We start from the raw sequence: 118,838 nt of genomic DNA, 5'->3' as shown, positions 1-118,838 counted from the left end.
TCCTTCGGCTCGATGGGTTTTGTCTTCCATTTAAATGCGTATCATACCCCTGAAAAAATAATGCATCGAGGGTTTTTTCAGTAATTTCTAGCTCATTTTGCAGTAACTTTTCAAATTATTTTCATCCATTGACTAAGCACTTATTAAATAGGTGTAAGACACTCTGCTAGGCACTGGGGATTCAAAGGCAAAACAAAATTTCTTTTCTTTTCTTTTTTTTTTTTTTTTGCAGGGCAATTGGGGTTAAGTGACTTCCCCAGGGTCACACAGCTAGTAAGTGTTACGTGTCTGAGGCTGGGTTTGAGCTCAGGTACTCCTGACTCCAGGGCCGGTGCTCTATCCACTGTGCCACCTAGGTGCCCCACAGCAAAACAAAATTTAAAAAACAAAACCAAAAAACAAACCAAAAAACCCCCAAAACAGTCCCTGCCCTTAAGAAGCTCAAATTGTATTGAGGGAACACAATCCTTAAAGAGAAATGTGTACAAAATTATTTGAGGATGCAGCGCCCACTGCTGGAAATAGGACCCTTATTTCTCACCTGGTTTCACTATTTTGGTACTTCTTTGACCTCTCCCTCTTGTCCCAGAAAGCTTATTATTGGCATAATCTCATCCACCTGTAAAACAAAACAAAATAAGGCTGATTAGCCTTAGTGTTGACTGGACCTCATCGGCATCCCCTGCCTCTCTGACAGGAGGGTGGCGCCATGAACTCCAAACCTCCCTTTAAGGAGAGAGTTCAGCTCAGATATTCCCTCATTCCTCACCTTTCTGCACTGTATTGGGGCTTTCTACTCTCCATCATGCTCCTGCTTTGGGTATCTTTCCTCTGCCTTCCCTATCCTGCTCCACCCCCCACCCCACTTTTCAGCTTTTTGTGTGTGTATGTGTGTTGCCTTCCCCCTCAGATTTTTAAGCTCCCTGAGAAGAGAAACTGCCTTGTATCCCCAAGCGCTTGGCATAGTGCCTCCAACATAGTCAGTGTTTAATAAATGTTTACTGATTATCAGAAACTGCTTCTGTAAGAGGCAGTACCTGAGTTGAACCTTAAAGAAAGCTGAGGATTTTAGGAGAAAAATATGGAGTGAGTGAATTCAAAGCATAGAGTATATCAACTGTACCAAACAGGACTCTAACCTATAGATGGCTGGCTAGAGCCAGGAGAGTCAAAAATCAAGTTTAAATTCAAAGTGAGAGAAATCTAGACACGTTGCTGCCTCGGCCCTAGCTGGGATCTGAGGTAGTGTGGGGAGATCTCAAGACTTATACCAATGGCTACCCAATGGGCTGTAGCCCTGAAAATGAGGGGTGACGGCAATAGTGAGACAAGTTTGATTCAGGATGGGGTTTTATGACAGGAACATGGGCTCAGAGAACACCTGGTGCTCATCAAAGCAATATTGTGTGACTTTGTCAGAGGGTGAGATCATCCAGAGGGTAAGCGCAAAGGATTATTGTTATGCCAAACTCAGGGCTCAGCTTGCTTCCTGGGCCTTAGCTTTGGAAAACAGGGTGTCTCCTAATATCTAGACAAGTACAGCTTAGGCAAAAGTACAGATCTAGTGTAGAGTGTGTAGAACAGCAAATAGGTCAGTTCAGATGGCCCAAGAAAGCATGAAGGAGAGAAATGTCAAATAAGTCTGAAAAGATAAGCTGCAGTCAATCAATCTATGGAAAGCTTTAAGGAGTTTTATTTTATCCAAAGGAACAGGAAACCCCTGAAGATTTATGAGCAGGTTAGTGACATGGTAAGACTTTTGCTTAAGGAAGATTATTTTGACAGCTTATACAAAGGATGAGTCAGAAAGAATAATTTGGGAACAAGAGGTTAAATAGGAAGCTAATATAATAGACCAGGGGAGGGCTAATGAGAGTCTGAGGTAGGATGGTAGTCATGTGAGTGGAGAAGAAGGGATAGATATAAGAAATGTGATATCAGTAGAATCTATAAAAGTTGAAGGCCCTCTATTCCATTAAAGATCCAATTTATTCCCCCTGCAGATTGTTACTTTTGGGTTATAAACCTATGTCTTTTGCCTTTTGGAATATGGTATTCCAAAATCTCTCATTTATAGTAGGTTTCCAAATCTTATGTGATTTTGACTGTAGTTTTTTTGGTGCTTTAAACTACTTTAAGTTGGATATAGGTATGGGAGGCAGAATGAAGAATTATTCGAGTGACTTCAAACTTGTAAATTTAGGTAACTAAAAGGATTGTGGTACTCTCAAAAGAAATAGGAAAGTTGGGAAGGGAGGGTAGGTTTAGGGAGGAAATATGAGTTTTATTTTAAATGTATTGAGTTTAAGATACTGATGGGACATTCAAATAGAGGAGGGAGTGGGAAATTATGGCTAGTTTTATAGATGTGAGCAAACTCTCTAAGATGATAAATTGCAAAGGTACCAACCTGCATTGGAAGAGGAAATTTCTTCATCTAAAAGTTTCCTGTACCAATGAAATCACAGATCCAGTCTCTATCCCTATTCCTGTGTTGATTTGGGAGTCTTCAGCATAAAGATGATAATTAAAATCCTGGGAGTTGATAAGATTGGTGAAAAGATACAAAGAAATAGGGGATCTGACGTAAGAATCTTGGGATAGAAGAAACAGGTAGAAAGAAAACCCAGAAAAAGCAGTGCCCAAAACCCCAGGGAAGAAATTTCTATCCAGGAGAAGGATGTTGTCAATAGTGTCAGATACTTCAGGGAGACTAAGAAGGATAAGGATTGGGGAAAAACAATAAAATAGATTTAAGAGTTAATTGGTGGACTTCTGGCCAAGATGGCTATCTAAACAGAGGTGGACTGCACAGCTCCCACTGACCTACTCCATCAAAACCTTCAATTCATACTAAACCAAATAATAAGCAAGAAATCCAATGAGATACTACAGTAAGTAACTTCTTCTATTCCAGAACTGCACCAAGAGTTAGTCAGAGGTCCATGGGCGATAGGAAAAGAGAGCTGAAAGCAAAATCAGAACCAGCGCAGGCAACAAGCCCTTGGCTTCCTAATGTAACAAAATCTACATGAATCCAGCAAGCCTTTGTGTCAGGAAGCAGCAAGAGTAGAGACCTACTATGAGAAAGCCCTGTGGTGGGAAACCAGATTTTGGAAGCCATAGGGGATCAACAGTGACCAATGTGAAGATGTAGTGCTCACACTGGGACAGTTCAGGCACCTAGGAACTCTTGTGACCCCTAACACTCTGCCCTCAGACACCACAGAAGGCCCCAGAAGATCTAGCACTGCGAATTTCAAAGATCATGGGAAGCCAATCCCTGGGAAATGGAAATCAACTTAGAAACTCAGGGGATCCAGAGCAAGACCAAACAGTGCTAACTACATACCCCAAAGCAAAGCCTAGTGAGGAATCTGGCCCTGGCAGAAAGCCCCAATTCAGGAACTAAAGAGAATAAATAGATTAGAATTGAAAGTAGCAAGGGGCAGCTAGGTGGAGCAGTGGATAAAGCACCGGCCCTGGATTCAGGAGGACCTGAGTTCAAAGCCAGCCTCAGACACTTAACACTTACTAGCTGTGTGACCTTGGGCAAGTCACTTAACCCCAATTGCCTCTCAAAAAAACCAAAACAAAACAACAACAAAAAAAAAAAAACAAAAAAAAGAATTGAAAGTAGCAGACTTAATAAGCTGAATATGCCAAACAGAAATCTCCATGAGACAGCAAGAAATACTAGAACAAAGTCAGAGGAGTGAAAAATAGAAGAAAATGTAAGTTGGGATAAAACAAACAAACAAAACCTGATCTCAGAAAACATGTCAAAGATAGATAATTTAAGATTCATTGGACTCCCTGAATATCATGATTAGAAAAAAAAAATCCTGCACACTGTTTTTCAATAAATTTCAAATGAAAACTACCCATATCTATTAGAACCAGAAGGCAAAGTTAAGAGGGAAATCACTGATCCCTTGATGAAAGAAACCTCAAAAAAGGAAAAGTCTCAGGAATATCATAGCCAAAATTCAGAGTTCCATTGTCAGATTAAAAATACTGCAAGTGTGGGCAGCTAGGTGGTCCTGGATTCAGGAGGAGCTGAATTCAAAAACAGCCTCAGACACTTGACACTTACTAGCTATGTGACCCGGGGCAAGTCACTTAACCCTCATTGCCCTGCAAAAAACAAAAAACAAAAAAACAAAAATACTGCAAGCATACAGAAAGGAGCAGTTTAAGTACCAAAAAACAAGAGTCAAGATCACATAAGACTTGGAAACTTCTATTATAACTGTGATTTTGAAATACTATATTCTAAAAGATAAAATATATAGCCTTACAACCAAAAGAAATCTTCAGGGGAAAATATCGGATCTTTAATGGAATAGAAGGCTTTCGAGCATTTCAGATGAATATCCTAGAGCTGACTAGGAACTTTAAAATACAAACATAAGAAAAACCTATAAAGGTAAGCTTATATGAGCAAAGGGTTATGAGATAATGTAGTGCTAATTCCAAAAAGGGATAGAGTTAAATAAGAAAGACAGAGTATGTGAGGATGGATTTGTTTTGTTCTGAGGGTTTTTAGAGGGGAAAGAGGAGTATAAAAGCAATCATCAAGTGTTGAAAGGAGGAAGAAAGGGGTGCATAGGACAGGGTTTCTTAAACATTTTCCACTTGTGAACCCTTTTCACCCAGGAAATTTTTACATTACCCCTGGTATTTGGTATATAAAATAGGTATAAGAAACCTTTTACTGTTGCCAAATTTTTCACAACCCCCACATTCAGTGGTTGAAACCTATAGTTTAAGAAGCTAGGGCAGAGGAGATGGCATCAGATGAACTTCATTCTCATTTGAAACAGAACAAGATTGAATTTGTTATTCAGTTGTGTCTGACTCTTTGACCCCTGTGGACCAATACTGTTCATGGAGTTTTCTTGTCAAAGATACTGGAGTGGTTTGCCATTTCCTTCTCCAGTGGATTAAGGCAAACAGAGGTTAAGTGATTTGCCCAGGGTCACACAACTAATATTTGTCTGAGGCTGGATTTGAACTCAGGTCTTCCTGACTCCAGGACCAATACTCTACCCACTGAGTCATCTAGCTGCCTCTAGGATTGGATGCTTGTACATATTTAAACTCTAGTTTTATCTGCATTCTGTTTACCATGTGAGGAAAACATTGTTTAGTCCCGTTCTCTTATGTTTTTAACAGAAACAGGGTTGTATTTTGCTAAGTTTTTTCTATATTTCTATATTTGATATTTTTGTTGTCATTATTAACATCGTAAATTATATTTATAGTTTTCCTAATTTTCACCCAACATTGCATTCCTGATATAAATCCAACCTGATTATATTTTTTGATCATATAATCTTTTAAATATATTGTCGTAGCCTCTTTGCTAATATTTTATTTCAAACTTTTGTGTCAATGTTCATTTAAGGATATTGGTCTGTGAGGATATTTGTTTTTGTTTTGTTTTTCCTGTTTTGATTCTCACTGGTTTTGATAGCAAGACCATATTTGTATCATAGAAAGAATTTAGAATTCCTTTCCCTCCCCTCACGCCCCCACCATTTTTACCTACAGTTTGTGACACTGGAATAATTGTTCTTTGAATATTGAATAGAATATGATTTATCTATTTTGTTAAAATAAAGGCCTGCCTTCTAGTTTAACTTTATTTTTTGTTAATCTCTTCTTTAATTGGCTTTCTAGTTTTTTTTAGCTCCATGCCCAATTCATTGATTTATTCTTTATCTGATATAACTGCTTAAGATATAAAATTTCCCCTAGGACAAGACTTTTAATGTTTTGGTGTCATGGGCTCCTTCTCAGAATAATGTTTTTAAATATGTAAAACAAAATACATAGGATTACAAAGGAAATCAATTATAGTGAAAAAGACATGTATTTTTCCCCATCCAAGTTCACCAGACCCCTTGAAATGTATCCATGAGGCCCATGAACTCTAGGTTAAAATTGTCTGCCTTAAAGACTCATTTTTCCAGGCTGATATTCCAAAAAGCTTGTTATCTTTTCTCATTGTTAGGATTAAGTTAGTCTTCCAAATACTTTTAAATTTCTTCACAAGCCCTTTAATATAATTGCATAGCAGTAAAGTGGCCAGTAAAGTGTATGTTTAATATTTATGCTTTTCTGCATTTGCTTGTGAGGTATTAAACTTACCTAGATTTTCAAACTTAGAGTAATCCATGACTCTATTCTCCCTCATATGCCATATGTAATATGTTGCCTTGTCTTCAAATCTATCTTCTCAGTATATATACATAAATACACATATATTTTTTTCAATTCACAATACATTTATTTTATCTGTTGAATCCATCCCCTTCTCATTATGGCTACCACCCTAGTTTTTAGCCATTATTATTTAGAGATAACATTAGCCTTCTGATTAGCCCTAATACATGGGCAGACATATTAAGTATTGATATTCAGTGCAGACATGTTAAGTATTGATAGTAATTCATTGTCTATGGTATCTTTCAGCTGTTTGTTTTCCAGCTTAATCAAGTCTATTTTTTGCTGTTGCCTTGTTTACATTGCTTGAATTTGGCTGAAAAAAATAGATTTTACTCTCGTGCCTTGAGTTTGACCGAAACATAACCTTTTGCTCTATCCACATGGATCCTTGGGTGGATCTTCTTTTAAACACTCTTTGTATATATGAAAAGTTTCCTACAGAAATTTATCTATTTGATTCTCTTGCCCATTGCAAATTCTCTGCCGTTTTCCATCTTTTTTTCCAAATTAATTCATCAAGCATTTATCAAACATCCCCTATTTGAATCATTGTTCTAGGTATTGGAGATACAAAAATAAAAATCAAACAATCTCTGTCTACAAAGAGCTTATATTCTATTGGAATATATAGGAGATAGCTGGGGGACAGAGGTAAGGGAATGCATTCTAAGTATATAGGATGGCTTTTTCAAAGGTAAGGAGGTAGCTGACAGAATGCTGAGTATGGGCCTATTTAGTTGGAATGGAAAGAGTGTGGAAAGAAAAAATGTTAAGTCTGGAGCTACATTGTAAAGGGCTTTGAATGCCAAGCTGAGGAATGTGTGTCTTTATCCTGCAAAATAGAAGCCACTGCAAATTTTTGATTAACAGAATGATATGGTTAGCCCTGTGCATTAGAAAAATTATATTGTTAGTGGTGTGGAGGATATATTGAGGTTGGTGTGGGGTTGTTTGATGCAGGGATAGCAATTAGAAAGCTATTGTAATGTTTAGATGAGAGATAATAATGACTTAAAACCAGGATGATGCCCTAATGAGAAACAGATGGATTCATGAGGTAAATTTATTGTGAATTAGAGAAAAAAAGAGGTACTGAGTAGAAATGATGACAAGGCAACATATTACATAAGCATGTGAGGGAGAATGGAGTCAAAGATGGCTGTTAAAAATATGGCTAACTGGGGCGGATAGGTGGCGCAGTGGATAGAGCACCGGCCCTGGAGTCAGGAGTACCTGAGTTCAAATCCGGCCTCAGACACTTAACACTTACTAGCTGTGTGACCCTGGGCAAGTCACTTAACCCCAATTGCCTCACTAAAAAAAAAAAATATGGCTAACTTAAAAAGATCATAATGTGCTAAATAGAAGTTTGGAAGAGGTGCTAGTGTGGGAGAAAGATGGATTGTTTTTGGATGCATAGAATATGAGATGCCTTTGAGAAATCCAGGAGGAGTTAACCATGGAGGCATAGGACTTAAATTCAGGAGACGGGGGCTAGCTTTATGATCCAGGAGTTATATGCATAAAGATCCTATCTGAACCCAAGAAAACTGATGAGACCATGGAGGGAGGGTTAATGGGGAGAAAAGAGCCAAGGGCAGAGACCTGGGAGACTAAGACTCATGGTTTGTAACTGGAAAAGATGTGTAAGAGAAAGGAGTGGTTGGTCAGGTAAGATGGGAACCAGGAGAGAGGACTGTCAATAAAGTTGAGCCATGAAAGAATATTCAGGAAGAAGACATGGTCAACAGAGAACTTGGGATGAAGACTGAAAAAAGATCATCAGCTATAACAACTAAGAGATCATTATTTGAAGAATGAATGAGGGGGGCAGCTAGATGGCGAAGTGGTTAAAGCGCTGGCCCTGGATTCAGGAATACCTGAGTTCAAAATCCAGCCTCAGACACTTAACACTTACTAGCTGTGTGACCCTGGGCAAGTCACTTAACCCCCATTGCCCCGCAAAAAAAAAAAAAAAAAAAATTAAAAAAAAAAAAAAAGAATGAATGAGAGATGAGAAAGTGGCAAGGTGAAGGGAAGATGTTTTAAGAATGAGAGACTTGAGGGGCAGCTAGGTGGTGCAGAGCACCGGCCCTGGAGTCAGGAGTACCTGAGTTCAAATCCGGCCTCAGACACATAACACTTACTAGCTGTGTGACCCTGGGCAAGTCACTTAACCCCAATTGCCTCACTAAAAAAAAAAAAAAGTAAGAATGAGAGACTTGGACTTGTTTGATGGCAGAAGGGAACAAGCTAGTAGAAAGATTGCAAATTAGAGATGACAAATGAGGTGAGCAGCTCAAAGGCACAAGGGATTGGCCTTGGAAAGAAGTGCCACCTCTGCACTCCAGAGTAAAGAATGGTATAGGCTTCACTGAATGGTTGATGGACTGATACAAGGATTTTGAGGTGTAGAACAGGGAAGATGAGAGAGCTCATGGCTTCAGACTTAACCCAAGAAAAACAGAATTGATCTGTCAACATACTACATCAAATGCCAATTAGGTAGCTAGCATTCTATCAGGCAGTTGTACAATAGAAAATCTAGATGACTTGGGAGCACTGAATTGATGAAAGTGATAAAAATGTAGCAGGAGGATTTTTAGAAGAAAATTTAAAAATAAAATAAAATAAAATGGGGAGAAAAAGAAGAAAATTTGATAAGGCAGTCTATTCTAAGCTATTAAAAAGATCTAATTTCATTTCTGGGCTCCAAAGATTAGTTTCTTTATGAAATCATAGGAAAAACAGAAATAATACAGTATAAACACATAAGGCAATTTATCACCTTCAAATAAAGTACATTCCAATATGGAAAATAATAGATAATTGGATATGTAGAAAAAATATATATATATACATACAGAATGGATGAAGCTAATTTGCAAGAGAATTTCCTATTGGGGTTTGGGGAGAAGGGGAATGGGAAAGGGCTTCTATGGAGGTGGGATTTGAGCCACGTCTTGAAGGAAGTCACATAAACTATTCCAAAAACATTTCTTACTGAGTACAAACAACTGTGGTAGGCACTGGATAAAGAAAGGTAAAAGTAAGTCATTGGCCTCACAGGATTTACAAAAAGAGGAGGATAACCTTGTTATTTGCAGGCAGCAGGTTGTAAGAGATCACAGAGATATACAGAACTTCCGGGGCTGAGCTAAGATGACGGAGGAAAGGCAGTGAGCTCCCAAACTCATGGCACAATCGCTCCAAAATACATCCAAATAACACCATAGGAAAATGCCTGGAGCAGCAAAACTCAAGAAGAATGTGCTGAAATCATCTTCTAACCAAGAACGGCTTGGAAGGTCAGAAGGAGGGAGCTGCTGTGCTGATACAGGAGTGAAGCCCAACCCCACAGTCACCCTGACACAGATCCAGTCCCAGGAAGGCCTCAACAGAGGAGACCCCCAGAGCCTCTGAATCAGCTGAAGCGCCAGTGTTATCTGGAACTAAGCTCACAGTCTGGTGAGTGGGCTGAGCCCTGGGCAGGGGGGAGACTACAGGGGTCTATGCTGGTGCTAAGGCAGAACTTGGATTTTAGAACCCCTGCTGAGAACCAGGAGGGAGGCTTGAGTAGCAGTGGCCCAGGTGGGGGAGGGGCACAGGTTGATCAGAACTAACAACCACAACACACAAAACTGGTTGATTAGCAAGTTGGTCTGGGGTCATCTAAGGACCAGGGAACAGGAGGGAGAGTGAAGAACCTGATCCTCCTTAAATCATACCACCTGGGACTTCTGAAGCTTGGAATACTGCAGCCTAGAAACAGTGCCCCATGTTAAGGAGCTAAAAGTCAAGTAAAAGAAAGGCAAGATGAGCCGACAGAGAAAGGTGAGGACCATAGAAAGTTTCTTCAGTAACAAGGAAGACCAAGGGGCACCCTCGGAGGTCAACATCAGGGCCCCTATATCTAAAGCTTCCAAGAAAAACATGAATTGGTCTCAGGCCATAGAGGTGCTCAAAAAGGACTCTGAAGATAAAGTTAGAGAGGTAGAGGAAAAAATGGAAAGAGAAATGAGGGTGATGCAGGAAAGACATGAGATAAAAGTCAACAGCTTGAAAAGTCAAATAGAAAAGGAGGTACAAAAGCTCTCTGATGAAAATAATTGCCTAAGAATTAGGATTGAACAAATGGATGCCAGTAACTTTATGAGAAACCAAGACACAATAAAGCAAATCCAAATGAGTAAAAAATAGAGGGCAATGTGAAATATCTTCTGGGAAAAACTACTGATCTGGGAAATAGGTCTAGGAGAGATAATTTGAAAATTATTGGTCTACCTGAAAACCATGATCAAGGAAAGAGCTTAGACACCATCTTCCAAGATATTCTCAGGGAAAATTGCCCTGAAATTCTAGAAGCAGAAGCTAAAATAGAAATTGAAAGAATCTACTGATCACCTCCAGAAAGAGATCCCTAAAAGAAAACTCCTAGGAATATTATAGCCAAATTCCAGAACTCTCAGGTCAAGGAGAAAATATTGCAAGCTGCCAAAAAGAAAGAATTCAAGTACTGTGGAGCCCCAGTCAGGATAGCACAAGATCTAGCAGCTTCTACATTAAAGGACTGGAGGGCATGGAATATGATATTCCAAAGGGCAAAGGAAATGGGATTACAACCAAGAATCACCTACCCAGCAAAACTCAGCATAATCTTTCAGTGGAAAAAATGGGACTTTAATGAAAAAAGAAGACTTTCAAATACAAGACCCTAGAGAACCATAAAAAATTGGAGTTGGGGGACATACCTGGGTTCGTACAGTGGGTGACTGTCTTGTATCTGAGGCCGGGTTTTGGCTGGGATCCCCCTGGGTCCAGGGGTGATGCTTTGTCTGCTGTGTCACTGAGCTAGGTGATGACATCTTTGGGGTTGGATTGAGAGGTGAGGGGAACTCGAGGGGGGGGGGGAGGGAGGGGGAAGGGTAGAGTTGATGTCCTATATGAAAGAAGCAGGAAGGGGCTTATGGAGTTGGGGAAGAGATGGGAGAGGAGCAGGGCAGTAAATGAATTTTACACTTATCAGAAAAGGCTCAAAGACTTTAAATTCATCAGAGCTGCCTCAAGGAGGGACTAACAGACACACCCAACTGGGTGGAGTAATCTGTTTAATCTGGGCAGTAAATGAGTCTAACACTCATCAGAATTGGCTCAAAGACCTCAATCTCATTAGAATTGGCTCTAGGAGGGAATAATGTACACACTCAATTGGGTGGAGTAATCTCTCTAACCCTGCAGGAAAATAGGAGCGGAAAGGGATAAAGAGAGAGGGGCAAAAGAAGGAAGGGCAGAGTGGGGGAGGGGACAGAAGCAAATCCCTTTCAAAGAGTGATAGGATGAAAGACTTAACTACTCTCAGCCGTGCAATGATCTAAGACAACCCCAAGGAACTGAGGATACTTACTATGCACCCCCATAGAAAGAACTGATAAAAAAGAACACTTGTGGATTGTACATATACAATGCCCCCCACTTTAAATATTTGGAAGCCCAAGATCTGGATATGGAGGCTGAGGATGTTTGTTCAAACTCATCATGCTGGGGTCAGCTAGGTGGTGCAGTGGATAGAGCACTGGCCCTGGATTCAGGAGGACCTGAGTTCAAATCTGACCTCAGACACTTAACACTTACTAGCTGTGTGACCCTGGGCAAGTCACTTAACCCTCATTGCCCAGAAAACAAATAAACAAACAAACAAATCAAACTCATCATGCTTGCTGTCTGTGACCATGGGCAAGTCATTTCTCTGGACCTTATTTTCCTTATCTGTAAAAATGGAGTAGACTAATGATAATTAAGGTTCCTTTCAGCTCTAGATCTTAGATCCTATAAATCCCAAGGTTTTTCTGTATTTTACTGATCCCATTTGAAGAATGTTGTTATTTATAGTATGTAATCCTATTAACTGGAATGTGGAATAATTACATTACCCGACCCACTCTACATAAGCTGATAGTCCTTTTGCTAATACAGCTAATACTCTGATATTTATTACTACAATCATGTGGTTACATTAGTTGTGTTTATGAAAGCAATGGGAAGGGAGCATGCAGAGTTTACAGTCCCAAAAAACATCGGTCTCAAAGTTGGAGTATGAATGACAATTGTTCTTAGATTACGATAGAAAATTTGCATATGTTCATTGAGGTCACTTATATTAATATTTATGAGCTGATATTAATTACTAGACTAGAATGAGTCTAGTAATTAATTCATAAATTTAGAATTAAATTGGCATGAATATGTTTGAGTTTATTATATAGACTTTGGTTTATATAAAGGTAGCATGCTGGGTAATTCAAAGAACACAAGTCTTGGAATATGAAGAACAGTGTGGACGATTTAGACATAAGAGGTGATATCATAGGTAAATTAGAAGAGAAAGGAATAGTCTACCTATCAGATCTTTGGAAAGGAAAACAGTTTTTGACCAAACAAGAAATAGAGTATATTATAAAATGCAAAATGGATGATTTTGATTATATTAAATTAAAAAATTTCTGTACAAACAGAAGCAATGCATCCAAAGTTAGAAGGGAGGCAGAAAGCTGGGAAACAATTTTTGAGGCCAGTACTTCTGATAAAGGCCTCATCTCTAAAATATATAGGGAACTAAATCAAATTTATAAGAATCCAAGTCATTCCCCAATTGAGAAATGGTCAAAGGATATGAACAGGCAGTTTTCTGATGAAGAAACCAAAGCTATCTATTCCCATATGAAAAAATGCTCTAAATCTCTAATGATTAGAGAGATGCAAATTAAAACAACTCTGAGGTACCACCTGACACCTATCAGATTGGCTAAAATGACAAAAAAAAGAAGATAATAAATGTTGGAGAAGCTGTGGGAAAATTGGAACACTAATTCATTGTTGGTGGAGCTGTGAACTGATCCAACCATTCTGGAGAGCAATTTGGAATTATGCCCAAAGGGCAATAAAGCTGTGCATACCCTTTGACCCAGCAATTCTACTTTTAGGTCTTTTTCCCAAAGAAATCATGGAAAGGGGAAAGGGACCCACATGTACAAAAATATTTATAGCTGCTCTTTACGTGGTAGCAAGGAATTGGAAGTTGAGGGGGTGCCCATCAATTGGGGAATGGCTGGACAAGTTGTGGAATACTATTGTGCTGTAAGAAATGATGAGCAGGAGAAGTTCAGAGAAACCTGGAGGGTCGTACGTGAGCTGATGATGAGTGAGATGAGCAGAACCAGAAGAACATTGTACACAGTATCATCAACACTGAGTGTTGACCTACTGTGACGGACTATATTCTTCTCACCAATGCAGTGGTACAGAAGAGTTCCAGGGAACTCATGATAGAAGAGGATCTCCAAATCCAAGAAAAAAAAAAAAAAGAACTGTGGCATATAGATGCTGATTGAACCATACTATTTCTTTTGTTTTGGGTGCTATTTTTTTTTTCTATTTTGAGGTTTTGCATTACTGCCCTGATTTTTTCTCTTATAACAGGATTAATGCAGAAATAGGATTAATGTTATTATGGATATATATATGTGTGTGTATAGATATATATGTATACGTATATAGATATATAGATATAACCTATATCAGATTACCTGCTGTCTAGGGGAGGGGGGAGGGAGGGAGAAAAATCTGAAATTGTAAAGCTTGTATAAACAAAAGTTGAGAACTATCTTTACATGTAACGGAAAAAATAAAATACCTTATATGTAAAAAAAAAAAACAGTGTGGATCTGGAGAAGTTATGTTAACCTCCCTGAGTCTTAGCTTTTTCAATTATAAAAGCATGAAAAGCAAGGATCAGCTTAGGGTTCCACTTCCTTTGTAAACCTTCCTTGACCATCACTCTTTTCAGTTTTTAGGGTCTGCATATTTTCTCACTTGAAAGTTCTCTCCTCCTCAAATTACCTTGTATTTTAATTTATAAGTACCTGCTGTTTTTCCTCCCAGTACAAACCAAAGATAAGGTCCTGGAGGATGGAGCCTGTTTTATTTTTGTCTTTCTGTATCAAGAACCTGACAGTGTTTCATACATGGTGGACCCTTAACAATACTTCGATTGCAAAAGGTGACTGATAAAAATATTTTTTAATTATAAATAATCCAGGAGGCAACAAAAAGAACTCTTTGGATATTTTTGAAAATACTTACATTTCTCTTTGCCACTTTTTAGTTGGATTTTATATTGTTCAATGTTTTCCTCATTATTTGTCAAAGCATAGGTGGATAAAAGTACAGTACTGGCAACAGACTTCTTTCAGAAGTCTAGCTAAGTGTGGAGAAATTCCTCCTTGGGTTATAGCAACTTCTCTCAGGCTCAGAAGGAAATAACCCAGGATTCAGCCTAGGAACCCCAAGAATAGCAGCACCCCAGAGACTACCTGTTCTACTTCTAGCCCAGTTCCAACAACTATCATCCTGGGAATCAACCCTGGTTAGAGATGTGACCTGACAACTGCTTCTCCAACTGCTCTAGCAGTCACAATTACTGAAGATCTAGGACAAAAAAAAAAAAAAAAGCTTCTTACACCAAAGTTCTTGATGCTGTCAAATGGTTCAGCATCAGAAATGGAAATAGTAAGCAGCAATATGTTTTCACTCATTCATTAAGCAAAGAACCCAAAAGAACCCAAGGAATGTTAAGAATCACAGTTTTAGACTGTTAGATGTTGGTAACCTAAATGTGAGATTCTTGTCCACTTACTGAGTGGAAATACAACTAAACTTTTTCCAATATTGACATTCTCATAATACAGAATTTTATCAGTCTTAACATTCTCACACTTTAAACAAAACCAAAAGACAAGAACGTTGCACTTAAATGGAAAGATAGCTCCTAAGTTCTCAATAGAGAAGCAAATAAAGGAGTTTGTTTTATCCTGTCTCCAAAGGCAACAAGAAAAATCATTTCCTAGGACATCTGAATAACTCAAATTACAGTGCTTATGAGGAACTATTTGCAAAAAGGAAACCCCTGAAAATAATTGCAGGTTATGTTCCAGAAATCTGATATAGAGGATGAAGAGATAAAGAAATTCTATGAATAACTAAGTAAGACTCTCTAAATCAGCATATATACTTTGATAGTTGATAACTTCAATAGAAAGTTGAGACTAGGGAAGGTCAGAGAAATATGTTGGAAAATATGCTTGGAGATTAAGGAATGAGAAAGACCAAAGACTTGTAGCATGCAAAGCCTCATATTGGTATAACACAAAATATTTCCTTTAAAATAAACTGAAAAAGCATTGTACTTGTCAACCATTGAAGTGCTGATCTATATTATGAAATACAGTTGTATGGACAATGTATTATACGTATATACAAAACATATATTATCAATAGAAATCATTCATTTTGGAAAGACATCGAAAATGGCTGAAGAATTGGACCTTTTGGAAAGGAAGAGTGTGGGCTGGATCGCTATTAGGAAGTTGCAATTTCTTTTAATGACCGTAAACTCAGGTTTAATGACCTAAACAAAGGTTAAAAAAAGAGGTTTGTTTTTGTTTTTGTTTTTTAATATGTTTATTTTCTTCCAGTGGTTAACTGAGTCATGGAAACTAGAAATCTCTGAAGAACTGATATTGAGCATCACTTGAAGGGCTATTGGGAGGTACAATGTGGAATGTGCAGGCTGTAACATGATACAAATTAAGCAATTACAAAGGAAAAGTTAGGATGTTATAAAAAATGTATGAAGAGAGGGAAGAGAAAAAAGATGGGTGAGCTACATGGCAAGAATATTTGTTTTAAGTAGAACTTCTAATGGAGCAGGGAGGAAGAAGGAATGTTAAAAAATAAAAATGCATCAATAAATATTTTCAAAAAACAGTTTTCTTAAATTATTCAGTAGTAAATGGCTTTATATGGCATAATAATATCTTTATAGATTTTAAAAATAGTAAATTGTAACGTCATATTAAAATAATTTCATATAATTTTTAATCATTTCTATTTAAGCAATTTCAACACAAACACACTGACAAATAGGTATTCATGTATTTTTTACTCTCAGAATATACTATTTTATTTTTTTTTTGGTGAGGCAATTGGGGTTAAGTGACTTGCCCAGGGTCACACAGCTAGTAAGTGTTAAGTGTTTGAGGCTGGATTTGAACTCAGGTCCTCCTGACTCCAGGGCCAGTGCTCTATCTACTGTGCCACCTAGCTGCCCCTTGGAATATACTATTAAGTTCCTCAGGGACAGAAAGTATTGTATATAATATCCTGCACTAATTTCAACCCTATATGTGTATGTGTGCATATATCTATCTATCTTTGTCCAATCTAACAATGTTTTTTTTCCCCTCACTTTGTCCTTCATAATAAAACACACATACAAAAAGTGATACTGGTGAAAAGGGAATTATCTGTGGAGAAATACTTGTGAAAAATTTACTAAGTGACTAGACATCTGAGAGAAAAGGAAATAGCAAGTTGTTTAAAATGTTACAGATTAAATCGGAAAATAACAGGTCCCTCATTTCCAAGTAATACAAAATGTTTTAAATAAAATAAATTCAAAATAACTTTTATTTCAAACAAAAAATCTTTTATATTCACATGAAATTTTTGTTAGAAAGAGAACTTGAACAGCAACAGATGCATTCAAGGAGAACTTTTATTTTCAAGTGTATCCACAAAACAAGTCAATATTACAATATTTTATAAAAATATTAAGTTTTAGGCTACCATTATTCAGTTTTAAAAAGTGTTTGTGCTAGAGGTTGTTTTTTTTTCTGCCAACTTTCATTTTCGATAGGGTAAGTTCCACATTGATATTTTAGAGATGAAAAGTTGTTGGAAAAAATCTTTAATGTAGAAAGTTGATTTTCTCAACAGGTTTAAAAATACATAACAATTTTAAATGAATACATGTTAAGTTAGTTTTTAATTTCCTTACTATACAAATGTTATTACAAGGAACTGTTCCATTCAGTTAAAACCTAATGAATACCAGCATCATTTTCTGGCTGTTTTTTTCTTTAACAACATTAGTACATAAACATATAATTGTGTTACCCTTTCTAAATGCTTAGAAAAATTACAATTTCATAGTTTACATAAAGCCCTTTAAAAATCTGATATCACAGGTTTATAGAAGACAAGGGAAAATAATATGATGGCACTATTCTTAGATCTATTTGGTAGAGGGATTCAATACTAAGTAGGTAATGTAAACATGAAAAATTATAATTTTTAGTACCAGAATTCTATTGCCCATTTGCATTGGTTTTTTTTAAAATCACCTTTTTTAAAAAAATGGCTTGAATGTTAGCAGATACCATAGCATAAATTTAAATTTTCATGATTTATTCAGGTAACAAAGTCATAAATGTCATTCCCAAACTGTAGAGACATGATGTTATTGCTTAATACAAGGTATGACTGCAAAGAGAAGCTACTTTTTAAACATAAATGGTGTCCTTCAAAGTTGTATCCTTTGAAAACAACATTTATTGCAAGGGGGAACTCCTCTTATGGAATTACCATCAAAGCCAGCTTTCCCTTTTGCGCTCGCTCGCTCTCTCTCTCTCTCACCCTCACCTAACTAGGGGTTAGGTTTAAAGAGTTATCCAACTTGATCACCTGCCACATTCACCATACTTAAGTCTGAACTTTGGGCCATTTCCAAAAAACAAATGCATCTAACAAATGACCAAGATCTATCACCACTGGAAACATTCTAAAGAACACAAGTTTTGAAGGCAATTCCAGATAAAGGGTTCCAAAAATGATTTGGGCAATGACAGCGTTGTTGGAATCAAGGGTATATATAGCCTTCTGTGTTAACTAGTTTGAAGGGAACAACACAGAGTTGGATTTATATTTTTAAAAAATAAAGCCATAAAGCCTCATTACCTTAGTCACATTACCTATCTCTGAAATCACAGAAAATAGTTACAGTGTGGGATGTTTTGAATGCCAGAAAATCCATGTTGTCACTATATTAGACCAACATTAAACAACTCTGTCCCTCTACCTAAACATTTTTCAAGTTCTCTTTTCCCATTTTTCTCTTAAATACATCTTCTTCCTCTGTCTGTTAAACGTTATATTCAAGAAAAGCAAAAGTGCAATCATTCAAATCCCTGAACTAGTGACACTTTACATTTGTGGCACCCATCACCATGAGTACATAGTTATATCTCACAGTACCAAATTCATTAAAAAAAAAAATGCACTGTCTAAAGATTGGCTTTTTTCCCCCTTCTTACCAACTAAAGATTAATAACTCTCCCCTCAGATTGTAGGGTATGGTTTCAAGTCACAAATTGTCAACTTTCATCATCATAAACCCTATTAAATATGAGCACATTTCCTAGATATCTCTTTATTCTAATTTGAGCTAATCAAAACATAATTAAAAGGAAAAAAAATCTCTCATGCTCTTTTCCAGTTACATGAAAATAAGTATTAACATTAACAGTGCATTATGCTTTCCAATTCCATTGCCTGACACCTAACATTTAATCAAATTATACACTGTTCGGATTAATTTTTCTTATCTCCAAAACCTGGATTATCACAAGCGAAAGAAAAATTAACTCAATGTTGTGGGTTTATCTATCAAAAATGTTAAATTTTCTTAAAATTATGAATGGATAAAATTGTATAGAGCTGGAATGGAAGTGTTTGGTCCCATACCAAAAAGTTCCTTGGTTTAAAATTATACTATACTGTCATTTTGCATTAGTGTTTTATCTCCCAGGTTTATACATATTTGCTAAACAGTTTTCCCCTAATGTCGAAATTTTTGAGTTTGTGGGAACTAAAGAAAGGAAGGGTTTTACAAATAGTAGCCTTGTTGCTATTCATTATCATGCCAACATTCATTAGTATCTTAGTTAAACTTCCTTTGGACCCTGAAATAAATTGGAAAATTGCATCATTGGTTCTTTAGAGTTTAACACTTGAAAAGTGGTTTTGTGCAACCGTCTGGAATTCCAGTTTGCCATGAGAAGCATGCAGAGTGCAGATTTTCTTCTTTAGATTCCTTTACATAAGTGAGGAACTCTACACAAGTTCTTTACATTTTGGCAAATTTGTGCATATAGTGTAGGCTTGTGACTTACAAATTGTCACCTGGCTGGTACTGTGGTTCTGTAGCAGTAAAGTAGTCTTCTAAGAAGGATTGAATATATTCAAAAGTTGGTCTTTCATCAGGGTCTTTCTTCCAACAAAGGTTCATCAGCTCATGGAGAGATTCTGGACAACCTTGAGGACAAGGCATTCTATAACCCCGTTCTACCTGTTCCAGGACTTCACGATTTACCATCCCTAGTACAAAAAAATTCAAAGCAGCAAATAGTAGGATTAGGGTAGGGGTTATGGGGTGGAATGTGCTGTCAAGTATATTTGTTTGGAGGAAAAAGTAACTTAAAAATCCAACAAAATTAAATATGGCCAATTAACATCTCCTAAATAAGGAAATTTCAATATACCAAGGGAATAAAAAAATTCTATTAACATGTTAACCTGCTATGACATATTTTATTTTTTAATACCACTAAAAGTCACCATGAATTTAATACAATCAATTTCAAAGATCTGTGCTATAAATAACAATTTAGGTTATCTCTTGAGGATATTAATATTTTTTAGTTAAATCATAAAACTAACACTTAATGATACCCCAACATTGAGATAGTGAAGAAGAGACAGTGTGGTATAACAAAAAGGCATTAGGACAGAAATCATAAAAACAATTTATATTTCTGGTTCTGCCACTTCTGAATTTTGTTACCTGGGGTAAGTCAATTAAGCTCAGCCTCAATTTTCTCATCGGCAAAAGGATTTTTAAAAATCCAACCAATCAAACCCAAAACACCCTATTTCACAGGATGATTATTGTGAAGATGGAAAGAAACAGTAAAATGTATGAAAATAATTTAAAACTATCAGAGATAACTAAAATGTTGCTTATTAAAAGAAGATGAACAATGTATTAGGAAATTCTTTTTTACCAAGAGCCTGATTATAATTCTGTGAAAAATCATTTAAATTTAAATCTTATTAAGTATTATTAAAATCCTATGTCTTCTTGACATAGTCATGATGTAAAACTAAGTGATTCTAATTCTACGTCTGTATTAGTAAATAAGGGGGCAGCTAGGTACCACAATGGATACAGTACAGGGCCTGGAGTCACACTAGATAGGTGACCTTGGGCAAGATAATCGATCCTTTTAGCCTCAGTTCCCTGTCTGTAAAAAACCCACAAACAAAAACACCCCCCCCTAAAAAAAGCCCCAAACCAAAAACCCAAATGGAGTCACACAAAGAGTTGGACACAATTGAAATGACTGAACAACAGTGGTAAATAAACATGAAAATTACATAAACTTAATGAAATTATTCAGTCTCTTAATGATACAAGTTCAAGTTATGATTACTAATATCCTAATTTTTGTGCTAATTTAAATTTAAAGCATTACATAGTAGAATTGGGAGAGGTGGGATGTTGCTAAGTATCTTATTTTAGGAAGCCAATATCCTAAAGGTTCATACTGAGGCACTTCCCTAAATTTCTTCAGGTACTCCTAGTTACTCTATCAAATAAGATAATTGTAAAACACTTAGCATAGTGCCTAGTATATAGAAAGTGTTAATAAATGCTTGTTTTCATCCTCCCCTCTAATCCAACTCCTACCAGAAGCCTGAATCTTATCCATATGAGATGATAATCTATGATAGGAAACCCATTATCCTGCCAAGATCGCTTGTTTTTTTTTCCAATCAGGATTGTTTAAAACATAACACTAATAGATCCCAAGGGACATGAATTTGACTAAAGTTGGCTTGTCCCATTAATTCTGATTGATTTTATCACTGTTTATAAAGCATGCCTACTACCACTACCAGAAAACAAATGCATACTGAAATACTTCAGGAGATACTTCGTACAGAGATATAAACAGAGATTAGTAGTAGTAGTAGGCTTCCACCAGTCTCGGACGACTTTGGATCAGTGCCTTGAAGAGCCACAGGCCACAGTGTGGCTGTGCAGTCCAATACGGGAGCTGCAGCTCCTGCTGCAATGAGGACATCAGAAAACTGCACTCTCTGTTGCCCGTCGGTTCTTGCGTCTCATTCGGCTCCTCTATGTCTTAGTACATAGTTTCATGAGCCATCATTTCATAAATAATCTTTTACTGACTTAACTCTCTAAACTTAGGTTTGTCCTTAGACAAAAGAATAATTCATATTGCCTACACAGTTTTGGTTTGGTAGGACTTTCCAGAATTTATACTTCTCACTGGCAACTGGAATGTTGTTATTCAGTTGTTTCAGTCACGTCTGATTCTTCACAACCCCATTTGGGGTTTTCTTGGCAAAGAGTGGCTTGCCATTTCCTTCTCCAGAGTCACATATCTAGTACATGTCAGGGGCCAGATTTGAGCTCAGGAAGACTCTGAGGACCAGCACTCTATATACTGTACTACCTAGCCACCCCATTTTTACTGGCATTGACTTTAAGAATTCTGGAGATATAAATAAATTCTTATCCATTTCTTCCCTTTCTTCCTTTCCCTGTCAATTCTTGTTAGATGGAGCACAAAAAGGGTATATTAGGTTAGAAACATACAAATAGAGGAGATGGTAAAGGAGTTGATTAGATGCTAAGTGTCAATAGGGATATATTACAGACAAAGGAGAAAAGATATATGTAATGGAGATGAGGAAACATTTATCAGGGACCAGAAGTTTAGGTAAGGGATGAAGAGGATATAGAAAAGGGGTGTTAGTCCCATCGAAGCACTGCCTTTAATTAGGATCTAGATCTTTCAGTTCTTTTGGAGTAACATTAGAAAGTTTCACCTGTTGCCTTTGTTCAGAGAGGAAAAGACTTGTTTTTTCTCTCATTAGTCACTATCAAGTTTTTGAAAATGATACCTTGTCAATAAAGTTTTCCAAGAAAAAAAACCTCAAGCAATCAAACGAACAATTATTTAGTATATGTGCACACACACATATATAATACGTAAAATAAAGGGAATTTGGGGGTGGGAGGTATAACCAGGCTAATTAGCAAAATTCTGATGTGTCTAACTAGAGTTCTGAAGCGAAGCAATAAGAGGAGCGGTATAGATGAAAAAGGACTTCATTCTAGATACAGAAGATAGCCTGTGGAAAAGCATGGAGATGGGAGAAGTGTTGTGTGTGAACAAGGAAGATAGTTTGACTGGAACATAGCATATGTGAAGATGAGTAATGTTTGACACCAGATTGTAAAGGGTCTTAAATGTCAAACATATAAAATCAGACTTAAAGACTGATCAATCTCATCTGACATTTTGTTTAGTCCTAGGATTTGACTGTTGTGGGCAAATTTCTGGTATGGAAATTTCCTAAAGGGATACAGTACATAATAAAAATATAAGCAATATGTAAGTTTGTTTACTGTTCCTTAACTTTAACTATATATACGCACACCAATAGGAATGAATGGAACAACCAAAACTTTAAAAGCATGCTTACCTGGGTATGGCACTCTACCCTTTGTTACAAGCTCTGTCTGCAGAATTCCAAATGACCAAACATCAGATTTAATTGTGAAACGGCCATATAATGCAGCCTCAGGAGCTGTCCACTTGATTGGAAATTTGGCACCTAAAATGAATAAAATATCACCTGAAATCAATAAGCAAATATTTTTATATATTTGTATGAAAATTTGAAATTAATTAGACAAATATCTAATAACTACCTGTTATGTGTAACATAATGTGTTATGCTCTCAAAGGGATAGAAAGACAGAATAATCCTTGCCCTCAAGGAGCATATGATCTAGCCTGGGAAATAATGCATGTAAAGTGCTTTTCAATCCTTAAAGATCTATGTAAATGTTTGACTAGAGTTACTATTAAGTTACATGCAGTGCCTCATGAAGTTTATATCTAATATGAGCTTATGATACATATACATGTAATACGTATAGGCAAGTGGTTCAATTTTGCTAATGCACAGGGTACATTTATGGGAATGGAGAAGATTATGCCTAGAAAAGTCGTTTGGGACCATGTGAAGAGGTCCCAAATGCTGTGCTAAGGAGTCTGCATCTTTTAAAAAATGCTTATGTACACAAAACCAGTACCCTCAAGGTGTTTACATTCTAATGAGGAAGACAACAAGGAAGCTGAAAAGAGAGCAAAGGAGGGGAATAATGGAAAAGTCCAGATGAATGGAGCCTGTTGGGAAATGAGGAGATGACTGACAAGCTGTGTGCACTCTTTAAATGAAGCTTCTGGAAAGAAAATTATTTGGAAAAATAGGTGAAGGAGTTCTACCAAATTCCTTTTATGACACAAATATGGTGTTGATACTTAAACCAGGCAGAGCCAAAACAGAGAAAGAAAATTACAGGACAATTTCCCTAATGAATATCGATGCAAAAATCTTAAAATATTAGCAAGGAGATTACAGCAAGTGATCACCAGGATAATACACTATGACCAAGTGGGATTTATAACAGGAATGCAAGGTTTGTTCAACATTAGGAAAATTATCAACATCATCAACCACATCATAACAAAACTAACCAAAATCATATGATTACCTCAATAGATGCAGAGAAAGTGTTTGACAAAACACAACACTCATTACTATTAAAAACACTAGCGAGCATAGGAATAGGTGGAGCTTTCCCTAAAATAATAAGCAGTATCTACCTAAAACCATCAGCAAACATCATAAGTTAGAGGCATTCCCAATAAGATCAGAGGTGAAACAGGGATGTCCATTATCACCTCTATTATTTAATATTGTACTAGAAATGTTAGCTTTAGGGGCAGCTAGGTGGCACAGTGGATAAAGCACTGACCCTGGATTCAGGAGGACCTGAGTTCAAATCTGGACTCAGACCCTTGACACTTACTAGCTGTGTGACCCTGGGCAAGTCACTTAACCCCCATTGCCCCCCCCCCCAAAAAAAGAAATGTTAGCTTTAGTAATAAGAGATGAAAAGGAAATTAGAATAGGCAAGGAGGAAACAAAACTTTCACTCTTTACAGATGATATGATGGTATACTTACAGAATCCTAAAGAATAAACTAAAAAACTACTTGAAACAACAACTTTAGCAAAGTTGCAGGATACAAAATAAACCCACATAAATCATCAGCATTTTCTATTCATGACCAACAAAGCTCAGCAGGCAAGAGATAGAAAGAGAAATTCTATTTAAAGTAATGGTAAACAATATAAAATACTTGGGAGTGTACTTGCCAAGACAAACCTAGGAACTCTATGAACACAATTACAAGACACTTTTCACACAAATAAAATCAGATCTATATAACTGGAAAAAATATTAATTGCTCATGGATAGGCCAAGCTAATATAAAAATGACAATTCTACCTAAATGAATTTATTTATTCAGTGCCATACCAATCAGACTACCTAATAATTATTTTATGGAATTAGAAAAAATAATAACAAAATTAATCTGGAAGAACAAAAAGTCAAGAACATCAAGGAAATTAATGAAAAAAATCTACAGGAAGGTGGGCTAGCCGTACCAAATTTGAAGCTATACTTATAAAGCGGCAGGCATCAAAACTATTTGGTACTGGCTAAGAAATAGAGTGGTAGATCAATGGAATAGGTTAGGCACAGGAGACACAGTAGTAAATGACTACAGTAATGTACTGTTTGATAAACCCTGTGAGAGGGTAATGGATTTTGGGACGCCCACAGGCCCCTGATGGAGAGGATAATATTGAGATTGATTGTACTGACTCTGCTGATTAACTCACTTAAAGTTGACTTGATTAAAACCACACCTACCTGAGAGGGGGAGGAGGGGTGTATCTGAACTCTGACCGTGGCACGGATTGCCCTCAAGTTCAGTGAACCAATGGATTTGGGTGATGCTAGCAAATTAGTTTGAAACAGTGTGGAAAGACCACCTCTTGGGACCAAAAGGAAGCTTCCACTCACAAAGGCATGGGGACTTCCTTTTGGCCTGAGACTTGGAGGTGGTGGTGGCGCCTTGCTCTCTCTCTGCCCCTAGACCCTAGCTAGGCTTTTCTATCTTTCAGAGCCATGTGTGCTCTTTACTAATATTTAATATACTTTAATAAATGCTTAATGGACCAAAAACTGGTGCTAAAGCTTCTAATTTATAAGTAACAAATATATCAGAAACCCTAGCTAATTTTCCCCAAACTCTGACAGAAAAAAGGCGACCACATATAGATTTATTCGCCACAACCCAAAGATCCAGCTTCTGGAATAGGAACTCAGTATTTGACAAAAACTGCTGGGAAAACTGGAGGATAGTATGGCAGAAACCAGTGTGGTAAAAAGTGAAGCTCTTAACAGTCGGTTAGGATAACTGAAGGACCACCCTTTCAGGGAGGAGACCCCTGACGAACCACCCGTGTGTCTGCTAAGCACTCCACTTCCGGGGTGCGAGCTCAAAGGCAAGGAGAGAACGGAAGTGGGGCCTCTTTCGCTCGCTCACTCACTGGCTTGCTGGGCACACAGACGCTGACTCGGGTTCGACAGCATAGTCCTTGGTGATTGGCCTGATCCTCTGTAATAGCACGTGCTTGACGCTGTTCTCAGCCTCAGAGGTGGCCTTGGGTTTTTGGTGAGTTCTATACGGAATACAGACTAAGCTTAGATCTAAGACTATTTATTTGTATTTCTACTTTCCTATCTCCCTAATCTAATCTAATCTAATATAATATAATGTTTTGTTGGCTAATTAATTCCCAAACAATAAAAGCTCTAACTAAAGCTCAGCGGCTTCTTTCACTTACTGGTCTGGGAGATATATAAGGGAAAGATTAAAGGAGAGTTTAATGCTCTTGTATCCAATTTTAAATCTCACACCAGGCACAGACCAACATTTTATACCATATACCAAAATAAGGTCAAAATGGGTATTAGACATAAAGGGTGATACCATAGATAAATAGGAGAGGAAGGAGTAGTTTACCTCTCAGATCTGTGTGCCCTCTTTAAATGAAGCTTCTGGAAAGAATTTTTTTTTTTTTTTTTGCTCAGGGCAATGGGGGTTAAGCCCAGGGTCACACAGTAAGTGTCAAGGGTCTGAGGCCGGATTTGAACTCAGGTACTCCTGAATCCAGGGCCGGTGCTTTATCCACTGCGCCACCTAGCCGCCCCCTTGGAAAGAAATTTGGAATTAGGCCGAGAAAGTTATCAAATGGGTCAAAATTTGACCCAGCAAAACTACTTCTAGGCTATATACCCCAGAGATTAAAGATAAAGGAAATGGACCCCTATCAATGAAAATATTTATTACGGTTCTCTTTGTGGTGGCAATGTGACTAAATAAATTTTGATATATGAATGTAATGTAATGCTACTGAACTGTAAGAAATTATGAAGGGGAAATTTCCAGAGAAACTTGGGAACTCATATAAATTGATGCAAATTAAAGTGAGCAAAATAGGAAGAACAATTTATACAATAACAACAATATAAAGAAAAAACTCTAAGAGACTAAGAACTCTAACATCAATTAATACCAACCTTGATTCCAGAGGATGCAGGATGAAACATGCTACCCCCCTCCTGATGAGAGGTGATAGATACAAGAAGCAGATTGAGACACATATATTTTGTGAGAAACACATATAGACAGGGTCATTGCAGGAATTGTTTTCTTGACTGTGCAGATTTGTTACAAGGGTTTTTTCTTTCTTTTTCAAAGGGAGGAGGTGGGAGAGAAAATAGTTTTCTGTTCTTTGAAAAAAAATGGAATTAAATTGAACATTTTTTAAAGTTTTGATTATGTAGGGGCCAAGGAATAGGAAGGGATAAAGAAGATCACCACTCTACCTTTTCAGCTTTATTTCACATTAATCTTTTTCCATATGCACTAAATTAGGCCACAGATCAAGTAGCTCTTTTTCTACTCCCAATATACATCCCATGCTACCTCCAAGTCTTTTACTCATTCCAATTGTGGAATTCCTTTCCCCAAAATTATCTGTTGAAATCCCATCAATCCATTAAGAATCAGCTCCAATACCATCTCCATTGTGCATTCTTCCCTAATTATCCCAGTCAGTAACAATTCTCTTTCCTCCCAAGGAGTCCAGTAGCATATTATCAAACTTCCTCCAACACGTTTTGCATATATAAGTATCATAAGCTCCTATTAGATAAAAGCTTCATGAGGCACTGCACATGGTAACTCAATAATAACTCTAGTCAAACATTTACATAGAGCTTTAAGGATTGAAAAGCACTTTACATGTATTATTTCATTTGATGTTCATAAGCCTATGTGGTGGGTACCAGCATTATCCCCATTTATGAAATGGGGAAACAGAAGCTAAGACTTGCTCAGGATCACAGTGTTAGTGGCAGAAACAGGATGCAAAACTAGGGTCTGCTACTCAGTCCAGTACGCCACCTAGCTTCCTCTAAGAAATAATATACAAATAACACAACACTGTAAAAGTTAAAACCCTTCTACATGCAAAAGTGATCCCATTCCATCCCATCTTCTCTAACAGACTGCCCCCTTTATCATCACCACTTTCTCATTTTTCTTCAATCTTTTTCTGTCTACTGGTTTTTTCTTGCTGGTTAAAAATATGTTTATATATCCTTCATCCTTAAAAAGAAATTTTACTTGATGCATCCAGCTCACTAAGATTCTATCTCACTCCTCCCTCTTGTGGTTAAACTCCTTGAAAAGGCCATCAATAATCAATGTTTCCACTTTTTTCTTCTCACTTTGTTCATTCTGGCTTCTGAATTCATCATTCAACCAAAACTGTTCTCTACAAAGTTACTAATGATATCTTAATGACCACCATCCAATGGCCTATTCCTAATACTCATCCTTCTTGACCTCTCAGCAGCCTTTCACACTCTCAATTATCCTCTTGTACTTGATATTCTCTTCTCTTTATGTTTTCATGACAGTATTCTCTCTTGGTTCTCCTAACAATATTGACTCCTTCTTCTCAAGTTTCCTTTGCTGCATCTTCATCCAGGCCACACATGCTAACAATGGGTGTCCTACAGGGCTCTGATCTCTCTTCTCCTTTTATGAAAAGTGACAGCAAACACTAGTGCCTTGTTTGTGGAGTTATGAATCAGTACAACCATTGTGAAAAAGAATTTTGAATGATGCAAATAAAATAAAATGTCCATACTCTGTCACTCAGAGATTCCACTACTATGTTTATACCCCAAGGAGAATACTGATAAGAACAAAGTCTCCATAGAAACCAAAATATTTATAACAGCACTTTTTGTAATAGCAAAGAACTGAAAACAAAGTAGATGCCACTAACTGTGGAATGGCTAAACAAACTTGTACTTGAATGTAATGGAATATTACAGTATTATAAGAAATGATGAATACAGAAAAATATCTACATCAAATGATGCAGACTGAAATATGCAGAGCCAAGAAAATAATATATATAATAACCATAACAGTTAAATAATAATAATTTAAAAAATCCAAAGGTGGATGTCACAAAATTAGAAACATCAACCATTCATCTAAAAGATGTAGGGTGATATTCCCATCCTCAAACCTTTGTAGAAGCTTTTGCTGTAACTTCCGAAATTTATCAGTTTTGCTGATTTCTTTCCAATGGTCTTTTTTTCTGTCTTTAAAGAGATATGAGAAGATACTTCTTCCTGGTTGGTTTCTTTTCAGGAGGAAGACATCCACAGGTGTGGGACATTTTACACACACACACACACACACACACACACACACACACACACACACACACACACACACACCCCTCCAGATTTTCTTTGATGTATTGATTTGTTTTGCATATTATTCTCTTCCTCCCCTTTTTCTTTTCTTTTTTTTTCTGTGGGATAATGAGGGTTAAGTGACTTGCCCCAGGTCACACAGCTAGTAAGTGTCAAGTGTCTGAGGTTGGATTTGAACTCGGGTCCTCCTAAATCCAGGGCCGGTGCTTTATCCACTGCACCACCTAACTGCCCCTTCCCCTTTTTCTTTAAAAAAAAAAAATGCTTTCTGGAAGGGGAAGGAGAAAGAAATATAGGAGAAATGTAAGCAATGTAAAAACAAAAGATATCTATAAATTTATTTTTAAAAAACCCCAAATTATGAATTTGATGAATACAGAAAATAAATGTTACAAAATTACAAAGAACCAACATAGCCCCCCACTCTTGTGCAGAAGTGAAGGGTAGAAGGATGGGTGTGGAACACAGCATAATAATGTCAGACTTTTTGGATTTAACTATCTGCTTTGTCAATTTTTTCCCTCTTCTTCCTCCTCACACTTACTAGCTGTTTATCTCAGTTTCTCATCTGTAAAATGAGCTGGAGAAAGAAATGGCAAACCATTCCTGTGTCTTTGTCAAGAAAACCCCCTATGGGGTCACAAAGAATTGGATACAAATGAGCAACAACAAAAAGTTTTACCTTGCCTTGCAGTGTATTCATTGTCTTCAATTAGCCTTGCTAATCCAAAATCTGCTATTTTACAAACAAGATTATCTCCTACAAGGATGTTTGCTGCTCGAAGATCTCGGTGGATGTAGTTCATTCTTTCAATATATGCCATGCCATCAGCAATCTTGAGAATAGAACAATTTAGAGGCTACTTTAGATACAAGTTAGATGATGGTTAAAATGGAATACTTTGCAAGGTTAGAAATGCAAATTGCTAAATCAAGTTAAAATTGAGATTTTAAAATGGGGGTTGGATTTGGTGAAGTGAGTTTTTGCTCACCTCTCAACTTATAAATACATTGGTTCTATGATCCTAGGATTTCTAGTAGTCATTTAACTATACCAGTCCAGGAAAAAAGTGGATAATAGGAACTTGAAAGAACAATTGTATGGATGTCCACCAGTCCTTTCCAGGCCAAGACTGTTAAGTAAACTAATATGTGTAGTTATCATACACATTCTTAAGCACTGCCAGTGAAGATAAACTACTACCACCACCCAAAAGAACTGTGGGTTTCATAAAGCCCAACATGAATCCATGCAAGAGGCATACCAAGCATATACTCTAATCTACCCTGGGAATATGTATATGAGGTGGTTCCTGTGTCTTCCGACTAGCAAGGATTACAAGAGTATTAGAATGGATCCAGACTGCCTAAAGACTTGGCAGAAATGTCAAGAATGTCAGAAAGCTAACATACTAATCAACAAATATAAAATACCTTGAATTATGCTGCTATATTAAGGTCCCTATTGAGGGATAGCAGGCTCATAAAACAATTTTGTTCTCAGAAATTCAAAAACCAGGAACATCCCTAATTGCATATTGGCTACATTATTCAATCATTTTCAACTTAAAATTCATTACTATAGTTTTATAGAATAAAACCTTCCAAACAGAAAGTCATTTCCATTTAACCAAAAAGACAGGCAAATGAAAATACATACAAGCATATAGATATGGATATGTATATATGTGTGTATGTATATATATATAAATTTATATGTGTGTGCATGTATATGTGTATATGTTCTAAACTGTAGAATAATTCTCCATAAAAGTTCTGTTCTATCATCATGAAATTATTGTCTATGGGTTCTTGAATGATTTGTCAAGAGTGCAAGCTCTGACAGGCCCAATTTTCCAAGGTGGAAAGACTCCGAATATGGGCCCAGTAACATACTGTATGTCTGTAATTCAAGGAAAAGTCTGGCTAAGTTTAGAAGGACTCATAAGCAGGTTGTCAGAGAATGATGAATTTTTTGGCTACAAGAAGTTTCAAAGACCACCTGAATCTATTTTTGTATTCCTAGAATCAACAATAAGACTTGGTATACATAATTGGTTTTTAATATCTGACTGTCAATTGACTGATTGATTAGAGGAATTCTCATCTGTAGCAGTAAAGGGAAAGCCCACACTGACAAAAATCACAAATCTGTGAAGTATATAAGATGGTAATATCTTTGGCTTGTTATGTTGCTTTATGGTTTGAAAGTGGTTTCTAAGCAGTAAAGCAAATAAACATAACCTAAATTGTGATTCCTATTTTCTTTCACATACATAATCTCATTTGATTTTCACAGAAACCCTCAATAGCAGGCATTATCATCTCCATTACAAGTAACAAATCTAGGCTCAGAGATATTAAGTGACTTGTTCAAAGTTACAGTTATTAAGTTGCAAAACTTGGCCTTGAACTCAAGTATTCCAACTCCAAAAGTTCATTTCCACTACACTACATTGCTCTTTAATGACCTATTAAGTTACTGTTTTGGACTATTTTATTACAGACTCATGTCCAATATAATTTATACAAGGTCTATAATAAATAAGGCGATCACTGATTGCTTATTTCTTATAATTTATCTGATGAAATTATGAAAAAGATTTCATAATAGGAAAATTTAATGTCCATGTGATATATTAAAATCATGAATATATGTAAGCAAGGAAAGTAGAGGCAAAAATATATGACTATCAAAATATAAATAAATTCTACAGGTAGATGTAATGATTCTGTTCAAATACATTGTTAGCACCACACTGACAAAGCTAAAGGGCACATCTTTCCTTTCTTTTAGTAACTGATAATCAAGCTATCTTTTCCAGAATGAATTTTATAAGTTTGGTTGTTTGGGTATTTGTTAGGAAGTACTCCACTATCAAAACAAAATGTATTCAAAAATTTATGAATTTTTCTTTACAAGTACAGTAATATAGTTCTAACACTTTCCTTGTTATTTACTTAAAAAAAAAATTAGACAGTGATGTAATAGAAAGCACAAATGACTAGGAAAGAGAAAACTTGGGTCACTGTCCTAGCTCTGATACTAGTCAGCTAAGTGACTTTAGACAAATCACTTAACCTTTCTGGGCTTTTCCATCTGCAAGGTGAAGAAGTTGGACTAAGCAAGATCTATGGTCTCCCTGCTCGATTTTATGAAAACAAAAACAAAAACAAAAACAAACAAAAACAACCCCACAACATTTTCTAGTTTTTTTCTAAATTTTTAGGTATCTTTTCAACCTATCTATAGATATACATAAAGAAGTACCTGTGCAGCCATATCAACCAGCTGTGGCAGCTTCAAATACTTTCCATCTCCTTCCTTAAGGAAATCTAATAAGCTTCCTGTAATAAAAATATTTTATAAAAGAGAAGAAAAACAAAGAGGATAAATTATAAAACAAATAACATTTTTGAGGTTTAACATCCCACCTCTTAATACCATTTGAGTCTCAAATTTTATTTTTTTTTTATTATCTTTATATGTTTCAGAGAAGGTTCCTGAAACCTTCAAGATAAGGCTACCTTTCCCTGACTTCTTCTGTGGTTACCTCCTTGGGGCTGGGTGTGGGTGTGGGTGGAGAAGGGGGAAGAGCACCTTTCCCCCAATCCCCAAAGCAAGGGATGGGAAGGGAGAAGAAGAAAGAACAACAAATGTCACTTAGCCGACTTCCAATCATAGTCAGTTTTTCCCAGCTTTCTTGTAATGTCTTAAAGAATTATTACAGCAACACTATCCTACCCTAAATACTTGTAAAAATTCTATATGACATTTTTAGACTATTTTTGGAAAAATTAATTTTTTATTGCTATCTTTTGGTTTTATATCATCTTCATTTCCCCAAAAAATATATTTTTCCTCCCATATAAAAAAAAAAACACACCATGTTTCATAACAAAGAAAAGGAAAGAAGTTTTAGCAAAATCAACTAATACATCAATTAGGGGAGTATATGAAATATTCCACATAAAGAAGAAAACGTCAATGCACTTGTTTTGAAATTAAAATGAATCAAAATTACTCTTTTGACAGTCCTTGGGATAACTAGAAACATCATGTGGCAGAATTTTAACCAGTATTTTTTACACTAGCACAAGAAACAGAAAATGCATTTCTGGTTAAGACTGAGAAAAACAGAAACTCCAGGACAGGAAGGAAAGGGCTGGAAGTAGAACAAAGTCAGAGTTCATACCAGCATTTTATTTGGTAGTTTCCAATTCAATTCAATTTGACAAGCATTTATCAAATTACTACTTTGAGTAAGGCATGGAAGTGACAAAGACAAAATTAAAAGCATTCTCTGACCTCAAGGAGTCTATACTCTAGTTGGGGGTATATGACATGTAAACAGTTAAGTAGCCATGATCATTTGAAGAAGGAAAGAACTCTGAAAATTTGAGAGATCAGGAAAGGCTGGGAAATTCAGGTTAGAGTTACACAATCTATAAATCCACAGGGCTACATCATAGAAGGAGGCAAGCTTTAAAAGGCATGCACCATCCTGGGTAACAGAGGAGGGGAAAGGTTTAGGATGAGATTGTACAATACAGTTGCCCAACTGAAATAAGGATGTCTTTGTGACTGAGAAAATGAAGGAGACAAAATTATTCATGCCTGGGAGATAGAATCTCATTTCTTGAAAGACAACATCTATAGGAACCCAAAGAAGGGGCAGTCAGTTACCTTTGATATTTTAATCAATCAATCAATATTTATTAAGCACCTACTAAGTGCCATGCACAGTGTTAAGCAATGGGAATACAAAAAAGAGTCCAAAAGACAGTCTTTGCCCTCAAGGAGCTTACAATTTAATGTTGAAGACAACAAATAAACAAATATATACAGGGCAAGAAAGATACAGGATATGTAGGAAATAATTAACAGAGAGAAGGCACAGGTTCTTTTTTTCTTCAGCACAAAACTAGTTAAACGCGAGTCAAGTGCAAAGAACAAGCATATATAAAGCATCTAATATGTGCCAGACACTGTGCCAAACATTTTAACAAATATTACCTCATTTGATCATCACAACAACCCTGCAAGGTATTATTATGAGCCCCACTTTACAGTAGAGGAAATTAAAGCAAATAGGTTAAGAGACTTGCCTAGAGTCACACAGCTTGTAAGTGTCTGAGGTAAAATTTGTACTCATCTTCCCACGTCTAGACCCTGTGCTCTATTCATTGTGCCACCAGCTGCCTAATAGGCCCTTTATTGTTTCTAAGAGAGGAAACACACCTTTACTCACTGAGCTAGGCTATACTCTGCATATAGAATATAAAGTGGTAACATAAATAGGAAAGCAAATAGAGTACATTTTTATGTGTAAGAAAAGAATTCTTTTTCTGAAACACAGAGATTAGATCAAACTCAGATCCTGGGATATGATGCCTCTCTGGAAACTAAGATCACCAAGAAAGAACATGAAGAGGGAAGATGGCCCATGACATAGGACTGAGGCAACATAAGGAATCAGGGATGGGATATGGATAATGAGGGAACAAAAGGGAATGAGAAGTGGTCAGGCTGGTAGGAAATCAGGAGAAAGCAGTCATCTCAAAAGCTGAGAATGGCACAGAGCTTCCTGAAGGCAGGGATTATTTTCATTTTTATCTTTATAATCCAGCACTTATCATAGTACCTGGTATATAGTAGTTATCCCTTGCACATCTTGGGGGTTAGGGGTATGGCGCCCACTTGATTTGGAAAAGTCCCAGTAAAAATTTTTGGTCCTCCCTTGGTACCAGAGAAGTGTGAATTTTTTATTCTTCGATTATGTAGTGTTTATAGTGCCTTACTTGTAAAATCTGTGTGAAGTATTTGGTCATATTCTCTGTGCTGCCTATAGCTTCAGCAAAATTCCCATTTAATATCTTATGCTGTATATTGAAACTTTGATAGGGAAAGTTGCAATGTCGAAGGGGTGACTGCACTTACTAAATTTTTGCTGAATTAAGTTGAATTTAGAAAATATCTGCAAATGGATAATTACAAGTACCAAAAGATGGATGTCTAGAAAGATGAGGACTGAAAAAGACTATTAAATTTTGCCACGGTTGGCCTTAACAGTACTTAAACATTCTTATCAAAAGCTTAACCAGGATTCTAAAGAGGTCTTTTCAGCAGATGAGCAGCTAGGTGAATAGAATGCCAGGCTTTATCCTTTCTGACCAGGAGTCAGAAGACTCATCTTCCTGAGTTCAAATCTGGTCTCAGACAGTTATTAGCTGTGTGACCCTGGGCAAGTCACTTAATCCTGTTTGCCTCAGTTTCTTCATCTGTTAAATGAGCTGGAGGAGGAAATGGCAAACCACTCCAATATCTTTCCCAAGAAAACTTTAAATGGGGTCACAAAGGGTCGGACATGACTGAAAACATTCATCAGGTGAAGAATTCCTCCCTGAAACATTAGGAAAATGATTAGACATAGATGCTAACAGAAATATTTCTAGAATTCATGTTTGATCAGAAGAATCCTGGGAGAGAATAAAGGAAAGATTACTTTTCAGGATATGTTAACATTTAAAGTGACTGCAACTCTGATGAAGCAAAACAATAACTGAACTTTCACTTGAATTCTATAACTATGTTTTATCTTATCATCTGGAATATTTGCTGAATTCTAGCTCTGGGACATCTCTCCCACCTTCATGACCTTTCAGAAATCACTGATAATAGGTCAAGCACCTATACCACATGTTACTTCTTTTAGAGTACTGGAGAATAGTTTGAATTTGGTGATAAACTCATCAGTGGCAGCTAAGTGCTTTCTTACTGTCATGGATTTATTTATATGGGCAGCTAGCCAATTCAGTGGATCAAGTGCTGGACCTAAGAGTTAGGAAAATTGGAATTCAAATCTGACCTCAGATACCACCTAGCTGTGTAACCCTGGGTATGTCACTTAACTTCTGTCTGCTTCAATTTCCTCATCTAGAAAATGGGGAATAATGATAGCACCTTTTACTGCCCCAATAAATAAACAGCCAAAAGACACAAACAGGCAGTTAAAAAAAAAAAGAAAGAAATTCAAGCTATCAACAAGAACATGAGAAAAGATAATCTAAACCACTAATAATCAGAAAAATGCAAAAAAGAGAAACTTTTGAGGTTCTACTTCATATCGATAAAACTGAAAAAGATGAAAGAGGAAAATGCTAAATATTGGAGGGTGTGTTGGAAAACAAATGGTCCAACCATTCTGGAAAGCAATTTGCAACTATGCCGAGAATTATGAAACTGGATATACTTTTTCACCCAACTATACTCCTACTAGGCCTATATCCCAAAGAAATCAAATAAAGAAGAAAAGCATCTATATGTGTATGGAACTATTTATAGCAGCTCTTTTCATTGAAAAATATCCTTCATTCTTCTGGCAAAGTGATTTTCCTAAAGCACAGGTCTGATCCTGTTACCCTCCTACTCAATAAACTCCAGTGGCTCCCTATTGTCTCCAAAATTAAATACAATATGCTCTGTTTGGCATTTAGAGCCCTTTATAACCTGGCTCCCATACCTCCCACCTCCCCCTTCTACTTTTCTTACACCTTACTCCCTAACCACATACTCCAATCCAGTGACATACTGGCTTTATGGCTGATCCATGAAAAAGACACTCTGTCTCTCAGCTCCAGTTTCTCTGGATGTTCTCCATGCCTGGAATGCTCTTCCCCCTCAACTCCAACTACTGATCTCCCTGGCATCTTTTAAGTCCCAATTAAAATCCCATCTCGTACATGAAGCCTTAACTAACCTTTCTTAATTCCAGGGCTTTCCCTTTTTTAATTATTTATCCTCTACACAGTTTATTTGTATATTGTCTCCCCCATTAAACTGAAAGCTCCTTTAAGGCAGGTGCTATCTTCTGACTCTTATTGTATCCCCAGAGCACAGCACAATATCTGTCACATAGTAGGTTCTTAATAAATATTTATGACGAATTGAGTCATAGTAGCTAGATAGTAAAAACCAAGAAGGGGCAGGTCCTCCTATTGGGAAAAGGCTAAACAAATTGTAGCAAATGAATACAACAGAATAATTAGGTGCCATGAGAAGTGATGAAGTGGATAATTTCAGAGGAAAATGAAAAGAACATTATGAAATGATACAGCATTTCATATGCTGTGAGTGAGAAATGCTAGGAGAACAATTTATTAAATTTAAAAAAAAATTACAGCAAAAGAACTTTGAAAGACTCTGATCAATAAAATGATAAACCCACAATTGACAGAGGTGATGAATTTAAAATGCAGAAAGATACACATATTTTTTTGCACATGGCTAATGTAGGAATTTGTTTTGCCAGACTATGAAGCTACATAAGGAATTTTGGTTTTTGTTTTAATTTGCATGGGGGGTGGGGCAGGAAGAAGAAGGTAGGGAATGGGTAGTGGGTGAGCAGAATAATTAAAAAAACACATCTGAAAAATAAAAATAAACAATTAAAAAAATATCAACAACAAAAACAGGTTGTTTCTCAGTTTTTGTTGACTCATGCCCACTTCTATTTCTACTCCCTCTTCTCCCCTCCTCCAAAGAGCCTTAGTCTGGATGTCTTAGTCACAGAAGTCATTCTGGTGATAAGATCAATTCCCCTGGGATTAATGGAGTTGTATTGGGTAGGAGAAGAGAGAAGGTGGGTAGCAACCCTAGGAATTCACTAAATTTTATCTTATCACTATCTGTAGATCCACATTAGGGGGTAAAGTGAGAAGCAGGGCATGAGTTACACATGGGTAGGAGGGGATGTTGCATAAGATGATGAGAAATGGTGTTCCAAGTGTCGTAAGAATGAGCCAGCCATTTGTATACTGGGATGTTTGCAAGCTACATGTACTTAAATTAAGGACCACCTTGCACATTCCACTGAAGTATGCTCCCTGGTTTGAGACCCAATTTGATATGTCTTAAGCTCTACACACATGAGTATTTTTTCCCTTGCTGCTTTAATTATTCATTCTTATAGTACTATTACTCTAATTAGCTTTCTTTTTATCATCTTATTTTTCTATTCATTCCATTCCTATAGTCATATGTATCCTTTCACATTTTCAGTCTGTTTTCCCATTTGAAACTTTTACTTTTCTTCCATACTTTTCCAAATGACTGGCAAAAATCTCTCACACTTTCCCATTAGAAAAACCCTAAAATTTCACATGCCTACATAAAAATCTTCTTTGTTGAAAACATCTTTTTAGAAACATAACAGGATAAAAAAATCTCATGTGTAAGATATATATATGTACCTATTCTCAAAATAATATTTTTATAAATATTTATATTTATAAATATTTTAATGACATAAATACCTTAATTTTACTCATCAATTCATGAACACATACCTTTTGACATAAATTCAGTGACAATATAAATTGGTTCCTCAGAAACAACAGCATATAGTGGAACAAGTTTATCATGTCTTAATTTCTTCATGATCTGAGCTTCCTGAAGAAAAGCTTCCGGCATCATTGTACCAGGCTTTAGTGTTTTGATTGCTACTTTTGTGGTTCCATTCCATGTTCCTAGGGAAACAATAACTTCTATTATTTTAGCTAGTTTTGGAAGGTTTTCAATTAAAGCCAAATGTGCCAAATTTCAAGTTTAATCGTGAAAACAGTAGCAAAAGTCAAACTGAGTACCAGATAAAACAAGTAAGAAACAAATTTTATAGAACATGAATCTTATCAAGATGTTTGGAATCTGGAAGAAAAAAAAAGAGAAGTATAGGAATGTTACTAATTATATTTAAAAAAGCAGCTATCACATAACAGGACTATCCCAACTTACAAGGTTGCTGAAATGGAAAGAATGCTCCTGAATTGTATTATTAAAACCTCTACTCCTCCACTCAAGTCCTACTTCTATGCCTCATCTTGGGTGTTCTCAAAGACCATGATAGCAGAGAACAAGCTCTGGCAGGATCTACCAAGTTGGAAAAGGGTCAAGGACAGGCCCACTAAGGGATGCTTGTTATCCGAAGACACTAAGTCCCCAGAAAATCTTATCATCCGGTTGGCTTTCATATAATAAATCTTGGTCACAGGAATGTTTAAAAAACATCTATTAAGTTACAGAGGGATGGTGATCTGTATCAGTGGAAGAGATACACTGACATAATTATAGCTCCCTGGCAAACTGATTTATTCCAAATAACATCTGAATTCTTCACAGGATTCTGAACTCCAAGATGCTGGTTCTATGCTGCAACACATTCCTACTCCCACAGTGTTAAGAATAACACTTTTTTTCCTTAGCAAATATTTTATACCATGGCAGCTGGGCACTTGGCCCAGAGTCAGGAAGACCTGAGTTCAAATCTAGTCTCAGATACTTGCTAGCCGTCTGACCCTGGCCAAGTCACTTAACCACTGCTTGCCTCTTTCCTCTTCTGTAAAAGGGTGATAATACCTTCCAAGGTTCTTGTGAAGATCAAATGAGATAATTACATTAAAGTACTTGGCATAGTACCTGGTACCCAATAAGTGCTATATAAAGGTTAGTTATGGACCACCTACTCCTGAAAGAACATTCTCTTCCTGATGTAAGCAGCTTTAACATAAGCTAAAGCTCTTAATTCACAGATAGGTGATTTAACTTAGGATTTTGCTATATACTATATATTGTTAATACATTAGCCATCAGGTTCAGTTTTCAGTGTTAATGTTAAAATGATCTTGCAATTGTAACATTTTAACTCATATCTAAATATCCCAAATCAAACAATACAATTAGGAGATTCATTATTAGTGGCAAGAGATTCCATTTGGAGGAAACGCCCTCACCAAGGAAATCACAAGTTTGGAGCAAAAGATTTTTTAAAAGTCAATGCTTCTTACCCATCCATACTTCACCAAAACATCCTTGCCCCAGCTTAACTTCTAGACGTAGAGATTCTCGAGGAATTTCCCAAGCATCTTTGGCTAAACCTTGTGTTTGAGGTTTCACAGTTGGACACACAGTTGTTAACTTATGGCACAAGCCATCAGCATGTTCTAGAGAATTGAACATACATGCACTTGAAATTTCATTACTCAGAAAAATTAAGTTGTATCCAATAGATAAGTGCTCTTTATCAGATGAAGTAATATTTGTAAAAGCAATGAACACAGAAAACACATTAAGCACTAAAAATTGTTACTTCCTCTTCTAATAAAAATTTTAAATAACACAAGTCATATTTAAGAGGGAATGAGATCACTAGCAGTTGGGACCATCAGGAATGGTTTCATGCAGATGGTGTCTTAAGCTATGTCTTAAAGGAACAAAGAGAATCTATGAGGCTCAAAGTAAGGAGGTAGTATATTCCAAAATAGGAGATAGCCAGTAGCGATTACAGGCAGATGTAGTTATGTGTGAGGAACAGAAAGATGGGCAATGTGGCTGGATCTCAAAGTGTAGGAGAGTAATGATGTCCAATGAGGCTGGAAAGAGACTAGGGCCAGGTTATATAGCTTTCAAAAGTTAAACAGAGGAGTTATTTTGTTTTTTTAAATAGAGGAGGGGTTCTTAACCTTTTTAGTGTCATGGACACCTTTGGCAGTTTGGTGAAGCCAATGGATCCCTTCTCAGAATGTTTTTAAATGCATATATCACATCTGATTACAAAGGCAAAAAATTATACTGAAATATAACAAAAAATATATAATTAGCAAAGTGTTTTTTAAAAATCCAACAAAACCCAAGAGTTCATATATCCCAGGATAAGAACTTCTGACCTAGAAGTAAAAGAAGGTCACTGAAATTGAATGAGGAGAGTCATGTGGTCAGATCTGTATTGAAGGAAAATTACTTTGGCAGTAGTTGTATAGGAGGGACATCAGTGTTGAGTCTTGAGGCAGGGAGACAATTAAGAGCTGAAGAGAGAGCTTGACTTAAAAGTAGTACCTGTGTGTATATGGAGAGGAGTCAGATGCAAGAGATGGAAAGAGGAGTTCAAGATAATGCCAATAAAAACCTAGAAGACTGGAAGGACGCTGGTGTCTTCAACAGAAACTGTGAAGTTTAGAAGAGTGAAAGCTTTAGAGGGGAAGATGAGTTCAGCTTTGGACATATGAGTGTCAGATACAATTAGTGATATGGGACCTAAATTTAGGGGACAGACTAGGGTTTTTAGATCTGGAATTCATTTGCAGAAACATGATAAACTAGGAGATGATATGGTTATCATAAGAGTAGAGGTCCTAGGACAGAATTCTGGGGGAACATTAACAGTTAAGAGATCTGATATAGGTGATGAGATAGCAAAGGAAAATGAGAAGAGCCAGACAAGTAAGGAAGTAAGAAAGACAAGAAAGACAAGTAAGGAAGTGAACCAGGAGAAAGTAGTGAGAAGAATATAGTACAATCAGTGTCATATGCAGCAGATTGGTCAAAAAGGAAGAAGACTGAGAAAAGACCATGATGAAGACATTGTTAGTGATTCTGAAGAAAGCATTTAGTTGCCAGATGATATAGGAAGTGAGACTACAAAGAGTGGAGAAATGAGGAAGAAATGAGGAAGTAGCCACAGCAAAGGTAGACAACTTTTTCAAGGAGTCTGGCTAAGAAAGGGAGGAGAGCTCAATGATAAGGGGATGGTAAAGCCCAGTGAATGTTTTTTGAGAATGGAGAAGATTTAGACTTGTTTAAAGGCACTAAGAAAGGAAAGAGTTGATAAAGAGAGGTCGAAGATCTGAAAGGGAGTGTGGAATGAGTATACAATATGATGAAGTAGATGTGAGGGATCGAGTTTAAGTATAAAGGAAGTGGCCTTGGCAAGAAGAGATAGCTCTTTGTCAGAAACCAGAGGACAGGAGGTGAGAACGGGAGATTATGAGTTAAAGAGAATGGCCTCAATTTTTTCAGTGATATAAAAAGGAAGGTTCTGAGGATGTGTGGAAAAGGAGATGTGGGACCTTTAAAGAGGGAAGAGAAGATCTGAAATAGCTTATAGGCAGAGAATCAATTATGGACTAATAAAAGGACTGCCTTGCATCAGTGAGGGCCCAGTCTCAACTGGTAAGCATATTGAAGGCACATTACTAATCTTATATTTTAAAATGTATGGTTATTTCAGTAGCCACACTTATTAACTTTAAAATATTCACATACCTGTGTAGTGTTTGACTAGTTTCTGCAAAGTATCAAATTGTGCTCTGGTTGTGATATAGTATCCACCATTGTCAAGTTTCCTAATTTTGTAGTGTTTCACATTGTCACCCCTTATCTCATCCCAATCACGAATAGAAAGGGAAAAAGCACCTAAAAAATGAATTCTTTTATTGTATTTTTCTTAAAATACCATTATAGAAAGCACTTGATATTTTACCTATTAAAATATGTCAATTTAGCAAGAATGTCATACCTTTGGTGGTTTCACTTTCTCTTACTAAGAAGATACCTCGCTGGTTCCCAGGATTTAGAAGTAGTCTCTCAGCATCTTTTCTGCCCATTTTGCCAAAATACCATCTGGGGTGGGGAATGATATGTTAGGACGTAAAGATGGAGTCATGGATAGAGAAATTACAAAGACACAACAAAAGGGAAAATAATCAATGATAGTGAGATGTCTTAAGTCATTAAGCTATCTGGTTGGGAAAAAAGAATTTAGGTGGCTGAAAATATCATTAAAAAAGGCTAAACAATATAAGAAGTGATTGAAATTTTTTTCATGCAAATTTTTGGTATAGGTGAAAATACTTTAAAATTATAGCCTACTCTACAGATTTTTTGCTGTTCAGTTGTTTTGATCATGTCCACCTTTTGGTGACCTCATTTAGGGTTTTCTTGGCAAAGATACTGCCGTTTCCTTCTCCAGCTCATTTTATAGATGAGGAAACTGAGGCAAACAGGGTTAAATGATTTGCCCAGGGTCACATAGCTAGTAAGTATGAGACCAGATTTGAACTCAGGGAGATAAGTATTCCCGACTCCAAGCCTAGCATTCTATCTACTGTCCCACTTTAGCTGCCAATAACTATGGATAGTGGTATTCAAAGGGTGTGCTGAGGGGTATTTAACAAGCTGTGCTGCAAACTCTATGGAACCTACACTTGTAAATGCATGTGCAAGTCTGATTCTCCTGTGGCAGACTGTAACTCATCACAGCAAAGAATATTGTACCATGAAGGAAAAAAAAGCTTGAGACAAATGTCACATTGAAATCTTTAAGTAAATAGAAACATTATAAATAGAAATTCAATTTATAAAAATATCCATAGTACAGTGAATAGTGAGGGCAGAGAAAGAATTACTTTAAATCAATCATCTGTGTTAATATCAACATCAAGTGAAAACACTGAAAACATGGCAGGAAATATTACAGTGCCATCCAAGGTAGTAGCATCCATACTGTATGTCCTGGATATGTATCTATATATCTAAAATGCAATCAGAATCACTAATATCATGTCCAAATTACTGGGAATTTTTCATCAGGAAGGATTTTGATTACTCAGATTTTTATTAAATGTATTATTAATAATAAATAATAATTAATCACAATAAATTATCACAATAAATTAATAACAGCTATGTGAATAGAAAAATTAAAGAGTAATTTTACCTGTGAATTGTCCTAATAGAGTAAACTGATCACCTTTGACAGATATATAAATAGCAAAATTTATGTTACCCTTTCTGTATCATAGGAAGAAATGTAACTAAAACTTAAGGAATCTGTCTTCTATATTAGAAACATAGAATATTTATACAGTGGCTAAAATGAAAGGCATGTCTAATAGAACTAATGAAATTTATATTGCATTTTAAAGTTTACAAGGCATTTTATATGCTTGATCTCATTTGCTTTTTGTAACAACCCTGTATGGCAGGTATTTGGTACATTATTATTCCTTCCATCTTACAAATGAGGAAACTCAGGTTCAGGGAGATTATGTGAGTAGCCTGTATTCTCATGGCTAGTATAGTGCCCAATTGTGATGAGAATCAAACTGTAATGCCTTCCCCAAAATGTACCCATTATCTATAAATACCAAAGAAAAACCCATGTATTTCAGAGAATCAGAAATTTAGAGCTATCATAAAAAATGTAGTGCTGGAAAGGATCTCTGAGACCATGCAATTCAATCCCTCTTGTTGAGCAGAGAAGAAAAATGAGATTTTGAGCAACTAAGTGATTGCTGAAATTTTTTTCTATTGACTTGTAAGGAAGAAATTACAAGAAAGACACAGAGTTTAAAGTTTGTGTGATAAGCCCACTTTAAGTTAAAACTACCAATGACTACCTGGGATAAAGGGCAAATATCTTTTTTTTTTGTTTTTGCAGGGCAATGGGGGTTAAGTGACTTGCCCAGGGTCACACAGCTAGCAAGTGTCAAAGTGTCTGAGGCCGGATTTGAACTCAGGTACTCCTGAATCCAGGGCCAGTGCTTTATCCACTATGCCACCTAGCTGCCCCCAAATATCTTTTTAAATGAATAAAACTGCAGATCGTGAAAATGGCTCTTAAGCTAAATACAGGATGAGAGGGAGGTTCCACTATTGAATTGTCAAAGGATTCATGATTTCTTGTAACTTTTAAAATTTTTTTTTACTGAATACTCATTTTTTATGATCTTATGCTAAGTGGTTATCACTGAATTATTGAGTTTCACATAACATCTTTTATTAATAGGATGCATTAGTAGTATTAATATTGGAATAAAATTTTGTGGTCATTACATCATTGTAGAATGCATACTGAAACATATTTGAAAAAAGTATAAATAAAATATGAAGTAGTGCCTTACTCTTCGGCCTGAATAGAGTCAGCAGGAGCGACATAATTGCTAGGGATATATCCAGTTTTTCCTGTAGCTATGGATCTTGCTTCCCACCAGTCTCCTTCCCTATAACAAATACAAAAGCAATTACTACAAGGCAGACATGTTAATAGCCAAGATATAACACATGCAATGCTATTTTCCATTTTAAGTTTTAGCAAGAGGTATGCTTCAATTTTTGTTGTCCTTTGTTATTTTTGTTAATCTGATTAGTATTTGGACGTTGATATAACTTACACAAATCATGGGAATTCTGATATGTAATGAATCTTTATATTCTGCTATTCCAAACTAGCAATATTTTAAAATTTCAGTTATAAAAACGGCAAGTGAGAATTTGTGTTTAAGAAGTGTAACAAAATAATCAAGACTAAGCTCAAAAGCCAGCTTCTCTGATTTCTTTCAGTTGTTTGGAAAAATAAGGTGAGCCACTCAAATATATAAAATGTTTGTACCCTAAAAATATTAAATGATAATGTAGAAAGACCTCCTGATACATCAGGAGATCCTCTACAGAGGTCATTTATGGGATGACATAGACTAAAACTGCAAAAGATGTATGGCTTGAAGAGAGAGGGTAGTGATAGTTATGATCTGCACTTGTAAAGGAAGTACCTATATGATAGATCACAGATCTGTCAAACTATCAAAGAAATATAAGAACATAAAATAAAAGGCTTTTCTCTCTTTTGTGTAATTCTTTTAAAACCAAAGGATTTAAAACAACAAAATTCTTAAAATTAAACAACCTGAGGAACAATGATAAGCTTTTACTAATTGTCCAGTTTTCCTTATGATTAACTTTTTAACATTACATTAAAAAACTTCATATGTAACACTCCAGTAAGCAAGGTGTTAACACTGAATAATTATAATAGGGAATCTATTTAATAATACCTAAATTATTCTCTCTCTCTTTTTTTTTTTTTTTGGTGTGAGGCAATTGGGGTTAAGTGACTTGCCCAAGGTCACACAGCTAGCAAGTGTTAAGTGTCTGAGGCCGGATTTGAACTCAGGTCCTCCTGAATCCAGGGCCAGTGCTCTATCCACTGTGCCACCTAGCTGCCCCAATTATTCTCAAATAAAAGCTAGAATATAATGAATAAATGTATTTCTTACCAGTCTTGCAATTCTAAATTAAAAAGGATTCCACTAAATTTACATATAAGTATACCTAACATTTTAGAAATGAAAAATATTTTTAAAGATGTTAGAGAAGCTTGTTCTCTAAACACATCCTGACTCCTATGGCAATAAAAATAGTTAGTTATTGCCTAACTTATTTGTTTTGGTATATTCCATCTTTTCACAAGGCAGGGCAAACACAAAACTGGGGGTGGAAACACACCTCACATCCATAATACAACTAAATGTGTAAATTAAAGTGTTTCTAAAAATCAAAATTATTGGGTTCTCTTATATAAAAGACTGTGAATCATCAGATATTTACACAGTGAAAACATTTTAAAATATAAAACTTTTCAATGAGGGGGAGGGGAGAGAATTTGGAACTAAAATTTTTTTAAAAAGGAATATTAAAAATTGTTTTTACATGTAATTAGAAAAAATAAAATTTTTTAAAAAAAGATATAAAAGGGGCAGCTAGGTGGCATAGTGGATAAAGCACCGGCCCTGGATTCAGGAGGACCTGAGTTCAAATCTGGCCTCAGACACTTGACACTAGCTGTGTGACCCTGGGCAAGTCACTTAACCCTCATTGCCTTGCCAAAAAAAAAAAAAAAAGATATAAAACTCTGTAAAAAAAAAAAAGAAGACAAGTAATACATCCTTTCCTGAAGTTGTAATTGGGTTGTTATGCTTGAATCACACCCATGTATTACAGTATTCACAATTAAGAACTTTCATAACTTAAAATAAAAATAAAAAAAGTTAAACTAATGGTTTAACAACTAATAAGGAAAATAAAACTATCTTTATTAAATTAGTATTTAAAATACGTTTCAAATTTATATTCCGGTTTAATGGTAGCTAAGAGAAGAGGAATTGAGGACTGAGAGGATGACAAGAAGAAAAAATAACAAACTCTTGTTTAAAATTTACATGACGAATTTTGTTTAAAGTGAGACAAAGAAATACAAAGCAGACAGAGGAGGTTTGACCAGAGGCTATCAGTAGGCTGAGCTAGTGTGATTAGAAACATGAACTATATACATCAAACCTTGTGGTAGCCTGGAGCTACAGGCTTCATACATAACATTATTAACCAGACTACCTCTGAAATTATCATCTTATTAACTAATGTTAATGGCTTTATATTATTTCATCCTTAAATATTCTGAGTGACTACAAATCCCTTAAACCTAGTTTATAGACTATTACTACAACTAATACTGATTATCGCAAGCTGATCTAACAGTATTTCCTAGGGAAGGATTATAATACTCACGTATTGTTAATTATTTGAAATCTTTCGCCCTTCTTAAAAGAAAGATCTTCTGTAGTTCTAGCTTCATAATCATATAAGGCCACAAATATAGTAACACCACCTAACAGAAAAAGAAAAGACAGGTGGGAAAACTGTATATTAAGAACAGCAGAAAAAATTCTCATAAAAAAAGTTGAAAGTTCAATTCATGCCTCTATTTTTTGAATACAAGATCCTATTTATTTTTGGTTAATTAAGAGCAAACAAGCAAGCAAACAAAAACATTTGATTAGGTATGACAAAATACATCCTTAAAGGCTCACCTTCATTAAGGTGTCTCCCAGGAGTATTTTAACATCTTAAAGAATTCTCTGATCTTAGCCACAGATATAGCTTTGTTACACAGTGACTGTTTCATAGTCAATATTAACTGGGCAAAACCAGGTAAATGTTCTTAGAGCTAGAAGAATCCTTAAAACAATGTGTAGCCCAATCTGCTCATTTTACAGATGAAGGAACTAAGACCAAGAGAAGTGACCAACTTAAAGTAGCAGGTGATCCAGAATCTTAGTCTAAATCCAATTTTTGTTTAAAGAGAACTAAACTATGCCTAATGTCCTATGATAGAGTGTAAATGCAAAAGGAATCCTATATACATTTTGAAGTCCTCTATGTTTCTGTTCATTTAGCTCTTCAATTAAAACACAAGCTCCTTTTCTGGAAGGCATTATTTCATTCTCTGTATTTCTATCCCCAGTACCTAGCACACCACACCCTCCATTCCAGTTAAATTGACTGCCTACAGTATACAACATTTCATTTTCAACTTCTGAAAATTATTTCCCCTGGCCTGGAAAGAATTCCTTCCTCAACTTCCTCTCTTGGAACCCCTGGCTCCCTGCAGTAGCATTCAGCTCAAAGACCTCTCCAAGTAGAAGCCAGAGGCGCAGTGTATGTTAGGCTTAGATTCATGGGCAACTGAGTTTGAATCCAGCTTCGCATTTACTAGACGTGCGTGTTTCTTCAACTCTCAGCTTCAGTATTCTTTTTTGCAAAATGAGGCAGGTGGACTGAGTGGTCTCTAAGACCCCTTCCAGCTCCAAATCTATATTCCTATGACTTTCCTGAAACCAGTATTTGTTAATGCCCCTGCCCAAAATTACGTTGTGTTCATTTTATATATTTTAAATTTGTACTTAACCACATATATACAGTGCATTCCTACCCGTAGAATGAGAAATTCTTCAAAAGTCAGAAACGTTTCGTTTTGCCAGCATCTAGTGCAGTGCCTAGCAAAGAGCAGGTCCTTAACAGGTGCTTATTGAAATAAACTTCTGAACCAAGGGTCTGAAGAGCGAATGTTGTCCAGATTCTACGTTGAGGTTTCATTAGTAAGCATATTTTGGACCCATGGGCCCAGAATTGAGTAAGAGGAAGAACACAGCCTAAGATACATGAGGGAAACTGCATAGTATTTTCAATGATCCCAGGCTGCTCCCATTAAAAAAAAAAAAATCAATATTCTCCCGTTGATGCTATATGTCTGCCTACAATAAAACATCATGATCCCCAAAAGAGTAAGAATTGCAGGGAGCTCAAAGGAGGGATGCAAAGTAAGGGTAAATAATCAATCTTCAGTATATTATTAAGTGGCGACTAAGAATTGGCTACATATAAAAGGTATCATCCAGGAAATGGATGGTTAGAAAAGGATGTGGAACATTCATGTAAAAGGGAGGAGGGGGAAGGGAGGGTCCAGGAGAAGAACTGGAAAGCCTGAGTGTTGCAATAATACCCAAGAAATGTCAACAGACCTTCATTCCTTCCAGTATGCTGGGGAGATCTTATAGAACAAAGATCAGGCTTGCCAGGATGAGAAAGTTGAGGGTTGCAGTGAGCACAAGAACAGGGAGTACTCACACTAATTCATTGGAGATTCAACAAAGGTAAGGTTATAGGAGAGCTAAAGAGGTGTTCAGTGAAACCATAAAACTAAATCCTATGGAACCAGAGAATCAAATTCAAAACTGATGCCACTGACAGTAATAGCAAAATTTATACCCTGAGAAGGGGGCAAGTTTTTCTCAAAATACTCTGGGCATGAAAACCCAATCAGGAACTTTGAGTGTTGCCTTATGTTCCTATTTTCTTTCTTTTTTAAAGAAAATTCTCCCAATTACATGTAAACACAATTTTTAACATTCATTTTTAAAACTCTGATTTCTAAATTCTCTTCCTTTCTCTCCACCACTCCACTATTGAGAAGACAAGCAAATTCAATATAGTTTATACATGTGTAATCATGCAAAACATTTCCATATTAGTCTTGTTGTAAAAGAAAACAAAAATCAAAGGGATGAAAAAATCTCGAGAAAAATAAAGTTTAAAAAGCATGCTTTGGGGTCAGCTAGGTGGCGCAGTGGATAAAGCACCGGCCCTGGAGTCAGGAGTACCTGAGTTCAAATCCAGCCTCAGACACTTAACACTTACTAGCTGTGTGACCCTGGGCAAGTCACTTAACCCTCATTGCCCTAAAAAGAAAAAAAAAAAGTTAAAAAAAAAAAAGCATGCTTCAATCTGTTCTTTCTCTGGGGATGGATGGCATTTTTCATCTTAAGTCCTTCAGAGTTGCCTTAGATCCTTGTATTGCTGAGAATAGCTAAGTCATTCACAGCTAATCATTTTACAATATCACTGTTACTTTGTGCACAGTACATTTCACTTTGCATCAACTCATAAAAGTCTTTCTAGGTTTTTATGAGAGCATCAATGCTCACCATTTCTTATAGTACAATTCCATCATAATCATATACTTCAATTTAACAACTGACAGGAATCCCCTCAAATTTCAAATTCTTTGCTACCAGAAAAGTATTGCTATAAATATTTTTGTATACGTAGGCCCTTTTCCTTTTTTCTCTTTTTGTATTCAGACTTAGTAGTGGTATTGCTAGGTCAAAGGGTATTATGGTCTTATAGCCTTTTGGACATAGTTCCAAATTGCTCTACAGAATAGTTAAATCTATCTTCCTATTTTCACAGATGCCATAGCTTTAATATATTGGTGCCATAAAAGTCCAATTTTAGAAATACAGCTAAGAAATTAATAAGATTATTTAAAGCCTGCCGCTTACTTATGACTAGATATAGTATGCTTAAAAAATAAAATGAGTTCATTTTAATATACCGGTTAGCAATTTATGATTGTAAAATAAAATGCTACATCAGGATTCTGTTCTTAAGAGTCAACTATGACAAACGAACTGCTGAAATATTAATGCAACAGAGTAACAGAACATATTTATGCAACAAATATACTAATTTTAATGTCAAAACATTAACTGAAGATAGGAATTTTGGGACTTTCAGACAAGGCAGCCTGATTGAGATCTCCTAGCTCCCACATACCTATTCTATCAAAATCCTAAAGTTTGAACTAGACTGAATAATGATCAAGAAATCCAATAAGCAACTACTGAAATAAAAGAACAGGAGTCCAGAGAAACCTAGAAAGGCAAATTTATTTAGAAGATTATATAGAACATTATAAAAGAGGAAGAAGAAAATGTATCCCCCCCTTCAAAATCTTAATGTCTTCAAAGAGTATGAAATGAGTTAACTCAGAAATGACAAGAACTGGGGGTATACAGGATATGTTCTGTAGGTTTGAAGAAGGGAAAGAATAAAGCATATACTACTACATTAGTGTAGAAAGTAAGAAGGGATAGAACTTGCTATCTTTTCTCACTGGGGTAACATGATTTTAAAAAGTATACAATCATGAAGAAGAGTGGAGGGAGTGAGCATCAGACGAGAACAAATACAACCAATTATTCTTATTTGAAATGGAAAAAAGAAGAATTGAACACACAGTTTGGTATAGAAATACATTAGACTCTACATGAAAAAAGCAGGGAAAGGGAGGAGAGGGTGATTAAAAGGGAAGATAATAATTTGGAGAGAAGTCACAAGCAAAACAAAACTTCTCATCATGAAGTGGGGATTAAAAAGGATAAAAAAAGGGGGAGATATAGAGTCAGGAGAGAAAAAAAGAACCAGAATCTTAAGGGTTGCCCACCAACTGGGGGAATGGTTGACTAAATTGGGGCATGTGAATGTAATAGAATGTTAATATACCATAAGAAATGATGAAAAAGTTAATTTCACAGAATCCAAGGGACCATGACCTGATACAAAATGAAGTGAGCACAAGCAGGAGAACAATATATACAAAGACAACACACTGTAAAGAAAAAAATTTTGAAAAACACGAATTCTGATTGACCCAATTATCAACCATATCTACAGAGGACTTATATAATAGCTGGACTATTGTTACAAGGTTTTTTCCTCCTTTCCTTCACTTGGCTTTTAACCAGATAAGTAGAGTTGGAAGGAAAGAAAGCATGATCAGCAATAGTGATACCAAGAGAAAAAGGATCAATGAAACATTTTTTTTTTAATGCACAAGGAAGCAAAGACAAGGCAAGACTGTTTTGAAAGTAATTTGTAGAATTTAAATACACTTTTTTTTAAGACAAGGAGACTTTGGATCTATGCCCAAAGGGCTATAAAACCATGCATACCCTTTGACCCAACAATACCACTACTAGGTTGGTATCCAAAGAGATAAAAAACAAAAAGGAAAAGGACCTAAAATATTTATATTTATAGCAGCTCTTTTCTGGTGGCAAGGAATTGGAAATTGAAGGGCTGCCCATCAATTGGGAAATGGCTGAACAGGTTTTGGTATATGAATGTAATGGAATACTATTGTGCTGTAAGAAATGATGAACAGTTTCAGAGAAACCTGGAAGGACTTGCATGAACTGATGATGAGTGAGATGACCAGACCAGGAGAACATTGTACACAGTATCAACAACACTGTGTGTTGATCAACTGCGATAAACTTGATTCTTCTCAGCAATACAATGGTCCAAGATAGTTCCAAAGGACTCATGATAGAAAATGCTCTCCAAATTCCGGAAAAAAAAAAAACACACGAAAAAACCCCTGTTGAATCTGGATGCAGATTGAACCATACTATTTCTATTGTTTGTGTTGTTGTTTTTTGAAGTTTTTCCTTTTTGCTCTGATTCTTCTCATTACATGACTAATGCAGAAATATGTTTAATGTGATTGTACATATAAAACCTATAGCACATTACTTGCTGTCTTAGGGAGGGATGGAGAAAAATTTGAAACTAGAAATCTTAAAAAATAAATGTTGAAAACTATCTCTACATGTAACTGGAAAATAATAAAATATAATTATATGTTAAAAAAAAAGAAATGAGAAGCAGGATGATTTCAGAAAAAATTGGAAAGACTTACAAGAACTGATGGAAAGTGAAGTGAGCAGAACCAGAAGAACATTGTACACAGTAACAACAATATTGTACAATGATCAACTGTGAATGACTTATTCTCAGCAATACAATGATTCTAGACAATTCTCAAGGATGAGATGAAAAATGCTATTCATCTCCAGAGAAAGAAATGATGAATATGAATTTAGATCAAAGCATGTTTTTTTTAAAAAAAGTTACTTTTCTTTTTTGTTATGTTTTCTTTCACAACATGACTAATATGGAAATATGTTTTGCCTGAATGCACATCCATAACCTATATCAAATTGCTTGCCTTTTCAGTGAAAGGGCAGGGATGGGAGAGAAAATCTGAAACTCGATTTTTTTTATCATAAGTATTTTATTATTTTCCAGTTACATGTAAAGACAGTTTTCAACATTTGTTTTCATAAGATTTTGAGTTCCAAAATTTCCTGCCCCCCTCCTTACCTCCCCAAGACAGAAAGCAATCTGATATAGGTTTTATATATATATATATATATATATACACACAATCACATTAAACATATTTCTGCATTAGTCATATTGTGAAAGAAGCAGAACACAAGGGGAAAAACCTCAAGGAAAAAAACCCCACAACAGCCAAAAAGTAGAAACAGTATGGTTCAATCTTTATTTAGAATCCACAGTCCTTTTTTCTGGATGTGGAGAACATTTTCTATCATGAGTTCTTTGAAATTGTTTTGGATCTCTGCACTGCTGAGAAGAGCCAAGTCTATCACAGTTGATCATCACACAATGTTGTTGTTACCGTGTACAATGTTCTGGTTCTGCTCATCTCTCTCAGCTTCAGTTCATGGAAGTCCTTCAAGGTTTTTCTGAAATCCTGCTCATCATTTCTTACAGCACAATAGTATTCCATTACATTCATATACCACAACTTGTTCAGCCATTCCCCAATTGATGGGCATTCCTTCGATTTCCAATTTTTGCCACCACAAAGAGAGCTGCTATAAATATTTTTGTACATGTGGATCCTTTTCCCTCTTCTATGATCTCTTTCGGATACAGACCTTGTGGTGGTTGGTTGTACTGGGTCAAAGGGTATGTATAGTCCCACAGCACTTTGGGCATACTTCTAAATTGCTCTCCACAATGGTTTGATCAGTTCACAGCTCCACCAACAATGCATTAGTGTTTCAATTTTTCCATAGCGTCTCTAACATTTACTGTGTTCTTGTTTTGTCATATCAGCCAATCTGATAGGTGTGAAGTGGTACCTCAGAGTTGTTTTAATTTGCATTTCTCTAATCAATAGTGATTTAGAGCATTTTTTCATATGGAAATAGATAGTTTTGATTTCTTCATCTGAAAACTGCCTGTTCATATACTTTGACCATTTCTCAATTGGGGAATGACTCACATTCTTATAAATTTGATTTAGTTCCCTATATATTTTAGAAATGAGGCTTGTATCAGAAATACTGGCTATAAAATTTGTTTCCCAGCTTTCTGTCTCTCTTCTAATTTTTGGCTTCATTGCTTCTGTTTGTACAAAAACTTTTAATTTAATGTAATCAAAATCATCTATTTTGCATTTCATGATATTCTCTATCTCTTGTTTAGATATAAATTGTTTTCACCTCCAAACATCTGAGAGGGAAACTACTCCTTTCTCTCCTAATTGACCTAGGTATCATCCTTTATGTCTAAATTATGGACCCATTTTGACCTTCTTTTGGTATATGGTATAAGATGTTGGTCAGAACTCAGTAGTTTTAAAAATTAATGTTAAAAATAGTTTTTACATGTAATTGGGGAAAAATAAGATGTTAATTTTTTTAAAGGGAAGGACGCATGATTTCATATGGAATCTTTTTGTTTTGTTTTGGGTTTTTTGCTATATTATGGAAATACTCTATTTTGAGTGTTTTAAGCTCAAAATAAAAAACATTTTTAAAAAGATACACATTTTGCCTCAAAAATCTAGAATTTAAATGTCTGATTTTACTGTATTTAACACATTTAATTAGCATGCTAGGTCAGTTTGCCAGTATTCCAGTGTATATTTTTTTGTTTTGTTTTCTTTTTTTAGTGAGGCAATTGGGGTTAAGTGGCTTGCCCAGGGCCACACAGCTACTAAGTGTTATGTGTCTGAGGCCGGATTTGAACTCAGGTACTCCTGACTCCAGGGCCGGTGCTCTATCCACTGCGCCACCTAGCTGCTTCTTCCAGTGTATAATTTTAAAAATGTAAAAAGCAGTGGTACTAGGGGCAGCTAGGTGGCGCAGTGGATAGAGCACCGGTCCTGGATTCAGGAGGACCTAAGTTCAAATCCAGCCTCAGACACTTGACACATATTAGCTGTGTGACCTTGGGCAAGTCACTTAACCCTCATTGCCCCCCCCCCAAATTAAGAAAAGAAAAAAGCAGTGGTACCAACATAAAAGAAAAGACAACTATCACTATATTAATAAAAATACTATAAAACAAAGAATTAACTAAAAAAAACCCCCCAACCTTTTGAAGCTGAATAAATGAGCTTCCAGAACACTTTTTTTTCTTTCCTAGTTTGGTTTCTGCTTCTTGTTCCCAAAACAGAAATTGTGCAAAGATGGGATAGAAAAATAAACACAGAGTAACACATTTATCTGTCACCGTAAGGGAATTCTGTGTTCCACATAAAATGAATTTTCCAGAAAGCTAAAGTTTACTACTTTTAATGCCAAAACATTTTTTGTTTTAATAATTTTGGATAGAAATCTTTCTAAAACGCACTACACATTTCCATACCTTCTTTAACAAAGCACAGAGAATAAAATTTAGATGTTTCATGATTCTGCTTGGCTCTCATTATTCTACTCATCCCTGTTTGCCTCAGTTTCTCACATGTAAGATGAGCTGGAAGAAGGAAATGGCAAAACCACTCTAGTATCTTTGCCAAGAAAACCTCAAAATAGGGTCACAAAGAGTTGGACATGACTGAAATGACTCAACCAGCAATGACTTTTTAAAAAGCTTTTAAGATTCTTCCCTCATATGTCTGGTTATAAATTCTTACTACTGCCAATCTAATATTGCCTCTAGGGGTAAGTCATTGCCTCTAAACAAACATATTCTGGTCACTTCTAATTTGCTTTTTGTGATCTACTGTGGACTGGAAGATCTAATTATCAATCTTGTTAGAATTGTGTCTATAAGATGGTAGGTGGGGTAGGGAGGGGTTCTCCTGTAATCAGAATCAAAGAGGTCAGGTAAGCATGGATAGGTTGTGATATACATCATTTATTTAAGTAAAGTGAATGATAAAAAAAATTTTTACCTTAAAATTATTAAATTATACTTTAGAAACCTGGAATTTATAATAATTTGTCATTGAGAAAAGCTTTGATACCATTTAACTTAGAAAAAAGGATTTTCGGGGCAGCTAGGTGGTACAGTGGATAGAGTACTAGCCCTGGATTCAGGAGGACCTGAGTTCAAATCTGGCCTCAGATACTTAACAATTAGTAGGTGTGTGACCCTGGGCAAGTCACTTAACCCCAATTGCCTCATCAAAAAAGAAGAAGAAGAAGAAAGGATTTTCTGGGAAATGGAACAGTATAAATAAAGACACCTGTATTGTATTATAAAGAATGCGCTTCGTAGGCATATGAGACCTTCTGGCCTCAGTTTCTCCAAACACAAATTGGGGATGAAAACATCTGGTCTACTACCTTATAGTTGTGAGGAAAATGCTGTTAAACTTAAAAATGCTACATGACGGTAAGTTATCATTCATTCCATCTCTAACTGATTTAAAAACAACTTTTCCAAGAAAATGCTGTATATTAATTATTGGTAAATGATGTCCATTTCATTAAACCATTTTATTTATTCCTTAAGGCAAAGTCAATGCGACTGCCACTTGAAAACACTTTATACATTATAGAATATTTAATACCCTAAATTATAAAAATACCTTAATAGATGAATATGTAATATACTAAATTTTGTGTTTTGAAAATGATATATATTTTTATTAGTTATAATATACACTTTTATTAATCATCTGATCTTTCCTCCAATTAGTCTGAAACGATATGACAAGTTTTTTAAACAGTTCATCTTTCAAGGATCTGTAATTTTACTGGTGTTAGCACTACCCAAATGCAGATTGTGGACCATTTTTCCCTATAATTTTATAAATAGTCTTTGAGAGAATACTGGTTTTAACTAAGTACCATCCAAATATTTTAACTAAATTGTCATATATGACATGACAATTTAGTCATATATATGTTCTAGAGAGTCTAGTTTTATGATACAGATTTTACTTATTATTTAAAATAAGGGAACACATCCCACTGGGTATTTGAGTATATAATACTATTTCTTAAAGCCAGGGTATTCCAGGAGCAGAGTAAAGATGGCAGAAGAAAGATATTAAATGCACAGAGCTCCAGACACAATTACCCCCAAAACAGCAATATAACAACCCCTGGAGCAGAAAAACCCACAAAAAGATGGGCTGAGATTATTTTCCAGCCAAAGGGGGCTGTGCTGTGCTGCAAGTGGAGTCCAACCCCACGATCATGCTGACACAGTCCCCAGGCAGGCTGCATCAGAGAAACTTACCCATGAGCCTCCAAATCAGCTGCAGCACCAGTGTCTTCTGGAAGCTTACAGTTGGGTGAGAAGGCTGAGTGGCTGGCTGAGGGGGAAAGTGCAGGAATGTCTGCAGGACCTAAGGAGGAATTCGGCTATCCCACACCAGCTGGGAACCAGGAAGGAATCTTAAGTGGTGGGAGGCCCAGGTGTGGGGTACAGGCTAGTCTGAGCTAAGAACCACCACAGCACACAAAGTTCTGTTGGCTGGTTAATTAGCAAGTTGGTTTGAGGTTATCTTCAGGCCAGAGAAGAGGCCAGGCAAGAGAAAAACCTGCCTTCCTTCAAACAGAAACACCTGGGACCCTCTGAAGCTTGGGACAGTATAGCTTGGAAGTAGGGCCCCACTGTAAGAGGGAGTTAAAAGTCAAGTAAAAGATGGCAAGATGAGCAAGCAAAGAAAATTTAGAATGCAGAATTAGCTCAAAGACCTTAATCTCATCAGAGTTGGTTCAAGGAAGGAATAACATCCACACCCAATTGGGAGGAGTAATCTATTTAACCCTACAGGAAAGTAGAAGAGGAAGAGGATAAGGAGGAAAGGGTGAAAGAAAGGAGGGCAGAGCAGTGGAGGGGACAGTCAGAAGTAAAACACTTTTGAGGAGGAATAGGGTAAAAGAAGATAGAAAATAGAGTAAATATCATGGGAAGGGAATAGGATAGAGGGAAATAGTTATGATGATTGATTATAATGGAAAAACGTACCTATTTTGCTGGGCTATTGTGAAGAAAATTCTTTGTCAAGTTTAAGGTACTATATAAAAGTTATGATGAACAGGATGCTATCAGAAAAACCTGGAAAGACCTACATGAACTGAAGCAGAGTGAAATGTACTATATACAAAATTATAGCAATAGTGTAAGATGATCTACTGGGAAGCAGGTGGTTATTTTCAGCAAGGCAATGATGCAATATAACTCTGAAGGACTTATGAAAATTGCAATCCATGTACAGAGAAAGAACTGATGGTATCTGAAAAGAGATTGAAACATAATTTTTTTTGATAGTTCCTCAATCTGAAGTTTTGTTTTTATCTGTTTTTTTTTTCTCACAACCTAGCTAATGTGGAGATGTTTTCCATGACTGCTCGTGTATAACTTATATGGAACTGCTTGAGTTCTTGGGGGTGAGGGGTGGGAAGGGAGGGAGAAGAGAAGTTGGAACACAAAGTTTTAAAAATTTGATGTCAAAATTTGTTTTTACATGTAATTTGAAAAATAAAATTCTAAACAGAGGGAAAAAAAAAAGCCAGGGTCAAAAAAAGTGAAAAATGAAAAGCGTTCACTTAAAACTTACCTGTTAGACCAGTAGAATGTGAACTTGGCATAGATGAAAAGGCAGAAGTAGCACCTCCAAAAGGTGTCATCCCAGCTGAACCTCCAAATGGTGCCATGGAATGACTGGTAAAATTAACAGTTGATCCCTTTAATGAAGAAGGCTGGCACACTGGGGTAAGTTCTGATCCAAAATGACTGACATTTATACTAATAGGCTCTGGACTGCTTTCAGTTCCATATTTCATAGTTGGACCTTTGTCTTCCTTACTTTTAATGCACCCCATTGTTGATTCTATGAAGACAAAGAAGAAAACAAAAAGTAAATAAATATAGCTCTATCAACTTGATTTTAAGAAGCCATAAAGATTGTTATGTATTAAACAGCATGGTGCAACAGAAAGGACGTTGGATTTGGAGTCAGGACTACATGGGTTCAAATTGTGTCTCAAACAATTATTAGCTATATGATCCTGGGCAAGTCATTTTACAAGTGTGACCTCAGTTTACTCATCTGCAATAAGAAAAATAATAGTATGGAGCAGCTAGTTGGTGCAGTGGATAGAGCACTGGCCCTGGATTCAGGAGGACCTAGTTCAAATCTGGCCTCAGACACTTAACAATTACTAGCTGGATGACCCTGGGCAAGTCACTTAATCCTAATTGTCTCACCAAATAAGAAAAATAATAGTATCTACTTTACACGATTATTATGGGGATCAAATGAAATGTGTGTATATGTGTGTATATATATATATATATATATACACACACACACACACACATATACACGCATATCTGCAAAACTTAAAATGCTAAATATAATTTATGACTACTTTAAAAAGATAATTACTATATAATTCCACTTCAATGAATATGAAATTTTTTTTAATTAAAAAAAAAAAGGAATTGAATTTCTGAAATAAATGGATCCAGAATTTATTCACTTCTGGCAGAAAAGACAATGAATATGTTCCTTTCATTTGGCTTAATTTTTTGGTGTAGCACTTTCATACTAAAAAGTTATTATCTATGGGGCAGCTAGGTGGCACAGTGGATAAAGCACCGGCCCTGGATTCAGGAGTACCTGAGTTCAAATCCAACCTCAGACACTTGACACTTACTAGCTGTGTGACCCTGGGCAAGTCACTTAACCCCCATTGCCCTGCCCCCCCCAAGTTATTATCCAAGCAGCATAGTCATATTAAAAAAAAGTTATCTAATCAGTATAGTGACCTCTACATAATTTATTCAAGACTAAAACATTCAGAATTCTTGGCAAACACCATATATAACACATAAAAATATTAGTGACTGCCAGATCTCTCTATCTACTATGTCATATATATTCAACATTAAAATTAATATTAAAATTAAAATAACATTAAAATACTCACTAATTAACTGGCTACATAAATAATTGCTCTCTACTCAAATACCCTTCCCTTATTTATTATCAACCCTTTAGACCAGCTTATGGTATTAATAATCTTTGTTGGCCTATCTCACAAATTATGATGAGGTATTTCAATAAAGAATAATTTTAATATCAAAGAATTAAGATCCCTTGGGGAAAAAATAACTCCTCAAATATGAAGGGAAGAATATTATATTCAAATACCAAATGATTTTATTTAAAAATTACTCTCAAAAACCAAAACAATTCATTCTTTTTTCAAAGAATTAGTTCACAGTAACAATTTAAATCCATATTTTGTTAAATATAAGATAAACATAATTTCATAAATTTTAGTTTCCTATTCCAAATGAAGACCCAAATGAACCTTGTTTTCATTATATTCTATGAAATGCTGACTCCCTGTTTTATAGTCAATTCACTCTAAGTGGCCTTTTCTTTAGGCATCAATAATCACTGTATAACAAAGACCTCTTGTACATTATCAGATCTGTGAATTTTATTGATTATTTCAATATACACTAACATTAATTTTTTAAAAAACATTCAGTTGGTTTTTTTGCTTGTTTGTTTTTGGTGAGGCAATTGGGGTTAAGAGACTTGCCCAGGGTCACACAGCTAGTACGTGTCCTGTGTCTGAGGCCGTATTTGAACTCAGGCCTTCCTGACTCTAGGGCCAGTGCTCTATCCACTGCGCCACCTAGCTGCCACCAACATTCAGTTTTAAGAGAGATTTTTTTAAACTACCAACCCTTACTGGGCATAATAGTACTTTGTGGCCCAGGACTGACAGCCTGATCTGACATATAAATCTTTGATGCCATACAATATGCATATTTCTGATTTATCAATAACATGATTGACAAATTATACTGTAGTTGAACCAATATCTGCAGATGACAATGGAACAACATAACAAATTATCTGGGATAAAAAATTTCCCTTGAGCAGTCTTCAGGGGAAAAATCATATTCCTAGGAACATACATTAATAAAATTGAAAAATAGAGGATTAATCAACTGAATATACATTTTTTAAAAATCAGAAAACCAACATATAAACCCCAAATAAGCAAAAAATAAAATGAGATATTAAATGAGAGAAAAGACCCTATTTGGACTCTTCTCAGAACCATGAAAGTAAGTTTAGTTTCAAACCCTAACTTAAGTTTTGTTTACATAAGTTACATAAGGTATGCTAATACAGCACTGTGCTAAGGAGGAGCAGACACTCTAATGCCTGGTGTCGTATTTAGTAAATCTGATTAGTCAACTTGGTACAATTTGATTGGTCATTACTGTATGTAAATGGGGGACAGAAAGATAGTGATGTAATTGGTCAGGAAGAGACCCTTGGTGTGTATAAACTGCGTGGATTTTCACTTCAGTGAACTCTCCCACACATTAAGGAGGGTGCCCACCCAAGCCTTCAACCACACTCTGACGCCTACTTGGATTATTTGAGCTGTTTGCAACACTTAAGCTTCAACATTTATTTGAGCTGTAAACTGCGTTTCTAACATTAAAATTATAGGGAAAACTAATACATTAAAAAAATAGAAATGATAAATAAGACTAAAAGTTGATCCTTTGAAAAACAATAAAATTGATAAACCTTTAGCTAATTTGATTTTTGGGGTTTTTTTTGGTTTTTGTTTTTTTGTTTGGGGTAAGGCAATTGGGGTTAAGTGACTTGCCCAGGGTCACACAGCTAGTAAGTGTGTAAAGTGTCTGAGGCCGCATTTGAACTCAGGTGCTCCTGAATCCACGGCTGGTGCTCTATCCACTGCGCCACCTAGCTGCCCCTAATTTGATTTTAAAAGGTCAGAAAATCAAATAAGCAAAGTAAAATCACAACAAAACCAGAATAAAAATAATCTGAATACTTATTCAATAAACATTAGGTGCATATTATGGATAATTATATGCTAACAAAACTGAGAACACAAAATGAAATACATTCAAAAACATAAAATACCCAAACCATCAGGAAACCAAAAAGACAGCTTAAATAGCCCAATCTTGTAGGAGGAGAAACTCCTGGTCCTAATAGATTCACAGGAGAATTCTAGCAAATTTTTGAACAATTAGTACTAATATTTTACAAATATTTTCCAAAAATTATATTAAAACACAGAAGGAAAACTATGGGCCAATATCATTAATGAATATTGACTCAAAACCAAAAAGCAAGCAGCATATGCAACAGAGAAAGATACACAAGAACCTTTCCCATTTGGAGAAACAAAAGATCTAAAACAGTGATGTTAAACTCAAAAAGAAATGGATCCGCTACAGCAGCATATTGACTTAGAAAAATCACAAATTAACATTATCTATATTCTTTTATTTTTAAATATATTTTGTTAAACATCTCCCAATACATTTAATATGGTCTGCTGACAAAGTTTGCTGGCCACAACTTAAATCTCTGATCTAGAATAGCAAGGCAAATGGTGAACAGAAATAGAAGGGGGGGAACAGTAGTTGTAGACCTCAAACTGTATTATAAAGTAGCAATAATCGAAACCATCTGGTACTGACTAAAAAATAGAAAGATTATCAGAATAGACTAGGCAAAAGACAAACAACAGAACTCAATAACCCAGTACCTGATAAAATGGAAAATAAATTGCTTGGGGCAAGAGGGGAGAGGACAAAGAATGGGGACTCTTAATTTTGCTGGGAATACTGGAAAGCAGTCTGGCAGAAATTAGGCTCAGAACAAAACTTTATACTATATTCTATAGTACATTCTAAATACATACAGGAAAGATTATACTATCAATTAATCAATAAACATTTATTAAGCACCTATATGTGCCAGGCATTGTGTTAGTAAGTGCTGGTGATTCAGAAAGAAGCAAAAGATGGTACCTGTCCTGAAGGAGCTCATAATCTAATGAAATTCTAATATACCATCTCTATAACTTGGGAGTCTTAGTCTTAGAGAGTTACCAGGGGGCAATGAAAGATTAAATAACTTACCTTTGTTAAACACCCAGAAATGTCAGATTTCTATGCTACATAATAGTGCCTTCTTGGCATAAAACTGATCATTCAAGATATGTATAATTGGAAAATGAAGTGAACTGGTCTTATAATGATGACCAGCAATAATAGATAGCTTGAGTGTTACAATGATACCCAGAAAAATGTTCAAAGACCATTAGGAGAACTTCAAGCACATTGGGCAGATTATCTATGAAGGACTGATGGAAGAAGGCACAGAATTGCAGAAGGAGAGCAGGCATGGATGAGTGGTAATCTGTATCTTTGGAAGGAGTGCCCAAATAGACAAAGATCACATACACATACATGCACTGAAATAAGGCAGAGATAGAATCATGCAACCAGCAAATTAATAGTAGATTAGACCTACCCTTCTGACTCCTCCTAAACTAACATTTTCCCTACTATACAAGAGTGCCTTCACATGGCTGTTATTTTAAAATTATTCATCGTAAGTTAATGAATATGTGAAACCCCATATACGATCAGTTCATCTTGAAATAGTAATACATTTTAAAGATTAATGTTTAGAATACTAATTTTAAAATCCTATCAGAATTGAGAAATAGCAAAAGATAATTTTGAATAACATCCATATCTAAAATATGCACATTCTTAAAAATATTATGATATAATTAAGATTTGAAGACAGGACAGTCCATATTATACAGAAATAATGAAAATGTACACGGCATTCAAAGCCCCATTAATGATTATTTTACTTTATTTTGTCTTCAACAAATTAACTATCCATGCCTTAGTTTCCTTATCCATAGCATGGAACAAGTAATTACATAATGAAAGTGATGCACTATGAAAGGTCAAGCCTTTAAAACTGTTTTAAAGTACAATTTAAATTTTAAATAATTCTCCTCTAATCCAAAGATAAAAGGTAAACCTTTTTTTCAAAGACTTTTTCCCTTGTATTTTCAGAACACAAATATGCCATTAGATTTCACAAAGGAAAATAAAACATTAGAATAATAGTACAATAGATAGAGTGCTGGGTCTGGAGTCATGAAGACCTGAGTCCAAATCCAGCCTCAGACAATGGCTATGTGACCCTGGTCGAGTCACTTAAATGTTATTCGCCTCAGCTTCTTCACCTTTAAAATGGGCATAATAACAGCACCTATCTCACAGAGTTGGTGTGAGTTAATATTTTTAAAGTGTTTTAGCACAGTACCTGGCATGTAGTAGGTTCTATAAAAATGTTTATTCCTGGGGCGGCTAGGTGCCACAGTAGATAAAGCACTGGCCCTGGATTCAGGAGGACCTGAGTTCAAATCTGGCCTCAGACACTTGACACTTACTAGCTGTGTGACCCTGGGCAAGTCACTTAACCCCAATTGCCTCACTTAAAAAAAAAAGTTTATTCCTTTCTCTTCCCTTTCCCTATAAATATGGATTAAGAACTAAAACAATCCAATTTTCAGATCTAATGTTTAGATAATGGTTAATGCAAAATACAAATGTTAATTTAAAAATATACTAGAAACAGCTGTTCAGTTCCAAAGGAAACGAAACAAAAAATCAAAAGGAATACTTATTTGTCAATTTGGTACAATTCTTCAGGGCTTTTAGAGGAAAGAAGGCCTTTTATAGAGTGGGCAAGGATAAAATATTACCAACAGACCAGCTAATAAAACAGAACTGGCCATTACTTTGGCTCCAATTACACAGAAAACTTTTCATCAAGTGTAAATTAGTTCTCTTATGCTAATAACACAAATACTTCCTTTTGTCAGATAAAGGAACTGAGTAAAATTGTGAACAAGCATTTAATAAGAGCTTACATGTGACAAGAATGTATATTCTAACTCATAAAAACCAATTAACTTGAAAGAGTCCTGAAATGATGAATAAAGCTTAACATCTTGTTCATAAAAATAATATTTAAAGCATTTCAAGTGTTACTACATGATCAGTACTTTATTGTGAGCAGAAAATATTTTTGTCTATTAGAGAAATGAGGGACTGGGTGTTTTAGCGTAAAAACAAGGCAACAGTAATAAGAGGTTGAAAGACAAGAAGGTAAAGCATATTAAAACTAAAAGCACCATAAATAATTAAAAATCAGCATTACATATATCCACCAAATGGCTTAGCAACTAGGTACTTAAAAGGAAAAATTAAGTAAATCATAGGAAGGTCCAGACAGTAGTCATACAGGATTCAAACTGTCTGCCTCAGGCTTATACAAAAGAAAGAAAAAACCCCAGTAAATTAAGAAGCAGGAAAAAAAATTAGAAAAATCAGATGAGAGACCTGTGACAACTTCTGAATAGCAGTCTTAAAAAGTCTAACACCGGGGCAGCTAGGTGGCACAGCGGATAGAGCACTGGCCCTGGAGTCAGGAGGACCTGAGTTCAAATCCAACCTCAGACACTTGACACTAGTGTGTAATTTAAAATTCTACATGTGGATTCTAATCTGTCCCCCCCAGTTTTGGGGGGAAACTGACTAAAATCACTGATAAATGAGTTTAGAATTTAAGAGTTTATTCAAAGGTAGAAAAAGAAAGAGAAAGAGTGATAAGAGATTTCTTATAACCTGGCAATCCTAGCCTTCCTAATCTCCCGCTTCTGAAGTTCCCTGCCACCATGCCGATGTCTTGCAGCCAAAGAGGAAGCACCAGCATCCGCTTCCTCCTTTGTGTCCTCCTCCCAGAAATGGGAGGCTCCTCAAGTTGATTGGCTGGTAGCCTTGATAGACAGTACCCATGAGCAAATGTCACTTCCTGACACCAAGGACCTTGACCGCATGGCTTGCCCTCAGAGGCCTTCTCTTCATGGAGGAGCTTTTCTACAGTGTCTCCAGCAGGTGGCGTCATTCCAATCATTACACTAGCTATGTGACCCTGGGCAAGTAACTTAACCCCAATTGCCTCACCCCCCCCCAAAAAAAAGTCCAATGCCTATTTTTCAGGATTGCATGGCATATCCACAAAACCTTGGGCATAAAGTACGAAAGCAGAAAAGAATTCATAAATAAATGCAGAATGGAATAATACCTCTTTTACAGACCACAATCCAATAAAAATGTAAACAAATAATAGAAGTGCCCAACAAAGTAGAGTCAGACTAGAGTAATGGATAGGGCCAACCTCAAAGTTAGGTGGATTTGAGTTCCAATTTTTATTCCTCCCTACCCTCTCCCTGAAGCAGTAAGCTATCATATATGGGTTATACATGTGCAATTATGTAAAACATTACCATATTAGTCATTTTGTACAAGAAAACTTGAATAAAAGAAAAAATGAAAGAAATTGAATAGTAGTATGCTTCAGTCTGGGTGGATAGTATGTTTCCTCAATAGTCCTTTGGGATTGTCTTGGATTATAGTATTGTTGAGAAGTCAAGTCATTCACAGTTCTTCATCAAACAATATTGCTATCTCTGTGCACAATGTTCTCTTGGTTCTGCTCACTTCACTATACATCAGTTCATAAAAGTCTTTCCAGGCCTTTCTGAAATCATCCTGCTTGTCATTTCTTATAGCACCATAATATTCTATCACCATGACATATCACAGCTTGTGTAGGCATTCCCCAATTGATGGGCATGCCTTTGACTCCCAATTCTCAGCCATCACAAAAAGAGCTGCTATAAATAGTTTTTCCAAATAGGTCTTTTTCTCTTTTGGGGGATGTCTTTGGGATATAAACCTAGTAGTGGTGTTGCTAGACCAAAGGGTATGCACAATCTGGGCATAGTTAAAATTGCTCTCCAGAATGGATATTTTCACAACTCCACCAACAGTAGATTAGTGTCCCAGCTTTCCCATATCCCAACATCCAATATTTTCCGTTTCTGTTATATTTGCCATTCTGATAGGTGTGAGGTGATACCTCAGAGTTGCTTTTAAATGCAACTTAGCATTTCTCTGATCAAGTGATCTAGAGCATTTTTATATGATTATAGATAGCTTCAATGTCTTCATCTGAAAACTGCCTGTTAATATCCATTGACCATTTATCAATTGGAGAATGACCTGTATTTTTATAAATTTGACTCAGTTCTTTATATAATTGAGAAATGAGGCCTTTGGGGGGGGGGCAATGAGGGTTAAGTGACTTGCCCAGGGTCACACAGCTAATAAGTGTTGTGTCTGAGGCTAGATTTGAACTCAGGTTCTCCTGAATCCAGGTCTGATGCTGTATCCACTACATCACCTAGCTGCCCAAGAAATGAGGCCTTTATCAGAGATACATGTTTCAAAAATTCTTCCCCAATTATCTGCTACCCTTGTAATCTTGATTACATTAGTTTTGTTTGTACAAAAACCTTTTAATTTTATATAATCAAAATGATTGATTTTTACATTTTGGTTTGCTCTCTATATCTTCTTTGGTCCTAAATTCTTCCTCTACCTATAAATATGACAGATAAACAATTCCATGCTCTCTTAATTTGCTTATGGTATCATCCTTTATGTGTAAATCACGTACCCATTTTTACCTTATTTTAATATAGTGTGAGATATTGCTTTATACCAAGTTTCTACCATACTGTTTTCCAGTTTCTGATTTGAGTTAAAATTTGGCTCTGATACATACTAGTTTCGTTACCCTGGGTACTATCAGTGAGTACAAATTGCAGAGGTGACCATTTACATTGGTTGATGGAGTTTTCTCACACAGAACGAGTTCCCCATACCAATGAAATCACAGGTCTAGACCCATTTCTGTTCTCTATAAGCAAAGAACTAAGACCTAAATGGAAATTAAATAATGTAATCAATCCTAAAGAATGAGGTTTCAAAGAACCATTGAAACAGTAAAATCCCATATTTAAAAAATTAAAATATGACAACACATTAAAATGTGTGGGTTGCAGCTATATAGCAATCCTTTCAATTAATCCTCACTGCCCCCCCCCCCCCCCCCCCCCCCCGCCAGTTTCAGATCTGGGAATTAACTTACTGGGAAGTTTTCCATACTGATAAATTCTCCTTTACCTATCCCACAAGAATAAATTTAATTTTTTTGGTTACATTTTAAGTTCTGAACTGTCTCTCTTGTGAGAAAATAATAATAATTAATTTTTTTTTAGTGAGGCAATTGGGGTTAAGTGACTTGCCCAGGGTCACACAGCTAGTAAGTGTTAGGTGTCTGAGACCAGATTTGAACTCAGGTACTCCTGACTTCAGGGCTGGTACTCTATCCACTGCGCCACCTAGCTGCCCCAAGAAAATAATTATTAATCATGGGTTTTGAGGGGACCCAGAGACCCCCCACTCAGGAACTCTGGCTGGTTTCTCAGAACCAGCCCAGAGTCAGTAGAATTAGAGATCAGATTAACTCAGTGGACAGTAGAAACCACACCTACCTGAAAGCCTTTGCCCTCAAGAAAGTTTGTCTTTCACTACTAGACCTGGAGCTCAGCCAAGCACTGCTCATTTTAATAAGGACCACCCTCAAGTCCAATAAAACCAATAGATTTGAATGATGCTAGTGCCAATTTAGCTTGGAACAGTGTGTAAGGGCCATCTCCTCTGAGCCACAAGAGGCTGATGCTGCCTCTAATTTAAAAGTAGCAATACATTAGAAACCCCAGCTAAGTTCCCCAATAACTTAGAACACGGACAGGCTTCCCCACAGTATTTCAAATAACTCACACTCTGTCCCTCCCCACCCTACACTATAGAAGGCCATCATTTGAGACAGTTATATAAATATACGTAAAACCATACTGTGTGTACTTGTATTATCAGTTGTCTCTGGAGGTGGACAGCATCTTCCTCCATACATCCTCTATAGTTGATCTGAACATAATACTCTTACTGTATACAATGTTCTCTTGGTTCTGCTTTTTTCACTCTTAATTATTTCATACAAATCTTTCCATGTTTTTCTAAAATCAATCAGCTCATTCTTTCTTTCTTTCTTTTTTTCTTTTGGTGAGGCATTTGGGGTTAAGTGACTTCCCACAGCTACTAAGTGTCAATCGTCTGAGGCCAGATTTGAACTCAAGTACTCCTGACTCCAGGGCCAGTGCTCTATCCACTTTGCCACCTAGCTGCCCCCAGCTCATTATTTCGTATAGTACAGTAATATTCCATCGCAATCATATACCACAAATTGTTTGGCCATTCCCCAATGGATGGACATCCCTTTAACTTCTAGTTCTTTAATACCACAAAGAGAGCTGCTGTAAATATTTTGGAATATACTTGTTTTCCTTTTCTCCTGAACACCTTGGGAAAGAGATCTAATAGTGGCATTTGCATGAAGCAATCGCTAAACATATTAACATCAACAAATAAGAGAAAGATCAGATCAGCTAAAAACTTCTAGAAAATCAATAAATTAATAACAATTCCTAATGAGCACAGAAATATGGAAAACAAAAATACTATTGAGATAAAAAGCATTAAAACATTAAGCCAATTTGATCTTTTGTAAAGAAAGGAAAACTGAATTGCCAGTATAAAAAATGGGAAGAAAAAAATGGGGAGGAAATAAAATTATCTGATGAAATTATCAGAAACCATTTTATAGTTCATATGTCAAATTATGTATAAGAAAACTGCAATCTACAATGAAATAAATATCAAATACTGAGACTAAAGGAACCACAAATAGACAGTTTGGTGCTAGAAAAAGAAAATAAGCCATAAAAGAATTTTCAGAAAATCATCAAGTCTCAGATGGGGGGAATGATATGAAACATTTAAGGAATAATTCACTAAATATGATAGAGTTTGTTCCACAAAAATAGAGATTGGCAACACATCATCACATCTTTTCTATGCGACAAATATGTTCTGATATCCAAACTAGGGAGAGAAAAAGAGAGGGAAGGAGAGAGCAGAGAGGGGCAAGAGAGAAGGAAGAAATAAACAGAGAGAGCCAGAGACTAGGAATTATAGACCAAATATCACAAAAATATTTGCAAAGAAGCTACAGTAGTATATATTTTTCTTTTTCTTTTTTTGCAGGGCAATGAGGGTTAAGTGACTTGCCCAGAGTAACGTAGCTAGTGTCTAAGGTCACAACTGGATCAGAGGACTTCCAGATTCTAGGTGCCAGTGCTCTATCCACTGAGCCATCTATCTAGTCACCTCTAACAAATTATCTTAAGAAAATAGCATGAGGATATTAATAGATGTAGCAAGTCTGACAAAATACAGCACCTATTTATAGTAAAAACACTGAAATTATAGGTACAAAAGGGCCTTTCCTTAAAAAGATTCAAATGGGGGCAGCTAGGTGGCGCAGTGGATCCCTGGATTCAGGAGGACCTGAGTTCAAATCTGGCCTTAGACACTTGACACTTACTAGCTATGTGACCCTGGGCAAGTCACTTAACCCCAACTGCCTCATCAAAAAAAAAAGATTCAAATCAGTTAAATTAACAATTAGAATATCTGCAATGGAGAAACACTAGAAACCTTTCCATTAAAATAAGTAGTCAAGCAAAAGTGTATAATTGTCTATGCATCCCTGCTCTCCACATATTGACTTAGAACATCACAAACATTATCAATGTTGCATTGTATTTTAATTTATTTTGTTAAATGTTTTCCAACTACATTTTAATATGATTGTGCCTTGAGTTTTGCAGTGTTGTTGCCTAAGAGTTTGTCAGCTCTGCTGTACACTATTACTTGATCTAGTACTAGAAATGTTACTTATAATAAGACAAAAAGAAACTTAATGAATGAGGACAAAAGAGGAAAAAATGATCTTTATTTAATAATAACAGCATTTAAATGGTACCTTAAGGTTTACAAAATGCTTTACAAATACAATCTCATTTGATCCTCTCAACAACAACCCCCTAAAGTAGATGCTATTATTATTCTCATTTTACAGCTGAAGAAACTGAGGTAGATAAAAGTTAAATGACTTTCCCAGATCACACAAGTGTCTGAGGCTAGATTTAAATTTCGATCTTCTGGACTCCATGTCCAGCGCTTTATTCACCTAGCATAATGAAGGTTAACTTAAGAGAATTCCAGTGGTTTAACAAAAAAATTCTAAATATTTCAGTTAAAATAACAGTTTACAATAGTCATCAGCTTTTCTACATATGATTAACAAAATGAAGAAATGAGATTCTAATAAAAATAGATATGAAATGCATAAAACGCCTGAAAGTTAACCTCATGTTGAGACAAGACTCATAGGAAAACAAATATTTGAAAAGGAAGTCATTGGGGCAGCTAGGTGGCGCAGTGGATAAAGCACCAGTCCTGGATTCAGGAGTACCTGAGTTCAAATCCGGCCTCAGACACTTGACACTTACTAGCTGTGTGACCCTGGGCAAGTCACTTAATCCCCATTGCCCTGAAAAAAAAAAGGAAAAAAAAAGGTAGTCATTGTTCCTGACTAGACCATGCCAATATAATAAAACCAATAACATCTAAATAAACTTACAGATTTTGTCCTAAATTGCTGAAGGGGTATTTTATAGACTAGACAAAATAATATCAAAATTCACTTTTGGATCAAAAGGTAGAGAATATCAAAGGAAATAAAACAGATTGAGACAAGCACATTATTCCGTAATCATAATAAACCTTGAAGGATACTTAAACTAAATTTCCAAAAATCATTAAAAGTGAGGAGAGAAGTACTTTTGAAAAATATGACTAAGTAATAAAGGAGATAAAAAGTAAAACAACCTCAATTATATAAAACTAAAGTATTTTTGTATGAACAAAATCAATAATTAGAATAAAGGAAATTAAAAATAGGAAAATATTCCTAACAAAACTGATTTGATAAAAGTATTATTTACAAAATGTATATAGGAAATATACATATACAAAATAGGAAACTGGCATAAATATCCAAGACTGAGAGCCATTTCCCCAATATTGAATTAGAGACATTAACAGTTTTCAAAAAAAGAAATTTGAACTATTAGAAGACATTTGAACCATGTGGGAAAACATTACAAATTACTTGAGAAAAAATGTAAAAAACCAAAACAAAACAACTTTGAGGCTTCCCCTCACTCTAGTAAAGATGATGAAAGATAGGGGAAGGAAAAAGAGAAATAATAATAAAAGTCAACAACAAAAGGAGTCTGAGAAGGAAGGGTTTTAAATTATGGAAAGCAGTTACATTAAAGAGACAGAAAAATGAATCACCAACTAAAGTAAACAGTTAAATTATGAAACATTTGTTCATCTTGGATAAAATTTTGCTTTGTTTAATTGTCATCAGCAATGGCCATGACATCAATTAATCAAATGGAAGAATACATGTAATTACTACCTTTAAAAGTTAAGACATCAAATCAATTTGTATTTTTTTGACCATGTATAAATATTTTAATCTTCACTTATTACAACAATATTGCTAGGCTCCATTTATCTGTGAAAGCATGAAATTTACTATTCTAACTGTGACAAATCCTTTAAAATCGTAAATTCTGTAGATTACATGGGGCTTAAATTGTAGCCATGATAACATTAAGCTTTAATCAATTCCACCCCCCACTTTTTTGCCTCCATCAGGTCTATTGTTGTCAATCATCTACCTTTGTACACAGCTAAAAGGAAAGAAATAAAAGAGAAAGCTATAAAAGAAAAACTTATTACAAGTTGGTTAAGGAGACAAAATTCACAGTTCCCTGATAGTCACAGTCCATAGTCACATAGTCCAACTGTTTGGTTACAGAAAATAAAAGGAGGAAGAAACTAAGCTGTGCCCCCTTTTACATTCCCTGGAGACATTATGAGAGCAAGAAAGAAAAGGGTATGGAAAGTAGAAAAAAAAATTGAGGTTTCATAAGAAATGAGAGAAAAGTAAAATTAAGACAGAGGTATCCTTTGTAGAGTGAGTACCTCATACTTTGGTAAGAAGTTACCATATTCAATGCCTATGAATGTCTACAGGTGCAGTTCATTAACAAGCTAACATATTTGCAGACCAAAAACATAAGATTCATGAAAGCTTCAGTTAAATTAATAGTGACAAATCTATAATGCACTATAGAAACTCTAGAGTTTCTTCCAGCTGAAAAATAGTAGGATAATTCAGAATATACCCATTCTCCCTTTTCCTTTATCGTTTTGCCATTGAGTACCTTGGCAATTTCCACTATTCCTAAAGTTCTCAACTTACTCTTCCAAGAATATTACTCCCAAATCTTTATGGTTTCCTATTTTTTGTTAACACACCTGCTATTCTCCCTACCACCGAGATTAGAATCTTCTGAATTGTCTTTGACTTCCTCCTGGTATCACTTCCAAAATCCAATCTCAGGTGCTTTGATTCTATCTTTGCAATTTCTCTTCCATCTAGCCCTTCCTCTCCATGGCTACGATCAGTCCATCAGAAAGCATTTATTAAGAGTTTGGTTTATGTCCGTGCTAAGGCAAAACCAACCCCTGTTCTTACAATTTGTATTGCTATTTCTAATACCAGTAACTAACATTTACACAGTACTTTAAGATTTGTAAAGCATTTTACATGTTATCTAATTTGGTATTCACAACCCTGTGAGTTAGAGGCTATTATTACTTCCATTTTGCACTGGAGGAAACTGCAGATGAGAGAGGTGAATTGATTTGCCTACGATCACATAGCTAGGAAGTGTCTGAGGCAGAATTTGAACCCAGGTCTTCCAGACACTAAGTGCAAGACTCCATTTGTGACACCTAAATGATCACATTAGGTACATACTAAACAGAAGGATGGTATGCTCTAAGGGTCAGGTTCTGGTAGCTAAAGGGGATTGTGAAGGTTTTTTTATATAAAATGCCTTTTGAGCTAAATCTTGAAGACAGATTCTAAGAGGGAATATTGCAGGCACTGAAGACAACCAGTGTAGACATAGGACAGGGTAATGAGCATTCCGTATGAGGAACAGCAAGTAGGACTGTACAGTTAAATTGTAAAATATGGGGAGAAGGAGGAGATTGTGAAGAAATTTAAATGTCAAATAAGACCAAAGGCAACAGAGACATCCAGGAATTTGTTCATTAGATGGGTAGATCTAACATAGGTATACCTATAATAAGAAAACAATGTTGGTAGTTGTGTAGAAGATTGACTGGAATTGAGAGAGATTTAAAGAAGTGAGTCCAATTAGAAAGCAACAAAAATAGTTCAGGTGTGAGGTGATGAAGGCCTGAACAAATCTAACACTTGTATGAGTGGAGGAAAGACATACAAAAGATGTTAAGTAGAAATGACAAGATTTGTCTGTCAATAGATATATGGCATGATAGGAAGTGAAAAATTGAAAAAACAAAACAAAACAACCACCACTTAAGGATAACACTAGCTTAAATATGCTTTTCCCAATGACAAGCTAAATGTGCTAGCTTAGGAATGTAAGCATTATTTTTAATATTGAAATTCATAAGGCTCTTTCCAGTAGAAACAACCAACATACAGAGAAAAACAAGACCCATTTTCATAATTTGGGGGATGCCTGTAGTTCAGTGCTAGAATTTAAAGAAAACATGCCTTAAAGTGAACTGTCAAGAAAACTTCCTGAAAAAACTGGAAGGAAGAAATCTGGTATTGTGACAATTAACTACAGGCTAAAATGAGGGAGGAAATGATGGAAATAGTTAAAGTTATATAACCAGAATATATAGATATATATAAATATAGATATACACATATAAAAATAATAGTTAAGCTATATAACCAGAATATTCTATATAATTGTGATATAAATTTTTTAAAAGAATAATTTCTATCTCAGGTTTAAAAAGTTAAAAGATGCTAATGGGTTCTTAAGAATAGAATGAAAGCTTATTAGAGACTATCTTCTAGGTTAGAGGGTATTTAATTAATCTAATTAATCTAGAAGGTATTTAACTGGTTATTTTCCTTATTAAAAAACCTTTCTGTTGTTCATAACTTGGAAAACATCGACAAACATGAACATTTTCACATAAAATTAGAGTAAAAAGAAGACTGCGTGAAAACTCCATATTTTTTATTATATATAGCTTCCATTTCTTTTCAAAATTATGCAAAAAATTCTACACGTTAGTTTCAAAGGTGTTTTGTCTGTGTCTCAACCTGCTATTCTATTCTTCTGTTTTTTAAATGCTACAATGATCCTATTAACATTTTTAGCATCACACCATGGGCACTACTGTCTCTCTCTTTCCTCCAAATCCTTACCCCCAAGTTAAAAATAAACCAAAAAACCCTTGCAACAAATAAACATGGTCAAGAAAACAAACAAAACACACACTGGCCATGTAAGAAAATGTTATGTCTCAATTTGTACCTCGAGTTCCCCACATTTCTGTCAGGCACTAGGTAATGTGATTCTTTGTCAATTCTCCTGAGTAATGATTGGTCATTGCATGGATCAGTCTTTCAAACTTGCTTTTCTTTATAATTTTGTAGTTACTGTATAAATTGTTCTGTTCACTTCAAATTAGTTCATGTAGTGCTCCCAGAGTCCTTTGAATCAAACTCTTTCTTGACAAAGTGTTATTCAAACAGTCTCCTAAACCACTAAGGAATCTTCGAAAGAGGAATGACTAGCCACAAATAAAGAATACAAAGAGACTATCAGGTTTTCTATGGTTCTTACATGTACAAATAAGACCTCTATTAGCAGCCACAAAATATTTGCTTTCTTTTGTATTTCTTCATATCTAGTAGTTGGCACATAAAGGACACTTAAAAATATTGTTGACTAAAATCATATGGAAGATAATTTTTTTATTGTTGATGACTTCTTACCTCATTTGGGTTTTTCTTGGCAAAGATATTGGAGCAGTTTGCCATTTCCTTCTCCAACTCATTTTACAGATGAGGAACTGAGACAAACAGGGTTAAATGACTTGGCCAGGGTCACATAGCTAGTAAAGGTCTGAGGCCAGATTTGAAATCAGGAAGATAAGTCTTCCTGTCTTTAGGCTTGGAAGTCTATCCACTCTTGACACCTAGTTGTCCCTATTTATGCCTATTCTACCACATCCTCTCTAGTGTCCTTTAATTCACTGCAATTTTGGGTCTTCAGAGATTGTGGTGTTCTAAGAGTAAATCATATAGCACCACTGCTAGAATACTGTTAAAAAGGATGACATTTTGTTTCAGGGAGAAACTTGAGATTGTTTAAAGTTCTTCTACTATTCTCAGTTTGGGATCCAGCTCTATGATTATCTGTGGAGGCTTCCAAGATAATGGCATACCAATTCAAAGGGACTGTCCATCAAATTGCATCTTTTTTCCAGCGTGGATCATTAGCTCAAAATCTTTTAAAAGGATAATGAAACTCACTGAAGAGGTTCTGTAGTAAAACTGGAATTAATTCAATCAGCAAGAGATTTGGAAGGCTTCATGATGTTCAGAGAATTCAATTTTCTCTCAGAAGCTGTGATGGACATTCTCTTTTACAGTAGCAAATACCTCTGTCCCACATTTGATACTGATAATATAACTTCAACTCCAATACCACCCTGAATATGACAATTTATTTCCTGCGAAGTATAGCTATGGTATTCAAATATAAAACTATTGAAACTCTCAGATCCTATTGCAAATTTGTTACTTAAACTATGACAATGGTTAATTCCTAGAAAGTTTATTTCTTGGTTTTAAAACCATATGGAACCCCAGATGGTATCAATTTATAAAATATAGTAATCAGTATGGTTGAAAAGTCTGTTAACCACCTACAAATAAATTAAGCTGCATTCTAAATGCTAGGGGGAATTCACTATTAAAAGAAAATTTGGCAGTCAGAAATTTTTTTAAAATAAAGAATCATCTTGTAACATGATAATCACCCTATGATTTATCTGTTTGTTAAAAACAAGTTTAGATTTTGTAGAACAGTGCTTCTTAATCTAAGACACATCTGCATTACTGCAACCATTATTGAAGTTCCCCAAGTACAGAATAGGTACATATCTAAAAAGTTTGCTGCAAAGTGAAACCATTTTCCCATGATGAATACCAAGTAGATGAATTCTATCGAAGCTACCTGCTTATTATTGCCAAAGGGAACAAAGGTCAGACTTGATAGGGCACACTTGCTTGAGTTCTTAACCACACCTGAGCTACTTGCTTATATTCAACCAGCCTCATCATTTTCACAGCTGGGAGAAAGGCATAATGGTGCTATAAATGGGAGTAGAAAAAAACTGTTGCTGCAGCAATAGCTTCCACTTAAAAACAAAGATGTGCGGTTGCATCTCACCCAGCATAAAAAGTATTTCTGACAAAAAAGGATGTTAATCTTAAAGAAATGATAAAATGGGAAACTCAAAATTATTTAATAGCCTCTAAAGAGAAAGATGTTCCTCCTCCTTTCCAAAATGAACTCCTCTAATCATAGTCTTAATCCCACTTCTTGCCTGGGGATTCTTGGTTTCTACAATTCTCTTATCTAGTTATCTCCAGTCTTTCCTTCACTGCTAGATTTGGTCTCTCCTACAATAAAAAACAAAGCGCCCTTTACCTGACCTTCCTGTTTCTCCTGGTTTTGATCCAATGACTCCTCATGGCTGTTAAACTACTTGAATGAGTCCTTTCCCTTTCACTTCTGCCTCAATCCCTTTCATTCTTTTAAAAACCACAATCTGGCTTCTTTTACAAGACTTTTTCTAGGGTCACTAATGACTAGATCTTTTTTTTTGTTTTTCCCTCAGGTTTCATGAACTGTAAATATGTCTTGGTAACCCATTATACATTCTTAGTTCCCCTTCCTATTCCTTAAATGTGAGCACTCTGCCCTTTTCCCTTCTCTATACTTCATTCTCTTATACATGGTTCCAGCCATTACTTTATGCTGACTACTCTCAATATGGTGTTTGCTGCCTGAAGACTCCAGGAGAAATGCCAGAACAGAGGTTTGTACACAATTGTAGATCTGACCAAGGCCTCTGATACTGTTAGTCTCCTGAAAGCTTATGGAAAATTAGGTCAAAATTTCGTTACCTGGACAAGTTCATCAGTATTGTACATCAATTTCATGAGGGCACGCTTACCCAGGTTCTAGACAATTTACAGTGCTATTGCGCTTTCCCAGTCACCAAATGTAGTGAAATAAGGCTGTGTGCTTGCTCTCATGCTTTTTTTAGTACGATGTTTTCATCCATGTTGCCAAATGCCTTCAGTGAGGACTAACATGGTATTAAGGTCAGCTACTTCACTGATGGTAAATATTCTTCAACTTGGAAAGGCTATCCAAGCCAAGACTAAAGTGAAGGAAGTGTTGGTGCATGATTTTTTGTTTGCAAATAATTGTGTATTCAATGCAGTCTCTGAAGCTGAGATGCAACAAAGTATAGACCCCCTCTGCTGATTGTGCTAATTCTGGCCTAACACCACCAAGAAAACACAGGTGCTCCATCAGTCAGCACCACAACATCTATATATGGAACTATCAGTTATAGCAAATGGAGAAGTTTTGAATACTGTGGATAATTCATTTACCTTGGCAGTATACTCTCCAGGGACATACACATTGAAAATGAGGTTGGCCATGCATTGCCAGAGTTAGCTGAGGGTTTGGGAGGCTCCAAAGCAAAGTGTGGAAGACAAATTAGACTGAATACCAAACTGAAGGTCTACAGAGCCATTGTGCTGCTTCATTGTTGTCTGCCTGTGAAACCTGGACAGTTCTGTAAGTGCCATGGCAGGAAACTGAATCACTTCCATTTGAATAGTATTAGGAAGATTCTGAAGATCAACTGGCAAGATAAGATACCAGACACTGAGGTCCTTTCTTGAATTAAGCTGACAAACATTCAAACTCTACTGCAGAGAGCACAACTCTGATTGGCTGGCCATGTTGTTCAAATGCCTAAAAGATGACTTTATGGAGAACTCACACAGGGCAAGAGCTCACAGGGTGGTCAGAAGAAGGTTATTCTCAAGGTCTCTTCTAAGAACTTTGGGATTGATTGCATGACATGGGACACTGGCACAGGACTGCCCATCATGGTATGCCTCATTAGAGAAGGTACTGTGCTCTATGAGCAAAGCAGAATTGAAGTAAACTCAAAATAAATTTGAGATATGCAAATTTAGAGAATCCAACCCATGTGTTCACATGGATTATTTGTGCTTGACCTATGGTAGAGCACTCCAAGCTCATATTGGTCTGATATACCATAGTCAGACACACTATAGCTTGACTCTTAACATATCATTTTCATCCTCTTTGAGAACAAGGGACAACCACCAACTATATAGTCAGTGTGCACTCTGTTCTGGTTCTGCTTCCCCCAAACCCCTGAATTATTTAAAAAATAATGCAACCATTATCAAAATTACCCAGAGTAAAAATCCTGAAATCTTTTGCCTCTTCATGGCTATTATTTAATATATGTTCTCCCTTTCATAATCAAATTATAAAAAGTTATTTATTCTCCTTGCCCCCATTTCTTCCCTTCTTATTCACTTCCCAACCCTTTGAAATCTGACTTTTGACCTCATTGTTCAACTGAAGTTGCTCTCTCTAAGGTTACCAATGATATCTTCTAATGGTCAAAATCATTTTCTCAATTCTCATCTTTTTTTTCCCCAAAACTGTATCAAATTTGTTTTATTCTTTACACTTCCTCATTCATCTTGATTCAGTCATTAGTGCTGCTTCCTTCTGAAGGAGCATCCTTCTGTAAGTCTTGCCTTTCCTCTGTAGGCTGACTAAGTACAGTGGAGCATCCGACACAGAGAACCACCGTTTGTGCATGGCTGAAGACAGTGGTGATTTTATAGCAGCCCGGGCACTTTACATCCATGAAATACAAGTTTGGACTCTGCACCAGGCGCTGCTTCTTGTGTTTCCGCTTCTCCTCCTTGGGAGAGGGGTGCAGGAGATCTTTCTCAAGGCATGTTGGCACGGGGAGATCTTCACCGATGGAAAAGCAATTCATCATTCTTGAGAGCTCCCTTCAACATGACACTGTTGGCCATCCTCTCCTCCGGAATACTTTCTACACCCCAAGCCCCCTGGGCCCTGTGCTCTCCCTATACTTCTAGATGACCTCATCAACTCCTATGGATTCCAATTATCATCACTATGCAGATGACTCCCAGATATGTACATCCAGGTCAAGTCTTTTTCTTGAGTTTCAGTCCCATTGATCTCCAACCATCTACTGGCCATTTTAAACTGGATGTCTCATAAATATCCAAACTCAGCATTTTTTCATTTTTTCAAATTTCCCTATGTCATAAATATCACTGTCCTAGTCTAGTTTGCAACATTGAGCTAATTCTTAACTATTTATTCTCCCCTGCTTCATAAATCTAATCAGTTGCCAAATTTTACTGATTCTCCTCTCTCCTATTTGGATTCTTCTTCTCCATTCACACTTCTCAGGTTATTAATAAAAGTTTCCTAACTGATCTCCTAAACTCAAGGTTCCCCCTTCTCCAATCCATCTATCAAGTTGCAAAAATATTTTTTCCTAAAGCACAGGTCTTACCATATTACTCCCTCAATCAAGAAAATCTTGTGGTTCCTGATTACTTTAGAATCAATTACAGACACCTCTGTTTGACATAACCCTTTGCCATCTGGCTCCCAAAGCTTATTTATTCAACTGTTACCAATTCAACTGTTACTGTTCTCCAAAGTTACTAATGCTCTTTTACCTACCCAACCTAATAATAAGCCTTTTCTCAATCCTTAAATTTTTGACCTTTCTGTTGTATTTGACCAACTATTTGTGACTTTGCTACTCCTTGATTTTCTCTTGCTACCTGTCTCCATCCTTTGCTTCCTTTGATTTCTCCTTCCTTCATCCATGTCAAGCCCACAATCTGTGGGATGTCTCCCCAGGTTCTGTTCTAGTCCCCCGTCTTCTCTATGATCTCTCAATGGATTCATTTATCATCTCTGTGATGATCCACAAATCTGCTTATTCTGTCTCAACCTCTCAAGTGAACTCCAGCCTCAAATTTCAACTGTCAATTAGACATCCCAATTTAAATATTCAGTAGACATCTTAAAGATGTCCAAAATCATTTGTTGAAGGTACCACCATCCTCTGTTACCCAGACTTGTGACTTAGGTGTAAAACTCCACTCCTTACTCTCTCTCACCTTCTATATTCAATCACGTGCCAAAGTCTATTGATTTTACCTCTATAACTTCTCTTCACATATGCCCCCTTCTCTCCTCTGATACTGTAACCGACCTGGTACAGGACCTCATCACCACATGCTTGGGACTATTGCAATAACCTGCTGGTTTGATGTCCCTACCACAAGTCTCTATCTAGCCTATCATCCACTCAACAGTCAAACTGAGCTTTCTAAAAAGCACAGGTCTGAATCTATCAAGTGCCCCTCCCCCTTCAATTAACCCCACTGGCTCCCTGTTATCTCCAGGATCAAATGTAAAATCCTCTATTTGGCTTTTGAAGTCCTTCATAATCTGGCTTCTGCCTGTCTTTTAATCTTTTTACACTTTATTCCCCTTCTTTGTATTCTGCAAACCAGCAACAACTGGCCTGCTTATTACTGTTTGTTTCACATGGCACTCTATTTCCTGGGTATTCTTACTGGCTGTTCCCTATGCTTCTAACTCTCTTCCCTCTTCATCTCTGTCTTCCTACAATTCACACCTTCTGAAAGAAGATTTTCTCAGTTTTCTGTAATCTTAATGCTTCCCTCTAAGACTAACTCCAAAGGAAGTTAATGAACTGGCCTTGAGTCATACAGCTAGCAAGTGTCTGAGGCTGGATTTGAACTCAAGTCTTCTTGACTCCAGTCTCAGTACCCTATCCAGTGGACCACCCAATTTTTATCAAAATCAGAGAGAGACAGAATGTGTGTACAGGGAGTCATCCATTTAAATGCATCCAATTCACATTCACCCTGGATTGCCTCTCACCTTTCTCTTCTCATTGGCACAAAGGAACACTGTTGACCACCTATAACCACATCTTGATATTTTTTCCCTCGTTTTTCCCGACACTCCTCTCTCCTGATTCTTTTCCTGTCTAACAATCCATACTGTCTCTCTTACCAATGCCCATCATCTTCTTCTTTTTTTTTTTTTGGCGGGGCACTGAGGGTTAAGTGACTTGCCCAGAGTCACACAGCAGTAAGTGTCAAATGTCTGAGCCAGATTTGAACTCAGGTCCTCCTGAATCCAAGGCCAGTGCTCTATCCACTATGCCACCTAGCTGCCCCACCCCCCATCATCATCTTACTTTGTAAATATAGGTGTCCCTAAAGGCTGTCTTCTCTATTTCTCCACTGAAAACCTCATCTATACCCCCTAAGTCTTCAATGATCATTTCTACATAATGACCCATGAATCTATACATTCAGCTCTAATTCCTTCTCAAATCCAGTCCCATGTTTCAAACTACCTTATTTGCTGAAACAGCACCTGGATGTGCTACCAATACCTGAAAATCAACAGGTTCAGGATAAACCTGAACTCATGATCTTTTCTCTCAAAACTGCTGTTCTTACTAATTTATATTTCTATTGATTCATCATCTTTCTACATCTGATCTGTTGCTACATTTTGTTGACGGGAGCAATGGAAGGTTTGAAAAGGAATGAAAAAGCCTGGAAAAGCCACTTGATGAGAAGGACAGTGAATGCATTAGGGTGGCATAAAACGATCACCTTGACAAAGACTTCAAGTTTTTGGTTAAGAATTCAATTAGGTGGGCCAGTGTTACTGGATTAAAAAGAATGTGGGGAGCAGCTAGGTGGCGCAGTGGATAGAGCACCAGCCCTGGATTCAGGAGGACCTGAGATCAAATCCGGCCTCAGACACTTGACATTTGCTAGCTGTGTGACCCTGGGCAAGTCACTTAACCCCCAATTGCCTCGCCAAAAAAAGAATGTGGAAGAGAATACGGAAGAATAAAAAGGAAGGGGCTAGGTTATGAAGGGCTCTGAATGTCAAGCAGAGGACTTTGTATTTGATCTTGGAAGTGATGAGGAGTCACAGTTTAGGAAAATCACTTGGGTGGTTAAATGAAGGATGGACTGGAGTGGGGAGAGACTTAAGGAAGGCAGACCTAGCAGAAGAATATTGCATGAAGAACTGGAAGGATAGTGTTGCACCCTCCAGTAGTAACAGGAAGGAAAGAAGAGGAGGAGGTTTTAGGGGAAAGAGTGAGATTGGAGATCAGCATAAATTAAGGTGGAATAGGTGGATTTGAGAATCATCAGCATAAAGACAGTAATTAAATCGATGGGAGCTGATGAGATTACCAAGTAAAGTAGAGAACGGGAGAGGACTCAGGAAATAAGCCAGTGGGAACCTATGATTAGAGGGCATGATCTAGATCAAAGCTTCTTCCAAGTCCTTAAATCTATTCCATCAACAAATACCTATATGGCATGAGTTTGGTTCCTGGTCTTTGACCATTTAGGCACTCTCTACCTGATCACTATGCAAACACCTTGAAGGCAGTGATTTTTGGTTTTGAACCTAGCACCTGGAATAATGCCTACATTATATAGGAATTACTTAATGTCTACTGAATTATTGTTACTATTTGTCCTCCATTCTCAAAGAGGACTGTAACATAGGAAGTTGATGTCATGATTTTCAATGAATTGGATTTAAGTGAGGGAGGGCCTTGCAAAGTCACCAGCCTCACTCTTCTCCACAGCCATCTCGGCCCAGTAGCAAGTTCTACATCAGGACAACTGGAGATGGTCCTGGATGTTTGAGGCAATCGGGGGTTAAGTGACTTGCCCAGGGTCACATAGCTATTAAGTGTCTGAGGTGAGATTTAAACTCAGGTCCTCTTGACACCAGGGCAAGTGGCTTATCCACTGTGCCACTCTAATGGCTCTGGAGAAGAGAGTGAGATTGGTGGCCTTGCACAGCCCTTCCTCAAATCCAATTCAGTGCAAGTCATGACATCACTTCAATGTCATGGTCTTCTTTGAGAAGGGCAAACAACAAATTGACAAGTATATGGTTGGACCATAAGATCTTCTCCTTTCCTCTTGTTACTAAGAAAAGTTCACTGTTTGAATCTACCTGCAAGGTTATATAGTGGGCCAAATTTTTTTGGACAGCAAACCAGACATCCTTGAAGGATTGTTGGGTGGTATAAAGATACTAGACCAGACTCCCTGGTGTCTACCTGCATTCCCCAAGGACAGCAGATTTCCTTGAGGTAAGAACAGAACAGCAATTAGAAGAACTGTTCTAAACTTAACTCATTACAGTCTAGCTGAATTTCTGAACTAAGTTCAGAGACAAAGAACCACGACTTGGGTAGTTACAGGACAAAATCCACTGGCTATAAATAGGATCAATAGAAGATAATACTGAGTCAATTTAATCTTCTCAGTATCCCACCCTGGGAAATGTTCCCTCCATATACTCTTCCCTCTCTACTCTCCCAGAAAGCCATCCCCCATTAAAAAAGAATCTAAAACAAAAACCCAAGATTTCCCCAAGAACTACATGAATCTTAACCATGAAATATTATCTGCAGATATTACACACTTAAATAATTGGAGAAACATGAATTGTTCATGAGTAGGTCAAGCCAATACTACCTAAATTCATTTACTTATTCAGTAACATACCAACAAAACTCTCCAAAGAGTTACAGACCTAGAAAAAGTAATAATAAAATCTATATAGAAGAACTAAAAGTTAAGAATCTCAAGGGTAATAATGGAGAAAAAGTATAAAGGAAGGGGGTCTGATCTATAAGTACCAGACCTCAAACAGAATAGAATCCCTAAAATATTATGGTATTGGTCCAAAAAAGGGGGAGGCAGATCAGTGGAACAAATAAGGTATACAACACAGAGGCAAACAAACACAGTACTAAGGTGTTTAATTAAGCCAGAGACCAGAGAACTGCTGGGAAAACTGGACAGGAGTCTGGCAGAAATTAGTTTTAGCCCAACTCCTCTCACCACACATCAAGATAAGCTCCAAAAGTATATATGCATATATACATCATAAATTTATTGTAGTAAAAGTCAGAAGGGAAACACAGATCTTGCTCAAAGTTTTAGCTTTGCCATATCTCTAGCAGAAGCCCTCATGTACAGAGTAGGTATTCAAGAAATACTTACAGAAAAAATATCACCAAATTGTAAAGCATGTTTGAACATGAACAGAACATCACCCCGCCCCCCCCATATTGGATAAAAAATAATTTTTCCCTAACCATGAACTTCTGTTGTTTTCTTGGAGACAAAGCAATATAAAAATGCTCGTGACTTAGACAACATCTTTGCCTGTTTAAGGCTATTAGATAAACAGGCAATTTATGGTTTTGTTTATGTAGGTTAAAAAAAAATGTTAAAGCCTTCAAATCCTCCCCTCTTAACTTCCTTGTTACTGACAAGTCACCCAGGCTCAAAACTGAGCTATCATCAGATCTGTTGCCAAGGTCTTTCTAATTTACATTCTTAACATCTCTCATATATACCTCCTCCTCTTGACACTGAAACCACCAAGATGCAGGCATCTACACAGACAGTAGGTGGCAGAATTCAGGCCTTTTGATTTCAAGACCAGTGTTTTATATTATACGTCATACCACAAGTTAGTTTTCTTATCTTACGAAGTTGAAACACCCTAAAGATATTATTTTCATCCCTGTTCCCATTTCCAAAATGAAAAGAAATGAAAAGACAAAGGAAACGAAATGTATTAAAAATAGTTTATAAAAAAATTTTAACAAAGTTTCCTCAGCTCATCTCACCCCTAATCAATGCCAGTCTTCATGGATAGCTCTATTATAAAAGGATGTAAACAGTATGACTTAAGTAACTTGCTTTCTCTTCTAAGAAGTCTGTAGAAAAATGCTAATTGCATGGTAGAAAGGCAAAAAAGCAAGCAATGCTTCTCCAGCAACCTGTAAGAGAAGCAAGAACTTAACGTTTTCAATTAAGAAAAAACCCACAATTTATGAAAATGCACACTTAAGCCCTACAAAACAATAAAGAAATAAAATGTAGTAACTTTTCACAGCAAAAAAAAAATCAACATTTAAGAAATACTTATTCTAAAATAAGTGTTAACTTATTTGCCTTGATCCTGGTTGCTGCATTTTCCATTCCTCAATACTTTTTATAAAGACCTATGCAATTAGTCTTATTTAAATCACATTTGATAAATATTACATGTTTAATAATAACAATCTGCAGGTGACACTAAGTCATTTTATGTAATAAATTAAAAAACCATTTTATGTTGGTGATATCATATGGAAAAAATTTTAAGATATCATCATAATGTACTGGTTTTAATATCCTAGGCTTTTTGTAATTATCAATTAAATGTATTTCAAATTTTGCCAAAGGTTTTAAGAACAAAGAATTTTTGCCTTAAGAAAAGCTTCTTAGGGTTATAAAGCTGTGCATACCCTTTGACCCAGCAATACCACTATTTGGTCTTTTTCCCAAAGAGATCATAAAAAAGGGAAAACGACCCACATGTACAAAAATATTTATAGCAGCTCTTTTTATGGCAGCAAGGAATTGGAAATTGAGGGGTTGTCCATCAATTGGGGAATAGCTGAACAAGTTGTGGTATATGAATGTAATGGAATACTATTGTGCTGTAAGAAATGATGAACAGGCAGATTTCAGAGAAACCTGGAAGGACTTGCATGAACTGATGATGAGTAAGATGAGCAGAACCAGGAGAACATTGTACACAGTATCAACAACATTATGTGTTGATCAACTGTGATAGAGTTCACTCTTCTCAGCAATACAATGGTCCAAGATAGTTCCAAAGGACTCATGATGGAAAATGCTCTCCAAATCCAGAAAAAAAGAACTGTGGAATCTAGATGCAGATGAAAGCATACTATTTCTATTGTTTTGTTGTTTTTCTTTTTTGAGGTTTTTCCTTTTTGCTCTGATTCTTCTTTCACAGAATGACTAATGCAGAAATATGTTTAATGTGATTGTACATATATAACCTATAGCAAATTACTTGCTGTCTTGGGGAGGGGGGAGCAAGGGAGAAAAATTTGAAACTAGAAATCTTATAAAAACACATGTTGAAAAATGTGCACATACAGAACATTAAGAGAATACTTTAGGGGCAGCTAGGTGGCGCAGTGGATAGAGCACTGGCCCTGGATTCAGAAGTAGCTGAGTTCAAATCCCGCCTCAGATACTTAACACTTACTAGCTGTGTGACCCTAGGCAAGTCACTTAACCCCCATTGCCTCACCAAAAAAAAAAAAAAGAGAATACTTTAAATAAGTATTCAAGCTAAATATGAAAAAGGGAAAAATATTGCAGTATAAGTACAAAATAAGAGAGATTTCAGCTATATGTTGTGAGAAAATAATTTTAATAATGGATTTCTTGGGGGACCCAGAGATCAATTTCTCAGTCCTCCCCCACCCCTTCTCCGGAAAGTCCAGTTCTCTTTGGTCTAGGACAAATCCAAAGAACAAAAGAAATGGAGATAGATTCTTTTGTTTAGATGAGTGATGGCCTTAGGGGGCAGCTGAGTAGCAAAGTGGATAAAGCACTGGCCCTGGATTCAGGAGGACCTGAGTTCAAATACAGCCTCAGACACTTGACACTTACTAGATGGGTGACTGGGCAAGTCACTTAACCCTCTTTGCCCCACCAAAAAAAAAAAAAAGTGAGAGACACAAGTGAAGGCCAGATGGGATCAAACCACACCTAGACAATGGACTTTACCTTAAGCAACTTGAGTGAGGGTCTTTTGCATACTTTTCCCTGAAGTAGAGTTCATTTTAACGTGGACCACCTTCAAATCATGTCAACCAATGGAAATGAAGCTAACCAATTAGCTTTGATCAATGTATCAACCCACTTCAATTGAAAAGAGGATAAAAACCCTTTGAAGACACCATTAGATGCTTTTTTGGGTTTCAGAGACTCTTTTAGGACAGCCTGGGGTTTTGGGGGCTTTTCTCCTGCTTGAGCTAACTGCCATGCAGAAGCTCTCACCCTGCTTTCTCTACCTGAGACCAAGTTAGGGAGATGTGTTCTTTACTGCTATTAATAAAAATAATATGCAATACCCCAAACTGGTATCAATACTAATAGAAATTAATTTTTAAAAACATACTGTCATTGTAATACGACAAAAGTATCTTAAATGTTGTATTGAGAGAAACGATTATTTATCTTATGTGAATAACTAATTATTTAATTAGGACTAAGGTGTTTCACCTTTTCTACTTCCTCATTCAGAAACCAGTCCCCCTAGGTTATTCAGGCAGCCTTCGAAGTATAGGGCTGATAATGAGAGGGAAAGCTCAAAGAAATTTTCCTTTAGGTGAATTGATGGGATTCCCAACCATGGTGCTTCACTTGATCTGGGGGAAAAGTGGATTCTCCCTTTTAAAAGTCTAGATTACCCTGGAGGGGTGATATAAGAATAGATAAATCTTTTTGACCAAGACTTGGGGATCAGAGTCATATCCTCCAAACCCTCATTAATAGAGGTTAGAAACTTCTCTTAATATTCGGTTTCTAATTTCTTATTAACCAATCAGAGTTGACTGCCACCCACAGGAACACCCACTCTTCCAAGGGCATATAAGCGTTGTGTTCCATGATGGGGTCTCTGGCATTCAAGAGTGTCACTGACCGATTTTTGTTAATTAGTGCTAGCATGATTAATAAAATGATTAATCACTCAGAAATTATCTCTCTCAAGCTCTTTATACATCACAGATTGGAGTTAACTTTTCACTACATTAAATTATTTTGCAATGCTAAAAACACCCTAATTTCTCAGATTTTTCATATACAGGCATATAATTTTTCTTTCTTTCTTTTTTTAGTAAGGCAATTGGGGTTAAGTGACTTGCCCAGGGTCACACAGCAAGTAAGTGTTAAGTGTCTGAGGTCACATTTGAACTCAGGTACTCCTGACTCCAGGGCCAGTGCTCTATCCACTGTGCCACCTAGCTGCCCCCCAGGCATATAATTTATAACGGCGTCCCAGGCACTACTACCATCAAGTGAAGTAATATTTGCAAAGACTTACCAGAGTGCCTGAAACAGAGTAGGCAAATCCATCCCTCCCTCCCTTCCTTCCTCTGGTGAGAAGGAGAGAGAGAAGGAGAAGGAAGAGTGGAAGGAGACAAGCAAATAAAAAAGCTGCTATTGAACTAGAAAGTTGTGGTGCCCAGTTGTACTCAAAACCAGTTCTGCCATGAGAATGATGGTGAACTACTTGAATTCCTCTGACTGGAAAATGGATTTAAGCTAAATCTTAATGTTTGAGATGTATGAGGTAGAGAAGAAGGCTCAACCTTCTCTTTGCTTTCCTACAAAAAGCCCCCTAGTTGACACCACCTTCCTGATATGCCAGAAATCCAAGTGGTCTTGTGTGTCCAGAAATGACATCTGGAATTTTGATGAGTTCCTTGGGGGGGGGGGGGGGGATTGATTGTATACAAGTGATCAAGTGAGGGAGTACAGCAGATGCCCTGAAAATGATACTAAGGAGCTCCTGACTAATGTGTCCAAGGAGGTGACAGGCTTCTGCCTCTGACAAAATACAACTATTGCTCAGAGCACATTGATCTCTCCCAAGGAGGGTTGTCTGGGTGATTGACAATGGAGTGCCAATGTCCATGTGAGCTTTTTCTACGACAGTGTTTCTTTTTTAAATTTTGGGTAAGAAACACTTCAACAGCAGTTCAAAACCAGACTCAGAGACTAGCTGTGTGATACTGGGTTAGTCACTTAAACTGTTTGCCTTAATTTCCTCAACTGTAAAATGGGGATAATAATAGCACTTAGTTCTCAATGTAGTTTTTGAGGATCAAATGAAATAATAATTATAATGCGCATTAGCACAATGTCTGTTATACAGTGTTAATAAATGTTAGCTATTATTATTGCTTTTTTCCCTACCCCTTTCCTTCTTGTTTAGTTATTATGATAAAGTTTTAATTTTTAAAAAGGTTTTTTTGGGGGGAGAAGGGCAATTAGTGTTAAGTGACTTGCCCAGAGTCACAAAGTTAGTAAGTGTCAAGTGTCTGAATCATATTTGAACTTAGGTCCTTCTGAATCCAGGGCAGGTGCTTTATCTGCCCCATTAATTTTTTAATTTTAAGGAAAAGATATAAATGATACATATATTATACAATAGCTATATAGATATATTCAATATAAATCTGTGTAAATGGAAGCTAAATTGTTAGGATTATATAAAGCCAATGAACTTGGTAACAGCTTATGTTAACTGCTAGCAAAATACAAAGAAAGAAAAGTCTCTGGCATACAAATCCAAACATATAAATTGATGGCAACATGGTTCAGTGGAAAAAGCATTGCATTTGGAGTCTTAGAGCCAATTTTAAAACCTGGCTCTGCTACTTTACCTGTATGAGAATTGGGTAACTTGCTTAGCTTGCTTAGATCGATCTCTGAGATAGATTTTGCAGCTCTAAATCTATGATCACCATTTGAATCAATAAATTCAAACCAACAATTATTAAATGTCTACTACCAGAAAAGCTATGTGCTAGGTACAGTGAGCTAAACAAAGATAAATGAGAAAAGTTATCTGGTCTTCAAGAAGTCTATAATTTAAGTTCCACCTCCTACATGAAGACCCCACTGTTAACTCTTTTTTTCACTTTATTTCTTTCATTTTTTTTCCTTTTATTCGAGTTTTCTTATGCAAAAGGACTAATGCTAATGCTTCACATGATTTCACATGTACAACCTATATATATCCTACCACTTACCGCCTCAGGGAAGGGGGAGGAAGGAAAAGAGGGACAGGATTTGGAACTCAAAACTTTAAATAAAAATGTTTATTATTAAAAAAAAAAGGTCAAATTTCTTGAGGTCTATTCTACTTCCCTCAGGGCCTACTGTTTGTAGATTCAGTAGGGATCTGCCAAGAGGCGTTTACATCTTACTCAGGACAAACCACAGTTCCTGGGGTCTTCTCTGAGGTCCTCTCAAGATATCTTAGGAGGACAACAGCTTTACCCCTTTATTTTTGTTACTCTATGTTCATTTATTGTAATTTTCTCTTGGTGGAGGAAATCTGGAGATCAGCTGTTAACTCTTAACTCCAAATATTACACTTATCTGTAGACCGGATCTATGTGTCACCTGATCCATGGAATGCAAGTAAGCTCCCTAAGGGCAGGAACTCTGTTTTTTGTGTCTTTAAATATGGTCACCAAGGGCTCCACCTTGCAGAAGCTGTGTAAGGAATCTTTCACATAATTTCCTTTATAGAAGGCAGGATTTGACCTCCAGCTCACTGCACTTTCCATCTGCAGTACAGGTTGGTTTCAGTTCCATGGAACAAGATGCCTCTGAGCAGGGTTATCTCCAGGTGTCCCGGTATTCCCTACTTCTGCCTTTTGTGTGCGGTCTCCCCCATTAGACTGTAAGCTCCTAGAAGACAAAGGCGGTCTTCTGATTTGTATCCCCAGGGCTCAGGGCCTTGCCCGTGGTAAGGGATTTAAAAAATGTTTATTGAATTGAACCTAAACTTTCTAGCTTATCCAGCACATACCTAGCAGTGTTTTGTATATGGGAGGTACCTAGAAGAATTCAAGAAGTTTCTTGAATCAAATTTATTCCAAATTCACTTACTAGGCAAGTTGAAATACCTCACCCATGGACCTGGTAAATATAATAAAAACATATCATTTTTATGTAGAACAGTAATGTCAAACTCAAATAGAAACCAGGCCACTAAGTACATAAGGATCCCTGTGGGCTGAATATTGACTTAGAAAAACACATATTAACATAATCTATGTTGTATTGTATTTTTGTTTCTTGTTAAATATTCTATTATAATCTGGTTCAGGCCCACCACGTGTTGTAGGCTGTGTTTGATTATGCCCTAAGGCATAGAAAGTACTTCTCTCAAAAATTAGTAATAATCTATGAAAGCCAGACACTGTGCTTAAGCACCAGGGATACAAAAGAAAAAGCACAGTACTAGCCCTCAAAGAGTTTACATTCTAATGGGCTAACAACGGAAAGTAAGTAGGTATCAATTACATAAGGGTTAAAAAAAAAAAAAGATGCTCTGAAAGGGGAAGGCACTAATAGCTGGGAGAACTAGAAAAGGGCTCATGGAGTAGCTGGGATCTCAGCTAAGTCTTGAAGGAAGCCTGGGAAACTAAGAGGAGGATGTGAGGATCAGTAGAGCATTCTGGGCATGTGGGACAGCTAGTACAAAGGCAAAGAAAAGGGAGATGGATCATTAGCTAGTGTTGCTGGAATGCAGAGACTGCATGGAGGAGAAGGAAGTTCACATTCTAAAGGCAGGAAGGGGACAAATTATGAAGAGCTTTAAATGCCAAATAGGAGACTTTATATTTGATCTTGGAGGCAATAAGGGACCATTGGAGGTCACTGAATAGGGGATGATATGGTCAAACTCTGGCTTTAAAAAAATCATCTTGGTGGTTGTGGAGAATGGAAGGCCATGGGGAATGAATTGAGGAAAGGAGACCAACCAAAAGGTGAGAGGTAATGAGAGCCTGAACTAGGGTTGTGGTTAATGTACACGAGAAATGTTACCAGGGTATAAAAGACAAGATTTGGCAAAGATTGGATACATGAAATTGGAGTGAAGAGCAAAGATGGAAGCAGATTATGAGTCTGGGTGACTGGGAAAATGGTAATAGTGAAGGAGGAAGAGAGGAAGGTTTGGGGGAAAAAGAGAATGAGTTCTGTTTTGGATATGTGAAATTTGAAATGCCTGTGAAACATCCAATTTGAGATAGCCAAAAGGCAATTGTGAGATGGGAGCTCAGGAGAAAGACTAAGCAGAATAGATTGATTTGGGAAATAGTCTGCAAAATGATGATACTTGAACCCATGGGAGGTATTGAGATTACCAAGCAAGATACAGTTAAATAATCAGCAAAGAGGCCGAGGATAGGTGGTTAGACAGACAAGAATGTGCAGAGAACTAGGAGAGAATAAACTCTGTAGAGAAGAGTCTCACTAAAATCTAGAGAGGAGAGAGAATATATAGGAAGAAGTGATCAACAGTGTCTAATGCTGGTGAGACTGAGAATAAACCATTAGAATTGGTCATAAGGGGGGCAGTGGCCCTGGAGTCAGGAGTACCTGACTTCAAATCCGGCCTCAGACACTTAACACTTACTAGCTGTGTGACCCTGGGCAAGTCACTTAACCTCAATTGCCTCACCAAAAAAAAAAAAAAAAAAAAAAAAAAAAAAAAGAATCGGTCATAAGAAGAAAGGAAGTGGAGACACCTAAGGTAGACAGGGTTCTAAAAGGATTACCCAGGAAGGGGAAAAGAGAAAGATAATGATAGCTACTGGAAAGAGATAATTGGATCAATCTGGGGATTTTTCAGAAAAATAGAATAGGTGTTTGTAGGCAGCAGGAAAAGAAGCCAGAAGACTGGGAGATGATGGAGATAATGAAGATAAGAAGGACCACCTCCTGGAAATTTCTGGGAAAGAATAGGATCAAGGGTTATACGAACTGAGGTTGGCTTTGTCAAGGCAAAAAGAGTCACCTCTTCAAGACCAGAGTGAAGGTGGCTGTGACAAAACAAGCCTGAATGATGTGAGATGAAGAGTGAAGGGAAAGTTCTAGGCAAATGGACAAAATATGGGGTGCTAGAGGGTAAAGTATGAGGCAGAGTTATATTCAGAGGATAGGGAGACAGGCCTTTATGAAGAGCCTGCTTTTATTTTATACACAATTCTAATAAGTTTTACTATGTGTCTTTCGTCTCGTGAGATTAGAAGTAGAATGTAGGGGGCAGCTAGGTGGCGCAGTGGATAGAGCACCGGCCCTGGATTCAGGAGTGCCTGAGTTCAGATCCGGCCTCAGAAACTTGACACTTACTGGCTGTGTGACCCTGGGCAGGTCGCTTAGCCCCCATTGCCCCGCAAAAAAAAAAGAAGTAGAATGTAAAAAAAAAAAAAAATCAGGGAGGGGAAAATTAACAGCTAGAAGCAGATACCCAGACAAAATCATTAAGTGTCAGAATGAAAAACAAACCCAAGAATTAAAAAAAAAAAACTTGGAGTCTAAGGACATTTAGTATAGGAATAGCCTCAACAACCCCATAGCTTCTGATATCATTTCTGTGTGGTTTCTAACTGATATTTACACTTCTGAAAATTAATCAAGAAAAAGGACATTATGTTCAAAGTACTTTTCTGAAAAATGTTGAACATAATGTTAGCCCTTGGAGAGTTTAACTCAGTTATCTGGAAAATTCACTTCTGTAAATTCATATAAAAATTCTGAAATTTGTCAGGGAACATATTTGTCAGTTGACAAGTATTTAACAAGTGTCTACTCTGTGATAGGCACTGAAGATACCAAGGAAAGTAAAGATGAGTCCCTGTTCTCAAGGAGCTTACAGTCTAATGGGGGAGACAACATGCAAACAACTCTGCACAGACAAGATATATACAAGATAAACTGGAGATAATCAACCTAAGGAAGGCACTAGAATTAAGGAGGACTGGGACAGGCTTCTAGAAAGAGGGTGAGTTTAACTGGGATTTGAAGGAAGCCAGGGAAGCCATGAGGTGGAGAAGAAGAGGGAGAATATTTCGGGCATGAGAGACAGCCAGTGAAAATACCCAGAGTAAAAGAGATGAGTGCTTTGTGTGGGGAAGAGCAAGGAGGCTAGGTATCACTGGATGGCAGAGCAAGTAGAGGTAAGTAAGGTGTGAGGTACTGGAAAAGTAGCAAAGGGCCAGGTTGAGGGCTTTATGAAAATTTACTATATTTTTTATGTTCCAGAGGGTTTTATGTACTTTGCAGAAGATGCTATGATAGATACTGAATATTATATAGAAGGCCCAGGGTATGTTCAGAGAAGTTCAGGAATGTTCAGAGAAAGAGAAACATAGTGGTCAAGAGTCAAGAGTCTTAAATTCATGACATGAGAAGATTGGTTGGAGGAACTAAGGGTATTCGGTCTGAAGACCAAAAGATTCAGGGAGAACATGTTATTTGTCTTCAAGGAAGGGCTGTCATAGAGAGGAAGGATAAGATTTGTTCTATTTGGCCAGATCTGTTTCTACCAGAGGGTAGAACAAGAAGCAATGAGTGGAAGTTGCAAAGTTAATTCTTTAGGCTTTATAGTAGGAAAAATTGCCTAATAATTAGAACTGTCAAAAATGGAATGGGATACTAAGGAAGTGTATGAGTTTCCCCTTCTTGGAGGTCTGGATGACCACTTGTCAGATATAATACAATGAAGATTTCTTTCATGTATGAGTTAGGTACAATGTTACTTGGTTCCCCCCTTCCAACTTTCAGATTCTATGATTGGTGGGGGTTTTTTGGGGGGGAGGGGGCAATGAGGGTTAAGTGACTTGCCCAGGGTCACACAGCTAGTAAGTGTCTGAGTCTGGATTTGAACTCAGGTCCTCTTGAATCCAGGATTGGTACTTTATCCACTGTGCCATCTAGCTGCCCCCAGGTTTTGTTTTATAGCCTACAATCCTACTATGACGAAGCTTCCTCATAGTACAGCTTGGAGATGACCTGAGTTCACAAAGACTGTGCCAATGAAGCAATGCTCTGATAGATACCACAGGCTGTATCAAATACAGGTCTGACAGTGGATTAAGTGTCTATTATAAGAGTAGCAAGCTAGCCAAGTTTTAAGAGGCTAACAGCCAAAATGCTGGCCACCAGATATCCATTTGGGAGGGGGGGGGCTACAAAAACTCATGAAACCATCTAGTAAGGCTTAGAAAAGTCATAATCTGCATTAGTAGTAAGAGTAGCCAACATAAAATCAAAGATCTTTTGAAATATTAAATAAGTACCTGCTGTACCATGTCTCATTTCTTATTTTACTGCTTCTGTCAACAACTGGTTAAGTTGTAATCATGAAGTTTGATTCTTTCTTCTGGACGTTTGTCCATGCATATATAGGTACTATAGGATTATTACAGGTTCTTATACTTTCTGTAGCCCCTACAGCACCTAACATAGCACCAGGGACATAGTAAATGGAAATAAATATTCACGGATGCCATGACCAATTCCAATTTCTGACCCTAGAACACTGGAAGGTTCAATGACCTGTCCAGAATCATACAGCCAGTATGGGACACTAAGGTCTTTCTGGCTTTGAAACTGGTTCTCTTTCCACTACTCCACACTACCATCACTACATTTTTGGTTATTTTCAAGTATTTGCCAATATATGGTCCAAGAAAAGATACAGGTCTTGGAAAAGCTTTGTCAATTTTTACCAATCTTTAGTTAGGTTTATGCTGTCTACAAATACATAGCTATTTGTCACATTTGGTTATTTAGGGAAGTTGAATGAGAAATCCTTAATACTGTTATTACTGAATCAATGGGGACAAACTTCTGGAAAAGAACACATGGGGGAAAAATTACTCACTTTTTCTTCATCATGATCTTCCTAAAATTAAGTTAATGAAGGATTTTCTATTATCTGTGGGCAATTCTTACATAAAAGGATTTTTGGCTATCTTAGTAGTATTTGGAAATGCATATTCATTTGACAATATTTGTAAATATTTGGGTCCTCTGCCCTGCCCCCACCAGAAATTTGCAGTGTAGAAATGCTTCCATATGCTAAAGTTGATCTCTCATTTTGCTGAGGGAGAAAAAAAGGAAATAGCTTTAATGTTTATAGAACCGTTAAACCACCATATACACAAATTTTATAATAATTCCTCAGAACTGTAGGTAAACAAATTTATCCCTTTTTTTGAGCTTTTAAAATAAATTTTTACTGATCTTTTTATTTTTAATTTCCATTGCAGCACCTTTACCTCCACTCCCACCGTCATTCTTTATTTAATAGAATAAAAAGAGATTAAAAAGCCAACTTAGCAAAACTACATATCAAAAAATCCTGACATTATATGTAATGTTTCATGCCCATCATTCTGTTCTTTTTCAAAGAAACAGGGAAGGTATCTCCTCAAATTTCTTCCATATCAACAAACTTTGTAATTATAAGTTCAAAGCATCATTTTTTGCTTTTCATTTGCATTTGAGTCATTATATATAGATTTCCTGACAGTATTTACTTCAAATTGTGTTAGTTTATATAAGTACTCATGCTTCTCTGTATTCATCATAATTTGTCATTTCTCACAGCACAGTATTCCACTACATTCCTGTACCACAATTTGTTTAGCAATTCTACAATTGGTGGGAAGCTGAGTTTGTTTCTAGTCCTTTGCTATATTTTTACATTTGGTATATAAAAATAAAGTGTATAAAATATTTTAATGTTCTTATTATATATTAGCAGCAATGGAATCTCTGCATCAATGGTATGGATATTTTAGTTACTTTTTTTTGCCTAATTCTAAACTGCTTTCTAGAATGGTTGAAACCAATTCACAGCAATACCAACAATCTAGTAATCTTTCCATTATACTACATAACCTATTAACTCACCAAAATGTTTATTAACCTACAGAATTTAGACTAGCCCCCATAAAATACATCACACCTGCCTAAAAAAGTTCAGTGCCAAGTCCTTGGATCAAAGTTCTTAATTATAATTTTGACTCTCTTGATACCTAATTATCAGATTTTATAGGACCATGCTTATTTTCTAGCTAATTTGAACAGAATCTGAAATTTCTGAAGGCCTCCCCTTAAAAACTTATTAGTATATTTTAGAAAAAAGAATGACAGTTGGAAAGCCATAGAATTTCATAGCTGGAAGGAATTTTTGAGCATTTTACAAAGTGAGGCCAGTCTGAGACAGGGAAACAAAGCTGAACTCAAGTCTTACCTCTATTCATGTCATACTGCCTCTTTCCTACTTTTAAGTATTTCTATTTATGCTATTTGATCATAATGGGACAAAATATTAAAATTTGGGTTTTTCTTCAAAAATACTATGTCTTTCCTGGAAAAAGTCAGAAATCAATAAGCTTCCTATAGAACACTTATAAGAATCTATTTTCATAGTAAAAGCATCCATCATATCCTTACCCAATAAAAATTTCTAATGCATAAGATGAAAGCAATGATTCCTAAAAACTGGTCTCCATAAAGTAGCTTTAAAACAGCAGACATGTTAAGCAAATTGCTATGTATATCAGTAGAAGATAAATCTTATTTTGAGGTTTCAAACCATCAATCCTTTCTCCCAGAACTTCCTGTCTTGTCCAAGTCCCTTCCGCTCCCCTTTAATCCTCCCACCAGACAGATTCTATGAATAACACATTACTCCATCAAGATAATCAAAAAAGCTTTCCTCTACCACCTTAATTTTTTTTTCTTAAAAGGACACAGGCTTGTCATTATTAGTGTACTGACAGACTTTTTATTTACATTACCAAATAAAATTCATACTTCAATACTTTTGCTTTGTGCTTTTTACTAGGCAAAAAAAAAAAAAAACATTGAGAAGAGAAAAGACAGAAGCAATCCTGAGTAAAGATGCATTTCACTTGAACCACCCTGATTTTTAAGGTAAGATTTTCATATACCAACAAAATGGTTTAGATTCACAACCCAAAAAAAAGCCCTACGTTTTGCATGAATGTTTTGCAAACTCATTCTACAACACGAAATTTTGTTTTCATACGAACTTTACTTAGCCTATATAACTATTTGTCTAGCATCCTAAAATTTAAATATTATCAGACTTAGCCTAAAAAGTTATATGAAAAGAAAGTTTAAAATCATTTATTCCATCATAAAGGCAGACACATTCCTATGCACTGTGTTAATTTCAATGTACCACTCTGACATTGTGTATAGAGATGTTCTCAACTGTTCCCATCCTTCCTTTCAGTTCCAATATTGCCCCCTCTCAACATTATACCAACTCTAGCTCCAGTCGTAAGTGGTCATTCCACCTAGTCCCAAAGGTAGATTTAGCCAAAAGGGTTGCAATGACAAATAGTCTGGATGGATAATCATAGTAGGAAAAAGTTTAAAAAGAGAAACATGTTAAGGTTGACTTAGGATGTTCATACACTAAAGATTCTACACTTTTAATATTAATAGCAGTATCATCTCAGAGGTATCAGTTTCCAATGACATCTCTAAGTCTGTAGCTGGACATATAGCTGGTATTCCATAAAGACATGATGACCATTCTCTCCAATGCCAAATTCAATTGAACAATACTAAGCACTTAAAACACAGAATTTAGCACACATATTTTCAGTGCCTAGCAAGAATGCAAAAAACCCCAAATATTTACTGTCCCTGAAAAGCTTACATCTTACTAGCAAATAATTATCTTTACTATATATTGGGATACTTAAATTATACAAGTTTTTCTCCTCTGAGAATGCTACAAAATGTAATAAAATGTATGTTTTCAAAATTAGGAATTTTAGCAAAAGATACTACTACTATCATTTCATTATATATAAGAAATTAGTATGTCTTTCTTCTTTACCTTTCCTGGCTTTATGTGAAACTAAAGAAAAGGAGAAAGCCTATGGTCAGAGTTTCAACATTTGGATACAGAAGGAGAGCTGGATGGGGGCAAGCACTGGAATTTACAACAGTTTGAGAAATGGAATTGTATCTCCTGGAGAATTCCACTTCTTGGCTGAGGTTGGAAAAAATCTAAGAAGCTGGCTACTAGAGTTCTGATCTCTAAACATAGCAATAGCAACACTGCTCTCCAAGTAACCACACTCCAAACTTTTTTGTTCATGCACTGCAACAATAAAAAATTTGCAAACACACATACTTCTTGTACATATATCACGAAACATATAAAAAATTAATAAAGAATGGGCTAAAGGTGAAATAGTATTTTAAAACACTTTATTAACAGTCTTTTTTAAAAACCCTAACTAAAATATTAGTAGTAGTATTTTATGGGTAAATTTTTACAGAGATATTCTATACACAAATTTTTAGTAAGAACAGTATGATTAAATGTTTATGATTTTTTAAAAATCTTGGTTAAATACTTTGTGAAGTAGAGATTCAAAGGTTTGATTCTAAGTTTAGTTTGTCTGCACACGTTTTGAGTTTTTTTTTTTAGTGAGGCAATTGGGGTTAAGTGACTTGCCCAGGGTCACACAGCTAGTAAGTGTTAAATGTCTAAACCAGATTTGAACTCAGGTCCTCCTGAATCCAGGGCTGGTGCTCTATCCACTGCGCCACCTAGCTGCCCAGGCATACTAGTTTTTAATGGATGCCAGTTTATAAAATGTGTTCATTCACTAGGATTATAAATCTAAAAGCTATATCAACAAGTTTCAAAAAACACCTAATAAAGATATGTAGCTCCAGATTTTAAGAAATCATTGGCTGCACTCACTAAACCAGGATACTCATTTTTTAATCTTATCCATTAATCATGCAAAGGTCTGCTTCAATTCTGCTGGTGTATTACCCCCGTCTTCAGAAGTCCATCAGTTATAGTACTTGCAGACTACAATTGAAAGGTGTATTTTTACATTTTTAGCAAATGGGTTCAAAAGCCACTTAAACTGTTCACCTGGAAGATTTCTGTACAGATTAGAAAGTTACATTTTTTAAAAAGTATATAGATGGGGGGGAGGGGCAGCACCTGTGACTTCTATTTGGGGAGCTTCTGATAAGGAACTTGCAATGCTGATAGTATCCTTCTTTACAATTTATAGTCTTAGAGAATAGGTGGAAACACTGAAAGGCTGGTTAAAAGACTGATCCGGGCAGCTAAGTGGTGCAGTGGTTAGAGCACTGGCCTTGGCATCAGGAGGACCTGAGTTCAAATCTGGCCTCAGACACTTAACACTTACTAGCTGAATGACCCTTGGCAAATCACTTAATCCCAATTGCCTCACCAAAAAAAGACTAATCCAAGGTCACACAGCCAGTCTATGTTAGAGATGGAACTTGAACTAAAACTTTCCTGATTCACTGGCCAATTCAAGAGTGAAGATATGAATTTTTATTGGTGACATTAAAAGTTTAGCTTTTAAATATTTTGACATTTTTGACTGATTTCTTGCCAGATTTGAACAGTTTTACCTCATTTGTATTATCCTCAATCCACAGTTTCTTTGCAGATATCTTTTTTAAGCCCTGAATTCATTTTTTCAGGATTAAGTATCTTAAAACTAACATAATCCGGGGCATCTTAGGTGGCGCAGTGGATAGAGCACTGGCCTTGGATTCAGGAGTACCTGAGTTCAAATCCAGCCTCAGACACTTAACACTTACTAGCTGTGTGACCTTGGGCAAGTCACTTAACCCCAATTGCCTCACTAAAAAAAAAAAAACAAACCTAACATAATCCACAAATCCCCTTAACTGGGCACATGTAAACTGTAATACATTACAGTACTGAAAGAGATTAATAAAGGAGTGAAAAGACCAGTATGAATCTATATACTAAAAATTAGTAAAGCTTATATAGATTTTTATGATGCACCCCACCAGATTCCAGAGACCACTGGTCTTCATAAAGGAAACCTAAAACCTGATCATTTTGGTAAGAGAAGAAAGTATTCTCAAGAAGGGGAGGCAGAAAAGAGATCATAAAAAAGGGAAAAGGACCCACATGTACAAAAATATTTATGGCTGCTCTTTTTGTGGTGGCAAGGAATTGGAAATTGAGGGGATGCCCATCAATTGGGGAATGGCTGAACAAGTTGTGGTATATGAAATGCAATGGAATACTATTGTGCTGTAAGAAACGATGAGCAGGCAGATTTCAGAGAAACCTGGAAGGACTTACATGAACTGATGCTGAATGAGATGAGCAGAACCAGAAGACTGTACACAGTATCAACAACACTGTGTGTTGATCAACTGTGATAGACTTGACTCTTCTCAGCAATACAATGGTCCAAGATAATTCCAAAGGACTCATGATGGAAAATGTTTTCCAAATCCAGAAAAAAAGAACTGTGGAATCTAGATGCAGATCGAACCATACTATTTGTATTGGGGTTTTTTTTTTGTTGTTTTTCTTTTTTGAGGTTTTTCCTTTTTGCTCTGATTCTTCTTTCACAGAATGACTAATGTAGAAATGTTTAATGTGATTGTACATATATAACCTATATCGGATTACTTTCTGTCTTGGGGAAGGTGGAGAGAGAGAGGAGAGTGGGAGAAAGATTTGGAACTAGAAATTTTATTTAAAAAACTATCTCTAAATGTAACTGGAAAATAATAAAATATTTATATTTTTTAAAAAAGGAAGGGGAGGCAGAAAATAAAGAAGTTACAGCCTCAAATCTAGAAGCATACATCTAACTAAAAAGGAATAAGGAATTTGAGTAGGGGATAGAGATGGAGGGGGATGGAAGGGGAAAGAGTTTTAGGAATGGTCCCTGAGTCATTTAAGGTAAGTCATTTAACTCCTAAGCCTCAGAACTCAACTTTTACCTCACATGCTTCCTATAAGCACCTATCTTACCCCTGTAATATATAGCATCACACCATTTATACACCCAACCTCAAGCCAGGATATGCTGCCAACAAATTCATAGCTCCTAAAAATGTCTCTGTTGTCTGTTGTCAAAGACATATAAAGAATTGATACAAATATATGAGAACAATAGCTACTTCCAAAAAAAAATGGCCAAAAGATATGAAGACAATTCTCAAAAGAAAGTTACAAGTTATTGCCCCAAATCATTAATAAGAGAAATGCAAATAAATATGACCTTGAGGTTCTACACCTTGTACCCCCAGGCTAGGTAAAAATAACAAAAGAAAAGGGCAACAGCTGCAAGGACCTGTGAATTGGTCCAACGATTCTAGAAAGTAATTTGGTAACTATACCAAAAAAGTAACTAAGTTATGGATGCCCTTTGACCCAATGATACCACCATAAGGCATATACCTCAAAAAATCAAATAGAGGGTTTTTATTTGTGGGGGGGAACCTTACATGCACAAAAATACTTGGAGCAGCAACATTTTTTATGTTAGCAAAGTCCTGGAAACAAAAGTCGATGCCCATTAACTGGGAAATGGATGAGTAAGTTATGGTAAATGAATGTAATGAAATATTATGGCTCTGTTTAAAAAAGGGGAAAAATGGATTCAGAGAAACATGGGAAGGCTTGTATGCAAAGCAAAATGAAGAAAACCAGAAGATCCATGATTATAAATTTAATATATGCTTTAAAAAGACTTCATATCAAAAGTTCAGTTTTAGACAATCCTTTTTTTGCTCTTTGTATAGATGTTCATGTTTGTTGAGTTCATAATAAAAAAAATCTATTTTTCAGAAAAAAAATGTGAACTCCCAAAGCAGCAGCACTGACCTTGTAACCAAAGATTTTTTGGCAAACGAAAATTAAATCAATACTCGTTATTCCCTTTTCCTTTCTGCTAGTTTTAAAACTCCTCTGGCTAAATCTCCCTCTGAACCGTATCAGAAGGTAGATAATGTCAGTCACCCAGCAGCTGCAGCCTGCATCCAGGGCCTCCAACCCTAGAGCAGCTGAGAGGGAGAAAATGGGTAAATAATATATACTTGGAAATTGATACACGCTGCAAAAATGACATAAACAAATTAACAGAAAGACAAAGACTTTTAAAAAAAACTTTCTGAAGAGGAAAAAAATAGGGAAGGGATGGAAGCATAGGACTCAGCCCCTCAAATCCAAGTGGATCCATACACAGATGAGAGGCAAATGGCACTATGGACAATAGAATTCTACAGCTCAACTTCAATTTATTTACAAAGCCGAAATTATTACACAATATTTTCTTCTATTTATAAATTCTGTAAACTCAAAATTTCAATCTACACTGCAATGTAGGCTTCCAGCAATGCTGAAAAACAACATTTATTAAACATTCCAAGGAAAATGGTGCTGTGCACTATACAAAGGAAATAAAATATATATGGACCCTCCATGCTAAGAGGGACAAACACATTACAATGAGGGGGGAAAGCACTAGGTATAAACACATAATTTGGTTATTTTGAAGATTTGAAATATGTTCAAATTATGAATACTTTAATATGTTCAAGTGTGAATTGATATGAAAACAATGAAGTCATTTATGTAAATTTAGTGGACTACACTCGATTAAGTAAACCATTTGCTTACATTTCTATTATGTAAGTAGTCACTTAAAGCCACAAACATATTAAACCCTTTCACATAAAATGATTTTAAGTTCCCAAGACATGAGAATTTTGACAACCACACACACATACACCAGCCTTTTATGCTAGGAATTAAGAAAAGTATGTCACATATTTATATAAGTAAAATGAGATAAGTTTCTCAGAAGTAGCTTTGTATATTCATAGCCAAATGCAACTTTTCCCAAACATTTTTGGAGTTGTAGCACTCTAAAATTATGTTTGCTTTTGTGATACAACTCAGTGTTCTAAAAATTAGTATATGAGACCTATGTTGATATACACACAAACATTTAAATTTAGGACTAAATGGAACAGATAATGGTTATACTTGGCTTTTATGAAAAGCAAAACGGCTGTTAAAAACAGAAAAATGGAAAAAGGAAAATTCCATAGTCTGATAGTATAAACATCAAGAAAAATCTAATTTAAAAATGACATGCTGTGAAAATTTAAGTATAATTTGAAACTATGGACAGGATATTATTCATTTAACAAATACTGACTGAATACCTACTATGTAATAAGGTATTGTGATGGCTTTCAATGTGGGGATACAAAAATGAATAAGACAATAAAATGTTATCTCTTTTCTCAAATATGTGTTGTAGAGGCACATATACATTAATTTGCAGAAAGCCAACCATCTGGGTTAGGTAACTTCTTGAGGAGGATTGGGTGTTATCAGACAAAATTTTGAGAACTTGATAGTACCTTCATGAGAAGGACACTAGATTTGGAATCAGAGGATCTGATCTGGGATCAAATCCTGACTCTTCCCCCTCACTTCTATAGTTTGACATTGCGAAGTTTCCTTCTTTGTAAAATGGGATTGTCAGGAAAGTTGAACTAGATGATCTAAGCAGCTTTAAGTCTATAAGGAAGAATTCTACTTTTAAGAAAAATATTAGATTTGAAAAATCTCCAATTTTATTTGCATGTTTCATATGTGTGCATATACATATATACAGATTGTCGTTCTATTGCACAGAAAAGGAAATACTTTTTCCCTCACCACTAGGAGTACCAACATGTGAATAAATCACTTAGATGCCAGCATGAGTTCTAAATTAACTTTTTATATTATGCAATAAATCATGCACATTAATGAAATATCACTGCTTAAAAATTACCCCAATTTTGAAAAGACTAAACAACCAAATCTTTGTTTCCATGAGATGTGAATGTTGCAGTTAAAACAGACTAGTGTTAAATTATTTCAGCATGAATTCTTTCAATATTACAGATATGCCAGAGACTTAATTGCATTACGATGTTCATTCTGCTTTATAACTAACAAATTCCTTTCACTCTTACCAGTATATATTTCTGCCGTAAGACAAATTCCACCTATCCCCAAAAGAGAAGCTAACGCTGTAATTTCACTTCAGGAATTGTCTACTGTTGAGTAGAAAGGAGTCAATTTGTGGTTTATGAAGTCAGCAAAAAACACTGTGCAAAATTAAAGCTGTGTTATAACATCATGCTAACTGTGGCCAGAAACCCACTTTTGTTATAAGTCCAACTTCTTTCTTTCCCGGGGGAGAGGGGGGGAAGTGGGCTAAAATGTCACAGGTATAGATTCAATCCAAAGACAAATTTTTTCCAGGTTGTTTTTGGTAAAATCAAACTTGAATCCCTTTGAAAAACCACGGGAAGGCTTCTCTAATAGTCAAAAATTAAAATCCAAGAAACTTCAAAAATATTTCCTTTTTTTGAATCTTTAATATGACAGGTGTCTTAACTTTCTTTACAAATCTTAGCATATGACTATTACTTTTGATCCAGGTAACATTCCTAATACCAGTCTAAAATAATTCTTTTGTTCCACTTTAGTGAAAATCCATTTAGAGAGATGCCTGCAATCATATGCAAACATTTCACACATAAATGCCTACAGAAATATCAGTATTGCTGCCATAATACACCAGTGTCTATAGCTATACAAGCATCCATTCAACGAACATTAAATCTCTATTTATTATAGTAAATGAACCGGGCTGTGCATTAAGTGAGACAGATGAAGAATACGGGTCCGGTCCCTGCTGCCTTAATGTATGAACCCAAACCATGGCATTCAGCCAAAGCGATGCACATAGCATAAATGGAATTACATTTATGGTTAGAACTCTACCTTATTTCCTGAATTCATTAACTGAAAAATAGTGTTCAGGAGGGTTTTTTTACATTAATTATTCGTAAAGATCATTCAAACAAGAACCAATCTGTGCTGTGTTTTGATCCCTATACGACCAAAACAGCCAAAACATAAAAGGGCCACAACTTAAAAAGAAAGAAAGAAAACAGCACACATGATCTTCGAATATCGTCTTAAAACATCACAGCCCCCATTCCCATAAAGCACACCCTGGATACAATGAACAGAAAGAAAAGAAAACATGCTAAGTTTTCAACTGCCCATGGGAACTGAGAACGTAACAGCCAACAGTAAGTGGAGTGGTCACAACACCGTGCAAACTGGTTCCCGAACGACAACCCCCAGCCCAAAACAAAGAAAAACTTTTGCATGTTGCGGTTTTCAATCAACCCCAGTAAAGGGGGAGGCTCGCCCCAAGCCCAGCGCAGTTGTCACCAGGCATCAGTCAACAGACAGGTCCCCGATCGCAGGCAGGAGCGGGGCTTCCCTCCTGGCCGGCTCCGACCGCGTCTGGGAAGGGGGCGCCTAGTCAAAGCCCTCCCCTCCTCGCCAGGTTGGCAGCACGGGGCACCCACGAGGTCTAAAGGGTTACACCACACCGAGGGCATTAACTGCAGGAGCCGAGCCTCTCCGCCCGGACCCGGCGGGCGCCGGGGAGGGAGGGGGACCCGGTCTACCTGGAAGGAAGCGAGACACACCCGCTGGGGGAGGGGAGAGCGGCGGGGGAGCGGCCAGCGCGCAGCACGGCCCCTCCCCCCTAGCCCGGACCCGGGAAGGGGCACTACTAGGAGAGAAGTTTCTCCCCAACTTCCCAACACGAAGCCCAAAGCGAGGAGGGGGGCGCTTACAGGGGGAGAGGGAAGGAGGCGGCCTCCGAGGGCTGCCGGGGCCTAGCGCTCTCGGGGCTCGGGCGACTTCTCTCCCGGGGAGCGGGGAGGGGGGCCCTACCGGGTCCTTACCTGCTCTCGGCCCGCTCACATGAGTGTTGGCTGCGGCGGCGGCAGCTTCGGCTGGAAGGCGGAGGGGAGGGAAAGCCGAGGTGGAGGCGACAGCCGCGGGATCCGGGCGGGCAGCGGGACCTCCCTCTCCCTCCGCCGCCCTCACCGCCTCCTCCACCTCCGTGAGCGCCTGTCGGCGGCAGCAATAACCAGCCCTAGACTCTTTACTTCACGGAGGAGGGAATTCCCGGGCTCCCCCCACCCCTGGCCCTCACTCTCCACCTCTTCTCTCCTCCCCTCAACCACCCGCCCTCTCCCTCGGCTCCGCCTCTCTTACTCTCCTCCCGCCCCTCCTCCTCCTCCTCCTTCTCTTCGGCCGTTGCGGCTACCTGCGCGCGCGAGGGAGGGATCGAGCCCCGAGGACACCGGAACTCGCGCCTCCCCACCCTGCTCTCCTACCCCCCACCTTCCGGCCCCCAGCAGCGGCGCGGGGACACTCCCCCCCACTCGTGCCCTCTTGGCGGCCGGGGTCACGCGCCTCTCGCTTCCCTTCCCAAGGGTGGGGGCACTTGGGCAGCCCCACCCTGTAATCCTCCGGGCTCGGCCTCGGCCAAAACCGTGTCACACATCCCGATCAAACATGGCGGCGGGGTCCGGGGAGGATTCGGGGTGGGGGGTGGGGGGCTCTGAATAGGGAGCCCGAGTAAAGGAGGTGCCTCTCTAGGTTCCCCCCCCACACACACTTTCCCCGCCCCCTACTCGCGCACCCATAGACGGACCTAGCTACTTAAGCAGCTGCTTGGAAATAAATGAGACGAACTGATTTAGCCCCTCCCTCGCCCTCGTCGGGCCGTTCGTGGTTCTTCGGGGCCCGAAGCTTTACGTTGCGGCGGGGTGGGTGGGGGGAGTTTGTTTATTGAAGTCAACGCATCCAGAACATCCTGCGCTTCAGCCCAAAGCTTTTCCATCCTTTGTCCGCGAGACTAAAATTCTCAGCCCAGCCGGATGAGGCAGATGGGCGTTATCGTCCGCGTCCTCAGCCAACGCTTCCCTCGAGCCCGTCCGCCCCCGCCCCGCAGCACGCAGACCAGTCCAGAGAAAACGCCTCAGTCCGCCCCTCTCCCACCTCGGCCTTCGCCGGGGTCTCGCGCGAGCGCGAGGCTCGCTCGGTGGCGAGTCCGCGCGCCGCCTCCCCGGGAAGTTCCAAATTCCTTCCTGGCGCTCCCGGGAAGAACAGGCTCCTGGGGGTGTCCCGAGTCACCCCGAGGTCATCCAAGGTTAGAGTAGGGATCGAAGGACTTTGCGCTGGAATGGGCCTGAGCAGGGGTCTAGCCCCACCCCAGTGGCATGTTTCATAGTCGAAGGGTGCAGGGGCTTGAGCCCAAGGTCACTCGATTCTCCACTTACTTCCTCGGCTCCTAATCGCTTTCGTAGCCCGGAGAAATTGGGTTAGAAACTAAGAAGAGAGCTGAGTTCGAGTGTCGTCGTAGGCATTTACTATAATAATGACCTTGGTCGAGTCATTGAAACGCTCTTGCCTCAGTGTCCTCCTCTAGAGAACGAGGGAAATGAATTCGTTAAACTCTAGGACAGGAACTCGGAGTTTGCGAACTTGTTTTAAAATGTGTGTGTTTTAAAACTATTTCAAAATAGTTTCTTTTGTAATTCTATGTATTTTATGCATTCGAAAATATTATTCTGAAAAAGGATTCATAAGGTTTCTCCAGACTGCCAAAGTGGTCGGTGATACACAAAGAAGGTTAAGAACCCCTGCTGGGTCTCTTCCAGCTCCGACCTTCTATGAATATTGTGTCTTGTTCTGGTGAAATTACGCCAGTCCTCTCAGGCTTTCGGATTGACTTCCTCTTTGTATTTCCTCTTGGACGGAGTTATCAAGAACCATGTGGGATTGCTGGTTTCCTTTGTGTGTGCTGGTTAAAAGTGAAGTTAAGAATGTTCAGTAACTGTACTAAATATCCAGTTGTATTCATGACTGTATTCTAGGAACTTGGAAAGAAAACTCAGATTGAAAAAGAAATCAGTTCAACTGATTTATAAAATGGATTAGATGTTAGGCATACACACACAGAAACAGGAAATGAGCAAGACAAGCTTTTCCCCTTCAAACACTAAAAATAGAACACCTGTATTATCTTATACATTTACGACTTAAAGCTTCTACCCACCCCCTTTTCACTTTTATTTGTGTTAATATCTAATTTTTAGCTTTCCTTTATGTTATGGACCTGGTTACCTCATTTGAATGGCCTATTTCCCCAGTAACATTTAAAAGATAGTATTGGTCCAATTGGAAGATAGTATTGGTCCAATTGGACATTATTTGTCTTAGAAGGTAAGTCAAAAAAGCCACTGCTCTCTCATGGAATTTACATTATAATTGGACCAGAGCAGAAAAGTCATGTGTAGGAAAGCATAATTTTGTTTTTGTTAATGGAAATCTCTCCTTTGCATCTTAAGGCTTAAAAATTATTCTTAAGTGTAGTAATTTGAAATAATATTTTCCAAATATAACAGGGTGTTGGGAAATGGAGAACTTGGGAGTTCCAAAAAAAGTCAAAGACCTAGCCTTCTTTTTTGTCAACACTGTTGTCTCTTCCGGCTTCTTTTACCCTCACCCTTGCACCTTAATCCTTTTCCCCTTGCTTGTTTCTTCACCCTGTATGGTATTCTAACTATAAGTAGAAAATATAGGTCAAATCCTACTACAACAAATGTAATAAAATACGAATACATTTTTTTCAAGCCTCAACAAAGAGTTCCTTTATTTTCATAAATATTCAATACAGAGAGGGAACATGGCATAGTGAATAGCTCTGGTTAGCAAGGGAAGCCAGGTCCTCCTGTCCTAGGTTTACATTCTGCTTCCCAAGTCCTACATCTGACACATTCTGCCTGTGCAAAAATGGGCAAGTCACTTGACTTCTCACTGTTCTAGGTAGTCTAAGACTATAAATTGTGGAGAAGGTGCTACCCTGCATTGATTGGAAGAGGAAATTTCCCCAAATAGGAGTCCCAGAGGCCATTGAAATCCCTATCCCTATTCAATACAAAAGAATACTAGTATAACAACTTAGAAAATTTCTTTTGAGTTTGGCATAACAGGCCTTGACAAATCACTTGACATACACAAAACAAAGGGATAGGCTTCTGTCTCTTTCCCTTTCATAATAGCGTTAAAGTAATATACTTCGTTTGTGTAAACTCCAAACACTAGGGAGCAAGAAAAAATTCATTTTGGCAAATGCAAAATGTTTTCATTTAGTTAAGTTTATCAAAGCTGCAACTAGTTGACTTCCTGAAAGTAGAAACATTTTGGAATTGAGCTGGAGTAATAATTCTCTCTATAATACTTCTTTTCATTCTTACAGGTTCACTATAAGACATCTAACAAGAAGAGATTATATTTATCATCCTCCTCATCATACTAGCTGGCATTTCTGTAGCATTTTGTTCTTTGGGGTTTTTTTTGTTTTTTTGTTTTGCGGGGCAATGGGGGTTAGGTGACTTGCCCAGAGTCACACAGCTAGCAAGTGTCAAGTGTCTGAGGCTGGATTTGAACTCAGGTACTCCTGAATCCAGGGCCTGTGCTTTATCCACTGCGCCACCTAGCTGTCCCCCTCCTATAGCATTTTAACTTTTGCAAAGCCTTTAACAAATTGTTATCTCATTCGATCCTTGCAACAACAATGTGGGGTAGAAACAATTATGGTTCCCATCTTACAGATGAGGAAACTGAGGCAGGCAAAGGTTAGGTGGCTTGCCCAGGATCACACAGTTTGTAAGTGCCTGAGTCTGGATTTTATCTGTTTCTCCTCAACCTACAGGGCCACCTAGTTGGAGTAAAATTACAACCCATGATTATAAAAACATATATTTACATAAGATTTTCAACTTATAAAAATGTTTTTGATCTAGTATTTCATTCGAATCTCACAACAGCCTTTCAAAGATGTCAGGGTTTGTGACAGAACACCACATTTTGAAGATGAGAAAATTGGGTCCCACCAAGGTTGACCCATGATCATACAGCTAGTGATAGTAACTGTTATGTATATAGGATCACAGTCATAGATTTAGAGGCATGTATTTCCACACCCTCCATTTTCAGATGAGGAAATTAAGGCCTAGAGAAATTAAATTACAGGTTAGAGGTTATACAGGTAGTAAGTGGCAAAGGTGGTATGTGATCTCAGGTCTTCTGATAATGATCCATGGCTCTTTCATGGAGCTTTAAAGTTGGCAAAGCACCATATGTATATTATCTCATTTAGCCTCAAAACAAACCTGTGTGGTGAATACTATAGGTAGTATTATCCTCATTTTACTGAAGAGGAAACAGAATCAGAGTTTAAGTAACTTGCCCATAGTTACTCAGAGTAGAAACTCAAACTCATGTCTTCCGACACTCAGTCTAATGCTCTTTCCAGGGAGTGTCAGATAGTAATTTGCTCAGTTCAGTCATTTTTCAGTTCTGTCCAGCTCTTTGTGACCCCACTTGGGGTTTTATTGGCAAAGATACAGGAGCAGTTTGTTATTTCTGTCTCCATTTTATAGATGAGAAAACTGAGGTAAATGGGGTTAAGTGGTACTTGCAAAGATTTGAGCTGGTGTTGATATCAGGAAGACCTGACTGACCAACTGACCATAGACGAGTCACTGTTAGTGCTCCTGGCAACTCTAAACAGGTTCAAACAAACAAACAAAAAATGCCTGGTAATTCTTACTAGGAAGTAGGAGTCACATTTCTGAAAGGTGATAGTCTTTGTCCAAAGGAAAGATAAAAAACCCCAACAACACCCTAATGGAAAGATAGGAAACAAACATATAATTTAGTATATAAAATTAATATACCATTATTCTGTGTTAAAATAAGATCCTAATGTATTAAGACTGAGGTGATATCTAGAAGGTGGAGTGGAAATTCTATATTCATTTAACTGATATATAAAACCTAACCTAATGAAGCAAGTTCCTAAGTAGAGTTTTAGGTCTGATCAATTCAACTTAACCGTCCACAGTTATCAAGTAAATAGGCTTTTCAATACACAAAGTAAACCACCACCATATTTTTTTTTTTTTTTTTTTTTTTTTTTTTTTTTTTTTTTTTTTTTTTTTGCAGGGCAATTGGGGTCAAGTGACTTGCCCAGGGTCACACAGCTAGTAAGTGTTAAGTGTCTGAGGCCAGATTTGAACTCAGGTCCTCCTGAATCCAGGGCTGATGCTTTATCCACTGTGCCACCTAGCTGCCCCCATATTTTTAACACATCTAAATTTTATTTATTTAGAGGCAACTAGGTAGCTCCATGGAAAGAGCTCAATGCCTGAAGGAGGAAGACCTGAGTTCAAACCCAGCCTTAGATACTTACCAGCTGTTCAAGTCACAACCTCTGTTTGCCTTAATCCACTGGAAAAGGAAATGTCAAACCATTCCATTTGCCAAGAAAACCCCACGGACAGCATTGGTGTGCTATGGTCCACGGGGTCACAAAGAGTCAGACACAACTGAATTACTGAACAAGAAATCCTAAAGAAAGCAACAACTCAGGTATTTCTTCGTTTTCAATATAAGAGATCATACCTGGGGCAGCTAGGTGGCACAGTGGATAGAGCACCAACCCTGGATTCAGGAGGACCTGAGTTCAAATCCAGCCTCAGACACTTGACACTTACTAGCTGTATGACCCTGGGCAAGTCACTTAACCCCAATTGCCTCACCCCCCCCCAAAAAAGAGAGATCATACCTTCTTTTTTTTTTTTTTAGTTTGTGTGTATGTGTGTGCACACGGGGCAATGAGGGTTAAGTGACTTGCCCAGGGTCACACAGCTTGTAAGTGTCAAGTGTGTGAGACCAGATTTGAACTCAGGTTCTCCTGAATCCAGGGCCGGTGCTTTATCCACTGTGACACCTAGCTGTCCACATTATATATTTTCAAATACAGTTGATATGTGGATTTGTGTGTGTGTGGCTATTCTTATTAATTATAAAAGAATACTTTTTTAAGTGCGGAGAGTTGACAGGGAGTAGAGAGAGTGAAATAAAAGAATGTCAATGAATTATTAAGAAAAGTAGCAGGGAACAGAAATTTAGGAGACTCAGGAACTCAGACAAGTATGGGCAGTGTTAGAACTACCAATCTCATTTATATTAGGAATTAAAATATTAAGTTATATGTATTAGAATATATCTAGGTATATCTAAATGTAATAATGTGGAAAATTTATATCATATGTGTCATATGTATCTTTGTGTATATCAGTGTTTGATATATGCATAAAATATAATGATATATGACAAATAAAATTAAAATTTTAAAAACCCTTGTACTTAATGGAGGTTCATGGTTTCACGTGGTCTTTATTTTCTGTTTTTCTTTGTATAAGGATATGTCCCTATTTATTGATATTTGACAAGTTTGTAAACATAAAAAGGACTCTAAAAAAATAATACCCAGGGGGGCAGCTAGGTGGCACAGTGGATAAATCACTGGCCTTGGATTCAGGAGGACCTGAGTTCAAATGTGGTCTCAGACACTTGACACATACTAGCTGTGTGACCCTGGCCAAGTCACTTAACCTTCATTGCCCTGCCAAAAAAAAAAAAAATACCCAGCATTTGCATAACATTTTAAAGTTTACAAAGTACTATGTGTATGTTCGTATGTGTATATTTATGTATGTATACACATATATCATTTGATTCTCACAACAATCCTGGGAAATATATACTATTACTATCCTCATGAGGAAACTGAAGCTAAGGAAAATTAACTAACCTGACCAGGGTCGCCAAGCTAGTGTCTGAGGCAGGATTTAAACTCCAGTCTTCTTGAATTCAAGTCCAGCTCTCTTAACTCCTATGGCACTTAGATGCAGAACACTGTAGAATGTGAAGCCCCCTGGAATACAAAATCATACATGAACAGCGCAGCTATGCAATCCCATGGAGTAATGATTTTGCAATAACCTCTCAGTAAACTGAGAAAAGATGCCGCCCAGATCACTAGTATGGAAAGAGTCATTAATACTGGTAAATACAAACCTAGGCTAACTGCCTTCTGTAAAGGCCACCAATGAAAAACTGAGGAGCCGATTCTGGTTCTAGCTGAATGCTCATGGTTTGCTCTCTGTTTTTGTCCTACTCTCTCAAACTGCCATGTCCAGGCTCTGTTGATTATAATAGTTTGAAGAGCCTGGCTCCTGCCAATTTCTAAACATTTGCTTATCTTTCGAAAGTACCTGTGTTCTGGAACCCTAAGGACATTCTCTGTGAACTTCACAGCTGGCAAATGCCTTGAGCATAATGTAAACTCAATAATATCTGCTTAAGAACTTTCATTTTTTCCTTGTCTTTTTTTTCTTCTTTCAGTAGAGTTTTAACTTGTTGCCTTTCTTGTTGCTTCCAAGTAGCTGCCAAACCTGCTTACAAGGGATAGAGTGTTATATCTTTCACTTTTTTGTTTACAGTTTTATCTAGAGAGGTGTTAATTGCTCTCTTAACCTCTTCTCTGGGAGTTTCTTATGCTGTTTCAGCTCCTGTGTGTCCTTTTACACAAATTGAAATATAAAGCTTGGGTTGCTCTCCAACCCTCACAACCCCACAGGATAGCATGCTCTTTTTGCTCTTGGTTGGTTGCAAAGTTCCTCCAAAAAAAAACAACACTCCCAACTATTGGGCTATCTATACAATAAGAGAAAAAAATCCCCCCTTCCCCTTCCCCCCAGTAGTTAAGTAACCGCTGTGCTCCTAAAAGTACCTCTAATAAAGTTCCTTGAAAAATTTTGTATATAATTGTTTACTTTCATCTGTAAACTTGACTAGCAAGCTTTCAGTTCTCTCCAGTTGTCTTCTTTTTTTTTAATTTTTTTTTATTTTTTAGTGAGGCAATTGAGGTTAAGTGACTTGCCCAGGGTCACACAGCTAGTACGTGTTAAGTGTCTGAGGTCGGATTTGAACTCATGCACTCCTGAATTCAGGGCTGGTGCTTTATCCACTGCGCCACCTAGCTACCCCTCCAGTTGTCTTCTTAAGAGATCCCTGGGTGTGCTGGACTGGCTTTCCAGAGTTCATGGTTGTATTTTCCTTGTGAGCATTTATACCCCGAAATAGGCAAACGCCACAAATCAGAACTTGAGTTGTTTTGTTGATTGTCTAGAATTAAGAAAGTAGTGGAGAAAATGTTAATAGTGCAGATTCAACTTAAAAGTGTATGTTGAATAAATTCCCCTCCCACCAGCCTTTTATCACTATATCCTCGCTGTAACCACATTTGAACGGAATAGTTGGGTTTTTCGTTTGTTTTGTTCGTTTATTTGTTGTTGTTGTTTGTACTTTGGGGACTTAACCTATAGCGAGGGTAGTGGCCATTCACGGACCGGACCCATCTCACTGCTGATCAGCTTGGAAGATTTAACGTGCTCCATTTCTGACCTAAATAGGTTTGCTCCTCCTTAGTCAATCTGGTGTCCTATCCCTCCCCTGTGGGGTTCACCTTGTTGGTGCTGTGCTTTAGTGCGGACATTCAATTGGCTAAGCCCTCTGCAACTCAGAACTAACTTCACCCTCCCCAGTAACAGGGATGACAAATATATATCAACACATATCCAAAGAACAGGATATTGGAGCCTGAAAGAATTAGAAATCATGTGGTCAGTCAAACCTCCCCAATTTTCCAATGAATAAAGGTAAACTCAGAGGTAAAGTAACCCGCACAAGGTCACATGGCTAATTAGAAGCAAGCCAGAACCAAGGACTCTGACTGCCCCTCTTGCCATGCTGCCTTCCTTTTGGCCTCACAACACCGCAGGAGACAGTTGTTGGGTCTACTCCTCCTTTCATTGTCTCTCTTGTTTTAGTGTGGCCTTTGGGATCTATGCAATTGATTCTTTGGGGACAAAATTGCTTCTTCTTATCATGTGTACTGCATAAGGTATGCAAATATAAGGAATATAGCTGATGGGTCATAGGTTCCTGGAAGCAGCTTTCTCCACTTCCTTCTTCCTTTAAAAAATGTAGCATAGTATGAAACTTAAAAAAGCATAGTATTGAATTTTCCATGATTTTAATATAGAACACTTTTTAAAAAAACACTGTACATAGCTTTTTTTTTTTTTTTTTAGTGAGGCAATTGGGGTTAAGTGACTTGCCCAGGGTCACACAGCTAGTAAGTGTTAAGTGTCTGAGGCCGGAGTTGAACTCAGGTACTCCTGACTCCAGGGCCGGCGCTCCATCCACTGCTCCACCTAGCTGCCCCTGTACATAGCTTTTATTACTCACATGTACCTCATAATTGTGTATCTTAATCATCCCTTTTGTCTTTTTGTTTGTTTGTTTTGTTTTTGTGGGGCAATGAGGGTTAAGTGACTTGCCCAGGGTCACGCAGCTAGTAAGGGTCAAGTATATGAGGCTGGATTTGAACTCAGGTCCTCCTGAATCCAGGGCCAGTGCTTTGTCCACTGTGTCACCTAGCTGCCCTCCCCCGCCCTTTCCTCTTTATACCAGCAACCTATAACTCCTCTACCTTAAAAAAAATTTTTTTGAACACCTATTTATTATTTATGACAAATGTTAATTCTTCTTTCATAAAAAGTGATGAATGAGTAGTCATTTGTGCTATTGGAAGGAGATCCATGTCCATGAGACCATGGCTCCCTTGAAGTATTGAAATAAATATTAAAAGTTGTTATCATCATCATTTATCACATTATCACTCATTGGAATTGAAATAAGACAACCGCATTTGGGACAAAAATGTAAATATTCTTATCCCTAATATCACTAGAGAACTAATAACAAGAGCAGATCAAATGTCTTGCATTTATATAGCCTTTCATTGAACACTAGATTGAGAATTAGGCAGTAAATATATAATAATCAGCTCCCTAAGAGGAAAAATGTACATATGATACACTTTAAAGTTTAATCTGCATTATTAATATTTTCTCCATCATTTTCTTAAGTCTAGACAATCAGCAAAACAATAAATCAAGCCCTGATTTGTTGTATTTGCCAATTTCTGGGGTGTAAATATTCTCATTAAAATGTTAATAGGTTCAGGAGAGCATACATGAACTGCATTCTAGTACTCACTCTCCTACTCTGAGAAAATCATTTACCCTCTCTGGACTTTACTTCCTTTACCTGTAAAATGAAGGGGTTATACTAGGTGCCTTCTAAAATACCTTAGCATTCTAACAGATTATTCTTCTATTTCCTCACTTAAATCTTCTCACATGAGAGATGAGAAGGGCAACGGTGATTTTTATTTTAAAGATTAAAATTATCTAGAGTAAAGTTATTTTTCTAGCTAGTTAGTGATAGAAGTTAGTGCTCAAACCTAATATTCTTTCTATTATGCATGACAAAAGCCCACTTTCAAGAATCTGTGATTTTATCATAAAGGATGCTTCCTTCACTGATAAAGATTAGAACCCTTTGGGGGCAGCTAGGTGGTGCAGTGGATAAAGCACCAGCCCTGGATTCAGGAGGACCTGAGTTCAAATCCAGCCTCAGACACTTAACACTTACTAGCTGTGTGACCCTGGGCAAGTCACTTAACCCCCATTGCCCCACAAAACAAAACAAACAAAAAGATTAGAACCCTTTTTAATCACCTAGCAAATAAAGACACCTGAGTGCCTCAATGTATAGAGCCTGAACTAGAGTCAGGAGGATCTGTGTTCACATCTAGGCTCTGACACTTACTTAGCTGTATGACCCTGGGCAAATCACTTAACCCTGTTCATCTCAATTTCTCATCTGTAAAATGAGTTAGAGAAGCAAATGGCAAACCACTCCATTATCTTTGCCAAGAAACCCCATATGTGGCCATGAAGACCACCACCAACATAATCTAGTAATAATAATGATATTATTTATACAGCACTTTAAGGCTTCTAAAGAGCAATGGGCAAGCTTTCAGGATTCCTTTCACCTAAAAATCAAGTCTTTGATTTCTCTCAGTGAAACAATTTTCTGGTGCTAGCTAGGCTGGTTCTCAGATATACAAGATAAACAATAGATATACAATTTATCACTGAATCCAGACTCAAAATTTTACCAACTTGGTTATCATCTGCCAGAGCTTAATTTCTACTTGCACAATCTTCAAGAATGGAGTATAACCTCCAGTTAAACTGAGTCATCAAAGAAGAACTCTTATTTATTTTTAAGGTACACATAAGGGAAAAGGAGCAGAAAAATCTGAGAGGAAAAGAAAGAGAAAATGAAGAGAGGAGATGAAGAGAAGAAAAGAGGGGAGAGAAAGCTGGTATGGGTGAATCATGCTATTTACAACTTGTAGATTATCTAGTTCTAGTATAGTGTTAAACATAGTCCTACTCAAGGAACTTGGATAAAAATACAAGCTATACCACCACCAATTTGAGGAAGCATCAGGAAATTCATTTATTCAGCAGTATAGAATATAAGGGATGTTATTTGATTTCATGAGAGTAAAGTACTCTATTTCCAGAATATTCAGTATTAAAGCTTCTGGAAAGAATAATGTAGTGCCTTTTGGTCATTTAATAAATAGAAATTTTCTTTTATGGTGATAATCCAAAAGATTTAATGATGCCAGGAGATGAATACGAAATCAAACAACTGTTAAAAACAATGGATGAGGGGCGGCTAGGTGGCGCAGTGGATAAAGCACCGGCCCTGGATTCAGGAGTTCCTGAGTTCAAATCCGGCTCAGACACTTGACACTTACTAGCTGACCTTGGGCAAGTCACTTAAGCCCCATTGCCCTACCAAAAAACAAAAACAAACAAACAAAAAAAACAATGGATGAGGGGCAGCTAGGTGGCCAGTGGATAAAGCACCAGTCTTGGATTCAGGAGTACTTGAGTTCAAATCCAACCTCAGACACTTGACACTTACTAGCTGTGTGACTCTGGGCAAGTCACTTAGCCACAACTACGTCACCAAAAAAACCAAACCAAAACAAAACAAAACCAAAAAACAATGGATGAGGGGAAAATTCAGGAGGAGAAAAATTAATTGAAGCGACAAATCCTAGCATTCTTACTCA

General features: G+C 36.9%; 1 protein-coding gene and 1 pseudogene across 3 annotated transcripts; both read right to left on the bottom strand.

Moving 5' to 3' along the window:
- Positions 1-16,828: 16,828 nt before the first annotated feature.
- YES1 (YES proto-oncogene 1, Src family tyrosine kinase) lies at positions 16,829-107,871 on the bottom strand. 3 transcript variants are annotated; one of them, XM_043971713.1, is made up of 12 exons: positions 107,565-107,871; positions 58,363-58,635; positions 47,130-47,229; positions 44,690-44,788; positions 42,304-42,407; positions 42,051-42,200; positions 39,797-39,952; positions 38,303-38,482; positions 32,226-32,302; positions 29,637-29,790; positions 22,708-22,860; positions 16,829-19,506 (listed from the first exon to the last, which is right to left on the bottom strand). In XM_043971713.1, exons 2-12 carry the CDS (start codon positions 58,625-58,627, stop codon positions 19,298-19,300), a joined length of 1,647 nt encoding a protein of 548 aa, XP_043827648.1. In that variant the 5' UTR covers positions 58,628-58,635; positions 107,565-107,871; the 3' UTR covers positions 16,829-19,297. The 3 variants fall into 3 exon arrangements, with proteins under 3 accessions (XP_043827648.1, XP_043827641.1, XP_043827657.1); XM_043971706.1 differs by lacking the exon at positions 107,565-107,871 and adding an exon at positions 106,807-107,095; XM_043971722.1 differs by lacking the exon at positions 107,565-107,871 and adding an exon at positions 106,807-107,093 and having other exon boundaries at positions 22,708-22,839.
- LOC122747679 lies at positions 79,255-79,592 on the bottom strand (annotated as a pseudogene).
- Positions 107,872-118,838: the final 10,967 nt, after the last annotated feature.

Source organism: Dromiciops gliroides, chromosome 1 (genome assembly GCF_019393635.1).
Source record: "Dromiciops gliroides isolate mDroGli1 chromosome 1, mDroGli1.pri, whole genome shotgun sequence".
Lineage (NCBI taxonomy): Eukaryota > Metazoa > Chordata > Mammalia > Microbiotheria > Microbiotheriidae > Dromiciops > Dromiciops gliroides.
Note: the sequence above shows the minus strand (reverse complement) of the source record. Positions and strands in the feature narration are given on the sequence as shown.

What these genes read in the sequence shown, in the direction of transcription:
- YES1 (XM_043971713.1), bottom strand. Translation starts at nt 58,627, where the DNA reads ATGGGGTGCATTAAAAGTAAGGAAGACAAAGGTCCAACTATGAAATAT. An exon ending in TTTCAAATAATTAACAATAC is followed by an intron (nt 44,789 to 47,129) that starts GTGAGTATTATA and finishes TATTTGTTATAG; the next exon opens with GGAAGGAGACTGGTGGGAAG. An exon ending in GGGTAGAGTGCCATACCCAG is followed by an intron (nt 19,507 to 22,707) that starts GTAAGCATGCTT and finishes TTTTTGTACTAG; the next exon opens with GGATGGTAAATCGTGAAGTC.